The following is a 144179-nucleotide window of genomic DNA, read 5'->3' on the forward strand; positions in this document are numbered from 1 at the left end:
CTGTGTTCCAGTCAATAAGTTGCATTTAGTTGTTCTCAAGAGTAACAATGACATCATCAAATGTGCCAGGCAATCACACACCATTCGAAATCGCCACACACTCAATACGGAATCATTTACAAAATCGGTGACAGGTTGTGTCCCAAACTGCACACTCTGATGCTAAAATAAAGCATCCACCAAAGTAGACAACTAACTACAGTGGCAAGAAAAAGTATGTGAACCTTTTGGAATTTCATGGTTTTCTGCATAAATTTGTCATAAAATGTGATCTGATCTTCATCTAAGTCAAGGGTATTGACAAATATAATGTGTGTAAAATAATAACACAAAAAAAATTCTGATCTTTCATGTCTTTATTGAACACACTCATTCAACATTCAAAATGGCAGTGAAGAAAGTAAGTGAACCCTTAGAATTAATAATTGGTTGACCCCGCTTGGCAGCAATAACCTCAACCAGGTGCTTCCTGTAGCTGTGGATCAGACCTGCACATCGTTCAGGAGGAATTTTAGCCCATTCTTCCTGGCAGAACTGCTTTAGCTCTGTCATATTTTTTGGACGTCTCATGTGTATGGCTCTCTTCAAGTCATTTCATAGCATCTCTACTGGGTTGAGGTCTGGGCTCTGACTTGGCCACTCCAAAAGGTGGAGTTTGTTTTCCTGAAGCCATTGTGCTGTGCACTTTCTCCGGTGTTTTGGGTCATTGTCCTGTTGCATCACCCAACTTCTACACAGTTTCAGCTGACGTACAGTGACATTCTCACATTATCCTGAAGAATTGTCTGATATACTTGGGAATTCATCTTCCCCTCAATGATTGCAAGCTGGCCAGGCTCGGATGCAGCAAAGCAGGCCCAAATCATGATGTTTCCTCCACCATACTTTATGGTTGGGATGATGTTTTCATGATGATATGCCGTGCCCTTTCTACGCCAGATGTAGTGCTGTGTGGTTTTTGCAAATATTTCAATCGTAGTTTCATCAGTCCACAAAACATTTTGCCAGTACCGCTGTGGAGTGTCAATGTGCTCTTTTGCAAACTTCAGGTGTGCAGCAATATTCTTTTTAGTAAGCAGTGGCTTCCTTCGTGGTGTCCTGCCATAGATACCCTGCTTGTTCAGTGTTTTACGTATTGTAGACTCATGAACAGAGATGTTAACCAGTTCCAATAATGCCTTCAAATCTTTGGCTGTCATTCAGGGTTGTTTCTTTGCCTCATTGATGAGTCTTCATTGTGCTCTTGGTGTCATTTTGACTGAGCACCCACTTCTTGGTAGAGTAGCAACAGTCCCAAAGTGTCTCCATTTGTAAAATGCTTGCCAAACTGTAGACTGGTGAATTTCTAAAGTCTTTGAAATCACTTTGTAACCCTTGCCAGCTTTATGTAAATCAACAATTCTTGATCGTAGATCCTCTGAAAGCTCTTTTTGGCGAGGCATGGCTCACATAAGCGTGTGCTTCTTGTGCAGAGCAAACTCCCAAAGTTTGAGGGGGTTTTATCAGTCAAAGTAGCTGTAGTCCACACCTCCAAACTTATTTTCTTAACAAGACTCCAGGTGTGCTAAAACCTGACTCCAATGAGCTTTTTTGAGGTCATTAACTCAAGGGTTCAAATACTTTTTCCACAAGCACTATGAGGTTTTTTTGGTTGTTCTCAATAAAGACATGAAAGATCAGAATTGTTTTGGTATTATTATTTTAGACACATTATATTTGTCAATACCCTTGACTTAGATGAAGATCAGATCACATTTTATGACAAATTTATGCAGAAAACCATGAAATTCCAAAAGGTTCACATACTTTTTCTTGCCACTGTATATGGACAAAGCTACAGGAAATGCTGCATCATGGCTGCTAACCAGAGGTGGTGTAATTTTTGTTCCCCCACACACTATTCAGTACACTACTACTACTGGTTTGGGACAAAGCCACAGGAAATGCTGCATCATTGTTGCTAAAAAGCAATGGAATAGTTTTTTCACACCGTACTTGGTGCACTGCCATGGTGTGTTGGGACAAAGCCTCAGGAAATGCTTCATTATGGATGCCAAATAGAGGCGATGTCGTTTCCCCCACCCACCCCACTATTTAGTGCATGTCTGTGTTGGTTCCGGACACCACGCCTCAGTCACAGACAGTGTACCAAACCACATATAACCCTACGAAAACTGAAAGTTACCTTAAAGTGGCCAATGCAATAACACTAAATAGTGAACACCAACCATTCAGTGATAAATAAAACAGGAAGTGGAATTTGGCTGTGATTCAAATACTTGAACATGAATAAAATTAGCATTTAAATCTAAAAAACGTAACTTTTACTAATACTAACTGTAATACTAACTCTATTGCAATGCTAACACCATTACCCCATGTTAGTGTATTTGATGCATAATATTTACTGCATTATGGCACTCGGCTGTGTCTTATTGCATCATAAAATCCACTGGTGTGTGTATGTGTGTGTGAGTATGAGAGACCTTGGAGAGAAAAGAACTGTATTTTAAACACCTGTATGCTCCAGGGAAACTTATGGCAGAATTACAAACATATTTTTTATGTTTTTTTTTCCACCATAAATTAATGTATTTTTTTTTTTTTGTAAGTGACTTCCACTTGGACAAAGTCGTCTCCTCCAAAGTAGCGTCGCAGACTCGAGCTAATTCATCACTGTAACTCTGACACTTTTATGTCCTGAAAAACAGGCCACGTTAGCAAAACAGAACAAAACACGCTCACTTTACTTCAGCCTGTACGCTGAAATTAATCATAAACATCCGGCTGGTGTTTATTTCAGCTCTTAAATCGACAAAAACAATCAGACACCACATGTTATGTAGTAGTAGCAGGAGTGTACTTAGGGTGCTAAAGCTTTCTTTATGCTTATGGCGCCGACACTGGCCAGTATTCAGAGATGGCAACTTAATTCTAAAAGTTTCAATGGATATACAAAGTCTACACACCCATGTTAAAATTGCGTTTTTTTTTTTTTTGTGATGTACAAAAAAATTCAACCAAGACAAATCATGTCAGTACTTTTCCCACCCTCAATGAGAAATTACAACGTATAAGAATGATAATAAAAATACAAACAATAAACCTGGCTGCGTAAATGTGCACACCCTTTTATAATTGGGGATGTGGCTGTATTCACATTCAATCTCAAACTGTTCAAAAGAAATGATCATACAGTGGTCATTGATCAAATTATTCTGTTTAACCCCAAATAAAGACCGTGGGATTTTCTTCACATCTTTTTGCTTTCGTCTGAACGCTGAAGCCATGGACTGCAAAGAGCTGACAAATCATGCACAGTATCTCACTTGTTAAAAAAGTATTGACCAGGAAAGGGGTATAAAATCATTTCCAAAACATTAGATGTAACAAGGAACACCGTGAAGGCCATAATCAACAAATAGAGAAAATGGAGCACCGCACTGACATCACCAAGAACAGGACGTCCTGCCAAAATTTAGAAAAGGACCAGACAAAAACTTACCAGGGAGACTGCTAAGAGACCTACAGCAACATTAGAAGGTGTAGGGATATCTGACAAGTACTGTTTACTCTCTGCATGTGACAACAATCTCTCATATTCTTCAAATGTCTGGGTTATGGGGTAGGGCAGCTAGACGGAAGCCCTTTCTCACAAAGAAAACAGCCAAGCCCAAATAAATCACCCCAAAACATGTGGCAAAATGTGTTATGGTCCAATGAGAGCAATTCCAAAAAGTATAATATTTACATAATTCCAAAAGGTACATTTGGTGCAAAAAAAAAGCACATCAACAAAAGAACATCATCCTCACGGTGAAGCATGGTGGTGGCAGCATCATACTTTAGGGCTGCTTTTCTTCAACTAGAACTGAGGTTTTTATCAAGGTGGAAGGTCTCAAGAATAGCTACAAATACCAGTCGATTTTAGTGGAAACTTTCAGGCAGCTCATAGTAGCTGAAGATGAAAAGGAATTTCACCTTTCAGCACGACAATGACCTAAAGCACACATCCAAATCAACAGAGGAATGTCTTAAGCAATAGAAGATCAATAACCTGAATCCAACTGAAAATCTGTGGGGTGACCTGAAGTGATCTGTGCACAGGAGATGCCCTTACAATTTGATGGATCTAGAATGTCGGCATGAGGGGGGAAATTCGTGACACTGAGCAGATGCTAATGTTTTTGTCTGAGAAACTTGAAGCATGAAGCGAATTCATAATTGAAACAGCAGTTTCAATTCAGTCCTATAAATAAGCAACGTCTTACAATTAAGATGTCGCTCAAGCCTACTGCATATCGCACAAGGAAACTATGCCTAAGTCTAACATCATTATATCAGATGCTTGAAGGGACCCATTTAGCCTAGCATTAGCACAAACTGCACAATCACTACTTATAATTCATTTATAAGCTAATACTATGAGTGCCAAATGAACATATCCCCCTGTACGCATTAGCATTGGTGAGGGGTGGGGGGCATTTCTTCTTAGTCCCCCATATGTTCTGTCGTTCTTGCATGGATGTTTATCCTTTTTCTTTCTTTCTTTCTTTCTTTCTATATGTATCTGGTGTCACCTAGAAGATGATGGGTTTCTGTCTTTCTTCTTCCTTTGCTTTTTCCTTCCTTCCTTCTTTTCTTTCTTTCTTTCTTTCTTTCTTTCTTGCTTTCTTTCTTTCTATATCTATCTGGTGTCACCTCAAAGATGACGATTTCCTTTCTTTCTTTCATCTTAAGGTTTCTTCCCCATGTCTTCTTTTTGTCTATGCCATGTGTTTGTGTGTGTGTGTGTGTGTGTGTGTGTGTGTGTTTGTGTGCACATTGTTAATGAGCTGTTGTGTAGGATGTTGTGTGGTTTTGATTAATTGTTCACTCAGAGTGAAATGTGTGTGTGTGTGTGTGTGTGTGTGTGTGTGTGTGAGAACGAGAGAGAAGGAACCCCCTGCTGTCTGAGCTTGCTCATCTGTAGAGTGTGAGCGAGGATGTGAGGTGTGTGTTATCTATGACATCACTTCCTCTCCCAGAAAAGAAAGGTGTGTGGGTGGACCAAGAGAGAGAGCAACAAACAAATGGCGAACACACACACACACGCACTACACCTTTATAATTTTTCCTGGAATAAATACATACACATCATTACTGCATCCATCTGTGTGTGTGTGTGTGTGTGTGTGTGTGTGTGTGTGTGTGTGTGTGTGTGGGTTAACCCGCAGGGATGTGATGTTGATTAATTGCTAACAGATGAATCACAGTGTGTGCTGTGATGTAGCAGATGTGTGCTGATTAGCATTCGCCGCTACAAAAATTAGCACTGTGTCTACGAATAGAGGTTTTAAAATGTGTTTCATGAAGAGTTCCTATTGGCCGAGATGTGATCACCATGATTTATTCGTGTTCTATTCATGTACAGTCATGTCCAGAATGCACACAGTGTTAAAATCAGAGTAAACCAATCTTATTTTAGTGTTCTGTAAATGCTACTTAATATTAACTCACTGATGGAATGTTCCAGGATTTCAATTCCAACTGACAGATGACGATGTCATAATGGGCGTTCCAGCAGGCAACCAATCAGCAGCTTCGCATCAACTCACATTCAGTGGAACTGCACACTCACACCCTTTTCTTTATTTCCATCTTTTTGTGATTTTCTTTTATTTTTTCTTTACTTCTTTCATCCCTTTTTCTTTCTTTCTCGTCTCTTCTTTTAGTTTCTTAGTTTTTTTATTCCTTTCTTTCATTCTGTCTTTCTTTTCCATATTCTGTTTCTTTCATTCTTTCTTCTTTTCTGTTTGATTTATGTTTCTTTCTTTCTTTTTTCTCTATGATTTCTTTCTGCCTTTTTTTCTTTTGTCCATGGTTTTCCTTTCTTTCTTTTCTTTCTGATTTTTTCTATAGTTTTCCTTTTTTCTTTCCTTTCTTTCATTCAGTCTTTCTGTCTTTCTTTTCTGTATAGTCTTTCTTTCTTTCTTTCTTTCTTTCAATTCAATTCAGTTTTATTTGAATAACGCTTTTAACAAAGCAAAGCAGCTTTACAGTAACATATAAACACAGGATAGAGATTTTAAGTGTGTGATTTTTTCCCTATTGAGAAAGCCAGTGGTGACGGTGGCGAGGAAAAACTCCCTAAGATGATATGAGGAAGAAACATTGAGAGGAAACAGACTCAGAAGGGAACCCATCCTCATCTGGGTAACGACGGATAGTGTGAAAGTAAAAGAAAGTTCATTATAGCTTTTATATGAAGTCTGTTATGTTGAACTAGTCCACTGTTCACTAAAGGAGACCTGAGTGCAAAACTGTATGTGGTAATTGCAGTCCCAAGGCCATCGCAGCAACCATAGTCCCAGCAACCACAGCGAGAACGTCCATGTGGAATTGAGGTCCAAAACCATTTCCATGGTACTTCAAGCCGCACCATCCTCAGCAATCTCCAGGCTGCACCGCTTGGGGTTGTCCTCAGTTCCAGAATGTAGCCTCCAGTTGATGAGCACTCCATCCAGAAGTAGGGCATCAGGATGGATTAGGCAGGTCCGGAGTGCAGAAAGGCTCAGGATCATTGGCATCTCCATAAAATCATGTGTGGCTTGACAGAAGGAGAGAGGGAGAGGGAGGTAAAGAGAGTGAGAGATTGTTAGGTATGCTTATCCATGATGGATAAGACTGTGTACTTTGCGTAAAAGAAAGTCTATTTGATATTTGAATTTATTTATTCATTTTCATATGATACATTTACATGTGATTCATTTTCATGTGATTCATATTCATGTGATTCATTTATGTGATTCATTTTCATGGATTCATTTTCATGTGATTCATATTCGTGTGATTCATATTCATGTGATTCATTTATGTGATTCATTTTCATGTGATTCATTTTCATGTGATTCATATTTGTGTGATTCATATTCATGTGATTCATTTACATGTGATTCATTTACATGCGATTCATTTTCATGTGATTCATTTACTGATTTGCTTCTCTTTAAATCCAGTTTTAGACTGTGATATTACAAAGGTCTTTCCAGATTATTACTTGCCACACTGTATGAGATAACCCCAGTAAAATTGCCTGAATTCTATAATATAATTTGTTCAGCATATTAGGTTTAAATCCTCTAAAAACAGATTCGCAATTGACTAACATTACTCCGTTCCAGTTCACATCCTTCAAAGCACTGGTATGTTTTGTTTACTCTCACAGTCCCCCAAACACACACACACCCAAAGTCTCCATAAAAAAAAAAATGAGACAGCAGTGTTTCCCACAATAACCAAAAGTTGTCCATAATGTGAAAACAACTCGGAGAGTAAGCTGAACTAATCAACAAAATTACCAAGACAAAAAGTTCCAATAAGAGAAAAAGCCCCCACTGACTTCAAGTCTGATAAACAGTCTGCGCACAATAACAAATATAATGTCCTTTTAAAGACTTGTAACAAATAATATAACAGTGTAGGACGTAAAGCCGAGGAAAAAACACTAATAAAATTAAATAAACAGAAACTCTAAACCGGTCAGAGCCTCAAAACAGAACCACATTAATACCAAAGTAGATTTATGAGGAGTGAGTCCACAAAATCTAGGCGAAGTAATGCAACGACGATATCTTCAATAAAAATCCAAATACTGTAGAGCTGAAAGGCCAAATACAAAAAATAAAAATAAAAGAAGAGCGAAAAAAATGCCGCTGTATAGGTGATGCAATTCACCCCGATATCAAGAGTTTAACATAGTCTCCTGCTTCCTCCGCTGAAATAAAGTCCTTTTGAACACCGTTATATGTAATGCGAAGCCTGAGCTGGGTGAAGTATTCCATAGCGAGCGCCCTCAATACCACGAAGTTGACGCCGAACCTCGTTAAACGCGGCCCGGGCCCGGGCTGTCTTGGCTGTGTAGTTAGGGAAAACAGAGATGATGAAATCCCTCACTTTAATCCGCTGGATCTCTCGCACGGCGTAAAATGTCAACACAGTCACTGTGATAGTGGAATCTGCACACAATAGCTCGTGGTCGTTCACCAGGCTTGGGCTTCGGCTGAAGGGTCTGGTGGGACCGGTCCAAAACCAGCTCCTTCTCCAGACCAAACGCCTCTTTTAACAAGGCCGCTAGAGCAGCAGTTGTACAGGTGTCAGGGTCCTCTGGAACTCCCACTATCCTAACATTATTGCGCCGTGACCTCGGCTCCAAATCCTCACATTTATTCTCTAATTGAGTCATGGTCGCAGTGAGAGACTCGATAGTAGTCTTCATGTGAACTATGTCATCATTGCAACCGGAGAGATTTCCACAACAGTACCTTTCAGTGTTGATATGGTAGCATCGGTAGCAACTTTATCACTAGCCAGCTGTGTTTTCACGGCCTGCAGGTCAAGCTGAAAAGCAGACAGCGCAAACCTGAAAGTCTCCTGGAGCGCCTTTTCAAAAATATAGGCGATGTCCTTCCTCAGTAAAGCCAACAGCTCGAGCCTGAGTGCGGCGAAGTCAAAGTCACCGCTCGGCGACGCAGATTCAGGGAAAGAAGGGGACTCGCTCGCGGCGCACACACTTGGCCTCAGTCGTGTCTGAATGCTCCCAAGGGTTTTCGTGTTCTTTCCAGACAATTTAACATACCACAAAGTTAAAAGTGCAAACAAGGAAACGGAGTAGGATAAGTCAAAATCTATTGTATGACCAAAAAGCGCAAATTAATTACAATTTTAATCGAAATCAGCAGGAGCCTCCAACTTTGTGTCCTACTCCATCGAACTCCGAATTCGAATAAAAGAAAGTCTATTTATAGTAGGCTTGAGTAAACAAATATTTTTTCAGCCTGGACTTAAACACTGAGACTGTGTCTGAGACCCGAACACTAATTGGAAGGCTGTTCCATAACTGTGGGGCTCTATAAGCGAAAGCTCTTCCCCCTGCTGTTGCCTTCGCTATTTGGGGTACCAACCAATAGCCTGCACCTTACTGTGGCATAAGACCATTCAGTGCTTTATAGCTCAATAGTAGTATTTTATAATCAATGCGAGATTTCACTGGGAGCCAATGCAGTGTGGATAAGATCAGGGTGATGTGGTCACATTTTCTGGTTCTAGTAAGGACTCTAGCAGCTGCATTCTGGACTAACTGGAGTTTGTTCATGCTCCTACTGGAACATCCAGACTGTATGGCAAAACAATAATCCAACCTAGAGGTGACGAAATCATGAACTAATATTTCTGCATCTTGTAGTGACAATATATTTCTTATCTTAGCAATATTTCTGAGATGAAAGAAGGCTATCCTAGTAATATTATCTACATGAGCATCAAATAAAAGACTGGAGTCAATAATCACTCCAAGGTCTTTTACTGCTACACATGATAAAACAGAAAGTCCATCCAGAGTAACCATGTGATCAGAAAGCTTACTTCTAGCTACACGTGGTCCTAGTACAAGTTCTTCTGTTTTATCAGAATTAAGTAAGAGGAGGTTAATAAGCATCCAACGTCTAATGTCCTTTACACATTCCTCAACTTTATTAAGCTGGTGTCTGTCGTCTGGCTTCACTGAAACATACAGCTGTGTATCATCAGCATAACAGTGGAAGCTAATTCCATGTTTACAAATAATTTGACCTAGAGGTAGCATATATAAAGTAAAAAGCAGTGGGCCTAAAACAGAACCTTGTGGAAGACCAAATTTCACCTCGGTATGCGTGGAGAAGTCTCCATTTACATCTACAAACTGATAACGATCGGTCAAATAAGACCTGAGCCAGGAGAGGACCGTTCCCTTAATGCCAACAACATTTTCTAATCTATCAATGAGAATAGTATGATCTATAGTATCAAAAGCTGCACTAAGGTCAAGTAACACAAGCAGCGAGACACAACCCTGATCAGAGGCCAGTAGTAGGTCATTTACTACTTTAACCAGCACTGTCTCTGTGCTATGATGAGGTCTAAATCCTGACTGATACATTTCATGAATGTTGTTCCTATGTAGGTATGAGCATAGCTGCTGTGCTACAACCTTTTCTAATATCTTGGAGAAAAAGGGGAAATTTGATATTGGCCTATAGCTGGACAGTTGACAGGGGTCAAGGTCAGGTTCGTAATCAGGGTTTTCTTTCTTTCTTTCTTTTAACTTTTTTCTTTTCTCAATAGGTTCACTTTCTTCCCTTTTCTTTCTTTCTTTCTTTCTTTCTTTCTTTCTGTCTTCTGTTTTGTCAGATTTTTCATTCTTTAATTTTATCTTTCACACACTAAGTCTCTCACTTGTTACCCCTTTTCGTTCCATCTTTTTTCTTTCTAAAAAATTGGAACATGCATATTTGAGGATATAAAAAAAACCTTAAAATGTTTGTTATTTATACTGAGTCAGTCCTGAGATAACCCTGTGTTAGTGCAGTACTTTTGATCAATGTTGTTTTTGTAAATGTGAGAACTGCTGAGTGGACGTGAGAGGACAGAGACAGAGCTGAGGATTCTGGGTAAAGTGAGTGGTGTGTTCTCTGTTCTCAAATGGAGGTGAGGTTGTATATACTGCTGTAGAATAACAGCAGAGTTCTGTCAACAACTAATCCACCTCCACACTATGTTTACTCTTCTTTCTATGTGTGCGTGTGTGTGTGTGTGTGTGTGTGTGTGTGTGTGTGTGTGTGTGTGTGTCCAGTTTGTGATCGAGCTGAAGATGTGTAGCTCATAAAACTACTCTGCGCTGTGTGTGTTTACACACACAGTCTGATGTATGCTCCATTAGTAGGAGGGACGGTGAGCGCTACTCTACTTCGCTAGCATTTAGTGAGCAAACAAAAATAAGCTGAGAAAATAGCATATAGATCAGGAGCCTGTCTCAACCCAATCAATATTGCTGAATAGTAAGACAGCTCCAAATCTCCCACTATACACACACCATGGCCAATGCACACACAATGCACAATACACACACAATGCACAATACAAACACCATTCACAATACGCACATAAGAACAATCTCTGCAAATCGGAGTGATTCAGCAATGAATGAGTTTATGGCTATTCATGCAGAGGACATCAGATGGATGATTCATGGCTCGTGATCTGACAGTGAAGCGTATTTCCTCTACAGGAACCTTTTGAGGAACCCTGAGAACTTTTCATTAACTCTTTTTTTTTCATGAACTCTGGGACGTTTCAGGAACAGACAACAGAAGGTAAACAGGAACCATTTTCAGGAAGTCAGGAAAGTTTTCAGGAAACCAGGAGACTTAACAGGAGCCCCAGAAATGTCTTCATGTACTCAAGACCATTAAAAAAAACGTAGGAACTTTTAAGGAACCTCCTAAGGAGCACTGGGACTTTTCGGGAACCCTTTCAGGAATTTTTAACCTTTTTAAAAACTCAGGAGCCTTTTCAGGAAGACAAGACTATTTTCAGGAACTTATTCAAGAACTCAGGACATATTCACCTCTGGTCCTTTTTGTGAGCCCAATAGCTTTTTCAGGAATTCAGGAACCTTTCAGGAATGGACAATAGGTGGAAAACATTGATGTCTTCCAGAAGTCAGGAAAATGTTCAGGAATCCACTGATGAAAAAGGGTTAAGTTTAGTTCCTGGGCCATCCTCTGGGATCCTTCTTAGGTTATGTTCCAGAGCTGGTACTTTTCTGCAGACCAGGATCTAGTGGCAGTTTTGAACATTGTTATTTGGTTGTAACCAAATTCCCAATCAAGTGTTTTTTTTTTTGTTTTTGTTTTTTTTTAAATGTGATTATTAAAGTGGGTTTTATATCAGAAAAAGTGTTGAGAATATGAACCAGGAACTCATCCAGGGTCTGTGTAGTTCAGGAGAGTTCCAGAACCAGGTAGTTTCCAGAATCTTGGTGGATATGTGCCTATTTATAAGACAACAGTTTCATCATACTGACTGGGCAGTCTTGCAGCTATAGAAGTTAGTTGAAAGCAGCGATGGTGTTGTTGAATGCAGAGTTTCAAAACATATTGTTTACTGCTGCTAGTGTTTTTGACTTCAAACGTCTAAACATCATGTGTTTATGCTGCGTTTGATTCATTATCAGTAATGAAGTGTTTAGTCGTTCAGATGCTTTGCCCCCCTAATGGGGCTTCACTTTAGAGGAAAGCGCCGACTCCGTCCCCTCCATTACAATTAACACAGCAGTCCATTTGCTGACGAATTTTCCACTCAGCTGGTCACAACAAAAGCTGTCAGAATGACTGATGATCAACATTAGATGTTTTGTTGTCGGGTTTCTTCTCTGACTGCTCAAGGTTAGCCACTTCTGTTTGTGAACTTCTGTAGTATACAATACTTAGCAGTGCCCCAGGTGTGTGTGCTCTCAGCTTGATTTGGAAATCTTCTCTGTAGTAAAAATATGGCTTTTAAACATGATTAACATCACTAGCAATGCTAGTGTTAAGAGATTATTCTCAAAGTTAGCTCTATCACATGAGCTTGATCTCTTGTCATGGCATCAGGTGTGATCCAAGGCCTGGTTTTTCATATCCAACAGCTCCAAAAACAGTGGCGCTTTCATCATTGTCAAGTTACTTGTCAATCTGACAAATATGGTCCTAAGAGCCAATGTATTTCCCTTTCATTCCTAAAAACTGTGGCATGTCAAAAAATAGTCTGCACAAACAAAATTACATGTTTTGTCTGTCCAAATGCTTCTTTCAGATGTATGGTGTGAATTTATTTTACAACCCCTTTTTTTTTGTCTCTAAAAACAAGTTAAACCTACAGGCTCATTGTGCCAGTCAGAAGCAAGCTGGAATATATTAACATGCGTGTTGTTGGCTGTTAACTAGGACCGACAGGGTAGGCTCAAATGTGCCGCCACTGTTGCTGGCAGTCTCCTTTTTATATTCTTCTAATGCAATGACATTATTCCCAATCTGCTAATCCCTGTGTCAGATCTGGTTCTCTTCTGGGATACCCTAAACACAAAGTAGACAGAGAGGGAGCGACAGACAGAGACACACACAGAAAGCTAAAATACAACAAGGGGTGTGACATAATACTGAGTAATCCAGTGAACTTTTGTTAACACTGATAATTAAAGAAATGCCATTTGAAAGTCTAAGTTAGGGGTGTCAGAATTCCAAATCATATATAACTTCCTTAGTAAAGGTAGCTTAAAAGGTTTGCAATGGGATATTGATTGAATAGAAAAAGATTTAGTAGAGGAAAATTGTGTTGATCTTTGTAAGATATCGATTGCAAGAGTGAGCAGGATTGGTCAGGAATGTCTGTGGGAGTGGGCACAGGAGTGTGGCAATTCAGGAGACATTGCAGGAGTGTGCCAATACCTGAGTGTGACAATTCCAGTGACAAGAGGTACTGGCAAGTACTGGCAAGTCTAGGTAGCTTGCCTTTAAAAGACAGTTGTGTACCTCAACTGTCTTTTAAAGCCAAGCTACCTAGACTTGCCAGTGGCCCTTTATTATCCAGATTAAGAAAGGATCTTAAAGGTTGTGTCTCTATGGGTTGTGAAACCCATTTGGGGCATGTCTCAATATCAGTTTATAGTTGGTAATCTTACATTTTTAATAGCAGTTCCACATTATGTTACAATCTGAGAACTGAGAAAGCATCCTCAGCCAGGGTTAATCAGGAAACATTTAAAGGATATTTGCACAGGAAATAGGGATTCCTCAATCTTCAGGGGGGTTAGTTTGGGGAAGAGAAGCCTGAAAGGTTTTAATAATGATGATGAGTCTTTATTAGTCACATATACACTACAGCACAGTGAAATTCTTTTCTTCACATACCCCAGCATGTCAGGAAGCCAGCGTCAGAGCAGAGAGTCAGCCATGATACGGTGGAGCAGAGAGGGTTAAGGGGCCTTGCTCAAGGGCTCAACAATGGCAGCTTGGCAGTGCTGGGGATTGAACCCCTGACCTGCCAATCAGTAACCCAGAGCCTTAACCGCCATACCACCGCCAAGGTGTGCACTTGGCGAGGGACTTATTTCAGCAGAGGAATTAGGAGGGCATGCTAAAGGGCAAGGTGTCAACCTGATTGGAGTCTAGTTGGACTACCACAATTTTCACATGGGGAGGGAATTGATGATGAAAAATCTGGCTGCCTCCACTTTGTGGCATAAACCAATGCTTTTAATACCATCAGAAGCACAAAAGTATTGGTTGAAGTAATAGAGAACAAAGCAGCAGACAACACTGGACTCAAGCTGTAGTACTCTAGCTGCAGTACTTGTCAACAAGGAAGCAGGTCTGAGTGTAGTGAACACAAAAAGATGAGATCTGTTTTTAATCATTCTAGAGCTAGTTAATTCAGCCAGCCTCAGCCTCTTTTTATCACTCAATGCTTGAGATATGGATGGCAGTTTTCCGAATACAAAAATCTGTTGAAACCCTGGCTAAATAAAGAACCATTGCTCAATAACCCACTAATACAAACAAGAATGCTTTTGAAGAAAGGTGGACTTTTTCTGAATGTTTCTACCTGTCTATCTCTCTGTATCTCTATCTCTCTCTCTCCCCTTACTTTTTTCTGTAATTTTTTTTGCCAAACTTGTCACTTTACAGAGAGAGAAGACAGACACATCAAACTTCTTGTCCATTTCAGTGATGTTCAGGCTCACACCGAGCGTCCAGCAAATCACAGTCAATCATCAATTCTGCAACCTTGTTAGCAGTGCGACATGAAATTGTGGGTATGTTTCAGGTGTTCTGGGACTCAATGCTGTTAGCCACCTGCAGTCTTCAGCAGGAGAGATAGAGAAACCCGCCTTGCCATCTGTGCCTCGCCATTCCAAAATGCACAGGGGAGGAAAACAAAAGACACAATGCTCAGAAGTCAGCATAGGTTATGTTTTCTTCACTGAGAGAGTGTGTACTTTATGTCCCTTCCAGGTTAAAATGGTCTTTTCAGCCCAAAGTGTTTATAGCACAAAGACTCCATTCACACAAGGTTTTGTATAGCATATCTGTGAGAGATGCACTGTGGACTTTTGGCATCTGACAAATTGCATACAGTTTAGACGGTTTCAGAGTCAAGTGTGAAACTTTCCCAGACTAAAACAGACTGAAGGAATATCAGAGAATTTAAATTCCAGCTGATAGTTGATGACATCATAATGGGCGTTACAATAGTCCACCAATCAAGAGCTTCAAAAAAGCTTTTCTTTCTTTCTCTGTTTTGTTTCCTGTGATTTTTTTTTTAACAACTTTTTACACCTTCTTTCTTTCTGTCTTTCTTTTACATTATTTATGTCCTCAGAATGTATCATTCATACATCACCTTTGCTGTATGATCCCACTGATCCAATGAGCTTTGACTTCTGGCCCAGGTCACCAGTCAGCATTAGTGCCATTTTCTGTGGCTGTATGAAAAGTGAGCGTTTCATCCCTGCCGTCAGCTCTCTGCCATCTCTCATGTCTCTACATCTCAATCATGGGTGAGGTGGAAATGTCACTCGGTGCAGATCACACTGTTTTACCACATGTTCATGCTGATCTTCATAAAATATTGACATCCGTCCACTGTGACCTTTCAGTGTGGAACCAGAGACTGAAAAATGGTGGAGGTTCCTGCTGCTCACTGCAGGCTCGGGAGAGTGAGACAAATCCTGTCTAACCCCCCTGTTTGAAAAAAAAGCAGCCTCCAGCCAATCAGAACTCATGTTACTGAAGTGACATGAGTGAGGGAATGTAATTAGAGTCAGACTGCCGCAGCGCTGTGCTGTAACCCGCCACACACTTCAATTCTGACGAAAAGTTCCGAGTGCTTTTTTATGTTAAACTTGATTCCAGGGGACGTTTTTATCTGCAGAATCGATTTCTGCCTCATTAACAGGATTTCCTTCTGACATAGAGCCTGAATCCTGCCGTATTTCTATTAAAGAAAAAGCAGAAGACCGCGATGCCTGGAGCTCTGTGTGATGGGGGAATTGAGCTCCATACACAACATTTGTGTCAAATATCAGTCTATTTAACTGCCATTAAAGTAATTTATGATGGTTTAATTTAATCCTACATGACATCATATTGCATAAATGATGTCCCTACAGAAGTCTATTAATGATATTTATGGTCATTAATATATTTACATATTTAATATCCTTCTTACCTGTGAATGTGATATAGGAATGAGTAAATTCTTTCTTTATTTCCCCATTTTATTTTCTTAAAAGGACTGTAACCATAAAAAAGAATCTATAACCTTTAACCAACAGAAGAACCTTTGATAGAGCATTTGTTTTCCCTAAAAGTTAATGATTATATGTAACAAATGGGCGGCTGTGGATCAGGTGGTAGAGCGGGTTGTCCACTAATCGTAGGGTTTGTAGTTTGATTCCCGGCCCACATGACTCCACATGCCGAAGTGTCCTTGGGCAAGACACTGAACCCCAAGTTGCTCCCGATGGCAAGCTAGCACCTTGCATGGCAGCTCTACTACCATTGGTGTGTGAGTGTGAGAGTGTGTGTGTGAATGGGTGAATGAGACATAGTGTCTATATAAGTCTATAAAAGTGCTATATAAGTGTAGACCATTTACCATTTTACCAACTAACGGTGCTCAATATTGACTTAGAAATGTAACATTTTGCTTCTTTGTCCTCCATTTATCTTAGAAAACAGTGTTAGCAATGTTAACTGTCAAAAATGCATTTACTCTGCGATTAGCCTTCTCTATGAAGAAGCTCAAATGAATGATGGGAAGAACCAAAATGCCATCTTGTGTCATTATCGGTCATTATTTGTTTCCGATGTATCAAGATGAGGCCACAGTGGTCCAATGTGACGATCAGTTGATTGAATATCAATTAATCAGAATTTTGATCAGTTGATTGAATATCAATTGATATAAATTAAACCCTTGATGGATTAATGACGCTGTAGCAAGGGTCGAGGTGACCTGGACTCACCTGAGAGAGGGAAGAATGAGAACGAGAGAACGAGTTCAGTGCAGTAGCACCGCTAACTTAGTGTTCCGCACTCCACTTCATTTTTCACGTAAAGATGGAGTATCTCCTTGGCAACGCAGTTAAACGGGAGACTCCATTACAGCGCCAAGGCACCGGCCTAAATTTGATCTGTGAATTACAATCCTCGCAATGAGATCATCTAAAACTCATTTCAGATGGAGGGAGGACCTCCGAACGAGCGCAAAAAAGATACATCACTCGCTCAGTTCCCTCTGATGTAGGTCATTGAGTGTGATTGCATCAAAAAGGAGAGAGAGAGAGAGAGAGAGAGAGAGAGAGAGAATGAAAGAAGTGAGTGACGAGTGCACGTTTTAAAACAGCCGGTTGAATAGACGGAGATTTATCATCTCGCTCTCCACGGGATTGGACGACGAGGCTAATGATGAACGGCGCTGCGGTCGCCGTGACGACCTCTCCAACCTTACCGAGAGAGTGAAGGATGGAGTCAGAGAGGACGCTGGGGGAAAAAAGAGAGTTATAAAGTATGTTGGAAACACAAAGGATTTGGGGTAAAAGTGTAAGAGAAGTAGAAATCTTGATTTCAATCAGTTTTGATCAATCACAAACTTGATCACATGATGTCACAAAAAAAACAACAACAAAAAAAACACCTTCACTGAATTATTCAGCTTAATATTGGCTAACTTTCAGGACGCACTTTTGGCTAAATTTTTGGGCCTATACAGTAAAATAGTTTAATAGTTTCACATAAATAGCCAGGATAACCTAGTTATTGCTTTTAGTTTTTGCTAGTGAGCTTGTTAAATGGGTTTTATACTTAGCTTAATGTTACCCAGCTTGCTAACAAACTTAGCTACTACATATAACTTTTATTAGCAAGCTTGACTAATTTTTTTATATTCTTAGCCTACTACTATCCAGCTTTCTAACAACCTTAGCTAATGAGTACAACTTACACTAGCTAGTTTCATTAATTAATTTTAGTATTAGTTTAATGTTAGTCAAATTGTAAATGATTTAGCTACCGATTATAACTTTTGCTAGCAAGCATGGCTAATGATTTATAGCCTAACGTTAGCCAGCTTGTTAACAAACGTGCCTACTGATTTTAACTTTTGTTAGTGAGTCAGTGTCTTGCTATCAAACACGATAGTTAGCCTAAAATAGAACTTGGCTCCTTGTATTAATAATTTATGAGCTTGCTTATGAATTATGTTAATATTTACAGTTAGACATCCTAGTGGAATACATGTAAGCAAGCTTGATTAACGTAGTTAAATTAGCATGTTGTGGAAATAAACGAGTGTTTTGTGATGGGAAGAGGTGAAAGGAAAGGATCAGGTTTGTGATTGGCTGTTGCAGATAATTAGCACAAATCGTTTACAGCTGAAGCGCAATAATAAACCTGACCTTTTCCTCCAGCGAGCTCATTGATGTTCCGATTCTGTCAGCTTGACATGCAGTTAATTGTGTGTGTGGTCAATGTGTAGCCTTGTCATCGTACGTTACTTGTGATTTTTTTTTTATCCACTCAAGTGAAAATCCTCAAGGAGAAAAAAAAAACGAATCTCACACCGCTTTGTTGCGTTCCACAAACCGCCTACCTTTTTGACGCTTGATTAATCCTGACGTTTGCTTTGAAGCTGTCAGTTATTGTTTGCGTCCGCTGCATGCATTTTTGTTTTGTGACTCGCATCGAGGGAAAATGGATTTTGACTTTTACCAGCGTTTTTCATTTCCGCTCAATTAAATATGCCACTGGTGTTATTGAACGCTGCACGGTTGTTCAAAAAAAAACGCACAATGTTAAATGGGTTAGCAAGGTTAACAACTGAACTGATGGTTCTTCTGTCAAAAGTGTCCCAAGTGATGGCTATGGAATACCCATAATGCTCCGTGTTGCCAAGAACATTACTTTCAGTGTTCTCCATTGTGATTGGCTAATCACGTTCAGAATAGAAGTGGGAAGGTTCTCTATGTTGTTTTAGTTATATGATAGGAAAAGCATATCGGTAGCTGCTTACGAGTCAGGTGTAACTGCAAAAGTTGAATAAACAGAAAATACAATTTTATATAATCCTTCCTAATGTGACTATACATTTGCATTTGTCTTTTTTCTGATTTGCATAAAATCAGTCATTTGTCTCTTTCTGTTGCTGTATGTTTTTACTGTTTATGAATGACAATCATGAATTCCTATCATTTCTTAGTATTTCAACTCGCTACATAAATTATTAAATGATGCTTCAACCTTTTACTCAACATCACAATCGCATGCCACATGCACCAAATGACACCAAGTGTAAAGGAGTGGTAGCTGAGTAGGTAAATACAACCCCAAAGTTGATTATTTTCCTGTAACAGAATGTCTGTAAGCGTTTTATTCCTCTTAAACCACAGCACTTTTGTCAATGATGTACTTTGTACTCCGTTTTTAGTTATGGAACATACATACATACAAGCTAGTTCCTGTAATTACTTGCGTTATAGCAGTTACAAACTGAAAATAATTTCCTCACCAGCCTCTCTCTTTTTTCTCTCTCTGAAATTGAAGATGGAAAAAAAAAGCACAGCTTGAACTTTCCTGTGTTGGAAAACTTAAAGTTACATAGTGCTGACACTGGAGACTCCTTCATTAAATGTTAAATAAACTGGTTAAAGTCCCTGCAAATGAGCTGTTACTATATAAATATAACAGTTTTTGTTTTTTGGACTTTTTTTATTCAGTTTGATTTGCGTAGTTTTGTGTAGTTTTGTAGGCCAAAGCTAGCTATGCATTGTTTTGTCATTTTATTATTCACTTATTGAATATTTAATATTTTGTGTTATTTTATTTAACCACAGTATTATGTAAGAGTCTCTCGCCGGTCTTTTCTTGAAGCTGTACTTGAGTGTATGTAGCCTTAGGGACATTGCTGAATCAGTTCACTTTATTCCCCTACACTTTATTTTTATTTATTTATTTTATAAGACATCAGCGGAGCACATGGACTTTACCTTTGGCCATAACTGTTTTAGAAGGAACTCTCTCAGGTGGTTTCAGATTTATAGCCCTCCTGGTTAAGTGCACATTGAACTGCATAGTGAACTTGTACTGGAGCGTATAGTGAAGTTGTATTGCAGTGTGTGACTCAGCACTTAATGTACTTCACTTTACTCTTTACATTTTATTCACTCTTTTTTTCTCCTCCTTATTTTTTAGAACAACTTCAATCAAATGAGGACTTATTTAAAATTAAAAACATTTCACACCGACAAGAAGCTTGTTTAAGACCATGTAGGGTTTAAATACAAAAGTGCTCATTTTACTCAACATAAAAGACTCCTTCTGTGAGTAAATAAAATAGGTATGAGATATATACTGTATTTTTAAAATTCAGTTTAGTCCATCAAAACATATCTTTGCATATTTCTAAAAGTGACCAAAAAATAAACATTCAAAGGGCAGAGAAGACGTCTGTCTATGTACTGAAGGTGGAGATGGCGTCCAGATGTGTTGTCCATAATATGGTATAATAATATGGACAAATTTCCTTATATGGTCATAATTTCTTGTTCTTCTAAACCTAGCTCTATTTTTTTGTTTATTGGGTTCACTTGTCCTTTTCTTTACTTGTCTTATTTGGTCAATACTTCCTGCTCTGTTAATGCTATGCTTTTTACAACAACAACAACAACAACAACAACAAAAATACTCCCTGTACATCGGCCATGTGAGCTTAGCTTCATCCATATTCCCTGCAAAGAAACTTTGTATACGAGTTCATAAGGCTGCTTCAGATTTAGTGATGTAGCCTTCAAAGTACATCATAGCTCCTACCTTTAAATTACCCATATACTTCACATATACTCTTTTATTAAATACTATATTAACAACAGCAATGTTGTTTTTGAGTATTCATTAGAGCTGTTGTGAAATATCTGTGAACCAGCCTTCTAAACGCACTACAGCTCCCTTCCTGTGAATTAGATTCAGAGTGTTCTCTTTCCTTTTTTTCTGATCCTTTTAATCCTGTTATGTACTTTTATGTACATATTTTTTGAACAGTGCAGCAATGTTGCTGTCTTGTAGAAGGACAAACATATGTACTTGATAAATACAATAAAATGAAGAACCTGGCCTTTGATGAGTCACACTCCATTACAGCAGTGATCACGAACTGTGTTCCCGGAAATCTTTGTCTTTCAGGAAGAGGATTGGTGGTCACTAATACTGTATATAACTTTCCCCATAACATTTCTCTCTCCCTTCTCATAATGTACTTGCACCTCCTCCACACGATTGTGCTTCTTCGAATTGACATTGTCCAAATGTACATGCTATTCCAGAAACTCAGGAGCTGCACTGCATCTGTGAATATCTATCTGCCATTTTTACTTAGCAACTGCTGCGTTTACGGTTTTCACGCTCTCGGTTTTCATTAGCTGTTGATGGGATCGGTTCAGATTTCAGTCAGTGATCAGCACACACTGCTAGACTACTTCCCAAGTCAGAAATCTGATAAGCTTCAGCCTGCTTGAAACTCAACCACAAGACAAGAAATTAGACACACTCCGACTGCTCTAAAGATCTGCAGGCGAGAACCAACAAGCACAACTGGGAATCAGCAGTCGGTTGCACCAAATGACACCAAGTTTAAAATGTACACCAACAAACGTTTGTGAACATAGTGTTTGCAGCAAAACAGAGGGTGGGGTGGATATAAGACTACAAATGGACTATTTTAGATCAACCAGCATATCAAGCTCTTTCCTCTGGTACTGCAAAATGATGTCTAATTGAGATATTGACAAGGCAGTATACACTATTTAAACGTGGATCAAGTTGGCAGGCATTAGATATTTTCCGTTACTATGGTTCATTCGAATCACTAGATAAGTAAAAAAGCCTTCACAAGAAAGACGGGAAAGAAAAAACTTATGTATAAGGAAGCCAGAAACAGCAGGAAGTCATGCCCAAATATGGAACGTGGAAAAGAAAAAGGAAACCGAATGGGGTCACAACCAGGGTGGATATAACACACTGTAAAGGAGTATGTTCGACAAAAATGAGAGATCTGAGAAATAAGTCAAAAGTGCTGTTAATTTAAATCGTGTAAATCTAGCTTCTGGCAAAATTTGGTAATTATTATTGCCACATATAACTATGTTGAATATTTGGTGTTCATTATAACCATGAACACCAATTACTCAACAAATGTTCATAAATAATAGTTATTGTATTTGTTTATGCTACTCTTACATTTCTTACATTACTTAATAATATTAACAAACAAAATGGAAACAAAACTTTTTAGCTACAAAAGAATAGTAAGACACGTAGCAATACCACTCACTTGATTTGGGACAGTGCCAGAATATGTCCCTTGTAAGCCATACCTTTGCAATTACCTGACTTTTGGCTAAAATTCAGTTGTTATTGTTGCTGCTGTTGTTGTTATTATTAGCCTTTTAGCATCACCAAAGTTTGGGTCATTGAGACTAAACATTAACTAACTGGTAACTACTTGTTTGGATTTTTTTTTTCCTGACTCGACTTTCTTCCTCTCTTTCTCTTTTTCTGTCTCTATGGCTAGAAGAAGGTTCACCTATCGATCTGCACTTGTGTTTGAATTACAGTCATTAATCAGGGGGAAAGCAGCGAATGCTAATCGAAGCACAAAGTCCAAGACCTACAACATGGTATTGAGATCAAGGGCAACCTAACTTTTCTTCCTGGTTTTATTTCTACAAAAAAAAAAAAAAAATCATTTTGAAAGAAGGAAACATCACAAGAGAAGATAGTGCGTAACAATTTCTTTGAGTGGGGTTCGGAACAGAGCCAAAAACGGCTGATGATCTAGTAAGAGCATGAACTAAACATGAATTCTAGTGTTTAGAAGCATGACAAAAAGGTCTGACAGTGTTAAAAGAACACTAACTAGATGTGCATTTGAGGCAGAGCCAAAATTGTTGACATTATAGTAAGAACATGGTAGCTGGAACAGAAGTGGTTGAAGGTCTGACGTTCTGATGTTTGGGGCAGAGCCAAAATGGCTGACGTTCTAGTAAGAACATGAATTAAACATGAATTCTAGTGACAATGTACTAAGAACACTAAATAGGCATGTATTTGGAACAGATCCAAATTGGTTGAGGTTAAAGTAAGAGCATGCTAGTTATCAATTTTAATGTCTGTGATGGAGCAGAAGTACCTAGTGTTTGAGACAGAGGCAAAATGGCTGATGTTCTCATAGCCACTAACTATTTGTATACACAAACTGTAGGATTTTGGACAGACGTTTTAATTAGAGCACTACCAAGTCTTGCATTCTAGGTTTTCAGGACAGAGCCGAAATAAATCATGTTCTAATAAGAACACGAATAAGATCCAATATGGCGGACATTGTAAGTAGAACACTAGACATGAATTCTAAAGTTTTTGGAACCGAGCCAATATGGCTGCCATTCTGTCATTACACGAGGTTACGTTTCCCCTGACTTTCCAGACTAAATTACACGTCTTTGCACATTGATCTTGGATAAAACACGATCTGAGACTTTTCAGTTTTCGGTTTCACGCACTTGACTCTCCGCCTCTCGCTTTAGAGGGTCAGTGTCTTCAATAGCGAGCCTGACAATCACCACGGCTGATTATCCACGTCCTCCCCCTGCTGAGGCGATGCGGTGATTATATCAGGTTTCACGGCAAGCGGAAACTCATCAGCGTGGCTCGGGAGACAATCAATAGCGAGGCAGTAATCTGATTAAGTGTCTCTCAGTTCCACCTTGATTATCTGACTTCCTTCTCACCCTGAGAAACCCTTCAGATAATGTAGATCTCTGACTACAGTAGGGCCCTAAGACCGAGTGCACTACATCAGACTGATTTTATTTGATCAGCGATCCTCAAGTCAAACTGACTTACTTAACGCCCTCCTTGTACCACATCACCTTGTTTGTTCAACACACTTCCCCTCATGCCACACCCCTTCACTTCATGCCCCTCGTTCCACGTTCCCTTGTTCCATACCCCTTTAATCTGCTGCTTCTCCTTTCATGTTCCTTGTTACCACACGCCTTTGCTCCACACCCCCTCATTCCAAACCCAACTGCATTTTTCTAAACAAGTTTAGATCATTTACATGGTGTCAGACTTGGTGTACTTGTGGGCCAAATTAAGCCAGACCAAGACTGACCAAACCTAGATCGTTAATCATGTCTTTTTTTTTTGGAACAGTTTATGGAAGTGGTGAACTTCTTCTATGGACATTCCTGGTCAGTCGGTGTTCCCTGAGGACATCCTCCAAATGCAAATGGAAACCACCAAATGCGTACAAGCAGTGGTGAATAGGATGTGCCTACGACCAACAGCCTGGTTGGTCCAGTACAAAACTAATGGAACAAATTTCAAACACCAAACATGCCCTGACTAATCATCTACTTTTGGATGATTAATTTTAAAGAATGTATTCTGATCAGCACTTCTGTTTCTCCTTTGGCATAATAAATATCCACAAGGACCACACGGCTGTCCATTTTCTTCCCTTTTTCCTCCCGCTTCCTTTTCTCTTCTCCATTTGTTTCCCTGCGCAAATGTTTTATTCTGCTTCAATGGAACAGAGCTAGTGGAAAATGTCTAATCAAGCGCAGGCCGTTAGCGACGTGCAGAATCAATCGAGAGTTCATAAATGCCTCGGCCCTAATGGCACACAATGGTGTTCTTTTAAATAACGGCTACATTCGCCTCCGCCATTTGCATTAATTGTGACTGCTCGCTGTTTGAAAATGCAACTTACCATTAAGTGCTGCCTCGTTTTCTGAAGTTAAAAGAACTACGTGTGTGTGTGTGTGTGTGTGTGTGTTTTTTTTTCCAATCACATTTTTCAGTGGATCTTGTGTTATGGGATCGCCTTCTCATGTGATACTCATTGAAATGTAAAGTCCTTCTGCTTCCTGGGGCATACTTTAACTTAAAAATGCTGCCTATATAGGTAGTCTCAAGAGGTACTGATGATGATTTGTAGAGTCCCTCATGGTGTATCATGTAATTGATTATTGGAACAAGACTAGTTTTGTAGAGAGCATTGCTTATTCCCTGTTGCTTCACTCATGCTACAGATCCTCTCAAACTGGTTTGTGTGTGTGTGTGTGTGTGTGTGTGTGTGAGATGCCAGTTTTTGCCTGAGGGATTCACAGCCAGTGGCCGCTTGTGTTTCCTAAAATGGAGCAGAATGTGAGTCTTTATTCACCAAGTGTGAGATGTTCAAAATGTTCCCTTGGTGCTGGAAGTGAGCATAAATTTCCAGACGGGCAAGAAATAAAATTCCACAAAAACCCACTGTAAATATAACTTCCAAAGTTTAACCATCTGCATTCATAACATACTGTGACTTGCAGTGTGTTATGAGTATTATGCTAACAGGCTAATCAAAGCCATCTTAAACTAGAAGTTTTTGATAAAAATCCAATATTCAGTTAGAAAAAATCAGAGATGAGAAATTAGTAAAGAAATAAATGATCTAATTAAGCATGCATTGTTAGCTAATGCTGGCAGAGAAATTTGACTAGCTAACCTAGCTTGTGCATCTATTTTGGGCAGTGGTGGCTTGGGGGTTAAGGCTATGGGTTGCTGATCAGAAGGTCGGGGGTTCAAGCCCCAGCACTGCCAAGCTGCCACTGTTGGGCCCTTGAGCAAAGCCCTTAGCCCTGTCTGCTCCAGGGGTGCTGTATCATCGCTGACCCTGCACTCTAACCCCAACTTCCTGATATGCTGGGATATGTGAAGAGAAGAATTTCACTGTGCATATGTATATGTGATTAATAAAGACTCATTATTATTTTCTAGCATTGTTGGAAGAATCATCGCTAACATCAGCAGATTTGGCGAAATTGTCTCACCATTACACTTCAGCATTTCAGCGTCAGTTGCTTAGCTAAACACTGGCTTGGCAATGTACCTAGTAGATTTCCTTCTTGTGTAGCCTCAACTGTTAAATGAACTTGGTCAAAAGTCAAGTTTATCAAATTTGCGACTCCACACTTCTGAAGTTTACATCACACTCATAAACATGTGGTCTGGCAACAGAATTGGGGGAGGTTTATTGTTGCAAAATTTTTTATTTTTTCTGTGAAAGGGAAAAAAAAAATATCTCGAGAGACAGCTGGGATAACCGATGAATGATGACTATGATAAGTTCCATCCTTTGTGCCGGGCGGATGACGAGCTTTCCCGTGAGATCTGCTGAGAGAGATGGATGAGTTCTTTATGGAGTGGTGTTGTGTTAAACTGTTTACTCTGATTGCGCAAGTGTATTGTGAGATGGCGTTTATCTTGTCACCGAGTCTGTAAGAAAAGGACAGTGGAAATAACAATGAAGAAACACTTGACCTTTAAGTAAGAGGAAAGAGAGACATACAAGCATATTCAACTGAGAAGGGAGAGATAGAGAGAGAGAGAGAGAGAGAGAGAGACAGAAAGAAATGAGACCTGAGGTAACCTTTACTAAGGGAGATCTGAATATAGCTGGATATAGTGAGCGGTAAAAAGGCAAGTAGACCATAAATGTATACATTTGTACGCTTGTTTAAGATTTCAACATTCAGTGTAGGTGAGAGCGGTGAGAAGCTAGCTGGTTAACAATCCAGTGGCTAAATAGTACTCTGAAGAGCACAACTGTGGGCAGTCTGGAAACTAGTACACAGATGTGATCAGATCCCTAAGCTAACAGCTAGAAAAGTGTAGAAAATACATCAAACATTATGCAACCTTGGGTGGACTGTGACTAACTGAGACTAGCTAAAGTGTAGTGGTGATGCCATTTGCATTTAAATTTAAATGCAAATTAAATTTAAGCTCTGCCCTTCTTCCCTGCTGAAAAAAAAAAAAAATCCCAGTAGAATTTGTTTTAATGGTTATAATGGGAATTGTATTGGTTTTAATGGAAACTGTAATGGTCCCTGTGGGTCTCTACTGGTAATTTGTTGCCTTCTATTTTTAGCATGTTATGTCTAGTGAATACCATTAAGGACCAGTAATTTTTTTTATTGTAGTGGAAACCATTAGAATTTTATCTGTGATGGTTTTTATTGATTTTTTTTTTGTTGAGCAGGGTTGAGACCCAGGCCATGCCAGAATGTTCTACAGTTCATCAAATGGAAGTGTGTGTGTGTGCATGATTTAGATTAAGGGAATAAGAAGAACAGGTGTTGTTTGTCTTTTGTCTCAGATTGAGTTGTGTGCAGCACTGCTATCAGTTACGACCAAATCCCGCTGATGTTAACTTAAACTGCTGTAGCCGAAAGAACAGCTGCAGATAACAGCATTAGTTCCAGTCGTGTGCCACCGGACCTTCGCATCTGTTTCCTAAACACACACAATGACAACAATAGGTTCTCTTTTCTGGACGAGGTGATGCTGCAGCTCTTCAAACACGGCAAACACACCTGTGCTAATCTCACACTGATTTTCGGACGCAAAATTCATTCTCGGATGCAGAGTAAACAGCAGTGTGTGTGTGTGTGTGTGTGTGTGTGAGAGAGAGAGAGAGATTAATCCATTTGAAAGTCTGCACTGTCCCAGGGTCATCTTTTTTTTGTTTTGTTCACGTGAACACAAAACAAAAATCAGGTAGATAACTGATGGGGAAAAAAAAAGGAAAAGGAAAAAAATATACTAAAAGCAGAGAGAGAGAAAAAAAGAAAAGGAGCGAAAAAAATGAATAAGTGAAAGAAAGCGGATGGCAAAGATTCAAAGTAAAATAAGGAAAATAAAACAAGGAAAGAAAGAAATGCAGAGGTGGAGAAAATATAAGAAAGAAAGAAAGAAAGAAAGAATGAATGAGTGAAAGGATATAGGGAATAATAAGTAAAGAAAAGAAAAAAGTAATAAAAAAGAAAAATAAGAACATAAACGAACGGGAAAAGGAACAGAATAATGGAGGGATAAAAGGAGAATTGTTTTTAATGAGGGATCAACAAAAGAAATAAATAAAGAAAGAAGGACATAGGGAAAACAAGTGAAGAAAAAAGAAAGAAAGAAAAAGTGAGAATTTAGAGATGAAAGGGAAAGGAAAGAAAAGAATGATGGAGGGATAAATGAAAAGTCATTTCAATAAGGCATCAACAAAAGAAAGAAAAGAAGAATGAAAGAAAGGACAGATGGGAAATGATTAAAAAGAACGAGAATATCTAGAGAAAAGAAGTAAAGAAAGATAAATCAAGAATGTATAGATAAAAGGAAATTATGGTGGGATAAAAGGAGAAATGTTTCAGTGAGGAAAAGAAAGAAAGAAAGAACGAATGGCAGATCTGTAGAGGATCCAGTATGGAACCCTGAGTCACAGCATCACTGTTTTTACCTTTAAATGGTCTCATGGTCTTTTTTTTTTTTTTTTTTTTAAACTATTTCCCCATTCCGTTATTTGTATTTTCTCGCAGTTATTCTGGCCTCTGATTGGTGCAGACTTACAGGTTGTTATGTTTCAGCGGGAGTAATGATGTATAATCAGCTCTGCATACACACTCCTGACGCGCCGTCGTCTCCTTTACACGCTTCCAATTTATATGTAGATGAAGGCGATATAGACGTCTGTGTCAAACACTAATGTTTCCCCGTCCCCATTTCATCCTTCACTGAGAAAGTGGAGGCACAAATGAAGCAGCGAACTTGAAACAGGATAAAAATACAAAAAAAAAAAAACAACAAAAAAACAAGATAAATTTGTGTACTTTATTCACTCATTTACTTCCTTCTTACTGAATCCACCATGTGCTGAATAACAAAGTTAAGATCTATCTATCTATCTATCTATCTATCTATCTGTTTGTACTAAAAAGAAAATGACAGATCAAAGAAAGCTCTGGGGGATGATGAAATAACTGACAAATAAAAGAGAGAAACAAGAAGAAAAGAAAAAAATGTAAAGCTTGATAGAGAAACAAAACGGAAGAAAATTAAAACAAAAGAATAGAGAGATGGAGAGATGAAAGAAAGAAAAATAAGAAATGGAGAGATAAAAGTAAAAATGGATGGAGAGATGGAACCAAGAGAAATAAACTACGAGCAGAGAAAGAAATATAAATTGGATGGAGTGATCAAAGAAAACAAGTGGACGAGAAACAACATGGAAAAAGCAAAAAGAGAGAGAAGGAAAGAAAAAAATGAACTGGGAAGATTGAAAACAAAAAGAAAAAGAGAGCAAATGAAAAAGAAGGAAAGAAAACAAGTAGAGAGATGGGGAAGGAAAGTAAGAAAAAAAAACATGAAAGGAGAGAATATGAAGAAATGGTGAAAACGAAAGAATGAAAAAGAAAGGAAAAGAAAAATGAAGGAATGAATGGGTGAAGAAAGGAAAGAAAGGGTGGATAACGGAAAGTAAAAGAAAGTGCAAATGAACAGACAAGGGAATGTAAGAAAGAAAAAAAACAAGGTAAAACATAAGTGAGGGGAAAGAAAGAAAGAAAGAAAACAAAGTTATGAAAGAGAATCAGTAGAAGGGGAAAAGGTCAGGTGAAATGAACAAATGTAGGAATGATAGATGAAAAGAAACATTGGAGGGAAGGAGAAAGCGAATAAATGAAGAAAGAATAACAAAAAAGCCAGAAATTAATAAAAAGAAGAAATAAAATTAGGAAAATTTGAAAGAAAGGGAAAACAATGGAACAAATAAGGAATGAAAGAATAAATGAAAGAATGACGGGGACTGGGTGAAGAAATGGAAGCAAAAGAATGAAAGTAAAAAGAGCCATCAGTGTAATACTATAATACATTAAGACATTAATTTCATGATGCTAGTAGCTAGCAGCTAGCTAGCAGTTTATGTTTCGCTAACATAGCTATGTGATTTAATAATAAGCTAATCAAAACAAGCTAGTTTTAGCAAACAGTTAACTATTAAAAATGTCTTAAATCGGATTAAAAACATGACTAACACGTATCGCTCATAGGAAATCACGGATTATTATTTTAGCATGTAAATTAGCTTATTATCATTAGGTTAGCGTCTAAATTAGCATGTTGGGACACGGCTGATTTTGTTCTGCAGCTTTAAACCAATGGCTTCAGGAAACTGTGTTATTGTGCTCGTTTCCTGTATGAAAGCTTGTGTTTTGATGTTTATTTACTTGTGAATGGGTGGATAAGTGTTTGACCTTTGAGCTCAGGAAGAAAAACATGAGCTGAGTGCTTGCAGGATTCTGATGTTTTGTGCTTACACGTTACATGTCATTTATATATAAATCCTGTCCTAATTAGGACTGTAGTAGAATGTGACACACACACACACACAGACACATACACACACAGACTTGTGTACCTCCTGACAGAAAAGTGATTATGAGGTAGAATAAGACACGCATCGGATTTAGCGCCTTTAGCATGTCTGAGGTAATGTATCATTTTGAGAGTCTACCAAACAAAAAGTCAGGAATTATTTAATTGATTTTTCCCACCCATGAAGAGTTTGGTGAGTGTCTACAGGGAGCTCGGATCAATACTAGAAGCTTGCTAATTCGCTACAAGGTGCCTTTTAAACCGAAGCTGCTCGGATTGATCTCCGCTTGCTTGACCCCAATGCTTTGAAGCTACAAAAAAAGAAAAATTATGTTCAACAAACTCGTTTTTATCTCTCAGACACCCAAAATTTGATCCTAGTCAGCCAATTAAAATGCTAATCTTGTGGGTTAATGAAAAGAGCTTATTTTTCAGTAAAACCTCGCTATTAACAGAGTTAGCATTTTGTCCTTCAGGGTTTCAGCTAGACCACTACTTTTTAATGGGGTCATTCCTATGTTCCCAGGGTCCTATGTTCCTCAGATTTATATGGTACATAATGAACACATGTATGTGAATGTGCCCTGCGATGGATTGGCACCCTGTCCAGGGTGCACCTTGCCTTGTGCCCCATGATCCCTGGGATAGGCTCCAGGTTTCCCCGTGACCCTGAAAAGGATAAGCGGTATAGAAGATGGATGGATGGATAATGAACACATGAAAACTAGTCTTATGTTCCCATGGTGCTATGTTCCCCAGTTCAATAGTCTGTTAGTATGTTAAGAGCCATATGATAGTGCTGGGCAACTGAAAACCCCTTTGACAAGTTCCCACAATAACCCATGTCATATCAAGTAAATACAGAGCTTTGAACATGTTTTTCAGGTTCCCGTTATGTGCTGTATAGAGCTGAGGAAAATAGGACCCTGGGAACATAGGACTCTTTGCCATGTGTTCATTATGTGCCATTTAAATCTTGGGAACGTAGGACCTTGGGAACGTAGGACCTTGGGAACCCAGATACTCACTAGCTCTCACTGTCAGCTTTTCCTGCCATCATTAGAAACATGAGCATTTTGGTAATACAGCTTAGCTTAGCTTCTGTGGTTTTAAATTTGATTTATGAAGCAAAAAACTCCACTTCAAACGACATCTAATGTCTATCAATAGATTAGCTTCCATTCACTGTGAACTAGTGTTTAGCTGTTAGCTTGACCTTATGGGTGTTGATTGTGTCATGCTAACTGCTTTCTAATAGCTTTAATGTTCTACATGCACTCACGAGCCACCATTTGAGATTGTAATTGTGATTTTAATATAAAGTGAGACTTCATGCAAGCTCACGCTAGCTGTTTCGCATTAGTATTCATACATCCTTTTTCTTCTGGGTCTTGACCTAAGGAATCAACATGCTAACTTTCACCGTTAGCTCTGGCTGCAAAATAGTTTCGTTTAGCTTAACTTCTGTGTATGAATAAACTCGACATCATCAGCTACATATTATAACTACACACAGATCTGTGGCTCATGCTAAGTGCTCTATATTAGCTTTCACTGTGTTAGCCACATTAGCATTTCACGTCGAAGTACTTTGTTAAGCATGATAATATTCTGACTTATGTGTTGTGTTAAATGTGCTTTATAAGTAAAAACTCGACTTGAATAATTATTGCTGATGTGTACGATTAGACTTCACTCTCGTTTTAGAGATCCTCGGCGAACAAAAGCTCATCAGTGTACACGCGCCATTAGTCGCGCTCGCTCCGTCACTCATTAACATTCATGAAGAAATAATGACTCTGATTAAGATTCTAAATAACACTCTTTTACACATCGCCATGCCCGATTCCCTCTCACAAATCTGCAAACTGCTCGACACTTCCATCACATGACGGTAGCTAATGCGCATTGCAGCGGGCGTTGATTATCCTTTTGGAATAAAATAACTCTGAATGTGTTGTAATTAGATCCTGGAGGCAATTAATGGAATTAGTCAGCCGTGGATCTAAATGGCAGAATGGGCCATAATTTAATTTGAATACTGGAGGTTACATTTGCTTCTTCATTTGTGGAAAAAAAAAATCCAACTTTTACCAAAAATCAAATAATTTTTAAAATATGTTTTCCATTGGAAATGTCCTGTGAATAACACAGCAAGATTGCAGTATATGAGCAATCATATTTTTGTTACTTATATTTTGAAAAACAGGGAGAAAAAAAAAAATCTTCCAAATAAGGAAGCAGATTGAACATCAGGCACTGAAGCTAACATTTATACACGTTAACTTCTTAACTTAAAAATGTTCTTTGATCCGCAAACCCAATCCTCGGTGAACGTTGCATCATCCTGCACACAAACAGCAAGCGAGGAATGTGTGTGCATGTGTGTGTGCGTCTGTATTAATCTTAATTACAGTAATAATAATGAAAACCACATTTCCACAACATGAAAGCAGCATAAACGGAGAGGTAATCGCTCTCAGAGACGAGTTAACCGTGTAGTCTCTCCAGGGAAAACCCACATAATTACATTTCACCCGGCTTCCGATTAAACCTAACACTATTACACACCACTTTTTTCCCTCCCATTTAGCATCCGCCATGTTTATGGAGGCACTTCAGCAAACTTGAAGTATTAAGTTATTTTGAAGTAGATTAAAAAAAAAAAAAAAATTAAGTGATATTTTTAAGGGTCTTAGTAGTCACTGAACCATGTATCTATCCATCCATCCATCCATCCATCAATTTTTTGTACAGCTTATCCTATAAAGGTTCAGGAGGAGCCTTGAGCATATCCCAAGGGACTCGGGGCACAAGGCAGGGGACACCCTGGATGGGGTTGAACTGTGTATATGACACTAAGGTAGGTCTTTAGTCATCGCTTGAAGACAGCCAGTGACTCGGCTGTTCAGACATCTAGGGGTTCATTCCACCACCTGGGCACCAGGGCAGAGAAAAGTCTTGATGCATGTCGTTTGGTACCCTGAGAGAAGGTGTGGGAGAACTTGGGAAAGTTGAAAACAAGTCATCCGGCTGCATTCTGGATTAGTTGCAGAGGTTGAATGGCATGTAGAGACAGACTTGCCAGAAGCAAGTTGCAGTACTCCAGGCTCAAAACAACAAGGGAGCACCTGACAAGCACTTGAGTTGCCTCTGTGGATAGAAATTGCTGGATGCTCCTGATATTCTAAAGGAGAAACCTGCATGAGCAAGTCAGTTTAGCAGTGTGAGGCAAAAAGGAGAGTTGGCTGTCCATGGTTACCCCAAGGTTGCATGCAGTGACAGATGGTGAGATCTGAGAATTGTCCAGAAAGATCACAAGATCTGGACACGTGGATGCATCATCAGGGATGAACAGCAGCTCAGTTGTGAACAGATTAAATTTCAACTGATGAGCTGCCATCCAAGATGAGCTGAGATCCATGCAGAAGCATGATATTTTGAGGGAGGAAAGGAGAAGATAGGTTGAGTGTCATCAGCATAGCAGTGGTCTGAAAACCAAATTAAAGATGAATTATTTATGATTACAGATTTAAATATTAAATATTGTAATAGTTGACAAATTGCTGAGGCATAAGTGGAATTACATGCTGTTACTAGCAAATAATCTACTTTGGGTTGGTAATGTATCACACTACCCTGGTGTGGATTATTTTCCTATAACAGAATGGTCCATCATTAGTTAATCCTTACTTAATGATTAGTAACTGTTTCTGTTACACCAAAATGCTATATAGGAATTATTACTAAATAAATGTGGATTATTCTTAAGAAATTAGTGATAACAATGTGGATTTGTTGGAAGTTTGCCCCAGTCTTCACTTTTTTACAAGGGTATCTGGCAGATGAGATAAAATCTTAATAAAAAATATTAACATAAAATACATACGAATAAATAAATAAACGAACATCTGAAGCATCACAGGTCACTAGACAGAGAGAAAATAACTCGCTTAAAATTCAGTTTTATCCATCTCGTATTCTTGTATTCGCCCAGTTTCCTTTATGAGGTCCATCCTCTCACACAGTGCTGCAAGTAAAATTGATCTCTGAGCTCATACTGACTTTTAAATCACATAGCACAATAAGGCACAGAGAAAGGAGTCAGTGACGAATCATTTGATGAATTATTCTGACCTTCTGTATGGTCTGAATGTCTCACAAAAAGGTCTGGAGTGCAAGTGATCCTTTTTATTGTGACCTAATGGCTTTAGTAACATTAATTTAGAATATGTTGATCTGTAACTGCATTCAGACAAAAGATTTTGTTCGATGAGTGAACAGAAGATGGGTCAGATCATGGCTGAAACCCTCTATTCTGTAGTCCTGCCCCAGTTCAGTCCTCTGTTTTGTAACATTTCACTGTTAACACATAAAATATCTCATAATTTGTTTAACTGTATGTAATTTGTCAATAATGTTATTTGAAATAAGCCTAGAGAGGAAAAAGGAGAAAGAAGAAAAAAAAACAACAAAGTAGAAGCGAAATATAAGAAAATAACAATGGTGAAAATGAATGACAGAACAGATGTCAGGATGAAAGAAATAATGAATAAAAGAAAAAAAAAAGAGGAAGTCCTATTTGGGCAACACAATCATCACAATCTTGACCCACCAGAACTATTAGCATTTTCTAGGACCCTTGATTCCATAATCCTGAAGTTTTGCATATAGTGCTTCATCCATTTTCCATACCTCTTATCCTACACAGGGAACATGGGGTGCAAGGCAGGGAACACCCTGGACAGGGTGCAGTGCATGTATTTGGGAGGAGACGGGGGGGGGGGGGGGAACCAGAGTACCTGGAGGAAAAACCTGAAGCACGGCAAGAACATGCAACTCCACGTACACAGGGTGGAGGTGGGATTCGAACCCCCAACCCTGGAGGTGCAAGGCAAGCATGCTAACCACTAAGCCCCTCTACAGTGCTCCATGTAGTAAACCATTTCTGGTTTGTTCTTTATCATTTTTAAAGAAGTGACATGAAACTCTAGAACCACCAGAACAATGAGCATATTTAAGAAGAGCAAACTCAAGAAAGTTCTAGTCTTGTTTTTCATGTTGTACTCAATGTTGGGGCATTCTAAGATATGTTTCTGATTCTAAGCCCTTTCAGACCATTTCAAGGAGTTGAAATAACATTCTCAGCAATCAGCAGTATTCTAGAACATATGATTTTGGTCATGGTTTAGGTGCTTTCAACTATTTTATGTACTAGAATAAACGTCCCAGAACCACCTGAACAGTCAGTATTTTCTAGAACCAGACAAACAATAAGCAGTTCTAGAACAACCAAATTTAGAATCTTCCAGTGTTGAGTTAAGTGCTGTAGCCTTTACTTGTGCTTGTAAGCTCCACTTTGAACCATTTCTGGTCCTTAATTGAACCTTTTTTAAGAGTCCGTCATTGGCTATATTAATAAATGCATAGATGACGTGATAAACCATGGTCAAAACCATCAAGAGGCATGCCAATCAGAAACTGTGTCTAACTGGGGAAGTCTGTTCACTGTTGAAAGCCTGAAATGCTGCTTTTAAATCTGGGGATACTGCAGCATATGACCTGGCAAGAAAAAAATCTCAAATAGTCTTGATGGAAAAGGGCCTGAAAACTCCATCCCAATGTTCAGGAATCTTGCTTTTTTTTTTTTTATCCATTAAACTCCAAATGTAATGGCTGTTTTTATTTAATCTTGTCTTTATTTTAGTCCACATTATATAATTATTTTTGTTTATTCCTTTGAGCTTACAAGTGACGCTGAATACAAGGCTGAACAGATCTGGGATTTTAACTTACAGCCTTCTGAGCACTAGTGTAATAACTTAATCAAGACAGTACTGAGTAATAATCTGGAAAGTATGTGCACACAAGCCTTGAGTTGCACAGCCAGACAAAAAGCTCAAGGTGAATTTAAGGGATGTCTGATTCAATGTCCCTCCTATTTCTGGGAGAACCCCTGGACAGCAGCTACTTACTCTGAAACAAGGGAGGCAATCATTTTGCATTTTAACATTTTGCATTTTTTGTGGCAGAAAGTAGATGGAACAAAACTGCACTCCCACACTATCGATTTCCTCATATGACAAGCGTAAAGATGAAAGCATGGAGTTATGACATGCCAAGCTATTTGAAAAACGAGTTAATTGCAGGAGAGAAGACCGTTGTTTCTATTGTGGGGGGTAAAAGGACATTTCTGAAATATGTTGATCCCATGTTATGGTTAAGTGGAGCACTATACTTACTATTATTTGAGACAGACAAACAAGTGCAGCATGTTTGATATTGTGAACATTTTCCAGCCTATATCAATTCATGGAGCAATTCAGGAACTTGAAGATGAAGGAGCCCTAGACGCAGGTCACTTAGGTGGTAGTAACACTATATACATGATGTTCCATATGTGACGTCACCAGCGTAATACTAAGTCAATGTGAAAATGCATTCTACATGTGAAAACTACTACAGAGTTTGCTAATGATGTATAAATCTCTAAAGGGTTTAGCTTCGGTACATCTTACTGATTTTCTGAAACAGTATAGCCCATCTTGAACACTTCATTCAGCTGAGGTAAGTTTACTCTCAGTTCCTAGGTTTAATTGCAGCTTAGGCACTGTTCGTGGTTTTTCTTATAAGATCCCTTGGAAATACTGTTCCAAAGGATATTAGGAACACCTTCTGTAAATGGTTTAAGATCAAGATTAAATATCTATGTCATGTATATCTATATCTTTTCTTTGCTTCGCGCCGTATGTCACACCCCCTTTCTGCTCCGTGGAGGATATCGCTCCCTCCTCATGCTTCATGGAAAGCATTGCTCCTCGTCCTGGGTCTGCTGACATGGCCGACCAAGTTCTGCCTTCCTGTTCCACTGAGGATGTCGCTCTGCCTTCCTGTTCCGCTGAAGACGTCGCTATGCCTTCTCGCCCTGCTGAAGCGGATGACACAGCTTCCCACACCTGGGTGCTGTCTAGTGACCCCGGCAAGCCTGCCCCTTGGCTCCTTGAGGATCCTGCTATTTGTTGAACAGTGCCTGCCTCTGGACCTAAGGGGTTGTGAAGACATTTTGCCCAGAGGGCCAGGACCACCTGGGCCTGCACCTTTTTGGGGGGGGGGGGGTGCTGTCATGTATATCAGAGAAGTAATGCTGAACTACAGTTCCCAACAGCCACTGCACCTCACTGCATCAGTCACATGACCACCTGCACCTGAATCACATTCTTGTTAATGAGCACTCGTGTATATAGCCACTGTATGCAGTACACTCTTTGTCTTATGTTTGTCTTTCTTTGCCATGTTATGCTCTCACTTGTTTTTTGTTTCTTTGTCCTAACACCTTGCCACAAGTTCCATAGTTCTTGTTTTGTTTCGAACTTTATTAAAAGTAAATCTGCACTTGCTTCCATCTCCGCCTTGAAATTGTGACAATCTACTTGTTAAAGCTGGCTCAAAATTAGATTTGCTATATTATTACTATTATTAGAGATGCACCGATGTATCGGCCGATAATCGGTAGAGGCTATTTTTCCCTCTATCGGCCGATAGTTTAAAAACATCTAATGATCAGGGCCGATTATATCCTGTCGATCAAAAGAGAGCGGGAAAACGCATCGCTTTCGTGCTGTGTGTAAGGAAGATGTCTCATGTGTGGAATGATGATAAAACTGTAATTTGTAATCTCTGTAATCTCTGCACTGCTAAAATTTTACACCAGTAGTGAGCAGCATTGAAGCGGAAGTTTCGGCATGGAGTCTAATCTTTTTTTTTTTTGGCCAAGCTGCTCATGCAGAATAGTATATTTCATATCGGTTATCGGTATCGGCTGAGAAATTGACTGTCGGTGCATCTCTAATTATTATTATTATTATTATTATTATTATTATTATTATTATTATTATTGGATTAAAACACAAGCTAGGCTAGGCCTAATAAATCCACGCTTATTGTTTAACCATGTGACCTTCATCAAATCATATGCATGTCATGCTAACCCCATTTATATATTATTTCGATTTTTATCTTCAATGTGAACCGACTGTATGTAAAGAGATAACCGAAAGCCAAGCACCTCTGTTTTTTTTTGTTTTGTTTTTTTACACTGCACCAATCCCCAGTAAGCTGGTGTTTATAGTGTGTTTTATTTTAGTGATTATGATGAAAAGGTTAATTGAAATGGCATCACGGACCGAGGGAATCGATTAGAAATGCCATGATGTTTTATTAAACGCTTCAGACGACGTGCGCTGGGAGAGTTTATGATGGAAATAAAACTTTAATTCAGTTTGCATTGCAGTAACTGATTCAAGTGCTACTCACAGAGGTGTCTTGTTGACTTCCTGTTTCCTACTTCCTGGTTTTCCTTGCTGCTTTTCCTTGTTCCAACTGTGTATATTTAGCGTCTATTCCATTGTGTTTATCCCATTTTGTTGTACTGTAGCTCTAATCCCTTTATTTTTCCAAGTCATTTTCCTAATTCTAGTCTTAGTTCTTTGTTTCCAGTCTTTTATTTTGACCTCGTTCAAATTTCCAAGTTTTCTAGATCCTTGTTTCTAGATCTAATCTCTAGAACTAGTATCCTGTTTTATTTATAGCTTTAGTCGTATTTTCTTTCATTCTTGTTTCCTAATTCCAGTGGATTTTTTTTTTGTTCAGTTTATTTTCCTTGCTTCCTAGCACTATTTCAGTCCTTCCAAGATTTTGCGATTGCAGAAATGAATGCAAAATCAAGGAAACTTTGCAATATTCACAGGAGCTTGCAATTTTTCAAATTCTGCAGATTATCCACAGATTTGGGCCAAGACGGGCCATGTGGCGTCATCACAACGCACATTCAGCCAAAGCCCTCTTCGATTCACGTGCATCAAACATGAGTACAGCTAAAAGGTCTCATTTACCAACATAAAACTCTGTGAAAGACCGTGCATAACTATTTTGTGCAATTGCGATTTCACTTATTAAAATATTTTTCTGCAAAAAAAGCACAAAAACTCTTTTTTTGTTGTTGTTGTAAAAAGCCGCACTCAAATTCAGCATTTTTGGTTGCAACAATCACAAAAAATCTCCACGAAATCCTGGCTGGACTGCTGTTTGCTCATTATATATGACTAGATTTAGTCATATAACATAACAATACATTGGTCTTAAATTTGTGATGCAAATTCACTTATTGAAAACTTGTTTAATGCTTTAGGCTGTAACTATTGAGGATTAAAATTTCTATTTTACAAGATGGAACATCTCTTGATTGATTAGATTTGTTGATTTATTAAACTCTCATTAGCTTTAAAGTAATAAACATGCAGCAGTCATGTCACACTTGCTAGGACATCTAGCAACAACATTGCAGTTAACAATTATACATTCATAAGATGTGAAATTATTTTATGATGTTTTATTCAATCTCAAGTATTGTCATAACAGAGTCTTAACAGAGTGTTTATTGTGCATTACTACAACTATTAATTCAACTATTGGTGATTTTCAGTTAACATATATCCAGAGAAATAAAACATTTGGTCATGGGAAAATAATCACTCGTTATTTTTACTATAACAGCAAGACACACACTGATTTATTCCTTACTTATCAAACAGGCACATTATTGTCATCATGGACTTTTCGAATTAATTTATTTGCTCCTTTGATTCGCTTGAGAGAAGGCTGCCTAGGTAGGCAACAATTTTTTGCAAGGAGATAAAGTACTTCTCATTCAGTTGCCAGAATTAGAGTGTTCTTATCAGCACTTGCCTACCAGAGAGTAAGACATTTCAGGATTGAAGGCGAACCGTTTCTCTGTGTTCTTGCTTTGACGTGAAATAAATTAACTGTTGTGTTTTATGAGTATTGATCTCCTACACACTACTATAAAACACAGGAGTTAATCAGTTCGAGTTGAATTTAAGCTGCTAAGGTCGAGAGCCGTCTCAGCTATGAATTATTATTATTATTATTATTATTATTATTGCTACTATAGATCGTTATTATTAAACAGCAATAATAGTGTTAACTGCTAACACCTGATATCATCCCCTGCTTTGTATTCGTGTTATTGCTGTGTTTGCTTTATATTAGTGAAAAAAATTAGAAGGAGCTTTTTGTTAAAAAAAAATGTAATGAAATTAATTTCAAGCTTGCCTTAGAACAGAAGTCCTTACAAGCCCCGTTGTAATGTTTTCCTCTGTAGCAGATGGAGTGAAGATTTCAAGCAACCTGTTTTCTTAGCTTTGCTTCCTTTTTTTTCCCCCTTTCTCGATAGGAAGACAAACATTTCTCCTTCCAGACTTTTGGGAAGATTAAATTCAATTTGTCTTGCTCTGGCTGCGCGTGTGGGAGGCACAGAGGGGGAAAAAATAAAGGACTGAAGAATGAAAGAAACAATAGATAAACCGCAAGCAAGAAGTAATAAATAGTTTCAATATTGTTATTATTTCTACTTTATTTAAACAGTGAATGTACAGTATTTGATCACATTGTGTGGGTTTGTCTTTGGATGCTTTTGGCTTTGTTTCAATTTTGCATTTCTGTACTGCTTGGCCCTTAAAGGTCTCAGCTATAAGAAACAACCAGAGCTGACCTTTGACCTTTGTCTCTTTCATCTCCACCTTAAATCCTCCACCTCGAGTGGTTTGGCAGGAAAACAACTGCATTCACAAGGGTTTAAGCAAAGCTGTTCTTGTTTCTGGAATTATACCATACACATTTAAAAATGTATTTCTAATGATAGAATTTTGTTAAAATAGCTATAACTTATTTGAAAAGAATGAAAAAAGAAAAAAAAAACAACAGATTAAGTAAGAATTAAAAAATTTAAAGAAATAGATAAATAAAAAAAAAAGTAATCATTTAAGAAAATGGTTAAAACAGCATAAATAAAATAAAAGTAATAACAGGAGGAAGTTATTCAAACTGCTACACCGCTTTATTTTCTATTTTCTTGAATTCCACGTTCTAGTTTCAATGTTATCTTGTTGTAATCTTTAGAACTATTTCTTGTCTTGTTTCCTATTTTACTTATCCTTCTGGTCTGCTCATATTTTATCTCAATTCTAGTGTTTCATTTTGTTCTGTAATTCTTGGTCTCTTTTTTGTAGTAATTTTATAAGTAGTTATTTTAGGTTGTCACTACAACGTTTTTCCAAATTTATGGAGTTTTGCAGTAGTAGATCTAAATGTATATCTCTTGATATACGATCTAAAAGTTTTTAAAGTCATCTTCAATTTGTTGCTCAAGTTCATGGGCATTCTCTAGTGTTGACCATCTCAAAAGGTTTTTCCCCCAGTTTTAAGAAGACATTTTAAATTGCTGCCTAGTTTCAAAATTCAAAATAGTCAGCTTAAAACACAAAAAGATAAGTTTCACATTTGAAGAACTGACTCAAGTTTTTGGGCGCACGGTGGCTTAGTGGTTAGCATGTTCGCCTCACACCTCCAGGGTCGGGGGTTTGAGCCAGGATTCCCACCGTGGCCCTGTGTGTGTGGAGTTTGCATGTTCTCCCCGTGCTGCGGGGGTTTCCTCCGGGTACTCCTGTTTCCTCCCCCAGTCCAAAGACATGCATGGTAGGCTGATTGGCATGTCTAAAGTGTCCGTAGTGTATGAATGGGTGTGTGAGTGTGTATGTGATTGTGCCCTGCGATGGACTGGCACCCTGTCCAGGGTGTACCCTGCCTTGTGCCCCATGCTCTCTGGGATAGGCTCCAGGTTTCCCCGTGACCCTGAAAAGGATAAGCGGTGTAGAAGATGGATGGATGGACACAAGTTTTCAGTCATACTAAATTTAATGGGCTTTCCCTAATAGACATCAAAAAATAGACAATGTAAAGTAGTCAACCGACGTTGAGTTTTTAAATTTAGCTTAAATTTAGTCTCACCAGTTTTGAAGTAGCCATCTTAAATCTTTGCCCACTTTCAGAGCTTTCCTCTTATTTTGACGTAGTCTGCCTAAGTTTAATTTAAAATTTTGAAGAAGGCATCTCAAGCTTTTTTCAGATAGCTTTCACAACTTTTGATGTTGGTTAAATTTTTCTTTTCAAAATGAGGTTTTCCAGGTTTTTGACAGCAAGACATGTCTAATTTCAGATAACTCTTCTAAAGTTTGAATTCCTCTTACACACAAAAAGGGTAAATTCTGTGCCTCTAGTAGTCGTCCTTTTTATTTGCTTACTTTCATTGATGTTCTGTAGTTTTGAAGTCGTAATTTTCGGCCCAATTTCAGAGATGTCTTCCTTTTTTTTTTTTTTTTTAATAGCATACTTTTTTCTTTCAGAGAGCTCCCAAAGTTTTGAAGTTGGTTGATTTAAATTGGTAGCGTTGACCTGTTTTGAAGATAACATTAAATTTCAGTCCCTCAAACTTAGATACAAAAAGGTACATTTCTCAATTTAAAGACTTGCTTCAGTTTTGACTCACCCTATATTTTTTTTCAGAGGATTCTTCCAATTGTACGCTGTCTACCTTTTTATTTATTTATTTACTTACTTACCTACTAACTGCTTACTAATTACTTACTTACTTACCACTTATGTACTTACTGACTTACTTACCACTTACTTACCTAATTGTTGACCTATTTATCAGTTACTTACTGACTTACCTAATTACCTACTTGCTTACCTACGTACTGACTTACTTACTTGCATACGTACCACTTACTTACCTTCTTACTTTCATACTTACTGAATTACTTAATAGTTATTACCTGACTTTCTTACTACTGACTTACTTACCATTTATGTACTTACTGACTAACTTACCACTTACTTACCTACTTGCGGATTTACTTAACTACTTATTTACTCACCACTTACATGCTTACTTACCTACTTGCTGACTGATTTAACACTTAGTACCTGACTAACCTACCTACTTACTTTCTTACTTACCACTTACATATATATTCACTGACTTATCACTTATTTACCTATTTACTGACATATTTATCACTTACTTCCCTCCTTACTGACTTACAAATCACTCTTTACTTAGTGACTTACTTACCAATTACCCACTTTCTTACTTACTTACTTACTTACCAATAGCTTACTTACCTACATACTGACTTAATGACTCACTCACAATTATTTGCTTACATACTTCAGGGAGCTTACCAAATTTTAGAGTTCTGTCATTGAGTGTTCCAATTTATTTGTATTATTATTAGTATGTTTTTATTTATTTATTTATTTATTTATTTATTTATTTACTTACATACTTACCTAATTTCTTGAATTTTCATGTTTTTATGTCCCCATGTTAAATTGTTGACCAACTTGAGGAATCAAATCCAGTTTCAAGTGTTTATCTTACATCAGTGAGCACTAATCTTAAAGATTTACTAAATTTCCAAGAACTTTACAATAAACACACACACACACACACACACACACACACACACACACACACACCACAAACAAACGCCCACACGTCATATTAATAGTCATTTAAAGGTGTTAATGTGATAAGATTGTACTGTTTCATTACTGAATGTGTGCATAGAGGCCATGTGGCTGATAGCAGTGTTTACTGCATTTGTTTTTTTAGAGCAGGATTATGATTAAACGCTTGAGGACGGTTCAACAATGAATAAAACAACGCTAAACCTCACTCTGGGGTGGGGGTGAATCTTAATGAGGACACACAGCTCAGGCTTTATGCATGACTATATGTATGGTGGAACAGTTTGTGTGTGTGTGTGTGTGTGTGTGTGTGCAGTGCTAGGAGGCATCGGAGGTGATAAATGTTTGTGCACATTGATATGGCGCCCAGTTTGATGATGAAATAGTCGCCTGGTGGCAGAAATTACAAATGAAGTCCAGATTCATAACATGCACACTTTATAATAATCACACACACACACACACACACACACACACACACACACACACACACACACTGCTCACAGCATTTAAGCTATGTGGAGGAAAATGCTTAGTCAAGAAAATGAATTCTAATTGAATTTCTCACTAACAGTGTGATGCATGTGCTGCTGCAACCACGTCATTGTTCAAATGCTGCACTAAAAATAGCAGACTAGAGAAGTGTTATGAATTTACTCACCCATGTTAGCATTAGCTTAACTGTAGCGTACGCACTTATTCAACGATTTGTGGTAGATGAGCTGCTCTAGTAACTACAGCAAGTGTGTATCAAGATTATCATCATAACTCAAAAACGTGTTTAAGTTAACTTGTTTTTTATTCACATTTTACAAGAAAAGAGAAAGAAAGTACAATGCAGAAAAACTAATGATTAAAAAAAGAGAAAAGGATGAATTAAAGAAAGAAAGAAAAAAGAAGGAAGTAACAAAAAGAAATAACAAAAAAGGAGGGGAATATAAACGAAACAAACAAAGGAAGAAAATAGAATGAAGGAAATGAAGGAAAACGTAATAAACAATAATAGAATAATAGAAGGAAAGAAAGAAATTAAGAAAGAAAAGAGAGGAAGTACAATGAACAAAAACAAATGATGAAAATTGCAATTAAATTAGGAAAAAAAAGGATGAAATAAAGATTGAAAAGGAAGGAAGGACGCAATAAGCAAAAGAAAAAAGACAACAAAAAGAAATAACAAAAAGGAGGGGTAAAAAAGGAAACAAACAAAAGAAAAAAAAATAGAATGAAGGAAATGTAGGAAAAATAATAATGTAAACAATAATAGAATAATAGAAGGAAAGAAACAAGGAAGAAAGAACACAAACAAGGTTAAAAAAGAAAGAAAGAAAAGCAAAAGATAAAATTTGAAAAAGAACAAAAACAAATGAGAAATAATGAAGCGAAGAATACAAAGGGATGCAAAAAGAAAGAGAGAAAGAATGGAAAACTATTAAGAAAGGAAAACAGGGGACAAAAGAAAGAAAAATAGAATAATAAAAGAAAAGCATTAAATTAGGAAAAGAACTAAACATCTGAAAAAATGAGGAAAAGATAAGAAAGAAAGAAAGAAAGAAAGAAAGAAAGAAAAGATGTAGAAGAATGTAGAAAAGAAAAAGTCGAAAAAAAGACAGAATGAACACGCAAACAGTAAAGGAGGGTAAGGGTCATTTCTCAAAGAAATTTGAAAAAAGAAATAGAAAGGAAATAAATTAAGAAAATGATTAAAGAAAGACAGAAACAAACAAATAAAAAAGAACGAACAAAAACAAGGGAGGGAAAAAGGAACAAATAAAGGAAGATGAATAGAGCGCATAATGGAACATAACGCATATTTTAATAATGAACATTCTCCACTTTGGACCCATGAAACCTGGATCATTATTTTGTTTTTGTTACTTTAATAAGATGGAATTGAGCTGAATGTGTTTACATGCAGGTTTGTGTGTAACGACACACACGTGTACAACTGGGGGAATTTGCTGAGTGTAATGAGTCCTGTTTAAAAATGGAATGGAGAGAAAATGGATAGATTTGTGCATGTAAACTAATGAACAAGGAGATTTTCACACATCTGTGTGATTGATGGCAGAGCAAATGCTGAAGAACAACCTGTAGTGTGTAGTGTGCAGGACAAAACTGAAATGAAAGCATTATATATTATATACCACAATGTAATTCCTAATGTTGTCTTTACTTAAAAAAAATCAAGTAATCTTGACTAAACATTACTTAACATTTTGCATTTTGGACCCATAACTCAAAAATATAAGTTAGTTTAACTTATTTACCTACAAAATTACAAAATTAAGATCTCAAGAGTTATGAACTCAAAATGATGATTCATTAAATAGCTCACACTGGTCTTCCTTTGATGTGATTGGCCATGCAAGGAGATCTGCCTGGCAACAAGAGAACTAATGCACTGATTGGTAGATAATTATAAAAGGCGGTCCTCTTCGTCTCATCTGTTAGTTGCTGCTGAGACCGGAGTTTTTCACCGTGCGCCATTTTAAGTAAGTAAACTTATTATGTTGATATAAAATTATGTTGTGTGATTTTTAATAGTGAAATATGTTTGTTAAATTCCTAATGGTACATTTTATAGTAAAGGACAACACAGCCATAATTACAAATGTTTCCTGGTCGAACTTTGCTAACGTAGCCATTAATTAACAATATTTTTAAGGATGGTTTTGTGATGGTATGATAACTGAGATATCAAATGATGATTTATGTGATTTGAAGTATTTTATCATATAAGTTAATAAATTCAATCATAGTTTAATCATGTATTTCTGTGAGAAAGAATATGGCAGATGATGCTGAGACTTATAGGCCTAGCATTTTTCCCGGGCAAACTTTGCCAATGTCGCCATTAATTAATGAAATTTTCATGATTTTGTGAAGGTATGATTGAGAAATAAACTTATTTCATATTTTAACTTGTGAGCCGCAAACATTTCGTAAAGAATTAATCATGGGTTAATCTTGTGTTTTGAGAAAGAACATGGCAGTATAGCTGAGAACAATTAGTGATGTTTTATTGTCGGTGAAATCAGTCTGTCTTCACACTCGTCACCAGTAATTAACGATCTAGCGATTTAATAGCTAAATTTAGTTGATCTACCTTACAGCATGTTTGTCACTTTTTAAAGCCAGAGACCTTTATTTGCTGGTTTAGGCATATTTTTAATAAAGTTGTTTAATTATAATTAATTATAATGTAATTTCCTTTATCATGTTTTAGCTTTGACTTTGTTAACTTTAATATTTTCAATTGTTTTTATATTACAGGTGATATGAGACAAGAACATGTGGAAATATAAGCATTGCATTTTTAACTCTGAGAAAAGAGGGGAACTTCTCAAACATTATCGTTTGAAACATGGTGGTGTCAACATTTAATGTATTTCTTATCTTTCTCATATCAGTAATCTACTATGCATGATTTGATGATCTTAATTTAAATCAGCATTTACGTATATTCTCATAGAAATGCTGCAAACATATTGATAGTGAGTGGTTGTGGTATTACTGGAATTTCATGTTTTCACCCGTAAAGTCAGCCCAGCCAACTGAAATCCGAACCCTTGTGCTTCAAGGACTACCTGTCATACCTGGAGACGATGACTTTCCTTTCTTTAAGTCAGGTTTAGTAAGTGCATCTGTTCTTAACCTGTTTACCTGTGCTCACAGTAGTCTGAGCATTTGTCAGAGAATTATGTTGATTTTAAAGCAATAGTTCACCCAACAATGGAAATTTGCTGAGCATCTGCCTCAGGCCATCCAAAATATAGAGTGTCATGTATCAAGAAACTCTGGACTCCAGTTCCCATCAGCCACTGCACTGCACTACCTGTCACATGACCACCTGCACCTGATTCACGTTCGGTTAATGAGCACTTGTGTGTGTATATATAGTCATTGTCTGCACTGTTTCCCTGTCTTTTGTTGTCTTAGACTTTTGTTGTCTATGTCACAGTGTTTTGTTTCATGCCACGGTGTTATGCCAAGTTGTCTTCGTGTCTTTGTTTTGTTGTACGTTTGGTTAATAAATGTGATAATCTGCGTTTGCTTCTGCCTCAACCTCGATCTATGACAATAGGAGTTTGTTTCTTCATTGGAACAGATTTGGAGAAATTTAGCATTACATCACTAGAATGAGAGTTCAACCAGCTGATTAAAAAAAAAATCACAATAATCCAAAAGCAATCCACACGAATCCATCAAGGCATTTTAACTTTAAACCAGTGCCATTATAATGCTATAACGATAATAATGCTTTCTCCAGCAGAACAAGTCCATCCCCTGTTGTTCTCTCACATCAAAATCCATATGCAAATCTCACATTTTAGCTGGATGCAACAGTTTGAAGTTAAAATGTCTTGATTGATTACAAACATGCAGCTTTTTGCACAAGACGTTAATTGATGGACTGGAGTCATGTGGATTACATGTGGGTTGTTGTGATGTTTTTATCAGCTGTTTGGACTGATCCATTGGTAAGCAAGTTATGTACTGTAAAAGTTTTCCAAATCTGTCCACATGAAGAGACAAACTTATCTACTGTATACTTTAGACGGCCTGAGGGTGAGTGTATTTTCATTTTTGGTTGAACTATTCCTTTAATATAGAAACATGGCCAATTTTTTTTGTACAAGTCTTCAAATTAATAAACTTTATTTATACTGCATCCTTTTAAAAGTGTATACCAAGTGCTTTGCAGGATGGATGTATATTTGCATAAATTCACATGTATACTTGTCAATATAATTTTGCTTTGTACTAAATTTGGTAGTATGTATCTCATATTTTTCGTCAATACAATTGATTTGTGTTTTTGATAGATTTAGTGAGCATTCTGATAAACATGCATTGATGGTCAACCTTTGATGCATGATCACAATACTGTATTTATACTTGTTTCTTCACTAGGTGTCTGATCATCGCAACTCTATCCTTGATGTGCCAGTGGGGATCTTATTCGAGGGCACCGATCTTCAGCCCCCCAACTCCTTGCATTTGTCTTCCTCTATTGGGATAATACTTGAAGGCCAGGTGGTGATGGACAACATGCAGGACCTCTCGCAAGCAATGTGTCTTCTCTTTGGTCTTATTTATGCATTAGACCTGAATATCCCCAAATCACTCACAAACACGTTTGATTTCATACAGTGTGTACTGATGTCAATGGAGCAGAACACCCTCAAGCCTAAAGTACAGTCTTTGGCAAACCAGCTTTTTTATTTAAGAAAAATGTTTAGGTCTCATTGTTGCAGACTTTGAGTCAGAATTGTTACATTTACATGCTCAGTATCTATTAACATAATTGTGAGACCATTTTTTTTCTCAATTTACTCCATTATCCATTAACAAAGGATAAAAAGTATAATGTTTGAATTGAGTTATACCACTGTAGTGCACTAGTTAATGTAGGACATTGTTACTACCTGTACCGTGTGGTCGTGACCAAATTCCATTTCCATTACAGTAGGGTGTGTACTGTAATTTCATCAATATTGTGAATATTGGACAATAAAGACATTCAATATGATGTTTAGTATGTTTTATTTCAGTTTGGTATGCTTGCACAAAGCTTAAACAGTCATTAAATTAATAAAAACATAGTCAATTAGATTAAATTTTGTCATGTTTCAAAGGTAGATGCGGAAGCAACCGCAGAGTTTAAACGTTTTATTATATAAGCCAACAAAACACAAAAGATACTATGACAGATGCAAAACACTGTGGCAAGGACTAAACATAAACTAACTAGGACCAAAACACGGTAACATGGACAACTTTAGTCTAAGACAAATGTAAGACAAGGAAGCAGTGCAAACAGTGGCTATATATAGGCATGCTCATTAGTGAGTCAGGTGCAGGTGGTCATGTGACATTGATGTAGTACAGTGCAGTGGCTGATGGGAACTGAAGTCCAGAGTTCCTTCTTGATATATGACAAATTTATAATAATTTTTTTATTTCAATTGAATTTTCAAGTTGAGTTCACTTAAATATGTAAGTATACTTGAAATTAACACCAAGTTAAATGAACTTAATTGTTCAACTACACTATATAAACACCAAGTCTGGTGAACTTAACAATTTAAGTACAGTCTACATGAGTGCCAAGTTAAGTGAACTTAAATATACAGGTTTTGGGAGACCCCATTACTCAAGAACATTGAGGGAATGAGTTTACTCAATCAATTGAGTTCAGTCAACTTATTAGGGTTTTGAGTGTATATATTAAATAACTCTATATACACAATTACATAAACAAGGAACAGATGGAGAGAACAGCGCTTTTCTTTGTAATTCATTAAGTACACATTTTATACTCTACCAAACAGCAATGATACGTAAGGTGAAATTAAGAAGGAAAAGAAAGAAAGAAGGGAAGCAATGAGTAGGACAAAGAGATAATGAAACAAAAAGAAAGAAAGGTTGTCAGCATTCTGATGAGTAAGTTGGAACAGAGCTGCTGATTGGTCAGCTGCTGAAATACACATCACAGGAGAATAAGTAAAGAAAGATAGAAAGAAAGAAAGAAAGAAAGAAAGAAAGAGAAAGAAGAGTGGAGGGACCAAGGAATACAAAACCAAAAGAATAGAAATATAATGGGAAGAAGAAAGAAAATAGGAAGCAGTGAATAATGGAGAAATAAAGAAAAATAGTGAAAGAAAGAAAGAAAGAAAGAAAGGAGTGACCAAGAAAGACCAAAAGAAGAGAAATAGAAAAGGAAGGAAAGAAAGGGAAATGAGGAAACAGTAAATGAAGAACTAAAGAGAAATAAAGGAAAGAAATAGAGAGAATCAAGACAAAACAAAAGTTATGAAAGAAAGCTTGAACCAAAGGATGACAAGATAGAATAAAACAAAGGAAGAAAAATAGAATGAAGAAAAGAAAAAAAGAATAAAGAGGATAACAATGTGGGAAAGAAATAAAGGGCAAAAAGAGATAAATAAATATTTGTTTTGATTTAATAGCTTTTTAACATTGCTTGAATTGTATGTGCACTATATTCTTCACACTGCTGTCTGTCTGTTCATTTTGCAGCCTGCCAGCTACTCTGTCTGTCTGTCTGTCTGTCTGTCTTTTTTCTTCTATCTAGCTGTCTGTTGGTATACCTGTATGTCTCTCTATCTTCTGTCAGTCTACCTGTCTTCAACTGTCTATTTGTATGCATCTGCTTAACTGTATATTCAAGTTCTCTGTCTATAATGCTGCCCGTCTCTCTATCACCTTGCTATCAGACCAACTGTCTGTCTTTCTGTCTAGCTGTCTGTGTGTCTTTCTGTCTGTCCAGCTGTCTGCCTGTTCAAATGTCTGTCTGTCTGTCTTTAAAGTATTGATAATAAACAGAGCTACAGCTGATTATGTAATTGATGTGTGTGCACAAACACACACACACACACACACACACACACACACACACACATACAGTGTTGGGTTAACTTTATAGGACACTGTAACTTTGTATCGAGAGGACAGAAGTGTGTTCACCCTTTGCCCATCACCATAGCAACACCATCATCATGCGCCCTTGATCCGAAGCAGAAAGAGCTATTGAACCCAGCGACACACACACACACATACTCACACACGCATACACACACACCTTTCCACTCCACTTCCCTCACTCTCTCCCTACCAAGAGCCCTTTTTAATTCCATCAGCTCTCACACACTGAAACACTGTGCCTGTGGAATGCATGGATCTTATTGGTGGATAGAGGCATTTAGCTGCGTCTCCTTTCCATCAGAACTTCTGTTCACCTCGTATCACTTGACCCTAAATGGCCATGTTCATTGTGATGTTTATTTATACAATTAAATGAAGTTTGGTCCACACAGGCTTCCGTTGTGATGCGTGACATTGTTTCCTTAACAACAATTATAGCTAGATTTTCATTCATGAGGTAAAAATCTAATGCATTTGATAATTCCAAATAAAATGACATTGAAAATACATTGACACAACATCATTTTTTTTTTTACATACATTTCTAATAAAAGTATATATATATAATTAAAAAAAACAAACAAAAAAAAACATTTAAGGATTAAGTGCTTGGACCCATAATAGGCCAGCAGTTTTCCCAGGACTCATGGTTAGCATGTTTAAAATGATGTTTGCGTAACTTTGCTTCATAACAATCATGCAGTTATGACATTCAACAAGGTTCATATTTGGTCCAGTGTCAGTTCTAGACCTTAATACCTTAACCCTTTACTGCATGGTGTTGCCATATGGCGACAATTAATTTATCTCCAATTTTTTTGATAGGTAATAATACAAAAGTACTATTTTCCTATATGACTGGAAGAAGGGGGCTTTAACTTTGACATAACAAAAAAAGCCATGTCAGATGATCAGGAAGTTGTGTTTGCAGTACCTTTTCTGCAATCACATGGCATGGTGAAGGTCATCATCAGAGCGATCTCAAAATGTGATTCATTTTTTAATATTTAAGCAAAATTACTTAAAGGGAAAAAAATTAAACACTATGTGAGATAAGATAACATTTAATATTTGTCATTTAAACAAGTCTATATATTTTGAGTATTCCGTTAAATGGTAAAATGTTTTTGTTGCCATATGGCAACAACATGCAAACATAGAACTGTGGTATGCGCATTCATGAATTGAAACAGGTCTACATCGCAAAAAAGACACTAGGCATCTCTAATAGTATATTTACAGTTTTTCACATTCAACGTAAGAAAAACTGTTGTCATTTCAGACGTTTTGAAATTTCACCTTATTTTCTACATTTTATGTTTCAAGAGAAAGCGTTAAAAATTCAAGAGAAAGAATGAAAAAGATCACATATTTGGATCTAATTTTTTGTATGTATTTTGAGTGAGTAAATCCATCCAAATACTTTTTACTGTAATTCCTTTCTAGAAGAGAGAACTTTTACATGCTTACTAGGTGCCTAAAAAAACCCTCTGCAATTTATAGTCTGGAAAATGCACTAATTGGAATTGAAATCTCATACATTTTGTTTTATTTTTGACTATATGACACTTTCCACCATCGCACTCTGTTGTCATACAGCAAACAACTTGAACTAATTCAATTAAAAAAAATCCATCAAAAAAATTTTTTTTTATGTAAATGTAATAATTCATGCAAAAGAGGATTAAAGGTTCTCATTTTGTCCCTGCAAGGTTTGATGTTGAACCCTACAGTAAAGTATTTCCCTTTCAGAAAAGGCTTCCAAGAAGAATCTTTCTAGGAGGCTATCCAATGAACCCTCAAATAACCTTGAAGAAATGACGTCCTTATAACTTTCAGAGACATTTGAACGATCTCCTGAGGACGTGACTTTCTTAGCACCAGTTCTCTTAGCACTGCTAGTTTTGAACGCTCATGCTAAAGCCATATTGTGTTCTAGCTCTTCAAATTCATAAGAATTATGTGTGTGTGTGTGTGTGTGTGTGTGTGTGTATTGTGTTCTCCGCTCACTCAGGCATTATGTGAGTCATGCTGTGGCCGAGTCAGTAATCACAATCGACACGGCAGGTATTTTTCCGCTAATTAGATCAGGGACAGCTAACTCGCACATATTTCCCTCATAATTGGCAGGAATTCTAGCTTGCGCTGGAGAGTCGGACTCGGATTATCATATTTATGCTCCGGTGAGTTAGCGCACACATGGATGCGCACTCCAGTTAGTAAGTCGAGTGTGACTGACTCGGAGAAGACAGGTTTGCCTTTAAAGAAACTGTCACTTCCTTATTTTTTTCTTGTTAAAGTACTGAACTTGCTGACAATCCCATGGAGTGGATCTGGACACATCCTACGTTTGCACTTCAAGCATCTTTTCTGGAAACGAAGCCGGAAAATCCCCTTAGCTGGAAAATCCGAGGTTTGAGATGCCACCCTGGTCGAGTGTGATGTGAGTGTAGAGGTTAGAGAATGTTGAGAGAGGGAAAATAAGTGAATCATCAATTTCCCAAGCTCCACCCGCTGCTCCTGATTGGCCGTCTTTCTCATTTGAACATGCCTGTATGTTCTATGTATGTAAATATGGAACTTTAGCATTCGGGATGGGGCCTTAAAATGGCAGATGTTCTAGTAAAAACACTAACCTAGTTATGAACTCTAGCCTTTCTAACTCTAGAAGCTGTGTTCTGATAAGTGTGAGTGAGGGGCAGGATTAGGATGGGGCGGAGTCACTTTTAGGGCCAGGGTTTGTAACTGTAACATCATTCACATCCACTACACCTCCACTCGTGTGTGAACTGTCTTTCTAATGGCATAGCGGAGGCGCTCGTATGAAGGAAATTCCCCTGTCGTACCTTACGCAACTTGGTGGAAATGTGTTCCAAGTTTGACCTCTCCTCTCCGTGCTCTGGTTTGTTCGTGGTGAAATAAGCCTCTTCATATCCGTGCTGTCAGTTTGATCTACGAGCTTCTCCGTGGCATCTGAAATTCAATTAACACACAGCAGCATGTACGGCTACACGCTCACGCAAACAATATATCACCGTGACAGTGGATCAGGAGCGACACCCTCGCCATGGCAACACATCCACTCATCAGCCTGTGGGCATTTAAACATGACCCACTGCCTCAAACGAACCTTTATGCAAAGATGGCAGCTCGTAATGCAGGGGGCGGAGCTTTGTTAATCACTCTCAGTTTGTCTGCTTTAGGCTCAAAATGTCTGAGACAGCTTTAATAATTTACCAAAAGCTAACACATAATTTACATATTAAACCAGATTATTATTATTATTATTATTATTATTATTATTATTATTATTATTATTATTCATTCACATGTTTTGTACTTTCTTAGGAATCATACAACATTTAGACAAACTTTTTCAGGAACTCGGGAGCTTTCTTGGGTGGAACTGTGGCTTAATGGTTAACATGTTTGCATCGCACCTCCGGGGTTAAGGGTTTCATTCCCACCTTCGCCCTGCATGCACGGAGCCTGCATGTTCTCCCAGTACTTCAGGGGTTTCCTCTGGGTACTCCCCCCCATCCCCCAGACATGCACTGTAGGTTGATTGGCATCTCCAGATTGTCCATAGTGTGTGAATAGGTGTGTGTGTGTGTGTGTATTATTGAGCCCATGCAATGGGTTGGCACCCCATCCAGGGTGTCCCTCGCTTGTGCCTTGAGTTCCCTGGGATAGGCTCCAGGTTCCGAGCGACCCTGTGCAGGATAGGCAGTACAGAAAATGGATGGATGGAGCAACTTTCTGGCCACAACCTTGACAAAAATAACATGATTACTAAAAATGAATTGCTTTCTTGTGAAAATTTTCAGGAACTCAGAAACTTTCTCAGGAACCAGGGAACTTCTGTAGGAGCCCAAGCACTTTCTTATCACACTCTTGACAAGAACAAATCAGTGAAGAGGAAATAATGGAATTTTCTTACAAACCTTTTTCAGAAACTCAGGACCTTTTTCAGGAACTGACCAACTTTATCAGGATCTTGGGACCTTTCACAGGAACCAGGGAACTTTTTCAGGAACCCAAGAAGAAGACAGTTGACGATAATAAAAGACGTGGTTAAATCAGGCAGAAAATAAATAAATATTTCAAGCATGATAAAGAAAAAATGAGAAATCAGGAAAATCAGAATGAAATGAAACCAGATGTGGATGAAGACGAGAAGAAGTAAAGGGAAATGATGGCATTTTAATTGTCTATGATCACCATGTGACTTAAATGAACTTAAGAACTTTCTCAGGAAATAGGGAATTGTTCTCATGAGAACGTTCTTAAGAACTTTTTAAACCAGGTCCTTTATCAGGGACTTTTTCACTTATTCTTTTCCAGGAATTTTGAGCAACCAGGAAACTTTTCCAGTAATCCAATAATCTGCTTATGATCTTTCTCAGGAACTTTATCAGGAACTGGGCAAATTTGTTCAGGAGTCTGAAGAGGAATGAATGAAAGGAACTTTCAAACAAGTTCAGAGAAAGCTTTTTAGAAGCCAGAGAACGCTTCTATGAACTTTTTTCTGCAACCCAAGCAGGGATCTAGGAACTTTTATAAGTAACTCAGAAACTTTTCAAGGAACCCAGGAACTTTGAAAAATGTACATTCTACAGAATATTGTGGCATTAAGGTTTGCTTGGTAGCTAACTAAACCCAGCAAAGGCTATTTTAAGGAGCAGCTACTGTTTATTTACGTCCTTAAAATAATTCCTAAACAAATATTTGCACATTTGTTCGGCAAGCTTCAATAGTTTAATTGTATTTAATTAGCTAAAAAAAAAATTAAATAAATTATTAAAATTATGTTACACAAAGTAAAAGGTACTTGACATGCAGTTTCTTTCTGCATAAAAAATTTAGTTTTTTTTATTATTATTATTGACGAGCTACATAGCTACAGAGATACACATATCAATAAAAACCTCTTATGCTCTCTCTCAGCGTGGTATGTGTGAGTGTGTGTGTGTGTGTTGGAGGAAATGTTCACCTTTTTTGTGATTAAGCACAGATCAATGGACGAGTTAATTATCTGCATAATCTGTTAAAAATCGCAGCCATGCTAATCAACACGTAATGCTCCAGCTCACCCGTCAACATTGCAGCTGAGAATAAGGAAGAGATGGGGACAGAGAGAGAGAGAGTGAGAGAGAGAGAGAGGGAGGAAGGATTCCAGGATGCTCATTAGATCTTCTACTGTGAGATATAAAAATACAGAAATAATTGTGCTAGTCACACGGTCTTCCTGCTGCCTCCGTACGCTCGTGTTTACTTCAGCGAGGATCACACAAGTCTCTTGCACACACTCTCACTCTCGCTGCAAACACACACTTGTTTGCATTCATGCTGGCCAAGTTGGTTGGCGAGTGTGTTGAGAGTGGCGTTCTATTTCTGCGGGTGTGGATCAATAACATGACTCGTAATGCACTAAATATAACCGTGCTGCCTCATATCACGAGCTCGCAAACTACTTTCGTCCTTTATTTTAATACTCAAACTACATCACACCACATCACAGTGCATTCTGGGTAATTTGCTCTGACCTACATTCATTTCAGGACCCTGGGTTTGCTAAAAGAAACTTTTTTGGGATCCAAAAAATTTGACCTATTAATGTTTTTTTGAGGAACCCTGGAACTTTTCCAAAACATTTTTTTTTTTTTTATTTAACCCAGGCATTTCATTATATAAACCTTCTCAGAATCCCCCCTTTTTTTTTCAGCAACCTAGACATCTTTTTCAGAAACATTTCTGGGACCACCCCAATCCTCCATCCATCCATCCATCCATCTTCTACCGCTTACTCCTCCTTCAGGGTCACGGAGAAACCTGGAGCCAATCCCAGGGAGCATCGGGCACAAGGCGGGGTACACCCTGGACAGGGTGCCAGTCCCCACCCCAATCCTTTTGTAACAATTTTTTTCTGAAACCTTCAGTAACCCAAGAATCATGAACCAAGCAACTTTTTTTCTGGAGCTCATAAAGTTTTCATTTTTTAAACTCTTTCAGAATGGGTTTTTCAGTAACCCATGATATGTTTCAGAAACAGAATCCCCAACCTTTGTTTCAAGAACCAAAAAACTTTGGTCATACTCCAGAAACTTTTAAAGAATCCAAGAAAGTTATTCAGGAGTGGGTTGTTTTTTTTAATTTTTGACTTCATGATGAAGTCCAATTCAGGAATGCAGGATACAGTATGAGTATGTGGATTCCCAAAACTTCTTTCAAGAACCCAGGATTTTTGGCTGGGACCTTTCCTATTTTCAAGAAGCTGTTCCTCATGAACCTTTGTTAAGAGCTCAGAAACTTTTTCAGTAATCCATGACATGTTTCAGGATCCCCTTTTTTCAGTTTCATTTTCCCAGATGGTGAATCAATTTATTTAAAATAAGCACTGTTTAAGGGTAATCCAGATAAGTGAAACGCCATGTGCACTAATCTGCACAGGTAGAAAACAGGAACTTATGTCCTGCAGCCAGATGCGAACCTGCAGGAAACTCCTTCTGTAAATTAAGCAATGAGACTCACTACCTGACCCAGACTCCAGTATTTAAAGCTAGCTCTTGCTGTGTTAGCACATGTTAACCTCGGAAAGCAGATGGTAAACAGGGCCAAGGGGAAAGACAAGCTTTTTGGTTGCCTAATACATACAGGCCAATCATATGCTAAGTTTTTGGTTTGGACAGTAACTAAGTTAATAAGAAGTCAAACAATTGTGTTTCTCACAAGATGAATCAAAAGGCCAAAACCAGTGCATATAACATACACCAATCAGCCATAACATTAAAACCACTGACAGGGGAAGTAATTAACATTGATTATCTCATAACAATGGCACCTGTCAAGGGGTGGGATATATTAGTCAGCAAGTGAACAGTCAGTTCAGTTCCGTCAGTCAGAAAAATGGAGTGATTTTGACAAATTGGGCCAAACTGTGATGGCTAGACGACTGGGTCAGAGCAAAATGGCAAGTATTGAGGGGTGTTCCCAGTATGCAGTGGTTAGTACCAACCAAAAGTGGTCCAAGGAAAGACAACCCATGACTCAGTAACCCGTCTGGTCTGATCCCACAGCAGAGCTACTGTAGCACATATTACTGAAAAAGTGTCACACAGTGCATCAGAGCTTGCTGCTTATGGGGCTGCGTATCTGCAGACCACCACCGAGAGCACCTACAATGGGCACATAAGCATCAGAACTGGACCATGGAGCAATGGAAGAGGTGGCCTGGTCTGATGAATCACATTTTCTTTTACATCATGTGGATGACCAGGTGTGTGTGTGTTGCTTACCTGGGGAAGAGATGGCACCAGGATGCACTATGGGAAGAAGGCAAACTGGAGGAGAAAGTGTGATGCTCTAGGCAATGTTCTTTTGGGAAACTTTGGGTCCTGGCATTCATGTGGATGTTTTTTGACACATAAAACCTACCTAAACATTGTTGCAGACCAAGTACATCCCATCATAGCAATGGTATTCCCTAATGGCAGTGGCCTCTTTCAGCAGGATAATGCGCCCACCCACACTGCAAAAATTGTTTAGGAGTGACCTACAAGTTGCAAGCCATTATAAGCTGGTTAAATTGTAGCCATAAAGGGATACACGTGGTCAGCAACAATACTCAGATGTGGCTGTGTAGTATTAGCCGAGATAAAATTCCCCACAACATTATGCCACCACCACCACCAGCCTAAACTGTTGACACAAGGTAGGTTAAGAACATTGATTCATCCTGAGAACCTGTGTCCATTGTAGCCTTAGATTCCTGTTCTTGACTGACAGGAGTGGAAATTCTGCTGTTGTGGCCCAAGGTTCTGATATGCTTTTCTGCCCACTACGGTTGTAAAGAGTGGTTATTTGAGTTGCTGTAGATTCTTGTCAGCTTGACCCAGTCTGACCATTCTCCTCTGACCTCTCTGTACAGAGCTCAGAGGTGGACAGGTGCTTGCCACTTTAATAAGAACACCTGCACATCTTGCTTATGAGGCATTTCTTAAAGCAAGCAAAGTAGGCATTGTTGTGGGAGTTTCAAATAAGGAACATTGTTTGTTTTGACTTCTTCAGTTCTTATTCTACATTATTGTATAGACTTTAATCGAGTACTGATGTGTCGCATCAATGAGGTTGACATATTTTTTCCCCGTATTTTAGTTCATCACCAATACTAACAGGAATTTATTTCTGAATGATTTTTTAAAAAGTTATTTATATTCAAATGCATAGGAAACCTGTCACACAGCGTTTTAAACTCAATTATATAAAATGCACACGGCGTTTCTCTATAATATATTGTGACAAAATGTCATAGAAAGCAGAAAAGTGAATCATGTCAGTCTGTCCAGGGAAGCTAAATATTAGAGATTAGTAAAAACAGAGACTCGCTGTATTCGAATTCTGTCTGCTTAGAGAAAAAATATTAATATTTATTTATAAGGAATGAATCACAGTACCATCACTGCTGCTAGGCTAATGCTTATCATCAGCTTGTGCACATATGCAAGTTTAGCAGAACTTTCTATAACAGTAAGTCATGGAGTAACACACAATACAGCAAATCCTGTAATGGCTGGACAAATCAGCTATTATACATTATTAAAGGCTACAGCTGTTAAGTCACAACATGACAGAAAAAACACAAAGACGGACAAATATGTCTTATAATCTAGAAAATATGGTAAATGTCCGGTTTATCCAGGAAAGTTTAGTGTCATTTTGATCCAAGTAAATTCCCTAAAACATCCTGACGCATTTTATATTTATATTACGTAATCTTTTAGTACAGACGCCATATTGAGAAACCTAACACCGTCATAATAGGGATTCGACATGTTTACAAGGTACAGCCAACAAAACAAAGAAACACCCAGTGACAGGCTGGTTTTACATTTATATAATGACTATAGTGTGTATGTGTGTGTGTTGCACCGAAAGCAGGCAGGATATGCGATGTCTCTCCTCTGATCTCCAATCTGCCATAAAAAACATGGAAAGTGGAAAGTGGGGTGGGAATCAGATAATTGCTGTTAATGTGCTCTCCTGCAGAAATGAGCTTCTTTCAGTTTAAATTGACTGTTAACAGATTGACCACAGCTGTGTATCACACACACACACACACACACACACCACACACACACACACACACACATGCACACACACAATGTAGGCCTGCTGAGAAAAGCAAGTACACTCGCACACATATCACTATCAGAGAAAAATCCTAGAAGAGCCGTGAATGATTTTTAGTATTTTGTTTTAACCCTTAAAGCGGATGCGTCCTCAACCACACATAGGGCACCGTCAGTGGTCCACTATGGAGATGTGGACCAAACCATATACACTATTCGCTATCTAGGCCACACATGGAAGAATCCCAAACCACTCACCTACAGTATATTCACTATATCATCCACACTGACAATCCAATGTGGGCATGTTCCAAACGATTGTGTCCTTTTTGCCCTGTAGATTGTTCTTATATCTAAATAATCTTCTCACTTTTTATGGCATTAGCTGATCACTGATCATTATGGTGCTTGATGTCATGCCAAACATCCGAAACATTTCGCTTCATCTGGGAACTTTTTTCTTTTTCTTTCAGGAATCTCTTCGCCAAATGATTAGCGCTGAAATGTTATCAAGAAGCAAATGCCAAACTAACATGCTAATGCAGCCAAATAAATCCATGTGCTGTGCTAAACTGCTTCCCGCTCCATCTCTGAGAGAAACACTCTGTCCTGAAACTGAATTAATTGGGACTAAGCCCAGTGTCTGTTAAGAGTGCATATCTTGTGGGATATTGTATATAATTTGCTGGCGTCAGGGAACCGCTATTAAAATGCGAGAGACTCATGGAACTTCTGGGAGAGTTGAGATGTCTGAATATTTCACCTAACGTTACCTAGCTAACTAACTTGGGCTTTTTTAATTCCACAAATAATGCTTAACCTGGTGTTAGCAAACCCAAGCTTGTGGCTTTATTCGTGACACAAACAAGTCTAGCCTTAAAATTCTAGCAACAATGCTAACTAGCGATGAACAATCTAGCAAGAACACTTGCATGACTCCTAGTATTTGTAATGAAGTCAAAATGGCTGACGTACTAGTGATGCGAATTAGAAATGCAGCCTAGTGTTTAGGATTAGGATGGAGCCATAAACTTGGGTAACCTAGCATCCTAGCAGTATAGCACCTAACAAACACGTTAACAAGACATAACGTCTAACATTTGAAATGGAGCATGAACTAAAATGGCTGATGTTCTAGTCAGATCTACACATGAATTCTATAATTTTCTGTAAGAAACTTTTTTTGCTGCAGATAATTTGTTGTTGTTTTTTTTTTTTTGCTATGCTAAGCAGCAAAAGTGACGCAGGCTGGTGAGCATTAAGTTACACGAAGGCAAGCAGAGAGCGGCGTAAAGTCCATTTGCATACATATTTATGTTCTTCTCCAGAGAGTGGCAATAACAACGAGGCAGATTGAGCAATGCTAACTCAGCACAGTATGCTAATGTGAACGTCGCTCCGCTGCTTTCTCATTAAGACAAGACAAAAGCTTCTCCTGCAGGCTCATTTACAGAGGCCGTGCCGAGCCCGGCACCGTGCACAACTTCATAATCCCACTGATAAGTCACTTCCGAATCTGAGAATGTGCCCTTCTATTAGCGTAGCTTATATTCTCACGTGTTTCGCTGTGATCTTTGGGTTCTTTGTCTTCCTCAGTAATGTTTAATAATAATATTGTTATTCTAGTCTTTACCTCCTGCGAAGTGTTTTAATTTCGCCAAGATATCGTTTATTCCAAATAGATACGCGAATCCAAATCTTGCACCCGTCTCATCAGGAGCTGTGAAAGAAATCATGGATTTGAATCAAATTGAAAAATTCACCCTCGCTTTTGTGATGTAATGTTATCCGCATCAGGGACACTGATCTTTTTAATTATTTATTTATGTATTTATTTATTTTATTAAAACAAATCCAAACATTTTAATCTCTAAAATAAGCTCTAAATAAAAGTATTTTAGATCATGTTGCTTTTCTCTTGACTTTATTTACATATGTGACCTTGAAGTAATCCAAAAGCAATCAGATTACATTATTTTCATATTGTGATACCTGGATTACGTTACTGATTACATTTTTTATGAAGTAATTTATAACGGTAATGGAATGCATTTTTAAAGTAACCCTCCCAACTCTGCCCCTACATATACAAATATTAAAACAAACACTAATATGAACACTAATGATGAATACAAATACACTAATATGAACACAAATAGGAACCAAAAGCAACACTAATCCAAAACCAGCACAGTCTTAGTGGGGCTAATCTTTATTTCAGGTTGCACTAATGCAGCCTTTTATCACAAACCGTGATAAAATATTAGGTAATTGTTTACTGCATATTAAAAGTTGATATGAACTTGAGCTCGTTAGTGGAAAAAAAGGAAAATCCAATAATGAATAAATGTGACTTTAATAAGCAGCGTGTTTGTCTTTAGAGCGGCTTAGAGCGCTGGGGGTGGGGGGGGGGGGGGGGGGGGATGGGGGGCTCACATTTAAATGATTTCTAAAAGCAGAATTAGACTATTCATCACAGAGAACAGAGCTGCTATCTCGCCCAGCAGCTGGGAGCTTCGTTTGGCTTCCTCGAAAAAGATAAGCTCATCCAAAAATAGCAAAAAAAAATTCTAAAATAAATAAATAAGTAAATAAGGAAGCAAACAACAACTCATTAGAGCGTGTTTCATTTTCCCTCTGCTGGAGATTCAGGGTTTTGCTCATTACACCAGCACTTATGACTTTATATTCTTCACTCCGTCCCAGCGTTACTACACATCAGCCATTTTGAAGGTTCCACAAATGTTGAACAGTTCCACAGTTAACGACCAGTTATTCATTTCTTTATACAATGTAGGCCATTTTATTGCAAGCACTACTATTTACACTATTACTTATTCTTAGTGTTCTTCCTAGAATGTTGACCATCCCAAACACTCGAATCCAAGTCCAGCCTTATTTCTAGAATCTTAGTCATTTTTGTCAAATTCCAAAAACAAACTGATGATGTCGATTTAGTGTTTTTACTAGAATGCTAGTTATTTTAAGCTATATTATTTATTTTTAAACTTCATATCTACATACATACATTTTTTTTTACAATGTTTTTCATTTCAAAGCTCTGTCCCAGATGTTACATGCCTAGTTAGTGTTCTCACAAGAACATACAATAGTGCATGAACGTTTGTGAGATATGTAATTTTGGATCATTTTTCTTAATAAATAAATGACCAAGTATAATATTTTTGTCTCATTTGTTTAATTGGGTTCTCTTTTAGGACTTGTGTTAAAATCTTATGATCTTTTAAGTCACATTTATGCAGAAATATAGAAGATTCTCAAGTGTTCAAACTTTCAAGCATTACTGTACAGCATGTAATGTGAGGGCTTTGTCCCAAACACTAGATAGTGTCCTTTTTAGAACGGTGGCCATTTTGTGTCTTCGTCCCAAGCATGTTCTCACCATAAATACAAAGAAGGAGTGGAAATTTAAAGAGCAAAGGAGGCTAAAGCTAAAAACATACTGTTTTCACAATGCTAAGCTGGAGGCTACTGTATAAGCCTCCATTACTTGATAGCAGCATTAGCCTCGTAGCTGGCTTTTGTGTCTAATCCTGTCCCTGACAGCTAATTAGTACAGAATACGAGTAGAACGCGAAGGCTTCCTCATTATTCAGAGGACTCATTACTTGGAGATGATTATGGCTGGCAGGAGCGTTGTGGCTAACGGAGTGTTCCTCGATGGATATTAACTCACAAATGTTTAATAAATAGAACGACACTTACAGCATGTAGGCTTTAATCAAATTAACGGTGCATTCTGTCCTCCGTCATACAAATGAGCTTCGTGATCACAATCAAAATCACTAATAACCTTTAAATTAAAATTTATAACCTAACTCGTTTATATTTACAACCTTATATGTAGTGTTAAAAAATAGTGTGAATAAAGTTCAGAGCAAAAAGTTCCAGTTCCAGTTCCAGTCAGGACTAGAATTCAGGCCTAGATGGTGTTCTGCCTAGAACATGCTAGAATGTCAGCCATTTTATGACTCTTTTCCAAATGCTATAAATTAGGACTAGTGTTCTTACTAAAGCATGTGTGATATTAAGGTTCCATCTAAAATGATGGAATTCATGTCAACAATGGAATAAGGTTCTTATTTAAGTAACATCAGGGTTCTGTTCTAAATGCTACAAATCTTGACTAGCTAGTGTTATCACTAGAACGTTGAGGCTTTGTCCCAAATGCAGAAAATTATGACTGGTGTCCTTTTTAAAATGTCAGCCATTTAATGTCTCTTTCTGAAATGCTAGAAATCATGACTACCTTGATGAAAAAAGAAACAGTAGAAACCCTCTTAGAATTTGTAATGGTTTTAATGGTTATAATGGGAATTGTATTGGTTTTAACGGAAAGTGTAATGGTCCCTGTGGGTCTCTATTGGTAATTTGTTGCCTTCTATTGGTGGCATGTTATATCTAGTGAATACCATTAAGGACCAATGATGGTAATGGTTTTAATGGTTAGCTGATGGTTTATAATAGTATTTGTAGTTGAAACCATTAGAATTTATGTCATGATGTCTATTGTTGTTGGTTTTTTTTTTTTTCAGCAGGGTAGTTTGTGTTCTTACTAGAATCTCTGCCATTTTTGGTTTTTAGACCCCAAATCCTATAAACGATGTCTAGTTTGTGTTCTTACTAGTATATCAATGATCTTAAGGCTGTGAGTAGTTAGTGGTTTTACTGGTCCAATACACTAGACTTTATGTGTACTGTAGTTAGTGCCCTTACATGAACCGGAGGGCTCTGTCCCAAACACGACAATTGATGACTAGTTAGACAAATGAGACAAATGCTAGAAACTATGATTAGTTTGTGTTCTTGCTAGAACATTGGGCATTTTAAGGCTTGATCCCAAATGTTATAAATTATGACTAGTGTTTATAGTAGAAGGTCGGCCATTTTTCCATTATGGAAAATAATTCTCCATCGCACTAGGCACCAGTGGCCTAATTAGCATTCCTATTAGCACATTTCTGATTTTAAGGTTCCATCCCAAAGACTATGATTTAAAGTATAATTCATGATTAGTGTACTAGAACATCAATCATTTTACAGTTCTATCCAAAACACTAAAATTCAGGTTTCATCCCAATTAATGACTAGTTAGTATTTTTCTAGCATGTTGGACATTTATGTGTCTGTCCAAAACACTACCTTTAGTGTCTAGTTAAGTGTTTGAGAACATCACATTGATTTTAAAGTAATAACTAGTGTTCTCACAACAATGTCGGCCATTTTAAGGCTCCCACCCAATGCTAGGTGCTTGAGAAGGGTTTATTATTATTATTATTATTATTATTATTATTATTATTATTATTATTTTGGTTGAACAATATAAATTAAACAATTTCAGTATTCATCCAAAATGTCCACTTAATTCTGTAAAAGTTGCATACCCTTTAATGCAGGTCAGCTTCTGCAAAAGTGCTTTTTCCTCAACACCTGTCCTTCTCCACATGTAGCATAATGCAAATGCAAAAAAAAAAAAAAGTGCAAGGGTGAGCAGATGAGCAGTAATCGTCAACGTATGGTCATTAATGAGAACCTCCGTGTGGAATTAAATGCTAAATGAAATCAGTTTGGGGCGATTAAGCATTCTGGTACACCCTACACACCTCATGAGCTTGGCCTGCTAACATGCTAATGTTTTTCAAGTGCCATCACGATGCACAAGGGAAGCCATGTTTATATCTAATCAAGTTTAACATCATTCTCCAACATCACACCGGTACTCTGCTAAAACTTCCCCCAGAAATCCTGCCAGATTAGCTTGTATTAGCCAACTAACCTTGGAATGTTAGAGGATTTTGAGAAACTTTTAATGAGGTGTTAATTATAATCGCTGCTAAGGCATGTTAGTTAACACAAGCAAACCTGGCAGGATTTTTTTTAGAGATTATTTTTTTTTATTATTTCTTACAGACACTCCATATCTACAATAATGGATTCTGAACCAGTTCTGAAACTAGATTATTCTGTGAAAACAAACAAGAGACTCATTTGATACATTTCAGAAGAAGAAAAAAAGGGGAAAAATCCATAAGTGTATGTGAGTGAGGTGTTGAATGTTGAAGTGATGGCAAGGACAAAGGTCAGGTTACACCTTATTTCAGTTGCTCAGAGAGTGTGATGAGAGGAACCAGACGCTGTTTGACCCTTGACCCTTTCGCTCTGTCTTAGTATTCTGGAGTGGGTGTAGTGCGCAATTCAGCCTGAGGGGAAGATATGATGTTTGACCCTAGAGGTGTTTAAAAGGAGTTATTAGCTTCATTGCATTTTTAACATGTGAGACACTTAGAGAAGAGCTGTTGAAGTGTGAGAGGTATCTGTAAGCATTACCCATAATGCACTGCTAGTGGTGAGTATGAAACAAAAGCACTATTATTAGTTTATTAGCTATTATTAGTGTGGAACAGACTGTGAGTTTCCTGGCTAAGCTAAGTTGCTTTATCTAACTCGCTCCCATAAGGTGTGTATTTGGCTATGAGCCTAGCTTCTAATTTCGTTGTTTCCACTATATTTAATCTAACATAAACCCAGTCCATTATCTAGCTTTCAAAATAATAGTAACATAGATTCTGTGAGGGATTTTTTCATTTACATACAGCACTAATCTCATATGCTAGCCCCTAATTAGCCTATTGACTAGCTATGTAATCAACCATCCTGGTGGTACAGAGTAATGATACTTACTTCTGTATATATAAGGTAGCTTGGTTTCTTGACACAATGTAGCAAAGGCTGAATGGAAGAATAACCTGTTAAGTCTTTTCCACTTTTTTGCCTCAAGTTTATTTGAGTAGTGTGCTAATCTTACCATGGTTAGCATTATGACTAGCAGTGTCCAGTGACTGTTTTGTCAGCAAGGTAACAGACCACAATTCTTAGCTTGTTTGATAGTGAAATTGGTAAGCTAAGCTAACTAGGTTGTTAGCTAGCTAAGGCCACATTTGAATGTATTATTAAGCCTGTATTTTATGCTAAGCGCTACTTAAAATTTTACCTAAGCCCCACCCACATACACCAAGTCATTTTTTCCCCCCTAGCAAGTTGGTGTATTTATAGACGTCATCCCAAAACAAATTTCGTAATGAACACTATTTAGATATGCTTCAGGATTTGGGATGCGGCCCAGAATTCATGCCTAGGTAGCATTCTCAGTAACACACACAGCCAGAGCTTAAGCATTGCGAGAGAGTAGAGACAGCAGTTTCCTTCCCTGGTGTTTTTCTAACAGCATGTGGACCTTCCGTCGTTATTTACCGATGCAGTTCAGCGCTCAGGTCGTGAGCTCATGCTGCGAGTGTGAAATCCCAGCATGCATCTCTCCAACTGAGTGCCTGACAACAGCGATAGAGCGAGGAATCCATCAACTTCCAATACTTCCCTTTATTCGTTTCCCTGCAGGGCTCTGGAGTCTCGGGGAGTTTCTCTCTGTCACAGGGTAACTGATAATTCACCGATACTGTGCTTCCTAATGTACTACAATGTTGAGTGAAAATTAATTAACATTGGAGTCTATTTTCCTTGTAATGATCTATATAACAAGAATCGTCATTGAATTAATATTTTAAACAAAGCTATATAAAATTTGATAAGATCTTGTGTATTTGTATTGATTATTGCGACAGCAACTGTATAAGGAAAGAGGAAACCAAAAAGGGTTAGACGATTGTATGGAGTGTGGAAGGTGAAAGAGGTCAAAATGGATGTGACGCATGGATGTGAAAATCAAACGACCTGGATCAAAGCAAGAACCAGCCAATGTGTTTACAAAGACAGGAAAGAAGAACCAAATAAGTAAAGTGGAAAGCAAAAAGGGTCAGATGGACCTGTCATGTGGAAGGTGAAAGGGGTCTGAAGCAACATTGATGTGAAGATCAAACAATGCAAACTTTGGTTGGAATTATGATAAGCACACAACATTATTGAAGGTTCACTACAAACTCATATAGAGGCACCAAAAATGAACCAATCACCAAAGAGAGAGTGTTAATGAAGATGGAAACCAAAAATGGACAATGAGCTCATACAAAGAAACTGACCACAATGAGCCAGTCACCAGAGACACAGGAAGCAAGGATCAAATATGGAAAGCGAAACCAAAAAGGGTCAAATGTGAAAGGGGTCAGAATCAGCATTGATGTGAAGCTCAAATGAGGATTAAACAACCAGATCTAAGTGAGGGACCTGAAAATGTGGGTAAGAATGATGTCAAAATCTGTATAGATGTAATGAAAATGTTAATGATATGATTATGAGTCTTTATTAGTCACATGTACATTACAGCACAGTGAAATTCTTTTCTTTGCATACCCCAGCATGTTGAGGTCAGAGCATAGGGTCAGCCATGATACAGCGCCCCCTGGAGCACAGAGGGTTAAGGGCCTTGCTCAAGGGCCCAACAGTAGCAGCTTGCTGGGGCTTGAACCCCTGACCTTCCAATCAGTAACCCAGAGCCTTGACCGCCAAGCCACCACTATGATTAGATCAGTGGTCACCAACCTTGTTCCTGGAGATCTACTGTCCTGAAGACTTTAGCTCCGACCATAATCGTGCCCACCTGACCATCTAATCACTGCCTTAAGAGGTTCTTGATCAAGTAAAACAGGAAAGGGTTGGTGACCACTGGATTAGATCAACCAGAGTAAAACAATATTATATATATATATTTAAATACATTTAAAATACAAAATAAATGAACAAACTGGGCTCTGTTAGGTATCAATAAGTAACAAACAAACAAAAGACCTTTAGCCCTCAGTAAAAGCGTTAGCCAAATGTAAATGTCCCAGCTCTAAAAAGTGCATGACCTTGCATTTATGGAGCTCGGAGTACAAATAATAAAGGCACTTTGAAGAGAAAGAACTTTTAGGGACAGACACAATCCCCTGGCTTTTCCCGAAGACCATCTGTATGAAAGATATGGATATTCGGCAGATGGTACAGTTTATCTCTGCCGGCTTCTTGAGCTGCAAATTAAAAATCTGAAGCCGATCTTACTGTAACGCAAACTTTATGTATTGCTTGTATTGCTTTGTGGTTCTTTGCAAGTGGTACATATTTTCATGCAGTCGCATTATTCTTGTCCTAATATATTGTCACAAATGTATCTTTATTTTTATTAATGTCTAATTAAAATTATTAACATTTATATTAAATGAAATTACATTACCTACGTTGGGGTAATGCATTTCCAATCCGTTTATTCTCATTGTGAGTCTATAAAAGTAAACTCACACATTTACACAATCAACAATTTCCTTTTTGCGGAGCTTTGGCAGCCGCAGCCGTGTTGATTTTGCGGTTAACGTAGGTTTAAATTCCTCATATTTCCACTTAATCATTTCTTGCTCTTCAACTGGAAGATGCATGTATGCACACCTGCAGGTTCCATGTTGAAAGCTATTGGCTGTTTGCTGCAAACGTCTGGCATTTATGTGAGACAAATGTGAGACAAAATGTATGTGAGGTGCAAAACCAACTTCAGACGCAAAAAGAAAAAAAGATGAAAATGGGAAATGACTGAAAGTAAGAGTAGTAAATGATCCAAGTGTTATTTTTTTTTAAACAAATCTGAATTAGCTTTTTTTTTTTTTTTTAACTTTTTTTTTTTTTTTTTAGAATTTGAATTTACAGCTTCTATTATTAGATGACACAGTAATAAACTTTTCTATTGTTCTCCAATTGCTTTGATCAAAGCTCTGTGTTGGATATAACTCGGCTGTGTGTGTGGAGGTTGGGCCATCTGATGCAACTTTTAATCACACTTCCTAGCATTAGCATTGGCATGTGGAGCTCCGACATTCAGTCAGTCAGTCAGGGCACGGTGAGTAATGGACTGAAACTGATGCAGGAGACTGAGGCATGGTGGGTGAACGTGATTCGTCCTGTTCTTGAACTCTGCATGGAGAGAGTCCAGCAGTTCCTCCTGTCCCTCTCCGGGAGAAACAGGTGGTCCAAACGCATAAATCTCCCGGCCAGTCGAACGTCCGTGACCGAGTAATCAATCACACGCCCAGCGGAAAGAGAAATCACCACCTGTGTGCGCTGGGAATACACACTTTCACCTTCATACACACATCCGGTGAGAGAAACACTAAAAGATTTATACGGTATGAGTGGGAACATAAAAATATTGTACTGAAAAAGTCATAAAGTTCCTCTCATATGGGAAAACAATGTTTATACTTCCTCATATATATTTCAAATCTATTTACTGTATGTCAACAAACAAAAAACACACACACAAAATATAAGGAGTATCAATAGTGTAGTATATATTTCTATTTCAAAACAGGACCAGTGGCTGGAATAGGCCTTGGGGATGACCCTGTCGTTTCATCACCATGGCAACTGAAACACCATGGCAAGTTCCCGGTAAAAAAAAAAAAAAAAAAAAAATTCTGAAATTAATATAACAGTGGAAGGATTAGCCATTCTAGAAAGCGCAAAGAACTGAGCAACACAGGTAAAGGGAGTCAGATTTCTTTCAATGGTTCGTGGCTCTATTATTCGAAAAGGGGCTAGATTTGGGGTGGGATTGTCCAACTGTCCGACGCAGTGCTTAATCTATCATTCAGACAGGAAACGTTAGCGTGACTTTCCTTTTTCGGCATCTCTTCCTCGTCTCCTGCCTCCAAAATGAACCTAAACCAGGTAAAATTGCGCCATTCTGAGAGAATAAAAGAGTTAAAACGAATAAAAAAAAAGCGCCTGACGTTTTTTCGGGGGAGAGAAAATTGGCGAGGCTGGAACCGAAACCTGAATGCGCTTTCAGAAACATGACAGCCGTCCAAGAGCCTGAAAAGAAATTGCAAAAGAGGAAAAAAGAGAGACAGACAGAGAGAGAGAGAGAGAGAGAGAGAGAGAGAGAGAGAGAGAGAGAGGGGAAAAAATGTTGTCAGACAAAAAGAACACATTCACAAAAGAACAAAATAGAGTAAAAATGCAGAAAATGTTCCTCATACTCTCAGGTGCTTCTTGTAGTGCAAGGTTAATGTAGCTAATGTAGCTTGATCTAAATCTTAACACACGTGGAGCAACAGTTTCGTCGGAAAAAACAAACAAACAAAAGAATAAAATGAAACAATTTTGAATGTCACTTTGTTGCATAACTTTGCGTTCATGTAGCAGTTATTTTAATTTTTATTTTGTTTTCATTGACCTCAAATGTACAATACTATTATTTCATTAACAGTGTATATATGTATATATATATACACAAATCTTCATTTGTGTATTCCAAAACTTTTTTTGTTTTTAATGTATTTAGAGCCCAAGGCATACATTTCAATGTGACATATGAAAAACTATTGGAACGGCAAGGCCAATTCATTTGTTTGTGCTGTACGCCAAAAACATTTGGGTTTGAGATCAAAAGATGGATATGAGAAGAGAGTTAAGATTTCAGCTTTTATTTCCTGGTACATACAACATACAATCATAGAACCTTTTGTATCAGACCCCAATTTTTAGATGGGCAAAAGTATAGGAACAGATAAACAGTCTTAAAGTAAATAAAAGTAAATGGCACTTAATATTTGGTTGCATATCCGTTGCTTGAAATAACTTCATCAAGCCTGTGACTCACGGACATCACTAAACGGTTGGTTTCTTCTTTAGTGATGCTTTTCCAGGTTTTTACCACAGCCTCTTTCACTTGTCTTTCAGGGGGTTTCTTCCTTCAGTCTCCTCTTCAGGAGGTGAAATGCTAATCAGTTGGGTTAAGGTCTGGTGATTGACTTGGCCAGTCTAAAGCCTTTCAGTTTTTTCCCCTGATGAAGTCCTTTGTTGAGTTGGCAGTGTATTTTGGATCGTTGTCTTGCTGCATGGTGAAGTTCCTCCCAATTAGATTGGATGGATTTCTCTGTAAATTGGAAGACAGATGTTTCTGTAAACTTCTGAATTAATTCTGCTGCTACCATCATGAATTCCATCCTCAGTAAAGATTAGTGAGAATGTTCCAGAAGCAGCCATGCAAGCCCAAACCATGGCACTACCTCCACCATGTTTCACAGATGAACTTGTATGTTTTGGATCATGAGCAGATCCTTTCCTTCTCCACATTTGACCCTTTCTATCACTAGAGGTTCATCTTGTTTCTAGATCTTTTGTTGCTCATCTCTTTATTTCTTTGTGAATTACAATCTGGCTTTGAGATTCTTACTGCTCATGAGTGGTTTGCATCTTGTGGTATGGCCTCTTTATTTCTGCTCTCAAAGTCATCTTCAAATGGTGGATTGTGATACCTTCACTCCTGCCCTGTGGAGGTTATTGTTGAGGTCACTGACTGTTGTTTTGGGGTTTTTGTTTTCCACAGCTCTCACGATGTTTCTGTCGTCAGCTGTTGTTGTTTTCTGTGGTCGACCCATACGGTGTCTGTTGCTCAGTGCACCAGTGGTTTCTTTCATATTCAAGACATTCCAAATTGCCCAAAATTTGTGCAGTGCCACTGATTAAGTTTCCCTCTTTGTTAAGTTTCAAAGTGGCTTGCTTTTCTCCCATAGACAGCTCTCTGATTGTCATGTTTGCTTATCCTTTTTTTAAACAACAAACACAGTCTTCACAGGTAAAAATGAAAGTTAAAACCAAGAGTAATGTTCATAGCTATTTAGAAGTAGCACATAACTGAGATATAGCTCTGTTTTAGACAAACTCTACACCCGTGTTCATATCTCTCATGCAATTCGAAATAGCTGTCTGTAGTTATATCTGAGGTGCACAATTTCAGTGCCGGTTACATGCATAACATGAATCACGTACGTTTGGTTTAGAGAAGACAACATGTAGCACTAGGTATTAGCAGCGTACCAGGAATAATAGAAAAGGCTTTTTTTTGGCACCTCGGAGTATGAAAATTTCCTTTGTATTGTGAGTAATTGTTATTCATGCAGGCAGGAAGTCAAGACGTGAATCAAAGCGACAGCTGCCGCCTCTGTTCTTTCATCCAGAACTTCTTTTAAAAAAAAAAGAAAATCATTTTTCTTGAAAAATTGATTAGAAGCTGATCATGACGTGTTTGACACGCGCCGATTCCAAGTTGAGCTCATTTACGCCGCTTCTCTTTTCACCTTGCTGTCAGCTGGAATAAATCCCAAATCACACATTGCTTATGGAGAAGTGAACTCCAGCCGAACCTGTCAAGATTCTCAAAGGAAGAGAAATAAAAGAACAAAGTCATGAATGAAAATGTTTGTATGACCGTCCAATGTCCAATCGTGCAACTTTGTCGACCAAGACTTCACTAATGTAACTCCTAAAATGATGCAGTTTAAATTAAACATTAATATAAATAAATCACCTATCGTTAGTTAGCTTGCTAGTTACTTGGTTAACTAATGTTAATGTTAGTTGAGCTACCCGTCCAACATTAGCACTAATGTTGTTAAGCTAGTGATTATATATATGATTATGATGAGTGTGTGTTGAGATTGTAATGAGTGTACAGTTCCACTGAGTGAGAGTTGAATGGAAGCTGCTGATTGGACGGCTGCTGGAACACCCATTATGACATCATGAATTGAAATGCTAGAACATTGAGTGTTTCAACGGGAAAGTTTCACATTTTAATGTGAAATGGTTTCAACTATATCAAGTTTACAAAAAGGAAGAAAGTGATTATATATATAAAAAGATCATTTATCCACAGGGCAGAGCTTCAGGAAATGAAACAGAAGCGTTCATTAATCCTGTTAACCCAAAATTAAAGTTGCGACCCTTAAATAAAATGGATTATTCCGAGCACTTTGCGGCGACCCTTCAGACGGGTCACGGGACTTGGCGTCTTATTGCGCCATTCTCATGCGAGGCACACGGGTGCTGAGTTAATGGCCAGGTGATGTACAGGCTGTGCTTACCATGCTCCAAATTCAACTTGCCTAATGGACCAGTAATCATCACACTTAACACTGACTGCCTTACGCTTAATTACTTAAGTGAAACACATTAAGATGGCCATTCGTTATGTTCTTCTCAACACACACACACACACACACACACACACACACACACACAGTTTTTTTTTTTTTTAATCAGTTCGGTCAATAGAAATAATTCAGTGTTGCATCACTGTTTCCCCACATGCTAGCTGTATCTCATCTCCTCACAGCTGAACACTCAGGAGTGCATGGATGAAAGAAAGGAGGAAAAAAGAGGGTGGTCAGACAGAAAGGGAAAAATGGATTAAAAAGGGAAGTAAGGACAAATAGATTGAAAAAGAAAGTAAGAAAGAAAGAAAGGAAGGAAGGAAGGAAGGAAGGAAGGAAGGAAGGAAGTAGTGTGGACAGAAGGAAAGAAAAAGAACAAAGAAATTGTTGATTAAAAAAGAAGAAAAGAAAGAAATGATTTAATAAGGAAGGAAGGACAAATAGAACTCAAAAGAAAGAAAGAAAGAAAGAAGGGGAAAGAGGGTGGACAGACAGATGGATGACAGAAAGAAAAAAAATGGATTAAAAAGAGAAGTAAGGAGAAACAGAATGAAAAAAAGGAAAGAAAGAAAGAAGGAAAGAAAGAAAAAAGAGGATAGACAGACAGAGGGATGACAGAAAGAAATACAGTGTGGTGGTTATTGAAAAAAAAACAACAGATGGATAAAACTAGGACAAACAGAAAGGAGAAAGAAAGAAAGACATGATGGATGGACATAGATATGACAAAAAAGGATGCTGCTTTACTGCTGGATGAATGAATGAAAAAACTGTTTAATAAAAGTAAGGAAAACAGAAGGGAGAAAGGTCACACTAAGATGTAACCTGTGGATTGTGACTCCCTCAGCGACAGAAGTTTGTGCACCCCTGAGCTACACATTGTGATATAGAGCTGCATGTACTGCTGAGTAACAACACCTGCACTGTCCTCTGCATGATAAAACATACTGTAGTGTCTCACACACCCTCACACACACACACACACACACCTCTTGTGCAGTGTGTGTCGCCATGGTTACCAAGGCGAGCACTCACTGGCCGGCACTTATTGGACACAATTGAAAAATAATGACATAAAATTGTCCTCGGAGAGACTTTCCCACATTTCAGACATGAAGGGAACTGGATTTTACTCCCTGTGGAAATGTTACACACCCGGAGATGAGCTTTCATCAGCTTTTAAACACACACCTGCCATTTTTTATTCAACAATAGCTTATTTAAAATGGAAACTGATTCTCGAAATCTACCTGAATATCATGTACACATCTTCTGTTTTTATATACTTGTAATGCCAGATCACTTTGTTAAGCCAATTTATTCATATAATACAGATATATAGATAGATGTACAGGGTGAGATAAAATTACGAAAGATTTTGTTGTATTTTGTTTGTCAGTTGCCCGAAGAACGAGGCCAAGAATCTACATTTGTTCATTTACTCACAATTTATTTCTTAGTTACTTGTTTATTTATTGATTTATTCATTTGTCCAAGGACGAGGCCACGGGTGATGATAAGTATCATGATTTTGTTTTGTCTTTCTTTCTTCCTTTATTACAATTTTCGGTTGCTTCTGGGATGGGGCCAAAGTCTAGAGGAGCCTTAGGGTGTATTTATTTATTTTATTTATATTATTTAGTTACTCTGAGGATGAGGCCAAGTTTTTTTTGTTTTGTTTTGTTTTGTTTTGTTCCTTCTTCCTTTATTATAATTTTTGGCTACCCCTGGGATGAGGCCAAAAGTCTAGATGAGTCTTAAGGTTTGTTTATTTATTTATTTTATTTATATATTTTTGTTTCTCTGAGGATGATGCCAAGTTTTTTTAGTGTTCTTTCTTATTTTCTTATTATTTATTTATTTGTTGCTCCTGGGATGAGGCCAGAAGTCTACATATTTATTTATTCATTCATACTGTACATGCATACATGCAGATATACTGCAAGGACAAGAGCCTGTCCTTTTTTTTTCAACCTATTTATTTCTTTATTATGCCAAAAGTATAGTCTCGTTTTCATATTCATTCCAAGGACAGAGTAAAGCATATTGAAATGTCATAGCCTGAAGGTTGTTCTTAATTGTTTAATTTTTTTAGTCACTCCCAGGACAAGGCCAAAAGACTAAAAGAAGGACACAAAAATGTCCTGGTTTAATAAATAATTACAGTTTACACACCTGTAGGTTTTTTGTGATGTAAAAAAAAATGAAACCAAGGTACACCCTTTAATGTGATATACTATAATGTGATTTTTTTTTCCATCTATCAGATTGTAAGGGGATCTCCTGTGCACAGCTGTCTTCAAGTCATTCCACAGGTTTTTGATAGGATTTAGATCCGGGCTCTGACTGGGCCAATTCAAAACGTTCATCTTATTCTGCTGAAGCCGTTCCTTTGTTGACTTGGATTTGTGCTTTGGGTTGTTATTGTGCTATTGTTCATCTTCAGCTGTCTAACCGACACCTGCAGGTTTTGTACCAAAATAAGTTGGGATTTAGCGCTATCCATGATTCCCTCTATCTTGACTAGAGCCCCAGTTCCAGCTGAAGAGAAGCAGCTCCATAGCATAATGCTGCCACCAACATGCTTCACCGAGCATATGGTGTTCTTTGGCTGATAAGCTGTTTTATTTTAGAATTATACTCAAAAATTTCTATCTTGGACCAACAAATTGTACCATATGGTTTGGGGTGATCTAGGCAGGCTTGGGGTGATTTAGGGTGATCTAGGCCACCATACCCTATAGCTCAGACATAAAGAATGAAGAGCACAAGGGAGTGACTTTCTTCTTGTCCTTTCAGTTATTTAAGAGGGATGTCATGTTCTTGGTGATGTCACTATGGTGCACCATTTTCTTCACTTGCCTTCAGTGTTCCATGGTACATCTAATGTTTTTGGAAATTCTTTTATACCCCCCACCTGAGCCATATCGTTCAACAATAAGATCCTATAAATGTAATCCTATAAGCCCTTTGAGGATCATGGCTTCAGCAGTTGGATGAAACCAAGAAGATCTTACTGAAACAGCTGATCTTTATTTGAGGTTAATCAGAATCACTTCATTGGTGACTGGTGTATAATAATGATTTTTGTACATGAGTAAGAATGTGATTGGTTCATTCTGAGCACAGTCACGTGACCCATTATAAAAGGGCATGTACCCTTGTGCAACCCGGTTTTTGTATGTTTTTTTTTTTTCTATTTCTTTTCCCCCTAAAACATTTCTATTTGTTTTTCACTTGAATTGTGTTGGTTGCTATATCACATTAAAGGTGGAAATAAGATCTGACATGATTTATCTTGCTTTCTTTTTATGGGTGTGCAGACTTTTCATATCCACTATATATACAGGGCCTAAAATAGTGCTGTCATTACTCTAATGACACAGTATGTAATATAGAAACATCTCTTGTTTACTCTATGCTGTCACATAATACAATACAACAGCAGCAGTAAATTTTTTATGCTTAAAAAAATATATATTTACAACTTGTATGCATGGCAACACTGTTACAGCCACTGAAGTGCACTTTAATCGGTTTGGAAAAGTGAAGAGTGTTTATGTGAGCAAATCCAAATAATCGTGTGAGCATAACACCAGATGATGAGCGCAATAAGAGCTGATCGTTGAGAGGTGTTTGTTCAGCTCAACGGCTCAACAAACACACACACACACACACACACAAAAATAAAACCTTTTTTTTCCAAACTATGGATTTCACCAAAGCACTTGTAACTGCTGCTTTTTCAGAGCCTTTTTCTGTCCTTTGGCTACTGTTATGAAAGCGAAAAAAAAAAAAAAAACCCTTTGTGTATTTTAGCACAATGCTAAATACAATACCCACCCACAAGAAAGATTTCCACTGATGCTGAATTCTTAAGGATTTCTCAGCATAAAAAGTCAGACAACATACAATATCAGACACTGTATGTTCTGACACTTCTTTCAGAGGAGTTTACCTTTTGTAGTTTCTCAGATGGCAATTTATATTTGCTATAATGTTAATGACCACAGGAACTAACATGTTTCACTGATTTTCCTGTAACTATAAATAAATAAAAAGTATGAAGTGCTGACTTTCCTGTAACTATAAACCGATAAAAAGTATGATGCGTCGACTTGCTTGGAGTTTGTATGTTCTCCCCGTTCTTTTGGGGTTTCCCTGCCTTGTGCCCCTAGTCTCCTGGGATAGGCTTCATGCTTCTCGCAACCCTGTGTAGGATAAGCGGTGCAGAAAATGGATGGATGGATATGTTCCAGTGAAGGACGTCCATTAAATATAAACAATATTTTGTACCACAATTACTAAATCAGAAGGTAGTGTAGAAGGGAGCATTGCCTCCAAACAGGGGTCCCTGGTTTGATCCTGAGCTGGGTTATTCTCTCTTGGAGTTTCATGTGTTCTCTTCGTGTCCATATGGTGTTCCTCAAGGTTCTCATACAGATGTTATCAAAATTATTCAACCGCCATTGCAAATCAGGTTTGTTGTCAAAATTTACAGACTTTCAGCTGTTGAACAAATGAACAAATCAAATTAAAGCTGTTGAAATAGCTCAACACAACAAATGCTTCAAGAGGTTTCCCCAAATTCAACTGAAAATGCAACTTATAATTACTTCTCCAGTCTCAAAATTATTAAACCCCTTGAATAGAATCCCTCATGACAGCACAAATATGCAAAACAGGCGTTGTCTCAAGCACACCTGATGCAACTAATCAAGGGCTTCATTAGTTGCACCAGGTATGCTTGAGCTGGAACACATGAAATACCTGAACTGGCTAGGGGTCGATTCTCTGCTCTGCCTAGTTTTGCCTGTTTGCCTGATCATTTGACCCTAGCCTGCCTTGGACTTTGTTTTCTGCCTGATCCTTTGTACTTCTTATTGTTTGATTAAACTGCCATACCTACACTTGCTTCTGTCCTGCGCCTACTTTACCTGACACTGTATGGATGTATAAATGACCCCAAATACATCTGGCATAAATTAATGAATGAGATAAATGCACAGATAGGTGAATAAATAACCACAAACACTCAAATGTTTAACTGATAAATGAATGAATGAATGAACGAACAGATGGATAGATAGATGTGTGCAGGCATTTATGAATGAAAAGAAACAGATGCGCTATGAATCAATGAATAATGTGAAAAAAAGGCACAGATGAATAAATGGATTCATAAATGAGACTTGATGATTGAATGCAAAATAAATGAATGAACAGACATAAATGCACAAATGAATGATCGAATGACTAATCAAATGCAAGGACTAACAACACATAGATGAATTAGTGAACAAATTATTGGATGGATGGAAAAACGGATGGATGGTTTTATGAAGGAATGGTTTAATAAATGGGTCACAGATGAATGAATGAACGAACTGACAAATGCCCAGATGGATGAATATCAATCATTCAGCTGTATAGATGAATCATGATTGCAGAGAATAATGACAGGCAGATGAATTGATGGTTAAATTAAAGAATGGGTGGATGGATAGATCGATGAATAAATAAATGTATTAACCTATGAATGAATAAATGGCTGAATTAACAAACTGACATTAGTTCAATGAATTAAGGAACTAGCATAAATTAATTAATGAACATTCAACTGTAGGAATGAACACATGGTTCGCATGGAGTAATGAATAACCAGATGGGTGAATGAATAACTGTGAGTAGATGGTTGGATGTATTGAATGAATGATGCATGAATGTACTGGTAAAACGATGCAATGATGAACATATAAATGAGTGACAGACAAACAAGGAGATGATCAGATGCAAGAATGAGCAAACAATCAAATGGATGAATGCATGAATGCACTGATTGATAGCTGAATAAATACACAGGCACTCTTTGTTCTTCTCTCTTAACTTCAGATCCAGAGTTCAAAGGAATGTTTGATGTTGTCTTTGTTTTACAACATTCGTTGAACATCTAGGGTTTTTTTTCTTTTTTGGACATATGTTATGGAGCATCTATACTTCTTTTCTTTCCCTCACATCAGTGAACATATGCTCTCGCTCATCGTTCTGTATTCAGTTCGTCAGATTCAGTGTGTTTATCAGGTGTGGACCTTCACACCTCACTCTTCATCTTTCATCATCCATCTTCCATTTATTTATTCTGTCATCCTGAAATTCAGTGGCCTCAAACATTCAGCTATCAATCCACATCCTGGCAAGAAACAACTCCATCAGTACACAAGTTCTACAAAAAAAAAAATATCACAATACATGTTTCCAGATGAAAACATTAAACACGCCATAACAACCCTGAAGAGTTAATTTTTCGAACAGTGCTCTTGTTATCTAGCCTAGCTTGCTAACTAACTTGCTACTTATCTTACTATAGCACTATGCTAGCTTGGCTAATATTGGAAAATTATATAGTGTAACAATCAATTGTTTGATTATGTTTGCACCTGCCTGATCAAATTTAACCAAAACCCCAGGGATGAATGTTAGGATGTGTCTTTGGTCAAAGAAAGTTTTGGATGCAGCCCTGTTTAGAATGAACAATGACTTAGCTAGAGTGTGTCCCAAGCTCACAGCGGATACTTGCCAAACCGCTGGTCATGTATGTTGGTATTTATTTTTATTTATTTATTTATTTATTTATTTTATTTGTATAGCGCTTTTTACAATAGACATTGTCTCAAAGCAGCTTTACAGAAATATCAACATGGTATACAGATATTAAAGGTGCAAATTTATCCCAACTGAGCAAGCCACTGAGTGGCGACGGTGGCAAGGAAAAACTCCCTAAGATGTTTTAAGAGGAATACTTAGAGGTATACTATGTGTTTACTGCGGTACTACTTTGCTTGTATTTCCTCATTTGTAAGTCGCTTTGGATACAAGCATCTGCTTGTATGGAAATGTAAATGTACTTCAACTTAAAATCTGGACTTAACCATTTATTCAAAGCAGGGATTCTTAACTTCAGGTCTGGGGACCCAGCATTAAGTGGATGGCATGGTGGCGCAGTGGGTAGCATTTCCATCTCCAGGGTCCTGGGTTTGATCCTGAACACTACTTACTGACTTCATAGATTTATTTATCTATAGGTCCTTGAGAATAACCTTGAGGAATGCCATGTGGACACGAAGAAAACACATGAAACTCCAAAAGACAGTAACCCCAGCTCTGGATCGAACCAGGGACACCTGTTTGGAGGCAATGCTCCATTGTATGCCATCTTTTGATTTAGTACCTGTGGTACAAAATATTACTGATGTATAATGGACTTTTTTCATTTGAACATATCCATCCATCCATTTTCTGTACTACTTATCCTACACATAGTCACAAGGAGCCAGAAGCCTATCCCAGGGGACTTGCGTCACAACGCAGGGGACACCTTGGATGGAGTGCCAACAGGGCACAATCGCACACTAGATTATTTAGAGATGCCAGTCAGCCTACAATGCATGTTTTTGGACTGCGGGAGGTACCGGAGTATCTGGAGGAAAACCCAAAAGCACGGGGAGAACGTGCAAACTCCACGCAGAGGAGGGCAGAAGCGGGAATCCAACCTCCAACCCCAGCAGTGCAAGGCAAATGTGCTAACCACTAAGCCACCGTGCCCCCTGAAGATCTTGAATCTTCATTTCTGTTTACATTTTTAGCAACTGGCAAAGGTTTGATTTGATGAAGCATTTCATTGTCTACTAAAGATACCAATAAGCCAAGTCACTGAAGATATAGAGGTCAGTGCTGTTATATCAGTAATACAAGAGGTTCCAAGTATTCATTAAAATAATGATTATACATTCTGAATTTGAAGACAATGAGGAAGTCAAGTCCAGTCCACCAGGTGTCTAAGATGTTCTGTGATACTTGATAAGTGGAGACTCAAGCCAAACCAAGAAGGCATTGTGTTATAGTGCAGAATTTAATAATAATCAATGTTTTTTTTTTTTTTTTTTTTTCATTTGCATTGGAAAGAACCAGTGGAAAGAACTCAGAAGTGGAATGAAGGGTGAACAAGTTATGTGGCTTTATTCTGTTCTGGATCAACTATAAGGACCTGATGGTGTGCACAGGAAAGCCAGCCTGGAGCTGAAGTAGTCAAGTCTCAAGAAGACGAGGGACTGAACGAGCAACCAAGTGGCCCCCTTGGAGAGCAAATGGTTTAATCAGGATTTTGAGAAGCTTCACAGCATAAAAGTATGCACTTCAGACAGTCTTCTATCAGGGTAGGATATCTCAAAGCCAGAAGGAGAAGAAAGAGTCAGTTATTTAATTATTAGAACTTCAAGTGTGAGTGGGTATCATTTGATGAGCAGGTTGACACCATTAACCAGCTTTCATCCTTCTAATTTTTCTCCGTCTTCTGCTTTTGACATTTACCCAACTTCTCTGAAACCTGAAGTGCACATTTTACTGATTAAAATCTCTTCAGAAGCCTGATTAAAACTTGATCCTTCCTGCTGCGTGTCTCAGAGGATGGTGGAGGTGAAGCGTGCTCTGCTCAAACATGGAGGAAGCATCTGAGAAATTTAAAAGTGCATTTGCTTTTTTTTAGATGCTTGATGTTCTGGTCAACTTGCTCTTGTCCACTACCCTAGACAGATTCTCTGAGGGTCTGTTTCATGACTTTACCAGTATCTGAGTGATGAAGCGTGTTAGTTGTAGTCCACTTCTCGCAGAAGTACACTTGCACAAGTCAACACATAGTACTTTTTATCTGTTTATAGTTACGGAAAAGTCAAGACATAATAGTTTTTTATTTGTTTATAGTTACAGGAAAGTCTAGACAGCATACTTTTTATCTGTTTATAGTTACAGGAAAGTCAAGATATCATACTTTTTATCTGTTTATGGTTACAGGAAAGTCAAGATATCATACTTTTTATCTGTTTATAGTTACAGAAAAGTCAAGACATAATAGTTTTTTATTTGTTTATAGCTACAGGAAAGTCAAGACATCATACTTTTGTATTGTTTATAGTTACAGGAAAGTCAAGACATCATACTTTTTACTGTTAGTTCCTGTTATCACTAACATTATAGCGAACATAAATTGTCATCTGAGAAACCACAAAAGGTAAACCCCTCTGAAAAAAGTGTCAGAAAACACAATGGCTGTAGTATATGGGACATTGTATGTTGTCTGGCTTTATGTGCTGAGAAATCCTTGAGAGTTTAGCATCAGTGGAAATCTTTCTGGTGGTTGGGTATTGTATTTAGCATTGTGCTAGAACACACAAAGAATCTTTTTTTGCTTTCATAACGGTAGCCAAAGGACAAAAAAGCCTTTGAAAAAGCAGCAGTCACAAGTATTCTGGTGAAATCCACAGTTTTGAAAAAAAAGGACAGTTTTATTGTGTGTGTGTGTGTGTGTGTGTGTGTGTGTGTGTTGAGCCATTGAACAAAAACCTCTCAATGATCAGCTCTTATTGCGCTCATCATCCGGTGTTATGCTCACATGCTTATTTGGATTTTCGCACATAAATGCTCTTCACTTTTCCAAACCAAGTGGCTGTAACACTGCTGCCATGCATAAAAGTTGTAAATATTTTATTTTAAAGTTTGAAGAATTTACTGCTGCAGTTGTATTGTATTATGTGACAGCATAATACAATACATCCTTTATTTATATATATATATATATATATATATATATATATATATATATATATATATATATATTTCCCCAAGGAGCCGTACCAGCTAAATTTGGTCTTTTTTTATTTTTTGTGTTTAGACAAATTGGCAGAATTCGCCTCATGCTGGCAAACCCCAACAGCGTCGGCATTAACGCTCAGCGGATCTCGCGCCTGGAGTGTCATTAGTCTCTGAACAGGATGCTAAATCATCCTCCTCTGTCTCCTATCGATTCATCATTAGCAACGCGACTATTTAAAGTTATCCTCACACTTGAATTGCAGAGAATCGCTGTCTCTGCCTTTCATCACAAACACCATACCAAAGACCTTAAGTCTCCAAATTGTCCCCTGAGTAATAATAATAATAATAATAATAACAATAATAATAATAATAATAATAATAATAATAATAATAATAATAATCAATTTTGTCATTTAATAAAGAAATAAGTGAATTCTTGACTAAATAAAGTCAAAATAAATCAAATTAAATCCTTTATAGACTGGTTGCTCTACCCTAGCAAATATAAACAAACAAACATAATAAATATAAAATGTATTTATTTACATATTTAACATTTATAATGCAGAATTATATAATCAATACATAATTAATGCATAACAGTTTACTAGACTTGCAGTCTTGTCACTTAAGAAATAAATAAATTAATTCTTAAAACCAAACGTAAAACTATTCTACGTTCTTTGCTTTGTCCGTGTAAAAAAAAATACATAAGAATAAATATATCTATGATGAATCTTCACTTTTGTGTCATTTAAGCAAACAAGTAACTTTATAAATGGATGAATGGAATATTTTTATCCTGTAATGAACGTAAAGAAAGAAAGAAAGTAAGAAGGGAATTCATGGCCTTGTCCTTGGATTATATATATATATATATATATATATATATATATATATATATATATATATATATATATAGTTGCAATCCAAAATATATGATTTTGAGGACGTCGCTCCACACTCAAGAAAGGCCGACAAGAGGGCCCACCAAGTCAAGCCCCCTTCTAAAGCTGACGACACAACTTCCCAAGCCTAGATCTTGCCTAATGACGCTGGTGTCTGCTCCTCGGTTCCTTGAGAAACCTGCTACTTATCAGACAATGCCTGCATTGTAACCTGAATGAAGACATTTTGCCAAGAGGGTCAGGACCACTGAGGGAGGAAGTGTATTTTGGCGCTTTGGGAGAAGCTCCCTTGGGGGGGGGGGGAGGGGATGGGTTCTGTCATATCACAGCAAATCAGTGACTACATTTCCCATCCTGCATTGGCATGGTGATATAGCGGGTTGTCCACTAACCACTAAGTAATGGTTGGCGGTTCGATTCCCGGCCCACATGACTCCACATGCTGAAGTGTCCTTGGGCAAGACACTGAACCCCAAGTTGCTCCCGATGGCAAGTTAGCGCCTTGCATGGCAGCTCTGCTAACATTGGTGTGCGAGTGTGTGTGTGAATGTGTGAATGAGACATAGTCTAAAGCGCTTTTGGATAAAAGTGCTATATAAGTGCGCCATTTACCATTTACCATTTACCTTGCCTGTCTATATACCTTGATTTCTGCCTGATCCCTTGTACTTTGTACATTTGTACTTTGTACATTTGTTCAGTCATTTTTACATCTGTTCGTTCATCGATTTCTGCATTAATTAGTATATTATTTTGTCATTCATTCATTTATACGTCTATTCATTAATATCTGCATCTGTTTATCATTCTTCCATCCATGAATCCACTCTGCTTGTTTTAATGATCTCTATAGTTAAAAACTGTAATATTCTTGAATTATTCTTTCTCCGGTTTCTTGATGGAGGCAGACGAACGAGTGCACACTGTAACAGCCGTCTTTTCTGAATCACAAAAATGAAGTCATGTAAAATGATCCATTCGAGGAAAATCTTCAATAAGCAGTACTTACTCCCGCAACGACTTCATACGCTGAGCTAAATGAGGTTGAAATGAGACAATCAGGGTCGAAAGACATGGAAAAAGAAATCTAATCTAACGTCTCGAGCCACAGAGAAAATCAACAGAATTAAAAATCACCAGGATCCCAGACGTGTGTGTGTATGTGTGTGTGTGTGGCAAGAGATATGACAATAATGTGTGGGACTTTCCATTCGTACCATTTGCTGAAGATGCTAGCTTCTAAACGTCCATAGGCAGAGAAACACTTATAGATGATGAGTGTGGTTAGGTCGTGACCTCCTCTCGTTCTGATTGGTCAGAATCTTGTGGTTAATTACATAACAAACACTCTTAAGCAAGGATTTAATATCACTCTATGATTATGACATTAATTATCTATTTAGTGTACAAAACCCAAGGAACACGAACACACACACACACAAACACACACACACACACACACACACACAGAGAATAAATAAAATCACACTTTACAAACTCAGCCTAAAATGTCTAGTAAATGATTCATATCTCTCTCTCTTCATCCCTCCATCCACTTATTTCTTAATTCATCCGTGCATGTATATCAATTTGGAGATATAATAATATCAGTTAATAATATCATAGTAATATCAATCCATTTCTCCATTTCACCATCTATCCATTTCCCCCTCTATGTCTCAATGTATCCATCTATCTGTCCATCCATCCAATGCATTCATCCATCCATCTCTCCATACATACATCTATCCATCTCACTCCTGCATCTCTCAATGCATCCATTTCTCTAACCATCACCTCTATACATCCATCCATGGCTCTCCATAATAGAGCTCCATCTCTCATAGCATCCATATCTCCATGTATCTGTCCATCCTTTCAGCCATCCATCAATCCATCCATCAATCCATTTCACCTGATGAAAATAAGGTGAATGTAATCCATAGCCTGTTTAAACTGAGTTAATGTTTGTCTGCTATAACAATAAAAAACCAATGAATGTATAGAAACAGCAGGTTGTTTTATTACTTAGCAATATTTCACACCGTCTGTTTACATTTTAGAGCAATACAACTGTCATTTTAAAGTAATCCATGACAGTAGGTGTGTGTGTGTGTACGTGTTTGTGTGTGTGTAAATGCAGGAAACAGGACTGCCACAATGGACAACTTAAACCTAGAAAAAGAGACACAGATCTCTGCAGTGATTTTCAGACAGGTAGTCATTTACATGCCGGCTACAGTACACAACTATTGTACCGTCTAGTACAATGACAAGCCTTCATTGAGATGGAGGAGCACTGCGTGTGTGTGTGTGTGTGTGTGTGTGTGTGTGTAGCAAGACATAGACAATAGTGTGTGTGTGACTTTCCATTCATACCATTTGCTGAAGATGCTAACTTCTAAACCTCCACATGCAGAGAAACACTTACAGATGCAGAGTGTGGTTAGGTCGTGACTTCCTCTCGCGCTGATTGATCAGAATGATGTGGTTAATTACTCAACAAACACTCTTAAGCAAGGATTTAACATGACTACAGTGAGGGAAAAAAGTATTTGATCCCCTGCTGATTTTGTACGTTTGCCCACTGACAAAGAAATGATCAGTCTATAATTTTAATGGTGGATTTATTTGAACAGTGAGAGAGAGAATAACAACAAGAAAATCCAGAAAAACGCATGTCAAAAATGTTATAAATTGATTTGCATTTTAATGAGGGAAATAAGTATTTGACCCCCTCTCAATCAGAAAGATTTCTGGCTCCCAGGTGTCTTTTATACAGGTAACGAGCTGAGATTAGGAGCACACTCTTAAAGGGAGTGCTCCTAATCTCAGCTTGTCCACAGAAGCAATCAATCAATCAGATTCCAAACTCTCCACCATGGCCAAGACCAAAGAGCTCTCCAAGGATGTCAGGGACAAGATTGTAGACCTACACAAGTCTGGAATGGGCTACAAGACCATTGCCAAGCAGCTTGGTGAGAAGGTGACAACAGTTGGTGCAATTATTCGCAAATGGAAGAAACACAAATGAACTGTCAAGCTCCCTCGGCCTGGGGCTCCACGCAAGATCTCACCTCGTGGAGTTGCAATGATCATGAGAACAGTGAGGAATCAGCCCAGAACTACACGGGAGGATCTTGTCAATGATCTCAAGGCAGCTGGGATCATAGTCACCAAGAAAACAATTGGTAACACACTACGCCGTGAAGGACTAAAATCCTGCAGTGCCCGCAAGGTCCCCCTGCTCAAGAAAGCACATATACATGCCCGTCTGAAGTTTGCCAATGAACATCTGAATGATTCAGAGGACAACTGGGTGAAAGTGTTGTGGTCAGATGAGACCAAAATGGAGCTCTTTGGCATCAACTCAACTCGCCGTGTTTGGAGGAGGAGGAATGCTGCCTATGACCCCAAGAACACCATCCCCACTGTCAAACATGGAGGTGGAAACATTATGCTTTGGGGGTGTTTTTCTGCTAAGGGGACAGGACAACTTCACCACATCAAAGGGACGATGGACGGGGCCATGTACCGTCAAATCTTGGGTGAGAACCTCCTTCTCTCAGCCAGGGCATTGAAAATGGGTCGTGGATGGGTATTCCAGCATGACAGTGACCCAAAACACACGGCCAAGGCAACAAAGGAGTGGCTCAAGAAGAAGCACATTAAGGTCCTGGAGTGGCCTAGCCAGTCTCCGGACCTTAATCCCATAGAAAATCTGTGGAAGGAGCTGAAGGTTCGAGTTGCCAAACGTCAGCCTCAAAACCTTAATGACTTGGAGAAGATCTGCAAAGAGGAGTGGGACAAAATCCCTCCTGAGATGTGTGCAAACCTGGTGGCCAACTACAAGAAACGTCTGACCTCTGTGATTGCCAACAAGGGTTTTGCCACCAAGTACTAAGTCATGTTTTGCAGAGGGGTCAAATACATATTTCCCTCATTAAAATGCAAATCAATTTATAACATTTTTGACATGCGTTTTTCTGGATTTTTTTGTTGTTATTCTGTCTCTCACTGTTCAAATAAATCTACCATTAAAATTATAGACTGATCATTTCTTTGTCAGTGGGCAAACGTACAAAATCAGCAGGGGATCAAATACTTTTTTCCCTCACTGTATATGATTATGACATTAATTATCAACTTAGTGTACAAAGCCCAAGGACAACACACACACACAATTAATAAATAAAATCACACTTTGCAAACTTAGCCTAAAAAGTCTAGTAAAGGATTCATATCTCTCTCTGCCTCTCTTCATCCCTCCATCCACTTATTTCATCATTCTTCCATGGATGTCTATCAATTTGGAGATATAATAATATCAGTTAATTATATCATAATAATATCCATCCACCTCTCCATTCCACCCCTCTATGTCTCAATGTATCCATCTCTCTGTCCATCCATCCATTTATCTCTCCATACATACATACATACATACATCTGTCCATCTCACTCCTGCATCTCTCAATGCATCCATTTCTCCAACTATCACCTCTATACATCCATCCATGACTCTCAATAATGGATCTCTCCATCTCTCATAGCATCCATATCTCCATGTATCTATCCATCCTTTCAGCCATGCATCATCCACCCATCCATCCATCCATCCATCCATTTCAGCTGATGAACATAAACTGAGTGTAATCCACAGTCTGTTAAAACTGAGTTAATATTTGTCTGCTATAACAATAAAAAAGTAATGAATGTACAGAAAAAGCAGGGTGTTTTATTACTTAGCCATATTTCACACCATCTGTTTACATTTTAGAGCAACACAACTGTCATTTTAAGGTAATCCATGACAGTAGGTGTGTGTGTGTGCGTGTTTGTGTGTGTAAATGCAGGAAACAGGACTGCCAAATGGACAACTTAAACCAAGAAAAAGAGACACCGATCTCTGCGAGGATTTTCAGACAGGTAGTTATTTACATGATGGCTACAGTACACAAGCTATTGTAGCGTCTATTCAAGCCTTCATCGAGATGGGGGAGCAGTGTGTGTGTGTGTGTGTGTGTGTGTGTGTGTGTGTGTGTGTGTGTGTGGCAGATACGCAAGTTAGGCATGCCAGAAATGTTTCTCAAGATCAGGACAAATAATGTGTTGAGGATTAGCATGTCGCTGGCAGATGTGTGAGTGAAGCTGCGAAACAAAACAAAACAAGCTAAATCAGGAACGAGTTTAGAACACTGACAGGTGTGTAACTACATGCTACATACAACACACACACACACAGATACACATTTATACATCATATCATAGAGCCGCAGTACAGATGGCAAACTGTAAATGAGCTGCAGCTCTCGTTCGGCACACTGAATCATTCCACGGGTTAAGAACAATTTATTCGGGCTGCATGTTACATTAACATCACTTATCGCATTGTGTGCAGCGCAAAAACTGTAATTAGCAAGAAGGCGGTGCGCTCGTGGGATGTCAATAATGAAGATGAAAATTATTTCAGCCAGCAGATGTGTGTTTGTGATTACACGCGAAACCCTAAACACAAGGGTAACCAACGGTGAAGAAACAATTTCACATTTATCACAATATGCAATTAGATATCGATTTCTGAAAAGTAATTAAACAGCAGTGTGCGTGACTTTCAGCTCTCGGCCTTTTTAAGGAAACACTGGAGTTTAATAAAACTCAGTTGACATTATACATTACACCACAATAAAGCCACAAAGGCTTTAAAAGAAAGAAAGAAGAAAAAAAAAAACATACTGAGTGACTTCCAAATTAATCTTCAGAAATTCAGTGGTGCTGGATTTATTTTCTAATTTTTTTTTTTTTTAATTTAAACACCTATCATCAACATGTTGGTCTAAATATTTTCTAGATTACCCACAATGCCATTTGACCACCTCATTATAGTGCTACAGTGAGATTTCGCCTTTGCTTCATTTCTATCTACAGACAGCAATGCAGCGGCCCTTTAGTCCTTCAATCTTTGCTGAGTTTGATTTAAATTTTATTAGATAATCACTTGTTGCTCCTGTTTGATGCAAATTACACCAAAACATGATTATATTTGCCATATAAACATCTTTTCATCTGAGGTTTTATCTTCAGCTCCCTCTACAAAACCTCAGAGGACATATCTTCATACACCCACATCAAACACTAACAACATCTTCTTCCTGATGAATGAAATGCGGAAGCTGGAAATGGTAATATGTGAGTGAGTACATAATGTTCCCTTTCAACGTGAACTCAACGTTTCCTGAGCTTCACGCTGTGGGAAGCACCCCCGCGCGTGACCGGTATCTGAACCTTGTGTAACATCATGCCTATTTATAGGCCTGCCGTGATCAGGTGACGTGGCAATTAAGCACATCGCATGATATAAAAACGGCACCTGTGAACCACACCGTCAGCCTTATTATCTTCAGCGAGACTGCATGTCGATTGTTTATGTAAAGCTCACAAAAAGACTCTTCATTTCCTCTATCTTTTCAAAAAAAAGAAAAATCTCCTTACTTTTCTTTAAGAAAAATATGAACAAGAGAGAATTCAGGAAGTGTGTCACGCCATGCTACAGTTTCATCGGGGGGGGCATTTTCTGTGTGAAATGTCTGGGGGTGGACATGCCAGGGCAGCCCTCGAGCGGTCTGACTGTGCGCATTGTGAACGCCTTACAATTAGGCAGCTCTACTCACGGCTTGCTCTCTTCTCAGCGGAAGGGAGTTGGATTTCAGAGCCTCATGGATCTGGGCTGGCCGTTGCCAAATCTGCCAGCCAGATCGGGTCCTGGGGATCTTGAATGGATCTGGAAGAAGACTCTTGCTCTGTCTTCTGGGTCTCTCTGCCAGATTTTGGAGCTTGCGTTGGAACTAATCCTTCCACTATGGAAAGCAAAAAAAACCTTCTCTGAATGAGAGGAGCCAGAAGGGGGTGCGATTGCACCAAAAACAGAGAGCAGCTCTCAAGCATTTAAAGAGCTGCTTGAAGTGATGACTAAGGCAGTTGAAAAACTAAATCTAGACTGGCCCAGGGAAGAGAAAGTGGCTTGTAGCAGGCTGGACAAGCGCTTTCTCCCCAGTAAAAAAAAATCTCCCTCACACTGCAGAAAACTCCCCTTTTTTTCCAGAAATGCGAGATGAAATGTCACACTTCTGAGGAAAACCATATACTAGCCATATTTATAACCCCACAATGTCAGATTATTTTGTCATCATGGGGAATGAATGGCACAGCTATTTAGCTATGACAAAAGTGGAGGAGGCACTTGCAAGCTATCTCTCTCCACTGACGGCAAGTAATTTAGGGGGGCTGGCTTTGCCATCCAAGCCATGAAAGGCCACCTTGGCGTTGGTGGCCAAGACCTATGGGGCAGCAGGTCTCGCCTGTGGGTCACTGCATACAATGGCAGTGTTGCAGGCCTACCAAGCAGACCTGCTGAGTGAGCTCGACATGCGGCGTCTTTCAGCCAGTTCCTTCCTATCATGTCAAGTTTTCCCGGGCATCCACGAGTGGAGCCCGGGCCAGCGCTAGTGCGAGGGAGGCACAGAAGGTGAGTGTGTACCGTACAGTACTACTATAGGGCCTCTCCTAGCCAAGGCTGTCCCAAGTTTTCAGTGTTTTCTGGTCAGCGAGCTGTCACATGGCAACAGACTGATGCTTCCCCTCTGAAATCTGATGCTTTCCCTCCAACAGAATGTTGAAGAGTTAATGTCACTAAAAGAGCATCTGGCAGCATGGAAACTACTGCCAAATGTGTCTCCATGGATTCTGTCTACCATAGAAAAGGGTTACTGGGTCCAGTTCAGAGCTTGACCACCCTGGTTCAGAGGTGTGCTCATCACAGTAGTCAGCACAGACCAGAGCCTGACGTTAGCACAGGAAGTAAGATCTCTCTTGGACAAAGGGGCCATAGAACATGTACCCCGTTCCCTGAGGGAGGGAGTTTTTCACAGCCATTATTTCCTGGTCAGCAAAAAAGATGAGAGTATGCAGCCAATTTTAGATCTGTGTCATCTGAACTGTACTTTTCAGACATACAGGTTCAAGATGCTGATGCTCAAACTTATTGTTCCACAGACTGGTTTTTGATGACAGATCTAAAAGGCGCATATTTCCACATAGAAATATTGCCCAGTCAAAGGAACTTCTAGTGGTTCACATTTGGAGGCAATGCATACCAATATCAGATTCTTCCCTTCGGGCTAGCTTTATACCCTCACACCTTCACAAAGTGCATGGATGCCGTTCTGGCTCCCTTGTGACTCCAGGGCATTTGTGTACTAAACTACCTGGATGATTGGTTAATTCTAGCACGATCCAGGGAATTGGCAATTCAACATTGAGATGTTGCTCTCGCCCACATAAAGTGTTCGGGGCTCAGGTTGAACCTCAACCAAAGTATTCTTTCTCCAGTGCAGAGGACAACATTTATAGGGGTTACATGGGATTCTACTATGATAAGGGTCAATCCTATCAAAATTGAGCACGATAAAGCTGGACCTGGGCATCCCCTCCAGTCTCTATGAGAGATTGTTGGGGCTTATGGCAGAAGCCTCCAATGTCATACTGTTGGGCATATTGCACATGAGACCATTTCAGTGGTGGCTGAAAAGTTGGGGGTTTTGTCCAAGGACACAACCTCTGAGAGTAATCAGTGTCACACGGTGGATTTTTAGCCTCGGGTCACACGCTAGGGGTCTCTCCTTATTGCAATATGTTAATGACACATGCCTCCCTCATGGGCAGGGGCATGGTCTTAGACTGCTGTCCAGCTCACTATCTCTTGAGCAGCCCTCATCTGGAGTGGCATATAAATCTCCTAGAGATGCGGCCCATATTTCTAACACTGACATTCTTTCTTACTCAATTGAGAGGTCATCATGTGTTAGTTGTGGCAGACAACACAGCGATTGTCTCATATATCAACCACCAAGGAGGGTTACATTTGCACTCCCTGTTCAGGCAAGCACAACTAATTCTTCTCTGGGCAGAAGGAAAGTTATTGTCAGTGAGTTCAATGTACATTCCGGGAAGCTGGAAGGTGGAGGCAGACATCCTGTCAGGGCAGGGGCTGAGGCCCGAGGATTGGAGGCTCCATCCACAAGTGGTGGAGTCCATATAGCAGAGTTTCTGACAAGTGGAAGTGGATGTGTTCGCCTCTGATGAAACAACACACTGCCCGCTGTGGTTCGCCCTCCCTCTTACTGCACCATTGGGGCTGGAAGCCATGGTGCACGTGGCCGAAGTCACGTTTGTATGTTTTTCCCCGATCGCTCTGCTCCCACAAGTTCTAGTGAAAGTTTGCCAAGACTGTCTACTTCTGCAGCTAGTAGCACCTTATTGGCCAGCTTGACCATGGTTCTCAGAGATAATATCCCTGCTAGACAGCACTCCTTGGGAGATTCCCATCCGCAGGGATCTACTGTCTCAAGCCAAGGGCTGATTTATTACCCTCAGCCGGAACTATGGAAACTGTGGGTCTGGCCCTGAGGGGCACCAGCTCATAGATTCTGGTCACACAACTGAGGTTGTAGAGACCATGTTGAACACTAGAGCACCATCCATGACAAAATTGTATGCGCTCAATTGGCAACTTTTTGTCTCGTGGTGTGAGGAACATCAGCTAGACCCAGTAAACTGTGCAATAGCTATAGTCAAGGAGTTCTTACAAGGACATTTCTCAGCAGGGTTGGCTCCTTCTACAATCAGCCACCAATTTTGGCCAGCCATGCCTCTATTAATGGAGCCTCTGTGGGGCAACATCCTCTAACATTGAGGTTTATGCGTGGTGTCTGGTGGCTGAGGCCCAACTGCAGACCATGCATACCTTCCTGGGAGCTTTCTGTGGTCCTGGAAGGTGCCCCATTTGAGCCCTTAAAGTCAGCCTCAGAGAAGCTTCTGACTCTAAAGGTAGCTCTTCTGCTGGCCCTGACATCTCTCAAGTGAGTAGAAGATCTACAAGCTCTCTTTCTTGCCCCTTCCTGCCCTGACTTTGCCCCTGGATTAGCCAAGGCCTTCCTATATCCCAGGCAGGATTATATTCCTAAAGTGTCTTCTGCCCAGCCGGGAGTGTTGCAGGCTTTCTGCTCTCCTCCGTTCCTCACACCATAACAAGAGAAATTGCACCTAATGTGTCCTGTAAGGGCTCTCTGTGCTTATGTTCTCTGCTCTGGTTAGTGGCGTAAGTCGGAGCAGTTGATGGTTTGCTTTGGCGGCGACAGTAGAGGTGATGCTGTGTTGAAGCAGCGCATCTCTAATTGGATAGTGGAAGCAATCTCTATAGCTTATGAGGCACACGGTCTCGCTACACCTCTGGGCATAAGGGATCATTCCACTAGGAGGGTTGCCTTCTTAAAGGCTTTGTCCAAAGGGGTACCCTTACAGGATGTGTGAGCAGTGGCAGGGAGGTCTACACCGCACACATTCATTCGATATTACAGCCTGGATATACATTCCACCCAGGGTTCGAGTTTCTTGCAGTGACCCTTGGGCTCGGATCTTTTGGACAGGCCATGCCCTCAGTATGATGGAATGGGTATTCTCGTTTCCACAGTGTGAAGCTGACGAAACAATGAGTTCCTTCTTCAGATAATAGAGGCTGATGGCACGGGTCACAGCTGCCGTTTTTATATCATGTGACGCGCTTAATTGTCACGTCACCTGATCACGGCAGGCCTACAAATAGGCATGATGTTACACAAGCTTCATATACCAGTCAAGCACAGAGGCACTTCCCACAGCGATGTCTTATTCCCTTCTCAGGCAACAGGGTTACATGCGTAACCCAGACGCTTTTTGGCATTTTTACACTTGTATAACACAGATTGAAATGATGATCATAGAATGTTCCCAAACAAATAAGAAATAGTGGAACTGCAAATGTGCCTAAGCTTTGCTATGTTAAATCATATTGCAAAACTTATCACTAGAGACTGTTTGAGCCCTCTGATTTGAGTATCAGCTAGCAGTGAATATTTAAAATGTAAAAAAAAAAAATATTTTTTAAGGTGCTAAATGTAAATTCCAGTAAAAATACATCTGACATCATGTGAACAACATCAGATACTGAAAACTGAAAAAAAAGTAAGAAAAAAATTACATGTGGAAAAAACTACAGGTGAAAATAAACAAACCATTTAAAAATCAGATGTGAAAATAAATAAATCGTGAAAAAATTATGTAAAATTAAATGAATCATTTAAAAAAAATCATACAAGGAAATAAACTAATCATTTGAAAAAAAAACATGAGGAAATAACTTAATCTGTTAAAATCATATAGGAAAATAAAAGAAAAAAATAAAAATAAATTAGTAAGTAAATTAATAATTTAAATAATCTGTGCTGATATGCTGAAATAAATTAATAATTTGAAATGAATCATACAGTGAAATAAATGAGTCAATTTAAAAGAACTGTATGTGGAAATACAGTGCCCTCCACTAATATTGACACCTTTGGTAAATATGTAAAAATTGTCTTTATTGTTTAACCTTTTGATCTTTTGTTCAAAACATTTACAAAAATACTCTGCTCTTGTGGATGTCAAACAATTGCAAACAAAACACAGGTTTATAAAAAAAAAACAAAAAACCTATCTTTGTTAAATATTGGTTTGCAACAATTACTGTCACCCTTTAGTCAATAAGTTGTGCTACCTCTGCCAAGATAACAGCTCTGAGTCTTCTCCTATAATGTCTAATGAGGAATCTGAGACCATTCCTCCATACATAATCTCTCCACATCCTTCAAATTTCGAGGTCCATGCTGGTGGACTCTCCTCTTCAGTTCACCCCACAGGTTTTCTATGGGTTTCAAGTCAGGGGACTGGGCTGGCCATGGCAGGACCTTGATTTTGTGGTCAGGAAACCATTTTTGTGTTGATTTTGATGTATGTTCAGGATCATTGTCCTGCTGTAAGAGCCAACCATGGCTCATTTTAAGCTTTCTGGCAGAGGCGATGTCCAGGTCCTCTGGTAGAAAAACAGCCCCAAAACATTAAAGAGCCACCACCATATTAAACCGTGGGCATTAAGTACTTTTCCATATGGCTACCTCTCTGTGTGCTCCAAAACCACCTCTGGTGCTTATTGCAATAAATGAATGCTGTGAAATAAAACACATGAAACAATGAATTGTGAGTAAACACAAAAAAGAAGAAAAAAACATTAAAATCAAAAAAACATACACTGCATGTGAAAACAAATTAATCATGTACAGTACAATTGCATGTGGAAAAAAGTGAATCTGATGAAATAAAGCATGAAAAATAAACTGTGCAAATATGTGCAAACAACGAATGTTAAAAAACACACGTGAAAAATGTGCTTAGCACTACATGTGAAAAATGTGTGAAACAGAACATGTGAAGTGTATAAAAAGCACACATAATGTTCATGTGACTTTTCTGCAGAAGCAGAGACTTTTTTGTTTTTCCTTTAAAAAGCCTCAATAACTTCTCGAAACTCTCCACATCAAAGTGTTGATGCAAAGCCTGACCTCATTTTTGCTCACTCGGATAAAACCGCCTTTGGAGGCCTCGTCTCCTAACGACTGGCGATCCGGTGTGGATTTGAGACGCAGCCCTTGATTGGCTCGGGGCTCATCTCCGCTGCCTCGTTATCCTCCCTCCTCGCTAGTGCCTTCATAAAGCCGGCAATCGGCCGAGTGCGACTTAGTAGGGCGCAGCCCGAGGGGAAAGCACAAAGAAAGTGTGTGGGGGAAACACAACCTTCAGATGGGAACGCAGCCGGCTTTTGGGTGCGTCCTCATTAGCGGAGGAAGACTCAGGCTTTAGCGAGACAAAAAGGTGGACATTTCTCTGAAGAAGCAATAAATAAATAAATAAACAACAAAACTATGAATGTGTAATGGAAGTTGCATGCAGTTCGAGGCGAGATTTTAATGAGGCGGCGAGAGAGAGAGAGAGAGAGAGAGAGAGAGAGAGAGATGTAATGGAGATGAAATACTAAGGACCATGTGAGCAAGGCTTGCAGTATGTGTGTGTGTGTGTGAGAGAGAGAGAGAGAGAGACTATTATCGGTAAACATTGTTATCAAAGTTTTAAAAAAGTTTATGTCTGTTATGTTGGTTCACTGCAAGATAAAACTCGACATCTCTCTGCTTTCGTGTCGAACTGCCTCGTTTCTTGACTCTCGTGTGTAATTATGATGAATGTCTTTGTTTTGAGAATTACAAACACTGATCTCCATATTAATACAATGCTATTAATCTACAATGCACTCGGCTAGCACAGCACAAACATCGTACGCAGTCGAGAAGCTTGAACGCCCCGGTACTTATTAACAGCATTAACACATCTGCACGCTGAGAGGAACGCTGTTTACAAATTACTTAAGAAAAATCGAAAGATAAGAGGAATGCTTTTCTCTCTGCACCCCACTCATCAATTCAGTGTGTATGTGTCTTGCATTTGTCTTGCCCATTAGCTCGTGTCATTTGTAGTTTGTCTGTTGTGGGTGTGCAGAGAGCGCTTCTTTTTGTCACTTGTGGGCGTGGCCTGTCTGATGAGAAATGGTCGTAGCCAAATTGCATAGCCAACAGCACACTATATGACTTATTCACACCTTATACACGTAACCTCAGGGGCTGGGGCTTTGATTAAAGAAATGCGTTGTAGGCTGATTGTCATCTATAAATTGTCCATAGTGTGTGAACGGGTGTGTGAGTGTGCATGTGTTTGTGCCCTGCGATGGGTTGGCACCTTGTCCAGTGTGTCCCTCACCATCTGCCCTGAATTCCCTGGAATAGGCTCCAGGTTCCCTCACAACCCTGTGCCGGATAAGCAGTACTGAAAATAGATGGATGGATGGATGGCACACTTACCAGAGGTAGCAATGATCGCTAATACTTCATTCCAAGCTTCAATCCTCCAATATGACTTTTTTTCTTCCATTTCTGCACGTCAAACAATAAATGGGATCTAATTGCAGGTTGAAACTCAAGACGTAACTGGGGAACTGAATAAATGTTATACCACATCTACCATTGGATTTGTTCAAGTAATCACTTGAGCCAGTTGTTTGGATCAAACTCTTTATTACAACGTCATTCCTAATTTATGAAGAATTGAGAAAATTTGAAATCATAGCTTCATATCAAACACGTACATAGAAAATCAGTGGGCACCTGTTGCTTTGTCACTTGCAAGTATGAATGTGGAGCAAGGTTGTCTGTGTGTGTGTGTGTGTGTGTGTGTGTGTGTTTTTTTTTTTTTTAATGACTTTGTGAAGCACACTTTGGCTTTTGAAAAACACTATATAGCAAAAAAAAAAAGTAAACATGCTGACCATTATTCATCACTCGCCCATACAGCGAGGTTGGAGTGGTGTGGAATAATGTGTTTAATTTACGACTCACATAGGCCACCTTTGTTCGTGTAATGTATCATTACTATTCGGATGTAGACCCGCTAGCCTTGTCTCGTTGCTGACATGTACCAATTTTTCCTTCTCCTTCAACGTAAATGTTTAAATAGCCGTCAGAATCAATTTAATCCTCATGTCCGTGCAAAGTGAGCCACTTTGTGCCATGTCACATTCAATTCACTTCAATTCAATTTTATTCGTATAGCATTTTTAACAACGTTGTCTCAAAGCAGCTTTACAGAAATCCATATATACATATACAGTGCCCTCCACTAATATTAGTACCCTTGGTAAATATGAGCAAAGAAGGCTGTGAAAAATTGTCTTTATCGTTTAAACCTTTTATGGTTTGTTCAAATAATTCACAAAAATACTCTGCTCTCATGGATATCAAACAATTGCAAACAAAACACAGGTTTATCCATATATATATACAGTATCTCACAAAAGTGAGTACACCCCTCACATTTTTGTAAATATTTGATTATAACTTTTCATGTGACAACACTGAAGAAATGACACTTTGCTACAATGTAAAGTAGTGAGTGTACAGCTTGTGTAACAGTGTAAATTTGCTGTCCCCTCAAAATAACTCAACACACAGCCATTAATGTCTAAACCGCTGGCAACAAAAGTGAGTACACCCCTAAGTGAGAATGTCCAAATTGGGCCCAATTAGCTATTTTCCCTCCCCGGTGTCATGTGACTTGTTAGTGTTACAAGGTCTCAGGTGTGAATGGGAAGCAGGTGTGTTAAATTTGGTGTCATCGCTCTCACACTCCCTCATACTGGTCACTGGAACTTCAACATGGCACCTCATGGCAAAGAACTCTCTGAGGATCTGAAAAGAAGAATTGTTGCTCTACATAAAGATGGCCTAGGCTATAAGAAGATTGCCAAGACCCTGACACTGAGCTGCAGCATGGTGGCCAAGACCATACAGCGGTTTAACAGGACAGGTTCCACTCAGAACAGGCCTCACCATGGTCGACCAAAGAAGTTGAATGTACGTGCTCAGCATCATATCCAGAGGTTGTGTTTGGGAAATAGACATATGAGTGCTCCCAGCATTGCTGCAGAGGTTGAAGGGGTGGGGGGTCAGCCTGTCAGTGCTCAGACCATATGCCACACACTGCATCAAATTGGTCTGCATGGCTGTCATCCCAGAAGGAAGCCTCTTCTAAAGATGATGCAAAAAGAAAGCCCACAAACAGTTTGCTGAAGACAAGCAGACTAAGGACATGGATTACTGGAACCATGTCCTGTTGTCTGATGAGAGCAAGATAAACTTATTTGGTTCAGATGGTGTCAAGTGTGTGTGGCGGCAACCAGATGAGGAGTACAAAAACAAGTGTGTCTTGCCTACAGTCAAGCATGGTGGTGAGAGTGTCATAGTCTGGGGCTGCATGCGTGCTGCTGGCACTGGGGAGCTACAGTTCATTGAGGGAACCATGAATGCCAATATGTACTGTGACATACTGAAGCAGAGCATGATCCCCTCCCTTCGGAGACTGGGCCGCAGGGCAGTATTCCAGCATGATAACGACCCCAAACACACCTCCAAGACGACCACTGCCTTGCTAAAGAAGCTGAGGGTGAAGGTGATGGACTCGCCAAGCATGTCTCCAGACCTGAACCCTATTGAGCGTCTGTGGGGCATCCTCAAACAGAAGGTGGAGGAGCACAAGGTCTCTAACATCCACCAGCTCTGTGATGTCGTCATGGAGGAGTGGAAGAGGACTCCAGTGACAACCTGTGAAGCTCTGGTGAACTCCATGCCCAAGAGGGTTAAGGCAGTGCTGGAAAATAATGGTAGCCACACAAAATATTGACACTTTGGGCCCAATTTGGACATTTTCACTTAGGGGTGTACTCACTTTTGTTGCCAGCGGTTTAGACATTAATGGCTGTATGTTGAGTTATTTTGAGGGGACAGCAAATTTACACTGTTACACAAGCTGTACACTCACTACTTTACATTGTAGCAAAGTGTCATTTCTTCAGTGCTGTCTCATTAAAAGATATAATCAAATATTTACAAAAATGTGAGGGGTGTACTCACTTTTCTGAGATACTGTATACATATGTGTGTGTGTGTGTGTGTGTGTGTGTGTGTGTGTGTGTTAAATATTGGTGTGCAACAATTATTGGCACCCTTTTAGTCAATACTTGCCAATTACCAATGCCTGATGAGGTTGGAGAATACATAGCGAGGGAGCTGAGACCATTCCTCCATAAAGAATCTCTGCAGATCCTTCAAATTTCCAGGTCCATGCTGGTGGACTCTCCTCTTCAGTTCACACCACAAGTTTATACACAGGAACTGTTTTGATAGCACCTTGGTCTTCATGATGTTGTTTGTTTAGGTATGTTTTCTAAAGAAAAAAAATAACTGTAGTTTCTTCCAAGAACAGATGCATTATATTGAGACCATGAGACACTAACTGCGCACATGTTGACTCTATTAATTTAATTATGTGACTTCGGATGGGGAAATGGTTCCACCAGAACGAATTTAGGGAGTTCACAGGAATCACATTCGTTATGTTTTTATTTGTAAACAATTTTGCAGACTTGCACAAATGATTTCCATCCACTTTAGTATTACGGGCTATTTTGTGTGGATTCATGAACTATAATCTCAATAAAGTCCATTTCAGTTCCAGGTTGTAACACGACAAAAGTTCATGGGGGTGAATACTTATGCAAGGCAGTGTATGTCTGTCTGATATTTTTAGTCCTACATGTATCCTGTATTACAGAGTACATTATTTTCTTGGCTTGTACTCGCACACTCGTCTCTCTGTAGCGAGTGTGTGGTGTCTCGACTTTTCTTTTTTTTCTCTTCTCCCCTTCGCTCAGCTGCCAGTCGGTGCTCTAATCTCTCTGCCCGTCTGTCACTGTGCCATCTGCGAGTATCTGGTGCCATGCACCACACCGCTTCCAGATCGCATTTGTAGTCTGTGAATTGTCGCTCCCATTCCTGCTGTTTGTGACTCAGTGGCGTACGACAGCTGTGTCCCATCGACACATGGCAGAAATTTAATTCATGTCCCCTAACGCTAATGTAGGGTGCAAAAGTTTGAGTGCACTAGCGAGAAGTGCTTTTTATTTCACTTTAATTATCAAACACTAATATTATAATAAAATTTATGTCCTGTTTACACTGCATTTGCTTGCACCTTTTTTGCCATGTGTTGCTCCTCTACACAGTGTTAATTGTTATCAGATATTAGAGTAGGTGTTGCTTTGGGGCTACTTACTCCAGTGGCATCAGGGTTTATTGGCATCGATGTGAGCTCCTGGAATGACAGAACGATGACGCTGCCACCCAATCCCTAGTCATTATTACAAGATTTATATTCCTTTGTGGTACTTACAGTGAATAGACATTGCATACATGGAATTATACCACTCATTTTTTTGAGTAAAATAAGCAGAATTTATGTCTTATTTGAGGAACTGTAGACTCGGTTTTGCCGATTAATCGACACTCATGACTGACTGCTGAAACTACGGTTATCAGCAAAAATCCACACTGATCATTTTTCCCGGTTGCGTCCATTGTGGGAGTGGCTGAAAAGGATCCGCTGTCATTATACAGTACAAGAGCAGCCTCTAGAGGCTAAATAAAAACTATCACTGACAAATGTTCTTGTGTTATTTGAAGTGTTTTTTGATTCATTTTGGATGTCTCTATTTGTATTTGTTATTTGGAGTGTTACTTTTTGGTTAGCTTTGATGTATATCTTTTATTTATTTTAATATTTATTAATAGTTAATATTTATTCATTTTTATATCATTATTTCATTTAAAAAAGTACAGTACATTCTCATGATACAGTCAATACTGTATCATGAGTGGTATACGTTCCGTAACTTAGTTATCAGTATCTGTAAAATCTACTATCAGTCAACCTCTAGTCTGTACATCATAAATACATGGTCTGCACTTGCACATTCCCTTTGTTTGCCATAGCAGTTTTTTTTTTTTAAATTAGAAATGTATTTCTTTTAATGTATGTAAAAGAAAAATGCTACCTATGTACTTTTTCCACCTGCAACCTTGCTTAAAAACTAGTCCACTTTCTGCGACCCTGGCAACCCTGATTATATATTTGTGTGGGTGTGGAGGAGAGTAAGATAAATAGGAAGAACAAACTACTGACAATCCACCGAAACTATTTATCATTCAGACACACATTCTGGACAAATTCATTAAGCTTTATGCCCGTCAGGCGAGAGAAACCATAGTTATGTTAGAAGGAAAAGAGCAAATTGGACAAGTTTCATCAACAGGAAGCTTAATTAAAAAAAAAAAAAATCTGCTTAAAACAGATTTTGCTTTAGTCAGATTTAGTCAGAAGTAAAATATTTCTATTAAAAAATAGCTGAATAAATCCTTATTTCATATAAGCAAATGGTGAAACTAATTAATTGAGCTTAACTGAATCAAATTGCATCTGATCCAACATCCAAGTGTCTGTCCAAATCTCCACATCCAGTTCAGGCAGGATTGACTGCTACACACACACACACACACACACACACACACACACACACATACATATATATATATATATATATATATATATATATATATATATATATATATATATATATATATATATATGTATATATATATACGTACTGAATAACTATCATAAAACTATCTTGTTCCATATCCTTTATCATTTATAATTTCCATGCCATTCTCCCAGCATGTAAACACATTGAATACAATATTATGCAGAATTATGCAGCACTATTTTATATATATAGATATATAGATAGATAGATAGATAGATAGATAGATAATACTAGTTAATTTTCCCTACAACCTAACCACTATGAGCCGAACTGCACTTCCACCAGCCTGGAAGTTCCCTCAAGTCCTCTCTAGTCTGTAGGATGTACTGAGTCAAAGTCTATTTTTTTTTTTTGGCCATGACCTTTTGACCTCTTATGAAGTTCACAATTGGTGGTTGATGATTTGCTGCTTCCTGCTGCTTTCTGTCACTCAGGTGCTGATAAAGGTGTGGAGAGACAGAGGATAACATCTCTGTCTTTTTCCTTCACCAGATGTGTGGAATGATTACTACAAAGAAGAAAAATAGAGAGAGCGAGAGCGAGAGATGGCTGCTTTGCTCCTCCTTGGTTCTGGAGAGTGAAATATTGTAAAACCTCCTATATTTCTCCTATTGCTGTGAAATTCCATCAGTAAAACCAGAATCATGCATCACAAGATCATTCTTTTCAAATGGACACAAGCTAGCTAATGACCAGGCTTGGGGAGTAACAGAATACATGTAATGGCATTACGTAATCAGGATACAGATACCAGTAACTGTAATCCGTTACAATTATGTCAAACAACAAACTTATCACATTACATGTACATTTTGTAAAAAAAAAAAAAAAAAAAAAAAAAAAAAAAATGGGAATACTATTTGGATTACAATTGTTTTTTTTTTTCATTTAAAACCAAAGAAATTAAACTTTTGCAGGGCTCCAGACTGCACCTAAAACTATTAAAAATATTCATTTGTGAATGATATGTGATATTTTTGCTGAGATCGCCACTGGTGAAGTTTTGGAATACGTCGGTATCAGATTCCATCAATATGTTTCCTACCAATAAGGTCATGAGATGTTTCTTGTGTGACACCTTGGTGTCGCCATTGGCGACAATATAAATTTACACATTATGATTTAAAAACGTGATGTCTTTTTAATTGTGTTCTGTGAGGAGTAGCCGGTCACATCATTTGTTGTGTTGATATAATAAAAGGAGATGCTTCACCTGAAATTTTCAGTGGGGAGAAAAAAAAAAGAGTTAAAATTCATCCGGAGCGCCAAAATATGTACGGGGAAAGTGAAGACCAGCTTTCCGCCTCAGAAAATATCAGACTTTTTTCAAACAATCCTCATCTCCAGCTGTGCCAGCATGAGAGAGATAGTAAACGACGGACATACAGAGGATCATCTTTCCGTATCAATCAATGAACGCCATTTTAAAACTTCTTGGATTCAAGAGTTTGCATGGCTCAGGTATGATCATCGCACACAAAAATGTTTTTTAACTTTTGTTCCAAAGCAGGCAGAGAAATAGTGGGGGAAACGGGTTTCAATACAGGAACCATACATTTCAAGAAAGAGACTGTGAGAAAACAGGGTGATGGTCAAAAGCATAAAAAATCTTGTGACTATGTATTTGCAGAGTGCTCCACAAAAAACACCGTTAGCACAAGCAGTGTCTCGTGAATGTGAATTACATGGCAAGACCAAATGAAAGGAGCTAAAAAGTAAAATTCAGCAGCACCTATATGATTGAAAGAGCTGCCTTTCACCAAATTTGCCTCTCAGATATTACTAATGAAGATAAATTGACAGGATGTGTGCAGGACATATGACAACGACACAGCATGTGCTTTGAGCAGAATGCATCTAGTTGAGATATTGCTTGTCCTACCAATTTTGGCTGCTCAAGTGTGAACGTGGCTTTTCGACTCAAAACAGGATAAAATCAAAAGTACTCAATTCAACCTTGGAAGACGTGACCAGGATCAGCACAGAGGGCCCATCACTTGAACAGTTTGATCCTGAACCATGCGTCAAACACTGGATTTCTGCAAAACAGAGGAGGAGGCCAAGTGATGCTGAGATAATTACGGTCAGTGACACTGGTTTAGATTCTGTGGAAAGAACAATTTTTTTGTGACTGTATATAGTTCTCAAATTGGAAAAGATGTTCAGTTCCCACTTTAAGTGAACTTGGATGAAAATGCTGACGCTGTAAAAGGAGGCCAGACATACACATGATACACAGGATGACTGAAAGCAAATGTTTTAAAAATTTTATGTGTCACTTAAAAAAATCATTTGGCGCCAGTTTTTTTGTTTTGTTTTGTTTTTTCTTCTTATAGGAGCCAATGGCTCCTTTATAGATTTTTTTTTTTTTGTCTGGAGGCCTGCTTTTCACACAACACAATATAGACAGCTGCATGATTATAGTTCTTGTTCTCTCTTACCAGTTGTGACTCACATGAGCAACAAATTTATTAATTTTTCCAAACAAATCCAAACACTGAACATGTTTTTAAGATCTAAATTAGCTCTGAATAAAAGTATTTTAGATCACATTGCTTTTCTCTTGACTTTATTTACATATGTGACCTTGAAGTAATCCAAAAATAATCAGATTACATTACTTTCTTGTTGTGATACTTGGATTTCATTACTGATTACATTTTTTATGAAGCAAGTTGTAACTGTAACAGAATACATTTTAAAGTAACCCTCCCAACTGTGCTAATGACTGAAGCTAATGATTTAACCAAATCACATAGGCATCTTTTATGTAGAAAAATGTAAAGGCACAGTGACATTGAAAACAAGACAGAACCATCAAAAACATCAACATTTACCTCAGATGTGTTGGTAGATTACTAAGAAAAGATTTAGTATGGCTATAATTACAACATCATTAGGCCTAACATTGACAGCTAAACTAATTTTCTAAAGTTGACTACTTATGTTTATCATGTCTGATGTGCTTCTGAAATGATAACCGCTTTGTCCTAATACCTATAAAGGCTATGTCGTCCACAGTAAGGACTCTAAAAACATTTGTTGTACAACTGAAATGTTGCACAAATGCTAACACTTGTATGAGCAAGCATCCAGATGCTAATAATGAACAGAGTAGTAAAAAGTGTGTCATAATATTGAATAATGCATTTAGAAGGTCGCACTATAGCAGCTGTTTCTCAGCAGCATACAAAATGGCTGCCATGAGCAATCCTCCCTTGGAAGTCTTCTGCATAGGTAGGTATTATGTTGCTGCAAGCGGCCATGTTTCCTCAAAAAGACTCTAAATCTGACATGTAATACTACACTACGCTCAATCCTAAAGGCATACAGAGCAATTGCAGTTAATACTGCAACCATGAAAATGGTGCCAAACAATGACCACCACTTTTTTAAATAGATTCCGTTCCGGAAGGATCTCTGTGATACTGTGTGCCGAGAGCGTATCTATGTTCCCAGTGTCCTATGTCCCCCAGATTTATATGGCACATAATGAACACATGAAAAAAGGGTCCTATGTTCCCAAGGTTATTGTTCCCCAGATTTATATGGCATATAATAAACACATGAAAAAAGGGTCCTATGTTCCCCAGATTTATATGGTACATAATAAACACATGAAAAAAGTGTCCCATGTACCCAGGGTCCTAGGTTCACCAAATTTTTATGGTACATAATGAACGCATGGCAAAGGGTCCTTTGTTCCTCAGTTCCCAGGGTCCTATGTTCCCCGGCTCTATATAGCACATAATGGGAACCTGAAAAACATGTTCCCAGCTCTGTACTCATTGAATATGAGATGGGTTATTGTGGGAACTCATCAAAGGGGTTTTCTGTTCCCCAGTACTGCCGTACAGCTCTCAATATAATAGACCTAGACTTGAGGGAACTAAAGAAATGGTTGAAGTCATGGAATCACAAAAGGTCAAATCTTCCTTAGGTGAAAACCAGGCTAGTGTGTTTCTGAATGTAACTCTCATGACATCATGTATCTAACGGAATCCAGTTTGTTTTTGCCTCTAAATATGCTAGTGCATTTATTATAATTAAGTTAATTCTGAACACCTTTTTTTTTTTTTTTTTTTTTTTTTAGCTGTGACTGACATGATCTCATTGCTGAAATGTCTAAATATCCATGCAGTAATATTGTGATATTATGTGCCATATAACACAGGGAACACAGGACTGGGGAACACAGGACACAGTTCCTGAGGAACACAGGACCCTTGGAAAATAGGAATGACCCCATTGTGGCTAATGAGCTAGCAAAAAAATTGCTAGTTATTTAGCAAGGCTAAGACTATGGAACATAAAGAAGAACAAAACTAAAATGAAACAAAAAGAACTTGGAAGAGAAACTTCCAGAAATAAAAATGCTGAGAAAGTGGGCGGAGTTACCGCTGAGCAAAATTGCTCATATCCGCTTTGTCTGCCTGTGTTTGATTGAAGTGTCACAAGTCTTTGTTTATTATTTTCACATTTCACAGTTACAGATTGCACAAAGGGTGATGGATCGGCAAGCAGAAGCCTCCCACTTTAATGTCTCTGTGGTGTCTGACAGCACAAAACCACGGTGATGAGTCCAAATCGAATCTGAGAGAGATGAGGATCTGTCCTCGGCGGAGATGAAAATCCGCCGCTAATTCATACTGAGATTTATCATCCAACTCTCCAATCTGAGGCGAACAGCTGCGGCTCTGCTTCAGACGCCACCGCTTCACCAATTATTATCCCACTTATATTAACGTTTGGGTCCTCACAATCCGCACACATTGGTGATAATTAGCAAACCCTGCTTAGTGGTTAGCAGCAGCAAGTCAGATGCAGATATGGTGCAGTATTTGTTGTTGTTGATGCAGGTTGCATCAAATTGCAATGCCTGAAAATACTGCTATGCTCAAATTATTTTTTTCTCACAAAATCGTTAGCTGGAACGTTTTTTGTCTACCTCACTCTAACATCATTTTAAGGTTTTTTTTTCTCATCTTAAATTTTTTTTTCTCACAGTAATATTAACTTATCTGGAAACTTACTTTACAACTGCTTAAGATATTTTTTCCTTTTAAGATGTAATTAGCTTAAGCTAAAGTTTTCCTTCACAATAATGTTAGAAAAAGCTAACATTTTAATTCATGCATATCTTAGTCTAAGATACATTTTTACCTCACAATAATGCTAGTGACCTTACACTAATCCTAGCTTGTGGTAGAATTTTCCTTTAAGTTAAAATGGCCTTTACATTAAAAACAGCTTAAGCTTAAACACCTTGTTACTTCACACAAAGTTTGTCCTTATATTAATGTTATGTTGAGCTAAAATCTTACTCCCGATAATTTTAGCTTAGCTAAAGATTTACCACACAATAATGCAAGCCTGAGATAATCTCATCTCAGGATGAAGATTTTCCTCACAATAATGTTAAGTTTTAGATAAAACCTTTTATTTGCATTAAAGTAAGCATTTTCCATACCAGTAATTTAATTACATGCTAAAGTTTCACCTTACTTTAATGTTAGCTTAAACTAAAGTTTTCCCTCACACTAATCTAAGCTTCAGGTAAAATGTGACCTCATTCTTTTAAATGAAAGCATGGCTGCTACGTGGGCTTGTTTATTCATGACCATAGAAGACAAGAGATAAACATCACTGTATTATTCACGTAAAAACTAAAACTATATTAGCATTAGCATTCACTAAGGACTTTTAACTCTCAGCCACGTTGTGGAAATGAACAGATCTGCTATTTGTTGCAGCATTAACTAAAATTATACCCACTTTATTCCTTTCTCTGCTTCATATAATCCATTCTACAGCACACTAATGAATAGCAGGGGGTCATTGAGATAGTGTGACATGCTAATGCCTCATGAATGTGTTTATCCTTCAATCTCTGTGACTAATTTTCCGACGGTTATGTACTGAATGTGTTATAACAAGGGGAAGTGTTTTATCTGTAATTTCACCTAACGGCCATCTCGCTACACTTTAAAAGGTAAATTAGCTTAACAGACGTGAATTGGAATTAGCATGGAGTCACTTTAGTACTAATTTAAAAGAGGTCATAACTCGGGGAAAAAAAGGCCTAAATATCTTTCTTAATTATTCAGGAGGCTCAATCTGTCGCTTTGCCTTCATCATAAGCCTGTGTCTATTTGCATTAAGAAGTGCTGCGTGAATTAAAGTTTGCTCTTGAACGTTTGCCTTAATGTTGACTTGGGAAATGTTCGGCCATCAACTCAGATCATATTCATTTAATACTGCTGTAGTGTGCACTACTTAGCAATATTTTGTTCCACTGAACCAGGACGGGAGCATGGTGGCTTAGTTAGTACGTTCGCCTCACACCTCCAGGGTCCGGGGTTCAAGTCCCACCAGGGCCATGTGTGTGCGGAGTTTGCATGTTCTCCCCGTGCTGCGGGGGTTTCCTCCGGGTACTCTGGTTTCCTCCCCATGCATGTCCAAAAACATTGGACATTGGACATTGGCATGTCCAAAGTGTCCGTAGTGTATGAATGGGTGTGTGAATGTGTATGTGATTGTGCCCTGCGATGGACTGGCACCCTGTCCATGGTGTACCACCCCCGCCTTGTGCCCGATGCTCCCTGGGATAGGCTCCAGGTTCCCCGTGACCTGAAAAGGAGTAAGCGGTAGAAGATGGATGGATGAACCAGGATGGGTCTTTAGAATTAATATCAATATATTTGTACAATTCCCATTGAAATCACTAAATTAGCAGAATTAGCATTAGAATGGCTATACAGTTCATTTCTAGGTGGTTAAATAATATTCCTGAATCAGCTTTAGTAAGTCTGATATAATAGATGTGGGAAAACGGTTTAGGGTTTAGTGGGATTGTGAGCTCTAAAATAGTCAAACAATGGAATGCACTTCTGTAGAATTGTTCACAGTGTAGGATATAGGATTTACGAGCCTCGCAGTGAGCTCTAAAATAGTCAAACAAGGGTATGCACTGCTGTAGAAGGGTTTACGGATGTAGTGTAAGGGGTTTTGAGGTGTATGATATAGCAGGTTTCTTTTCATTCCAAACAAGCAATAGCCACACCTGATTCCACCTGTTTAATTAGTTGAGCTTGGCTTTCAATAGACTAAAGTGTGGCTCCTGCTAGGTTGGAATGAAAACGTGTACCCACACTGGACCTTTCTGGATAAGATTGGACACCCCTGGTTTAGGGTATAGGCCTTGAGGGGACTCACCATGAGTTTGTACCCTTCTGTAGGTTGTTAGGATACTGACCATGATATCTGATATTGTTTAGTTATGACGTACACTCCTGAAGAAGGCTGTAAGGTGAATAGTGTAGGGGCCTCATCTTGAGCTATGAGAAAGTAACTCTATTGGCTAATTGTTAGCAAATCTTGTACAAATGCTGACTAAAATAGCATAAAAACTGGTAAAAAACACTTTAAAGTAATAATATAAACAATTAAAGAGCAGTTCAATTATGGTAACTGATATGGAAACTGGTGGTGGGATTAGCATGAATGCTGGCTACATCAGCACAACCCTAGCAGCTAACACACCAAATAAACTTTAAAGTATAAATAGTTGCTCAATATGCTAGCTGAATTAACATAGAGCCAAAATGACTGAGAGAATAAGCGTTAAAATGGCCGGTAATATGGTGGAGTTTATCTGTCTGTCCTGATAAACCCTGAGACGTAGCTTTGAACAAATCTCTAAATACGTAATATTCTTTTAGCAAACCGATAATAGAGGTGGCAGTTTGTTTGCCTTGATTTTTTTCTTCGTAAAGCAGTTAGTGAGACGCGGAGGCGAGAAAGTGGGTTCTCTGTCTGTTCTCCGCATTCTCTTACTGTACGCCGTGTTATAACTGTGTGTCAAGAGGGGTCATACTGCCGTGCTGGTGTTGCTAGGCAACGGCTCATAAAGGAGCCGGAGATTAGAAGTGATGTTTGCAGATTACAAATTATAAAATTATGAAATCTCTCCTGCTCTGCCTTGAGGGGAACAAAGATCACGGCCTTACTCTCACATCGCTCACTCTCTATCTGTCTCACTATTTTCATGTTTCTCCCCTTCTCCCTTTCTTATGTCTCACTGTTTTTCTGTCCATCCTGTTTTCTCTGTCTCCTCATGGTTTGTCTCTTGCATTCTACTTTTCCATCCCCTCTATCTGTCTCTCTTTCTTGTTCTGTTTTTCATTCAAAATTTCTCATGTTCTAGCATTTTCTTTGTATCTTCCCATATTCTTCCCAACTTTTTTTCTATCATTCTTTCACTCTTTCTCGCCTTCTTTCTTGTCTCATCCTCATTCACTCTCATTCTTTTTTCAGTTTAATTCTCTCATTCTGGTCGATCTTTATCGGAATCTGTCATTAATTTTTTTAATTTTATATTTCATGTCTTTCCTTATCTTCTTATCTCAATCACTCACTATCTCTATCTGTCCCTCACTAATTTTTTCTACCTCTTCCCGCCTGACTTATATTCTAACTGTCTTTCATTATCTATCTTTTTATCTGTTTTCCTCTTATTCATTCTTTCTGAGTTGTCCTTTCATTCTCCGAATCTCCTGCTCTCTCGTCTCTCATTACATCATCTCTTTCTGTGTCGCTTGTCTCTTTGTGTATCGCTGGTTAGGACGGTCAACAGTCCTCTTGATGCAATATCCCACATAATTCTCGTTGACTGTCTGGAAAATGTCCTTCAGATAACCTAAACCTTCCGGAACTGCTTTAAATCAAATGTATCTCTGAGCACCCAGCACAGTTTACTCTTTGACCATCTTAGAACAACCTGAGGGGGATTATTTCCATTTATGAAAGACCAGTGTCCTACAGAATCTTGTGGGCGTAAACTTTCCAGTGAGAAACAGTAGTAACTACTGTATATATTCACACACAGTATATGCTGTACTATATGCTAACTAGTTAAACACAAATAAAATTACAGTGGTACTTGAAAGTTGGTGAACCGTTCAGAATTGTCTATATTTCATCATAAATATGACCTAAAACATCATCAGATTTTCACACAAGTCCTAAAAGTAGATAAAGAGAACTCAAACGAATGAAAATAATAATGTACTTGGTCATTTATTTATTGAGGAAAATTATCCAATGTTACAGACCTGTAAGTGGCAAAAGTAAAGTATGTAAACCTTTGCTTTCAGTATCTGGTGTGACCCTCTTGTGCAGAAATAATTGTAACTAAACATTTCCGGTAACTGTTGATCAGTCCTGCACATCGGCTTGGAGGAACTTCATTCCTCAGTACAGAACAGCTTCATCTCTGGGATGTTGGTGAGTTTCCTCACATGAACTGCTTGCTTCAGGTCCTTCCACAACATTTCTATTGGATTAAGGTCAGGACTTTGACTTGGCCATTCCAAAACATTCACTTTATTCTTCTTTAACTGTTCTTTTGTAGAACAACTTGAGTGCTTAGGGTCATTGTCTTGCTGCATGACCCACTTTCGCTTGAGATTCAGTTCAGAGACAGATGACCTGACATTTACCTTTAGAATTTGCTGTTATAATTCGGAAATCATTGTTTTGTCAATGATAGCAAGTAATCCTGGCCCAGATGCAGCAAAACAGGCCCAAACCATAATACTACCACCACCAGATTTCACAGATGGGATAAGGTTCTTATGCTGGAATGCAGTGTTTTCTCCAAACATAATGCTTCTCATTTAAACCAAAAAGTTATTTTTTGGTCTCATCTGTCCACAGAACATTTTCCCAATTGCCTTCTGGCTTGTCCATGTGATCTTTAGTAAACTGCAGAAGGGCAGCAATGTTCGTTTTAGAGAGCAGTGACTTTCTCCTTGCAATCTTGCCATCCCAATAATTGATGTTCAGTGTTCTCCTTATGGTGGACTCATGGACATTAACATCAGCCAATGTGAGAGAGGCCCTTAGTTGCTTAGAAGTTACCCTGGGTTCCTTTTTGACCTCACTCACTGTTACACGTCTTCCTCTTGGAGTGATCTTTGTTGGTCTCCACTCCTGGGGAAGGTAACAATAGTCTTGAATTTCCTCCATTTGTACACAGTCTGTCTGACTGTGGATTGGTGGAGTCCAAACTCTTTAGAGATGGTTTGTAAGCTTTTCCAGCCTGATGAGCAACAACAACTCATTTTCTGAGGCCCTGAGAAATCTTCTTCATTCCTGCCATGATACACTTCCACAAATATGTGTTGTGAAGATAAGACTCTGATAGATTCCTGTTCTTTAAATAAAACAGGGTGCTCACTGACACCTGATTGTCATCCTATTGACTGAAAACAGCTGACTCTAATTTCACCTTCAAATTAACTGCTAATCCTAGAGTTTCACATACTTTGCCACTCACAGATTATACTCACAGAAATGTTGGATCATTTTCCACAATAAATAAATGACCAAGTATAATATTTTTGTCTCATTTGTTTAATTGGGTTCTCTTTGTCTATTTTTAGGACTTGTGTGAAAATCTGGTGATGTTTTAGGCCATATATATGCAGACATATAGAAAATTCTGACAGGCTCACAAAGTTTCAAGCACCACTGTAAATAATGCAAATCATTGTGAAAATTGGTTGATTGATTTAATTGCAACCAGAGTCACCAATAATCTCATTACTTCTCACTACATTCCTTCCATGCTTTACTTTTCCTTTGCAACATCTCTATACACAATTAATGAGAGGTTGTATATTATAGGATAAGGTGAAACCATGGTTAAAAGTTTTTCTTTCATTATTGTGTGTCAAACAATAATGGGGACACAGTGCAGGTAGGAACCTGGAAGTTGTGAGTGAGGAACTGAAGAAAAATCAGACCACGTGTCATGGTCTTAGTGTAAGGAATCATTTGAGCCAATTGATTGGACTTACTGCTTTACAGTGTCATACCATATTTGGATCTGAACGAGAACTTGGATGTTGCTTTAACATGGAAAATGGATGGATATTTGTCGCTTTGTTGCTTGCTAGTGAGAGTGTAGGGTAAGATTCTGGAAAACCAGATTTTTTCCAGGTTACACCTTGACCAACTGAAGGACCGTACTTACAATAAAACGATTTTCATTTTGTCAGTTACACTGTTAAGTGTCTCCCCCCTCAAAATGTTACCAGTCTGTCCCAGTGTCCATAAAGCAAGGTATCACTCCACTACCTGCACCCAGTCGATTAAAACATTCACATATCTGGTCTTCACTTTAACTCATATGCTGATTACACTCACCTGTATTGTAGGATCTGGTTTGCTTGATCAATTAGCAACAAATAGTGCTGCAAATTATGGTTCCTAAAGTGCATTAGCAGCCCCTCAAGGTTCCATCCAAGGTTCTGTCCTTGGTCCTCTACTTTTCACTATGTAGCTGCACTCGCTCAGTGAAATCGACTACAAACCTGGACTTCAATTAATCATATATGCTGATGACACTAGCCTATGCTGTAAAATGTGGCATGCTAAAATAGACAGTAAAATCCCTAGTGTTCAATTAACACCCAGAGTGTTCAGTTGTGTCTAGTGGACTTATATAAACACTGTAGGATGTTAAATCAAAGTGCATTAGTAGCCCCTCAAGATTCTGTCCAAGGTTCTGTCCTTGGCCCCCTACTCTGTCTTTTGCTTTGGTTTATCATCATTACAGTATATTGTCTCTTTATCCCACTCTCTCATTCTCCCTTAACCTCTCTTTTCTCATTGTCTACATTTTGTCTTCATTCTTCATATCTCTCTTTCTCTTTCTCTCACTATGAGTCATCTTTCTTTTGAGATAACCAAGAGATTATCAATTGCCAAATTATAATTGTTGGCAAATTGTTGTAATATAAGAGGAACAAATATTTCTCATTGACCGTCATTCTCTCTCTGTGACTTTTCTGCTATTCGATTTATAGGTCTGACAAACAGCAGCACATCTATATTGCCAAAGCTACAGGCTGTGTAAGGAAGAAGATCTTCATCATCACCTCTCGTGCCATTATCCCATTCTCCATTCCTGCTCTGGATTCTCCATCTGGTGTTATTAAGGCGATCATTCGATCTGTGTTTATCAGAAGAGAACCTCAGTTACACTCGATTGAAGGAGATGGGAGGAAAGAGATAAGGGAGAGATAAAGGAAGAGTAGTCTCCGAGGTGGGATTCGGGCATTGCCTCAGGCCTGATCTTTTCAGAATGTTGAGTGGCATGAAATTAGCATTAATTAGCGTGTGGATGCTTTGTGCATGCTTAAAGAGGAGCGATTTTGCATTAGTGTTCCAGCTAACAAAGCCTTCAACATAGGAAATGGTGTCATTTATACAGATTAATGCACCCAACATTGATAATCACTTCAAAATATATGACAATCAAGTCACTACCTAATTGTTGCACCTAATAACCATGCAGTGAGTGATCTTAGTGTAATGCTAAACCTTCTCATTGCTTGCCTACATGTTTTATTATGAATAAATAAAATCCACGTTAATATGAGCAAACATGGCTGCTCATTAACAAACAACATGATATTGCAGTTCTCTCGAAGGACTTGGGGCGCTTTGTCAAATGTCGTTATCGAAAGACGCTACAACACAGCAGCAAATATTACCAGGTACAAGAGGAAGTATGTTTATGAAAAGTAACCTGAGAATTGTAGTCACTACACCTTTCCATACACTGTTGTGGAAATGCAGAGCGGTGCATTTCATAAACAAACCTAAGACCAGGGTTCAAACTTAACACCAGGCGCTACATTGTTTGTTAAGTTGCCTCCATGGACAGAGCTTGAGTTGAACATTATCAGCCAATCAGAAAACACGGAAAATGCAGGATACCTACACAACGCACTGTGAATGATGTTAGCTTAACTAACTTTACCATAGTTGTGTAAGGGTTTTAAAAGTTATTTTACAGTAATAAATAATTAAAGCGGACATGATATTATAGGAAAATAGGAAATAACGACCATATAAGGAAAGGGACTGAATCAATGTGGTGGCCATAACAGTTACTGTTTTATTAATCACTCCCTCCTGTTGCTAGTTTATATATATAACAGTCTCATTTTTGTGAGAGGCAGCCATCTCTGGGCCTTCAAGTTAAATTAAATAAGCCAAATCATAATTTTCATGGTGTAAACTAGGTTGCTAGCAAGCTTGGCTGGCTTCTTAATGTATACAGTATATCATATAGCTATGAATGATTTCAAACACATATGATATAACTTGAAATGTTTCAAAATATTAACTACAAATTAAGAAAAGCAGCCCAGAAAAGTTGGGGGAACTATTACCACTTTCTGTAGGGACTAGGACTCATTATATCATTATGACATCATTATTACTTTATGAGTCCAGGGATTTAGGAGCTTCTGACTCAGATTAAAAGTCATTATATATTGATAAAAGGATAAGGAAATGATTAAGTATTGATATTTATTCATTTAGCAGTTATTATATTTTGATATATGTACCTAGAAAGAGAGATTAACATGTAACAGTGAGGAACTGATTATTGATACTATGGTCATAGGTACTCAGGCTCTAAAATCACAGAGCCTATAGACTTACTATAGGCAACAATTACATTGTGTAGAAAAGTGATCTAAGAAAGTGTGTATGACTCACTCCATTTCCTGTGAAGAAAACCGACGTCATTGAGACTTTGCTCAGTCAGACGGTGAATAATTGAACAGCAGCCACGCGTGACTGGCTCAGCGAGCCGCAATCTGTTGATTCAGAATAAATGGGTCACTAAATATGAATTAGGCTCAAGTGGACAGAGTAAATATATCATAATGAGGCAGAGTCAGAGTCATCACTCTTCATCAGATAAATCAGAAATGAACAGATGAGTGGGTGGAGTCCCAATAAAAAAGGAAATAAAAAACCCCACAACGTTATGCAAGAGGTGGCCAATAATTCAGAATTAGTTATAGTGAAAATAAATTCAATTAAATTCCTTCTAATAATCAGTTTTAAAAAGACACCTGTTTTTTTTTTATTACCAAAAAGGATTATCAGTGTAAAAATAGAACAAAATAGAAAACAAAAACGAATAATAAATATATAAATAAATAAATACATACATATCTTTCATAAACAGTTCCTCCAGGATGTCACGATTTTGCGATCGCAGAAATGAACGCAAAATCAAGCAAACTCTGCAATATTCCAAGGAGCTTGAAGTTTTTCAGAATTACCACAGATTTTCCACAGATCTGGGCCAAGATGCATCATGTGATGTCATCACAATAAGCATTCAGCCAAAGCTCTCTTTGATTCACATGCGTCGAACATGAGTACAGCTAAAAGGTTCAAACAATTTTGATGTCTGAAACAATTTCATGCAATTGTAATTTTGCCAATTTGAGTAGTTTTCCAAATAAAAGCACGAAAATCTCCGCTAACTGCATCGCAATTTTTTTTTATTAAGCTGCAGCAAAATCAAGCAATTTTGACATCAACACAAAAAAACTCATCGTGAAATCCTGTACGGACTGAATAAATGAAAAAGGATTTGTCTTCAAAAAATACATTAGAAAAATCAGGTCAGAAAATAGGGCAAATTCTTTTTACAGCCCAAAAACAAATTATGCGATTGTTCAATTCTGTGACAAGAAAATGAATAAAAATTGAAACAGAATAAAAACCGCACCAAAACTAACACATGTATCTTTTGTAAATCCTCCACATGAGAAAAAGGTCAGCCCAGAACTGCTGCTCCTGAGTTTGGCATGCTGTTGTCGGCTTCAGTGCCAAACAGGAAATCATTAGCGGGCCGTTCTCATCGTTATTACGGTGAGTCAGAAGGAATTACGCTGACATTTGGCGAAGGATGCCGCTCTCTTGGAAACAACACGGCAGCTCTTTGTCCTGTTAGCCCTAACGAGGCATGCGGCTCACTCCCTTACTCCCTCACTCCCTCCCTCACTCCCTTCCTTGCTTGGACTTGGGCCTCGCGCTGGAGCTGTCGGGAAACGTTACGTGAGCAGGAGTTGGGACGTGAACTGACAGGCTTGTTACTCCCTGGCGCAAAAACCGATGCTCTCTCAGCCTTGAGCAGCGGAGGCTGTCGGGTTCGGAGTTGCCAATAGCAACTGGCGCTGGGAAAGAGTTGGGAGGGAGAACTAGATCGTGCCCTGTGTGTGATCTCGAGGCAGAAGTTGCTCATCGCAGCTCTCTACTGGCAGGAATTAAAAGGCTAAAGGGAAACCCCACTTGCTCTTGCACAGGAATTTCAATGCAATGATAATGATCCAAATTAGATATCGGCGTTATTTGTGTATCAGGTCGTACTCATTGGTATTTGTGTACTCATGCACCCCTCCTATCAGGGCGACTACTCATGCACCCCTCCCTGCTTGTCGAATTTGCAGCAGTTGAAAGATGTCTTTGCCCTGGACACCACTTACACTTTACAGTAATTATTATTATTATTATTTTTTTTTATCTTTGCGTGGAGTGAATTTGAAATAATGAGAAAATCTCCATTTGTGGAAACTCTCATTTGTGTATTCTCATCCTCCTCTGCCATTGTTGTCTAAAATTAGCTTGCATTCGCTCGGCTCTCCTCATACTCGTGATCCAACCTGGCTTGGGCATGCATGCAAATTACACAGACAAGCAGTAAACAGCTAATATACAGGAAAGAGGAAATATTAATTAGTATATATATATATATATATATATATATATATATATATATATATATATATATATATATATATATATATAATTTTTTTTTTGCTTAGAAACAAGAGTAATGTTAGGAATTGTGAACATAGGATGTAAGAGTCAGTAACTAATGTGAATACAAAAAAACTGTAATGCATTAAAAAGTAATAAGACCATGATTGGTTAGGCCAATTTCTTCTTAAATGCTACCACCACCATGTTTCATGACTGATTTAAAAGTAGAATGAAAAATTAGCACTTTTTTAAAAAAGCTTGTGCGAAATAAGTACCATAATGTTATGTAACATGCAGCTTGCATATTTGCCGCAGTACCACAGGACATTTAATGTATCTATTGTTAATGTAAATATACTATCCATAGTCTTAGTTAGCGCTGATTAAGTTGTACTTAAATCATTGAGAGCTTTATATATATATATATATATATATATATATATATATATATATATATATATATATATATATATATATTAAAAGAGTATATTTGTAATCATTTTCCATAGTAGCTCTACATTTTAACACAGTACAATTTATTGGTTAAAAACAAACCAAAAGAGCTCTTTTTTTGGGGGGGGGGGAGGTGCTTGGCACTCGTGAAAGGATAAAATATTACAATATCAGCTCAATAATGTAGAAACCATGATACACGTTGAACTAAACCACAGAATGTCCGAGTACCTCTTTAAAACCCAATAAGGAACAATTTAGATCATGTCTGTCTTTAATAATCACCTGCTAAGCTAATCATGTTCTCGTTTATCAGCTGACAGGATTATATTAGCTGTCCTTTTTGTCCAGCACTGTCAAGATTCTTTCCTTGTTATCCCGTTCTCCCTCCTCCGCTACGTCCTCATAATTAAATATGATCCTTTAAGACGAGTCTCCCCAGCTTCTCTCGCCCTGTCACCCTCAACAACCCCTCATTTCCAGCCTAGCAGGACAGATTTGCATACATGCTCCTTAGCACAATTAAGCACATGCAATGCATTGTTCTCAGTTTATTTCTTAACAAAGTCTTTTGTCTGAGTGTCCTCGCAGTCTTCCATTTGCTCATTGAAAACCAAGCAACTTGGGAAAAAAAAACTTTCAGGTCCTTGAAAAACAAACCACAATGAGAAATATGCAATGAAACACTTATTAATAGATGCAATATGACATTGAACATAGATTCAAAAGAAAGCGTTTGAGTCAGGCTAATTAAAGCCCTTAAACTAAATAAGGCCAGCTCTAGCTGACAGTTAAAGTTGTGTGCTAGTAACCAGAAGAGTTCTGGAGTTTTGTCTATATGTATACAATGATAGCACTGTGGTTATTAGAAATACAGCAATAAGTTGATTGCGCAGGCTAAAATTAGCAAGAATGTTATGCCACAACTATGTTATCATTAGCAAGAAGTAAATGAAATTGAATACATTTTTTCTTAAGTAGTGTATTTTAAACAAGTGCAATCCACTTGTTTAAAAATTATTGGGAGCCTCATGATTAATACTTTTGCCAAGTCTCTGGAGAATTTGTACATGTGGACTGATCTTACCAATTCAGGTTGCCAACAGGGTTTAAATCTGAAGACCAAGCTAGTTGTTTTTATCCATATAAAAAAAAAAATGTTGATGTGGATGTATGTACAGTGTCCTCCACTAATATTGGCACCCTTGGTAAATATGAGCTTCTTATTTTGCTCAAGCTCAACAACCTTTTGCCTCATATCACAGCTATATTCCTTGGTCTAAGCCATTGTTATGAATGCCTAAGGGAATTTTGCCAATGTGTTACCTCATATTTATACTCTTGTGAAACAGGAAGTCATGGCTGAACAATCTCCTCTTCCTCGTCACCCAGGTGTGCAAATTTTTTTTTAAATATCAATGGGAATATACTTCAAATATATTTTTCTCAAATGAATTCATGGGGTGCCAATAATTGTTGCACACCTATATTTACAAAGATATTTATTTTCGATAAGTCTCTGTAGTATTTGCAATTGTTTGATATCCATGAGAGCAGAGTGATTTTGTGAAGTTTTGAACAAAAGATCAAAAGGTTAAACAATAAAGAAAATTTTTCACAGCCTTCTTTGCTCATATTTACCAAGGGTGCCAATATTAGTGGAGGGTACTGTATCAAGTCCATATCTCCTACTAATAGTAAAGAGACCATAGATGAACATTCTGTTCAAGTTTTGTGACACTAGCTCAATCATAACCCTAGTCAAATACCTCATGTAAACTGATGGAGGCCACAATGCTTAATAAAGCAAAAACACCTTAAATTCTTTTACATATTACAACAAAGACACAATATTCCAAATTTCAGCTTAACTGGATTCCTGCAAAACAGTTCTTTAATCACATTCTCAGAATCTCATCCTAAACAAAGGTGCTTGGACCCCTAATTATTCAAACAGATCCTGGTTAATGTTAGGAAATCAGCTAGCAATTGTTAGGAAAAAAAAAAAATATATGATGCATGTGGAACGGATATGGTCCAGACATGGTCTTGATGTAGAATGGCTATGAGTTGGATATGGGCTTTATGTGGAATGGATACAATGTGGTAACTAATCAGCTTTGTGCTTAAATTGAGCTGGAAATATGGTTATATATTGTCATATATTGGTTACCAGATGTTGAAACTGTGAAGTAGGATTTATGAAATGAGAACTGTAGTATTTGTGTGTGTGTGTGTGTGTGTGTGTGTGTTTGCACATTTACCATAACAAAACCATCCAATAATCAATACATGATGCGGTTTGGTTTTAAAAAGTACTAATGTGATAAAAATGTATTAAATAAAAACGGTTAGAGTTTCCTACAACAAGGTAGCTGAAGTGTTTTTTTCTTCTTTTACTCTAGATATTAAACCTTTCCCACAGGAGAAAACAAACAAGTGAGTAAATAAACAACGGCTCCGCATCTTTGTGTTCTGTGATGCACTAACTATGCTGCCTCCAAAAATAGTTCTCTAATCCATCAAACGTGGCCTGGGTCATTTACACCGGCTTTGTGAGTGTGCACTTGGTGATAACACAGCTGTGCGCATATGGACGGCTGTGTCTGCTCTAAACACATTTACAATCTCGCTGAAAAAGAAGTGCACCTAATCCTCACAGACACACACTATTTATTATACACAATAAAAATCCACTGTGGGCGTGTCCCTAAGCACATGCCCTATTCACTATATAGTGCACATAAACACCATCATCACTCCACTGCACAAACCACACACCCTATTCACTATATAGCCCATTTAAATACAATCATCAGTCCACTGTGAACGTGTCCCAAACCACACACCCTATTCACTATATAGCCCAATCGTCAGTACACTGTGTATCTGTCCCAAATCACACATCCCAGTCACCACACACCCTATTCACTATATAGTCCATAAACACCATCATCAGTCCACTGTGGACATGTCCCAAACCACGCACCCTATTCACTATATAGCCCATTTAAATATAATCATCATCAGTCCACTGTGGGCATGTCCCAAACCACACACCCTACTCACTATATAGCCCATTTAAATATAATCATCATCAGTCCACTGTGGGCATGTCCCAAACCACACACCCTATTCACTATATAGCCCATTTAAATATAATCATCAATCCACTGTGGATGTGTCCCAAACCACACACCCTATTCACTATATAGCCCATTTAAATATAATCATCATCAGTCCACTGTGGACGTGTCCCGAACCACACACTATTCACTATTTAGTCTACATAAACACTAGTCTACTAAGAAGAGAGTAGAAACAAAGAAAATAAGTAAAAATAAGAGAAAATAAAGAAAGAGAGACAATAAACAAAAGAAAAAAAACAATAACATAAGAAAGCAAGAACAAACTACAGCTAGACAAAAAGAAGAAAAAAAGACCATTGAAAAAGACAATATGTTATAAAATAAATAAGAGGAAAGAAAGAATGAACAGAAAAGATAGTAGGAGAAATCAATAAGGGGAAAAATTATAAAAAATAATTAAAAAAAAAACAACAAAGGATAAAAAATAGGTAGTGAGAAAATAGAGAAACAAAAGAAGAAAGAAATAAAAAAACAATAACAAAATATAAAGAAAGGCAAAAGGAAGAACAAACTAAAACTAGACAGAAGAAAAGATGAGAAAAAGAAACTAAGAAAAAGATGGAAAGAAAGATCAGTAAATGCTGAAAGAAAGAAAGAACAAAAAAGAGGAAATATACTAAAGATAAATGAAATGATAAACAAATAAAACGAAAGAAGGGTGAAAAATGCACAGTGAGAAAAAAGTAGGAAAGAAACAGAAAGGAAAGAAAGTGTGATTATAATGAGTGTGTGTTAGGATTGTAATGAGTTTGCAGTTCCATTGACATTGAATGGAAGCTGCTGATTGGTCGTCTGCTGTAACACCCATTATGACGTCATCAGCTGTCAGGTGGAATTGAAATGCTAGAACAGTGTGTCAGCGTGTTTCAATGGGAAAGTTTCACACTTTAATCTGAAACTAAATGTCCACAGTGCGGCTCTCACTGAAGTTCTGTAGTAAACCATGTGTGAAAGAAGAAGAAGAAGTATTTGAATCACTCTATAGAATAACTCAGTGGACGTAATAGTGAAAGGAAGAGACGAGGCACTGACGCATGACGATGGTTTGGTGGAAGGAAATGATAATTAGGACATCACGGCCTCGACTTCTTTCTGCGACAGCTTTTCTCTGAATAAGTTTCTCATTTGAAATTTGCATTAATTATCTCACAAGCTCAATGAAGAAACGAGATTAACTCCAGCAGGGGTTGAATTAAAGGATGAGAGACAGGCTCAGAGAGAGAGTGCGAGAGAAAAGGGGAGAGAGAGAGAGAAGTCACTAGATTGATGTTGCTCAGCAACCATTCATTACAAAAGTGTACGTGCCATCTCGATTCTTCTCCACGTCCACACGTAGTCTTCTCCATTCATCTTCAGCTCAATTAACTCAGCCGCATCATCACTGCCTTCGTTAACCATGCCGGCGTCCATCAGAGGGCCTCACTAACAACCGCACGCTGCTCATATCACTGCTCCTTTAATTCTGAGAGAGAGGGAGAGGAAGCGAGAGAGAGAAAAGACATAAAAGTAAGAAGAAAGAATGAAAACAAAAAGAGAATAAAAGAAAGAAAGAAAGAATAACAATAAACAATAGATAAAAATAATAATTAAGAAACCACACACCCTGTTCACTAGATTGTCCACATAAACCCAATCAGTCCACTACAAAGACAGCATAAATAAAGAAAATAAGAAAGACTAGATAATTTAAAGAGATAAAAACAGAAAGGATAAAGTAAGAATAAAAACAATGAATAATAAAAGAAAAGAGGATAAGCGGTATAGAAGATGGATGGATGGAATAAAAGAAAAGATAGAAAAACAGAATTAAGACAAACATAATAAAACAAGAAAGACAGAAATAATAAAGACAATAAGAACGAAAGAAAGACAAAGAATAATCAAAGAGAGGAAGAAAGGAAGAAGGAAAGAAAGAAAGAGAAATCTACACAGAAGAATAAAGAAAGAAAGTTACAGAAGAGAGAAAAAATAGAAAATAAGGAAAACAAGAGGAAAGAATGAAGGAAAGACAACAAACGCAAGAAAACAGGATAATTAAGAAATGTAAAAATAAATAAATAAGCACACAAGAAATAGTATTAAGAGACAAAAAAGAAAGAAAGAGGCAATAAACAAGAGACAAAATAATAAAAAGAAAGTAAGAACTAAAAAGTAGGCAGAAGAAAAAAGAAAGCAAGTTAAGAATAAAAGCCACGCACAAAAGAAAAAGAAAATTAAGACCAAAACATAAAAAAAGAATTAACATGAAAAAATTAGCAACAAGCAAGCAAGAAAGAAAACTTAATACAGTATAAGTAGCAACAAAAGATTAAACAAACAAACCACAAACAAATAAATGAATAAATGCATAAATAAATAAATAAAAGAAGATAAAAGAAAAATAAACACACAAGAAAGAAAATGAAACAAAGAAAATGAAGCAAAATAATAAATAAACAAATAAAGACAGAAAGACAGTGATTAGGAATTGCAAAAAATAAAGAAGAAAGGAAGAATGTAAAGTAGACCAAAGTAATAAAAAAAAAACAACAAAAAAACAAAAAACAAGCTGAAGATAAAAGCAAATAAGTAAGTAAAAATATGAGGAAAGAAACAAAAAAAGAAAGACTAACAATACCTGCTACGTTTTGTTGTCTTTTTAACTTCATTAGAGAGAAAAAAAGAGGCTGGTGAGGGAAGGAGTGTTTACAGCTGCTACAGTGACCGTGAGAACGGAAACTTGTTTGTGAACAATAAATTGTAATCATAGGCAGATTGCTGTGGCGTACTGTCAGAGAAATAAAACAGGTGCTGTTAGAGGAAAAGAAGAGTGGAATGTTCTTTGGTGAAACAAGACATTACAAAAATAAAAGAAGGCTTGACTACAGTGTGAAGCTTTGTAGCTCGGAGGAACACATGCTCTGCAACACAACATGGACAGAAAATAATTTATAAAAGGATACAAGGAAGAAAGGAACTCACAAAAAAAGCCTCGCTGCTGTGTTTCTGTCACACACGGACACAAAACGCCTGGCGAGATTTTTTCCTCCCACCATTCTGACATGTTCTTCAATATGGAAACAGCTCTGTAGAGTTGACACGTATATATTATGATGTGTTGGAGCCTGAGGCGTCTTTATCACGGTGAGAGACAGACGGGTCAGGATACGACCCACGGGACTCTGTAATAGAAACGTTTGGATCGGTCAAGAGTTAGCGTTAAATATGGATTAGTGAACAAAAACTAGCCTCATATTCTCGCTTTGGCTGACAGGAGTGGAACCTTCTTCTGTTGTAGCTCATCCACCTCATTGGTTGATGTATTCTGAAATGCTATTCTGCTCACCACTCTCTGCAACTAAAGGCCTCTGTTACGTTGGCTATAGTAAATGTTCATGATTCCACCATCAGGAGAACACTGCACAACAATGGTGTTCATGGCAGAGCTGCAAGAAGAAAGCCACTACTATCCAAAAATAACATTGTTGCCTGTCTGCAGTTTGCTAACGATCACGCATGCAAGCCAGAACGCTATTGGAAAAATGTTTTGTGGATGGATGAGACACAAATAGAACTTTTTAGTTTAAATGAGAAGCATTATGTCTGGAGAAAGGAAAACACTGCATTCCAGTAGAAAAACCTTATCTGTGAAACATGGTGGTGGAAGGATCATGTTTTTGGCCTGTTTTGCTGCATCTGGGCCAGGATGACTTGCAATCATTGATGATAATTAATTCTGAATTATACCATTTATATACAATTATACCATGTCAGGACATCTGTCCATGAACTGAATCTCAAGAGAAAGTGGGTCATGCAGCAAGACAACGACCCTAAGCACACAAGTCGTTCTAGTTAATGTTTTGGAATGGTCAAGTCAAAGTCCTGACCTTAATCCAATAGAAATGTTGTAGAAGGACCTGAAGCAAGGAGTTCATGTGAGGAAACCCACCAACATCCCAGAGTTGAAGCTGTTCTGTACTGAGGAACGGGCTAAAATTCTTCCAAGCCGATGTACAGGACTGATCAACAGTTACCCCAAATGTTTAGTTGCAGTTATTGCTGCACAAGGGGGTCACACCAGATACTGAAAGCAAAGGTTCACATACTTTTGCCACTCACAGATAATATAATATGTAATATTGGATCATTTTCATCAATATATAAATGACCAAGTATAATATTTTTGTCTCATTTATTTAATTGGGTTCTCATGCACTATACAGTATATACTGGTTTGTACATAGTGTAGTGCACAATTGGGATTCCCTCTATAAGTGCACTAGATGGGATATTTAGTGGTTGGAGCTATTAGCTCCATATGACTTTGATGAATTTGAATGGTAAAGGGGGAGGAGCCCATATGAGATGAAAATGAAAACTTGAGCTCAGGGGCATGATAATCAAGTGGAAGTGAATTCAAATGCAACATGAAAGTAAGCACGCCTGGTTAAGTTGCCTCCTCCTGATGAGGTTTGGGACGCGACCCATGCAGGGAGCCGGTAGGATTAATTTGTCCTCGTTTGCAGAGTGATACGAGAAGTGCCCCGCCCGCTCGGTGTGTTAACGATGTGCCCTAATGCCCTGCCAGGACCCCGCTGAGTTCACTGAGTCAGTGCCAGAGTGCGCACAGTGTCCCGCCGTCGCCATCTGCACTACTCACTCACTCTTACATAGTGCCCTTACTCACTACTCCCTGCTAACACCACCATGCATTATGGGTACTCTCAGTACATCATCAGAACACAGCTGCAAACTTCCCTATGTAGTGCATGCTTATCCGTGTGTAGGGTGCAGGTAGATCACTTTATCAATCCTGTAAGTGAAATTGACAAGGACAGATGGACAGACAGACAGATAAATAGACAGATAAACAGTCATAGACATATACAGTAGACAGAGAGATAGATATGATAGACAGACAGTCAGACAGATCGATAGAAAGATATACATATACAGGTGCATCTTTAAAAAAAATTACAATATCGTGGAAAAGTAATTTTTTCCTGTAATTTAATTTAAAAAGTGGACTTTCATATATTCTAGATTCATTACGCATAAAGCGAAATATTTCAAACCTTTTTTGTTTTAATCTTGATGATTACGGCTTACAGCTCATGGAAATCAAAAATCCATTATCTCAAAATATTTGAATAAAGAATTTATAATACAGAAATGTCGACCTAAGAAGAGCTCTAATCAGCTAATTAACTCAAAACACCTGCAAAGATTTCCTGGCCTTTAAGCTCTCAGTCTGGTTCAGTACGCACAACCACAATCAATTTTCAGATGACTGTAAACTTTGCTTTTCATTTGGAAATCAAGGTCCCAGAGTCTGGAGGAAGAGTTGAGAGGCACAGAATCCAGGTCCAGTGTGAAGTTTCCACAGTCAGTGATGATCCACTGTGTTTCCTCAAGTGGATAGTCCATGCAGCATCTACCAGGAGAGTTTAGAGAATTTCATGTTTCCATTTGCTGAAAAGATTTATGGAGATCCTGATTTCCTTTTCCAGTAGGACTTGGCACCTGCCCACAGTGCCAAAACTACTAGTTTGCTGACCATGGTATTAGTGTGCCTGACTGGCCAGCCATCTTGCTGTTGTCTGTTGTACTGACATGTATTTTCAAGAGGAAAATGAGAGACATCAGACCCAACAATTCAGATGAGCTAAAGGCCACTATCAAAGCAACCTGGGTTTCCATAACACCTCAGCAGTAATTTGTGCAAAAGATAGACACAACAAAAAACAGACAGATAGGTATGATAGATAGGTTGACAGGTAGATAGACAGATATACATGCAGACAGACAGACAGATAGCTATACAGGCAGATAGACCGACATACTTATAGATAGGATAGACAGACAGCGAGACAGACAGACAGAAAGATGGGTTGACAGATGCACTATGTAAGATAAAATAATGAATCCTACACCCTACTTAGTGCACTATATGTCCAATCAGTTGACTTTTTGCTCCCTAAGCACAGCATATGCACTTGAAATAATGACTCCTTCAGCCTGCATAGTGCACTAGATGTGCAATAGGGTGCCATTCAGAATTCAGCTCCCTACTCCCTATAAAGGTGCCCGATGGTAAAATAGCAGAAAACGAATGACTTATGACGATGTGGTCTGATTGGTTACAGTGGTGTTTTGGGCTGGAACTGTGGTCTGATTGGTTACAGTGGTGTTTTGGACAGGAACTGTGGTCTTTTTGGTTACAGTGGTGTTTTGGACAGGAACTGTGGTCTGGGCTCTGATGAGTTACAGCAGTATTGTGGGCAGAAACTGTATTCTGATTGTTTACAGTGGTGTTTTTTTCAGGAACTCTAGTCTTGTTGGTGTACAGTGGTGTATATATATATATATATATATATATATATATATATATATATATATATATATATATATATATATATATATATTCCAATTTCATTATACCACAACATACACACACAGTAACATACAATTCACATGTATTTAAATTACACAGAAACTTAATGAAGCGTTTCACTGTGATTCTCGCTCCAGTGCACTTTATTAGGTCACACCCTATCTATCTATCTAGTGTAACAGAGGGAGCTTAATGGCACAAGAATAATTCCTGTTATATAATAAAAAGAAGAGGAATACAGACTTGCTGTAAAGTCCATCTGCAAGCCAACTCTTTCATCCTCACTGGCGAAATGTCACAGCGGCCTCTTCCCGATCCCGTGCAATCAGCTCCGGAATGCACACTTCAGCTGAGCCACCGCTAAAAGCCACAATCTGCTTCAAGTGGCTGCTGTCCTCAAACAGAGCATGAGAGAGAGAGAGAGAGAGAGAGAGAGAGAGAGAGAGAGGAAATAAGATGCTCCCTAAAGTCCAGTCACTGTGTCATTTACCTGATTGAGTGAGATGCTCTAATGGCCTCCAAAAGGGCACTAGAAACTAAGTGTTTTCGGTCCAAAGGAATGACTTGACCATACATGCTGACTCAAGAATCAATAAATAGAGGTGGCAGCCACCACTTACCATGATACAATGTGCATAATGCCAACTGTTGGTGATTCATGTGTGGTCAATGTTAGCAGCATTCTTGACTGAGTTGTTACTGAGTTATTTTTTCTGATTTCCTGCAACATACATAGGCTGCGTCCAAATATCCCTACTGCATTGTAGGTGAAAAGAAGCATGCCAAAGGACTAGTAAGTCAGAATTCACAGTATTCATAAAACAGCACATGAGAAATATCGAAATGACCTACAGCTTCTGCCAAAATTCTGTAGGATGGAACCACTGTACACTGTGGATACTGCAGTATCCCATAAGGCAACAGGACTGGCGCTGAAGAGCTGACAGAATCCATGCTGCGGAGTATGTTCGGATTGTATTCATGCTTACCACTTATACTGATCAGTATGTACTATATCAACGGCCGAGCAGTAACCACTGAATCAAATTTCATAGGTACTGTCACAGTATGCCTTTTTGTACACAGCCATAGTGTCATTTTAGGCAAGAACTGTGTTCTGATTGGTTACAGTGTCCTTGTCGGTGGAGACTGTGGCCTGGTTGGTTACAGTACCATTTTGGGTGGGAACTATGGTGTGATTTATTACAGTGGCATTGTTGAGGGGAACTGTAATCTGATTTTTTACTGTTGTGTTTTGGTCAGGAACTGTAATCTGAATGGTTACTGTTGTGTTTTGGTCAGGAACTGTAATCTGAATGGTTACTGTGGTGTTTTGGGCAGGAACTGTAATCTGAACATGCTGTGATGTGCTGATTGGTTACTGTGGTGTTTTGGGCAGGAACTGTAATCTGATTGGTTGCACTGGCATTTTGGGCACAAACTGTAGTCTGATGGGTTTACAACAGCACTGTGGGCAGGAACTGTATTCTGATTGTTTAAAGAGTTTTTTTTTTTTTTTTTTTTTTTTTTTGGGCAGGAACTGTGGTCTGATTGGTTACAGAAGTGTTAAGGGCAGGAACTGTGGTCTGATTGGTAACAGTGGTATTTTGGGCTATTCTGATTGGTTATAGGAGCAATTTAGGTGGGAATTATGGTCTGATTGGTTGCACTGAGATTTTGGGCAGGAACTGTGGTCTGATTGCATTAAAAGACATGACAAAAAATAAAATCAAAGAAATAAATGAATGGTCTTCTGTAAAGCTTATGTAATCTCCACACTCACCAGCCACAAGGTTGAGTGACCAAGAAAGTGAAAGCAAACTTAACGAGTGAAGTCTAACCTAGTGTGTGAAAGTTTAGTTGCTTTAGTGGCATTGCAGGCTTGAAATCTCGGAGGGCTGTTAATTAAGTGTGCTCATGAGAATATTAGGCCACACCCATTACCCATCACCACACCCATCTGACAGTGTCAGATCAGTATGAGCAATGGATTCAGCTGCTGTTTAAGTGGGCGGCTGTGGATCAGGTGGTAGAGCGGGTTGTCCACTAATTGTAGGGTTGGCAGTTCAATTCAAGACCCACATAAGTGTTCAAAGTGTTCTTGGGCAAGACACTGAACCCCAAGTTGCTCCTGATGGCAAGCTAGCGCCTTGCATGGCTGCTCTGCTACCATTGGTGTGTGAGTGTGTGTGTGAATGGGTGAATGAAACATAGTGTAAACCACTTTGGAACCGCTAAGGTTAAAAAAGCGCTATATAGGTGCAGACCATTTACCATTTAACCATGTTATCACATTTCTGCCTTTTTTTCAACACCAATGCAAACATTTTTAATATTATTTGTAGTAATAAATGTATGTGATCTTAAACTGTTATAATAGCGTCATGCTGGAGTGGAAGTGGTAAATTAGTCTGACAAATTCCTAAATTGAAATATTACCCATCTGGATAATTAGCATATAGTTGAGTAAGAGGAATGCCAAAATCATGAACGGTCCAGCTGGCTGATTAAAATCAGATATAGAGTCCAAATGGAAGCAAATCAGAAGAATAAATATGACACGACATGACTTTGTCGCATTTAGAGTTATTCATTTGGCTGATGCTTTTATCCAGATTAACTTAGTATTATTAAGGGTCTAGTTCAAGCCCAGCCTTGAAATTTGAACTTACAACCTTCTGGTCACTTAAACATTGAGCTACGGCTGCTATCTTCTGTTATCCCTCCATCAGCTTTATGTCAGTCATAAAAAAAAGATGAACTGCGAAGTCCAAAATTGATGATGGCTATAATACAGCCAAAGTAGCCCTATTTTATAATTAGAATACCCCCGCCCAGGGTCATGCGGCTTTTATTACATCCCCGATTAGCTGTTTTTATAACATAACACTGAAAATACAGCACCAGCCCTAGGGCTTTTCCAAAATAAAATAATACAATAAAAAAAGGTTGAGCACCAAAGGATGAGGCAAGACTCATCAAATCAGTCCCACGAGAATTAACTGTTAAAACGGTCTGGATGCCCTTCAGCGACGAAAAATGCAAACAGTGTTTAAAACTATAAAACTATGCATTAAAACAAACCAGAGCTTTGCAAAGATGAAGGTCAGGGTGTCACTAAATTTTTTTCTATAGAGTTCACCCTCAAGAAATTTTGCTTAAGCAAAGAAAGGAAGATACAAATCCCACAGAGGCACTTATCAACTCCATCTCAAATGCTAGAACTGTGTTTGTTTATTACATTTGTATATTTGTATAACGGATCTAATTTCTCATATTAGCATTCAGTATACAGTATGGTATGTGTCTTAAGCTCACTTGTGGACACATTTACTTAAAAAATAAATAAATAAATAAAAAACGACCTCAGAACTACCGCAAAAGTACATCGGAATAACATGTTCCTATATTTACCTCAGACAGTAATTTAGCTCACATGTGGACACACTGATCTCAGAACTGAGTCATACAGTAATTAAGCTCACTGATGTATCAGAATTACCTCAAGAGTACATCATAATTACCTCATAAGTACCTACCAAAGATGGTAAGTTAACACTCCTGTGGACACATTTACCTCAGAATTACCACAGAAGTAATGCAGATGGTAATTAAGCTCACTTGTGGGTAGATTTACATTAGAATCACCTTAAAATTACTTCAGAATTCTCAAGAATGTCAAACTTTAGCCACTTACAGTGTGCACACATTTATCTCAAGAATTACCTGAGAATTACTACAGAAGTACGACAAACAGTAATTAAGCTCACTTGTAGACATAATTACATCTTAAATATCTCTAAATTACCTCAGAAGTAATTCAGAATTATCTCAGAAATCCCTCAGCTATACCTCAACACTGGTTTTTGCAGTAACTATTTTCACTTTCTATGACTCCAAGTTGTCTCACAATTTTACTGGTAAATCCTTATATGGGCAGTTGCTGGAAGAAGGTTTTAAAGCAGTCAAGAACATTCATAAATTATGTAAAGAAAGTATTTTTTCTCTTTCTTTTGTATATGATTCTTTCTTTCTGTTTTCACCCCTCTTTCATGCTTATTACTTTCTTTCTTGATTATGTATCTTTCACTTTCTTGGTTTTTCTTTCTTTTTCTTTTTTTCTTTCATCCCCCTTTCATACATATGTCCTTTCTTTCTTATGTATCTTTCACTTTCTTTCTTTCTTTCTTTCTTTCTTTCTTTCTTACTTTCTTTCTTACTTTTATCCCTCTTTCATCCTAATACCCTTTATTTCCAAGTCAATCATATCTATCCATCCATCCATCTATCTATCTATCTATCTATCTATCTATCTATCTATCTATCTATCTATCTATCTTTCTTTGTTTCTTTTTTGCTAATGTCCTTTCTTTCCAGATTAAACATCTTTCTTTCATTCTTTCACCCCTGTTTCATCCCTCTTTCATGCTAACACATTCTTTCATGATTAATCTTTCTTTCATTCTTGTCCTTGTTGTAATCTTGAGTCGCTATTTAATGTAATTCTGTTTCAGTGTTAACAAAAAGTAGGAGTGTAAGTTACCCTCTAGCCATTTCACTTTTTTTTTTAAACTGAAACCGCAGGTGTTTTAAAATGTCTCAATGCTGTTGTTAGAGTGAACTCTAATAAAAACTCTTCTTACGTTCCAGTGTTCAATGCAGCCTTTTTTCCACTAAACTTAATATTTGTTATTCCAACTTGAAGCAGTGTTCAGTTCAAAGGGCCATGATTGCCATTCCAGATCCGATCTCAGCATATCCCATCATCCCTTTATTAATTGCTACCTATGAACTCTAATGAGACGTAATTCGAGTGGAATTGTTTTGTAATCACGCATGTATTGTTCTGTCTGCTTCTCCGGCGTCTATAACCGACCATTAGAAAATGAGAAAACGAGCTCATCGTCATCCTCATGCGCTTCTATTATCGCCTGTTTGTTTCAAAATGGTTTCTGAGACATTTATGTTTGCCGTTGATCATAACCAAATGGGCAATTTTCTCTCTCTGAAGTGTGTCTGAGTTCAGACCGAAGTGAAACACAGCCTACTGAGACACCCGCATCCCAAATCTCACATCTTCTCCTCTTAACTCTCTCCATCATTTATCAATTATAATTACTGTCTTTTGTTCAGATTTCCTTTTGTAGAGAATTTCAGTCAGTGCTGCACCATGGAATCCTTAATTTTTATAAACTATACATTTTTAAAATTTATTTAAGTTTAAAAGGTGAAACTTTTCCCTTATTCTTTCCTTTTCTTTCTTTTTTTTGGACCATTCTTTCTTTCACATTTCGTCTATTTTTAGCCTGAATTCTTCCACCAAACATCATTGTATCCATTTTCTCATTTATTATCTTATTATCTTAGTATCTTATGATCCATTAATCCTTTTATCCGGTTCCTCTTCACTTCACTCATTTCACTCATTATTTTTATCCATTGATCGTTCTTTCTTTCTTTCATCTCTTGTTCATTTACAACCTTTCTTTCTTCTTTCATTCATACTTTCCTTCATCCAGTCATCTTTTTTCTTTATTCTCTTTCTTTCTGTTTTTCTTTCTTTCTTTCTTTCTTTCTTTCTTTCTTTCTCTTTCTTTAATGAATTCTTTTAACTTTTTTTTCCTTTTCTACATGCACTTATATTTTTAACTCTTCTTCTTTTTTGACCAGTAAAATGTATAGAATTAAATTTGTGCCAAAAGTGTTGAACATAACTTTTCAAGAAGTGAACAAAAATATACAATGAGAAAGAAGAAAAACACTTTGAATCTGAAAGCAAAAATGTAACATAATCTTCAGTTTTCAAATCTTCCTTTTCACTAATCATGGTTTATGAATGTACTGACAGAGTTTTCGTTTATGCTTACAAAATTTTTTGGTTTACACTCTGCAAGTTTACGTTCTCCACTCTGGCACAAACCCCTCATGTGGGTGGGGCTTAACAGCAATGTACTCATTGGTTAGTGAGATTTGGATCAACCATTAGCCATATGGAGTTGATCAGTTCCATATAAAACATGAAATGAACACTGATATTTATTAATGAACGTGTGTGGATGTATTTTTCAATTTATTACAGGGATAACTTTTCCCACACTTCTGTAGCAGGTCAGAAAGTCTTTACAGAAACACACTGTGCCTTTACTTTATTAGCCTACAGTCTCTAATACACTGCAGCTCCATACGTGTGGATTTGCTGATGAGCGGAAAATTCACTGCCGGATTATTCCTGACCCGAGTGTCACATTGAAACCTTTCTAAAAATACAGTGCCAGGAAGATGTTATGAATTTAATAATTCTTCCTTCTGGCACGATGCCTTGTTAATGCACACTTCCTCCTCTACTGTGAGACCAATTATGACATCTTCATATAATAATTATTTACTGGCACTCCAAAGTGTACTGCGATATAAGGAGTGGAAAGAAAAAAAAAAACAAAAAAAAAACTTCACCTGGAAAACTCAATATAAGTGAGGCTACAAATCTGAAGTTAGAGCTTATTATCTACAAAATATAGCCGAGGTTTTCCGAAGGTACGAGGCTCACCAGCTGAGGCCTGACATTTATAGGGGGAAAGAAAATCTACATTTTGAAGGCCAGAGTGGCCAAGTCTCTTGGCTGCCATTTAAAACTGAGAAGTGTGTGTAATATCCGATTCTGAAAATAATAATAATAATTCTACTCACTACTGTATATAGTCTACATAAACACCATGAACAGTCCACCGTGATGTGTCCCAAACCACACACTCTATTCACTACAGGGTCCACATAAACACCATGATCAATGCATTATGGACGTGTCCCAAACCCTATTCACTATATAGTCCACAGAAAAGTCCACTACCAGTCCACTGTGGATGTGTCCTAAACCACACACCCTACTCACTGTTAAGTCCACCTAAACACCATCATAAATTTAATGTGAGCATGTCCCAAACCACACACCCTACTCACTATATAGTCCACATGAACTCCATCATCAGTCCACTGTGGACATGTCCCAAACCACACACCCTACTCACTATATAGAACACATAAACACCATCATCAGTCCACTGTGGACATGTCCCAAACCACACACCCTACTCACTATATAGAACACATAAACACCATCATCAGTCCACTGTGGACATGTCCCAAACCACACACACTACTCACTATATAGGACACATAAACTCCATCATCAGTCCACTGTGGACATGTCCCAAACCACACACCCTACTCACTATATAGGACACATAAAGAGCATCATCAGTCCACTGTGGATGTGTCCCAAACCACACACCCTACTCACTATATAGTCCACATAAACTCCATCATCAGTCCATTGTGGACATCTCCCAAACCACACACCCTATTCACTATATAAGCCACATAAACGTCATCATCAGTCCCTTGTGGATGTGTCCAAACCACATACCGTATCCCCCCTGTAGTCCACATAAATACAACCACTAGTCCACTGGGCACTGTTAGCCAAATTAGCATTCAGAGATCAAATATTTATTTTTGCAGGTTGTATGCTATAGCAGCAAAAAATGTAGCTGAAGCAATTTCCTTAAGAATTAAATACTGAATTAAATTCCTCTCACTACTAAGTAACTAGCCAGCATGCTAATCATCTAGCTTGTTAACCATCTAGTGGTCAGGTATAGATATCTCACTCTAATACACGATGTATAAGCATGAGGGCTAACACAGGCTAGCTACTAGTTTTAAGTTCAAATTACTTAATTAGCCTAAGGTTAGCTAGCTTTTTAGAGAACCATGCAAAATTTATTTATTTATTTATTTATTTATTTATTTTTACACAACTGTTAGCCTGATTTTAGCCAGCTTGTGATTTGGTAGCATATTTAAAAGCTGAAACGATTTTGTGTATGCTGGTAGCAAAAGATGCTATGCACCGAGATATTAATCCACGGCCATTTTGTAGCAGAAATAAAAATGCTCAGCCCCAACTGTTTCTCGCAACACCATTTTTATTTCTCCACTTCCTGTCAAAATATAAGAATCCAATACAAATTCATGCTTGGTTTCTTTTTAATCTGGGGAAAAAACAATCACACTAGCGCTGACTTGACCACAAAGAGATAACGCAAAACGAAAGAGAAAAGGCGCTAGAGGACAATGTGTAGTAGTTAGCCACTGCCGGATTAATGTCCTGTCTGTTGTGATGGGTAGCAGATGGCACTGAGGCAAAGTGGCTGTTTTTAACTCTGAGATGAATTTTAAACATATACATATATCTCACATATACGAATGGATGTGTACGTGTGTGTGATTGTGTGCCCTGCGATGGATTGGCACCTTGTCCAGGGTGTACCCTGCCTTGTGCCCGATGCTCCCTGGGATAGGCTCCATTTCCCCCCTTGTGAATACTTATGTACATGTGCTTTTTTTTTTTTTTTTAAGAAATTTGCAAAGATTTCAAACAAACTTATTTCCTGTTGTCATTATGGTGTATTGTTTGTAGAATTTTGAGGAAAATAATGAATTTAATCCATTTTGGAATAAGACTGTAACATAACAAAATGTGGAAAAAGTGATGCGCTGTGAATAATTTCCAGATGCACTTTATATACATATAATCTCATAATTAATTTTGTTTGCAACGCATGAATGAGTTCAGGCTTGAAATCGCAAATAAAATAAACATTTAAAAAAAAAAAATTATTTGTGTTTTTTGTCAGTATTTTTTTTTTTTTTTGCAGAGGTCTGAGATCTGTTGGCCTTTGACTCTTACTCTATGACTCTCACTCTCACTCTAGTCTACTGTACAATCAGAATTTAATGGCATGCTTATTCAGTAATAAATAAAAATAAGTAATGCTGACTATTGGAAAAACTATATAAAAATGCTATGGAAAATGAGTACGTTTTAATTTTCTGGTGGGAAAAAGCACTTTTTCATTATGTAAATGTCACACGGATTTCAGGCATTTCTAGCTCTTTAATCTCCTCTGGTGAAGCTTTTAAATATCTGCAGATATTTCAACTTGTCTGCGTCACTGAAGGTGCTTTGCTCAAATGTGAAGGTCAAGCTCTGCTAAGTGGCTGTGTCCAGAATCATTCAGCATGCAGGGAGCAGGAACTTCGTGCTGTGAACATCTCCAGCTGCAAATAAGGAAAACGACCCCCTGAAGACCAGGACACACAGCACGCTCTTCATCTGTTCATTTAAACAAAAGGTAACACAAGCCTCACCATTTTCTGGTCCAGATGCAACATGTTTGCTTAGACAGGAGCAGTTTGACCAAAAATAAAATGTAGGCTGGAATGAAACACCAAGTATACAGTATCTTGATTAGTTATTTAGTACTTAGATTGTCGCTGAGCGCACAACTTAACAATTAAAATGAAAGCAAATATATTGTTTAACAACAGCATGTTTTATGTACTTTGTGCTCCATAAAGGTCACTGTTTTGGTGTACTGTTCAAAAGTTTGCACCTCTTGGCAATTTAATGTATCGTGTTGCCTTCTTGAGCATCAGTGAATGTTTGCACCTTCTGTAATAGTTGTGTACGAATCCCTCAGTTGTCCTCAGTGTGAAAAGACAGATCTCACCATCAGATAGCCGCTGTTGTGCAAGACCTGAAGGGTTTTTTCTGAAGAACAGAGGGCAGTTTAAGTGCTCAGAACAAACAAGGGACACATGAACAACTATCACAAAACATAAAAACAGTCGTTGATCATTCAGGTAACAAGACACAGTATTACGGATCAAGCATGTTTAAACTTTTGAACTGGTTCTTTTGTGTAAATTCATTTATTATTGTATATTGTACACAATATGTAAACATCTGTTATGTAAAATAGCTTATTCAGGCCATGAAGCAAAACAGGAGCAAAACAGAAGTTAAATTGACCTCACGAACACACTAAACTGTTTTTTTTTTTTTTTTTTTTGATGAATTGCAAAAAATAAATGTAATAATTAAAAGAAAATTCAAAAATTTACATTTTTTACTGTAAATGAAATATTAAAGTGTGAAAGGGTTGAATTTCACTTTTTATTTATTTTTCTCACTGTTGTGTATGCTGTAATCAAAACAACTGAAAAAATAAAGAGAAATACAAATAAAAAAATTCAAATAGTAAAATGACAGCTGATTTTCCCCCTGATGCTTTGCTTAGTAGAAGTAAAAATTATAGTTCAACATTCACACATATTATTATTATTATATTATACATAGAGTTAAACATTCCTCATTTGAATTAAAATAAAACATGAATTCAGTTTTAATGTAAAGAAAATAAGACAATTACTTAATTTAAATTTTACTTTAACCTTAAGCAGTTCTGTAGTTGGTTTAACCCTTGTGCATCATTTTAAAATAGTTACGCATAGGTCCATAGAGGACAAAAATGTCCATGTCCAAAAACTGTCATATATTAATGTTTTTCTTCCACTTTCACTGATGTGTTTTTTTTTTTTTTTTTTTTTTTTTTTTTTAAACAAGCATCAGGTCTGATCATAATTACCAAACATTCATTCATTTTCAGAATTGTAACCCTTTAAATGCTGGTTTGTTTACATAATGCCACAGATGTTTTTAATGAAAAAAGAAAAATAGTAGTTATTTTCCACATACTAAATGCTTAGCAGAATTTTGTTATTCTTTGATTATTACAGTCTTTAATACTTCAATGATTAACAACAACATTAATTTTGTTGCAATCATATTTTTATGCAGTTTCAGTTCCTCCCCCAGTCCAAAGACATTCATGGTAGGCTGATCGGCATGTCCAAAGTGTCCGTAGTGTACCTCGCCTTGTGCCCGATGCTTCCTGGGATAGGCTCCAGGTTTCCCCATGACCCTGAAGAAGGATAAGCGGTAGAAGATGGATGAATGGATGAATGGATGAAGTCTCAGATTCAAAAACAAAACAAAAACCTACCACTCAGGTCCATAAAGGACAAAAATGTCAATGTTAAAAAATATCAAATAATATAAATATTATATATTAATATTTTTTTTCCAATTCCCCTGACATTTTACCAGCATCAGTTCTGATCATAATTACCAAACATTCATTAACTGTAAGCATTTTAACCCTTTAAATGCAGGTTTTGTTTACATAATGCAAAAATCTTCAAAGCTCAGTCACTTCTTTGAGTCGTATACATGGGGTGGGATTTGTCATTTCCAGTACAATATCATTTCTTGCTTTCAAACTGTTCACACACACATACGATTTTTAGTACACACATACAAACCACAGCCCTGACATCCATACAAACAAACACAAACACAATTATAGCTGCATCATTTATTCAGCTGGTCTGCAGTGCTCTATAATATAGCAGAATCAGAAAAAAAGGAAAAGCAGGCAGAGGCAAAACCTGAGAAAATAGTACACATTCAAGAATTTTTATCAAAATTCAATGTTTTGAAACCTTGTCAACAAAATAAAAGCCTATTAACACAGAATGCATAATTTTATGCTTAAACACCACATGGATTAAATATTGCAGTTTGAATGGGTTTCAATGGGGACGTTCATGTCCTTAAGTTCCTGAGTGTTACAATTTTGTGTACCTAGTTTAAAATAGATTTATGAAAGCAAATGAGGGTGAAATATTAAAATTCCAATAAAAATACACACCTTTTGCAAAATCAATGCTGTTTGCATTAACACAGACAAAAGTATATTAAAAAAAATTATTATAAAGGCAAAAAATAGGTCGCAGATCATTAGACTACAACCATGCATTTTGGCATTTTTAAAAAAAATTTTCTCAAGAACTCCAATTTTGATTAACATTAAAAGTGTGAAACATGAAGGCTGAAAATGCAACTGGCTCAAAATATCCTGCCACCATATTTAAACCAGATAAAAAACAAAAAATAGTGCTCAATTTCCTTTAAAAATGGCCAGCACCCAAATGGGTAAGCTCTCCAAAAGCTGGAGCCATAAATCAGGGTACATATGTACACACACTTGTCTCTAAACAAATTGATTATGTTTAATTAAGGCTATTAGAAGACAGGGGAAGGCCTTGATTAATAACCTCTTACAAGACAAATATGGCTATTATGTCCACTATTATTAGTGGAGCCTTTAGGAACCTGATGGCTCTATAGATGAGTCTTGCCAAGAAGTGTTGCTTCAGTGGGCTATCAACTGGAAAAAAAAAGAAGCAAAAGACGACAGTCTTTACAGTCTGTTTTACAGGAATTTACAGTCTGTTTAAAATTTTTATGCAAGATATATAATATATAAGATATACTGTATATATGGTATATACAACAATCAGCCAATAAAACCACTGGTGAAGTGAATAACATTGATTATCTTATTACAACAGTCAGTCCTCAAAGTTGATGTGTTGGAAGCAGGAAAAACAGGCAAGCATACAAATCTGAGTGACTGACAAGGCCAAATTGTGATGGCAAGACGACCGGGTCAGAACATCGACAAAACGGTAGGTCTTGAGGGGTGTTCCCGGTATGCAATGGTTAGTACCTACCAAAAGTAGTCCAAGTGTAACTCCTTCCTGGTGCTGGAAGTGTAATATTAGATGAGGTTACTACTTTAAAAGGTTAAAAGGCTTAACTGGATCCTGAGTATTTAGCAGTTGATGGTGAGTTGGCTTAACCTCTATTTACCAGTAGACGATGTTATCACAGGCATAAATGTATAGAAAAAATTTAATCAAGAAATAACAGCGTGGTGCCTCCACTGAAGAATTACCTCATTCACACACTATGAGCTATATGGGTATTCCCCAGAAACCAATGTCTAGTATGTCAAATATATACAAGCCTTATTAAAATGGAAAAAAGTTCAAAGCATCCAAGTAACACTTATAACATAAATAACTTTATTTGTCTATAATCTGGGCGTTTCTGTACTGTATTCAACCCTTTTCTCTTTTTGGGTTCTGTTTTTCTTAAAATATCACTTTATGTTTTAAATCTCAACAATTCAAACGGTATGAAAGCATTGGGGAAAAAAAAAAAAAAACCCTTAAAGAGCTCAAATACTCATTTCGTCCTCTCATAAGAACATACCAGTGTTAACCAAAGCTGGTCTTAACCTAACAAACATTAAACACCACTAACAATATAGTTTGGATTAGTTCCACCTTGTTGTAAATGTTCAAACCTTTACCAAGCGCTTGGGTTTTCTGTTGGGGCCCGTGAGTTGGTGTACATACAAAGACTCCTTGACGCCATTAATGAACTGATACTGAAAACTCTCCATTACTCACACATCTCCAAGAGGAAAACTAGCTGAATTGGAAACAACAAGCTGAGTGAATGAATCCACTGCAAGCGAGGTTCCAGCAGGTAATAGTCGGTTAAGCAACGCAGGTTCTGTGGTAGAGTCCCTCCTTACACAGGCGTAGTTACCGTGCTACTTGGCACAGTTCTCCACAGTCATTGTCCCTTCAGTTCCATCGGGAAAACTGTGGCTGACGGTTACAACTGTCCGTCTCTCACAACGACATTAGCTTAAACGTCCACAGGTTACAGTTTGTACTTAGCCCTTTTCAAGCTAGTGAAAAACAACAAACGCTGATAACCTAGCTGCACTTCACTTAAACCACAAAGTTACCGAACTGCTAGTTTCACACGACTCTTAACTAAACAAAATGATATTTGTGCCACTACTGTAACAAAAGTTCAGTCTACAAACATCGTCACCTCAGTGTATAACTTAGTTTCTTTCCCACTCTGCTCCCGCGTGTCATTCACTCCATGTGCTCTTCACATGCCCTCTAACTCCTCCCTTTTTTCTCCACTCCCCAACAAAGGTGATCTCTGATTGGCTAAGAGTGTAATTAAACAGGAAACGTAGTGGCTTAGACTACTCCACTGAAAACAAATTACAATTCACCCTAAAACAAAGGATTATGTGAAATGTAGTTTTCATTGAATTTACCTAGATATGTAATAAGCACTTTATTTATTTAGCTGTATTTTGGAAGGTACCTACACAAGGAAGGACAACCGGTGAACCAGGGACAGGGTCACGGGCACCCAAGGTTCACTGATGCGTGTGGGGAGTGAAGGCTAGCCTGTCTGGTCCGATCCCACAGAAGAGCTACTGAAGCACAAATTGCTGAAAAAGTTCATGCTGGCTATGAGAGAAAGGTGTCAGAACAAACAGTGCATCACAGCTTGCTGTGTAGCTTCAGATCGGTCAGGGTGCCAATGCTGACCCCTGTCCACCACTGAAAGCACCTACAGTTGGCATGTGAGCATTAGAACTGGACCATGGAGCAATGGAAGAAGGTGGCCTAGTCTGATGAATCACGTTGTCTTTTGCATCATGTGGACGGCTGGGTGCATGTGTGTTGCTTACATGGGGAAGAGATGGCACCAGGATGCACTAAATGAAGAAGGCAAGCCGGTGGAGGAAGTGTGATGCTCTGAGCAATGTTCTGCTGGGAAACCTTGGGTCCTGGCCTTATGTAGATGTTACTTTGACACATACCACCTACGAAAACACTGTTGCAGACCAAGTACACCCCTTCATTGCAACGATATTCACTAATGGCAGTGGCCTCTTTCAGCAGGATAATGCACCCTGCCACACTGCAAAAATTGTTTGAGGAACATGGCAAAGAGTTCAAGGTGTTGACTTGATCTCCAAATTCCTCAGATCTCAATCCAATCGAGCATCTGTGGGATGTTCTGAACAAATAAGTCCAAATTTACACAACTTAAAGGATCTGCTGCTAATGTCTTTGTGCCAGATACCACAGCACACCTTCAGAGGTCTTGCGTACTGTATGTCACCTTGGAAGCTGCAGTGTGTTTGTGTGTGTGTGTGTGTGTGTGTGTGTGTGTGTGTGTGTGTGTGTGCGCATGCCTGATTTTGTAGCTAATCTTTTGGTCGTGACATTCTGCATGATATGTTATACATTTTGTGTGAGAGCCATATTTTCATTGAAATGAATGCTGCATCTGAATCTTATTCAAGGGTCAGTGAATCTTTTGGTACTCATATAGTGAGTCAGTTTTTGAATCTGAGAATCTTTTGGTCATGGAC

At 38.1% G+C, this 144179-nt stretch overlaps 1 protein-coding gene across 1 annotated transcript; it reads left to right on the forward strand.

Moving 5' to 3' along the window:
- Nucleotides 1-46826: 46826 nt before the first annotated feature.
- LOC128602375 (uncharacterized) lies at nt 46827-115638 on the forward strand. Its single transcript, XM_053616133.1, has 4 exons — nt 46827-46911; nt 47068-47160; nt 48441-48769; nt 115419-115638. The coding sequence occupies exons 1-4, from the start codon at nt 46891-46893 to the stop codon at nt 115636-115638; spliced, it is 663 nt and encodes a 220-aa protein (XP_053472108.1). The 5' UTR covers nt 46827-46890.
- Nucleotides 115639-144179: the final 28541 nt, after the last annotated feature.

The sequence above is a fragment of the Ictalurus furcatus genome, chromosome 26 (assembly GCF_023375685.1).
Source record: "Ictalurus furcatus strain D&B chromosome 26, Billie_1.0, whole genome shotgun sequence".
Taxonomy (NCBI): Eukaryota; Metazoa; Chordata; class Actinopteri; order Siluriformes; family Ictaluridae; genus Ictalurus; species Ictalurus furcatus.

What these genes read in the sequence shown, in the direction of transcription:
- LOC128602375 (XM_053616133.1), top strand. Translation starts at nt 46,891, where the DNA reads ATGGTGGTGTCAACATTTAAT. An exon ending in TGGTGGTGTCAACATTTAAT is followed by an intron (nt 46,912 to 47,067) that starts GTATTTCTTATC and finishes TCACCCGTAAAG; the next exon opens with TCAGCCCAGCCAACTGAAAT. An exon ending in TATTTAAGAAAAATGTTTAG is followed by an intron (nt 48,770 to 115,418) that starts GTCTCATTGTTG and finishes TTCGATTTATAG; the next exon opens with GTCTGACAAACAGCAGCACA.